A 144,179-nucleotide genomic window follows, 5' to 3' on the forward strand; every position below is an offset into this window, starting at 1 on the left:
TAACGTCACTAACCACCACCACGTGATGGCTAATCTTCATCGTCCGTTTGAGATCTGGAATCTCCCAGGAGACACGCCTCTGGGCACGTCTGTAGAAGAAAATGCACAAATGTGGGTGGCACCATCCCATGGACTGGGGTCCCGGGCAGAATAAAAATGAGAAACAAATGAGCAGTCACCTCTCTCTGTCCGCTTCCCCAGCATGACTGCAATGTGACCAGCGACTCTCGCTCTCACCGGTACAGCTGGAGCCACGGTTACCACCACAGCCTCCCCACTGTGAGGACGGCACCCACGAACCAGAGCCACCATAAACCAACCCTTTCTCTCTGGAGTAGCTTTGTCAGGCACTGCGTTACAGGGCAAGCTTCTGGTCAGCATAGGTATACAGTGCACCTGTCCTTCCAGAAGGCTCTGTCACAGTGCTAGTAGAGACAGACCTCTAAAATCGAAAGGCCTGAACTCGGGGGCAACCTTGGGGCAGAGGGGCTGAAGTAGATGTTTTGCTCCAACCCTCACAAGCCACTGTGGTCCCCTCTACTTCCAAATGGCTTCTTCTCCCTTGTCCCCAGGGAGAGTTCCAGGCACTGTTCATCATATGCACCTGTACATTCACATCCATACCCCACATTCATCCCATGAATTTACACGAGTGTAAATCCATACTCTAGGGACATGACTGTGTACAACAGGAGTGCCCACCGCAGTCGCCACAGACCTGGGGTTATAAATAGATGAGGAGGGGTATGTGGGCTTACACATATGACAGCATTGTCCCAAACACACACACACAGAGTTACATGAACACCTAGTCCTAGGCGTTGTTGGAGACATACAGCCGAACTTCATGGGACCTGCCCCCCTCAATTCAGTCACTCACTGTGTACGCAGTGGCCAACGGGAGCCCACAAAGAGGTGTTTGCACACCTGTAGATGGAGGTAGATGAGGATCGGCAGGGATCAGGTCATCCCACCATTCTCCAGCCTGTCCAAGAAACGCCTCTCCTCCATGAATTCCAAGATCCGGTGCAAGCATTGTGAATCTGGGGCCTCGTAGGTCCTTGCCTTGCCCACTCCCTGGGATGGGAAGAGCCAACCTTGGTCCTCCATCTTGAGGATGTGCTCTGTGATTCAAGCATCCACTCCAAAGGCCAAGGTCCTTGTACAAATATGCCTCAGCACCTCCTGCTCTACCTGGGCCTGTCACAGAAATAAATGAGCCTCCTTATGGAGGGCAAGAGAACGGGGTCATGCTAAGCCATCTCCCAAAGAAGGCATGTGCAAAAATGTAATGTCAACTATTGGAAGTCATGTGAATAGAACAAAGAGGAAGATTCTGAGTCTGCCTTTGTTTTGGTAACAGAAACCCATTTCCTCCACAATATGCTTTAAAGTAGCAATGTTTTGGGGAGGAAGAAGATAATGCAGGTTTAAGTTATAGTATAGTGGGTGTTTTCATTCACACTGACCCAGATGAGAGTCCCACTAGCAAATTCCTTAAGCTTTCTAAAATCAGGGTTTCTCTGCGTAGCCCTGGCTGTCCATGAACTCTGCTGGCCTAGAACTGCCTCTGTCTTCCAAGTGCTGAGATTAAAGGGATGCACCACCACCTCCTGGCAATCAGTTTTAATATCTTGAAATGAGAACACAAACCTATCCAACTGTTTTTGTGTGGGGGTTGCCTTCAGGGAACTTTATACAGTGTTAAATGGTGTCCAGCATAGACACGCGATGAGTACCACTTCCTTTCTTTCCTTCCCTCTAGATCCACAACTTTTTCCTGTGCCAAGCCTGATTATCCAGAACTAGTCACCCATCCACCAATCTATCTATCCAGTGATCCATCCATCCATCCATCCATCCATCCATCCATCCATCCATCCATTCATCGAGTGATCCATCAATCCAGTGATCCATCATCCATCCATCCAGTGATCCATCCATCCATCCAGTGATTCATTCATCAATCTATTCATCTATCCGTCCATCATCTATCCATCCATCTACCCATTGAACCATCCATTGATCCATCCCTCATCCATCCCTCATCCATCCATCCATCTAGTGATCCATCCATCCATCCATCATCCATCCATCAATCCATCAATCTATCCATCAGTCCATCATCTATCCATCCCCCATCATCCATTCATCCATCTATCCATCCATCTAGTGAGCCATCCATCCATCTAGTGAGCCATCCATTTAGTGAGTCATCCATCCACCCACCCATCCATCCATCCATTTAATAATCCATCCAGTGATCCATCTATCATCCATCCAGTGATCCATCAAGTGATCCATCCATCATCCATCATCCATCCATCCATCATTTATCATCCATTGACCCTTCATTCATTGAACCATCCATTCACTCATCTACCCATCCATTTCTCCAACCACCCACCAATATGTGCATTACATCAATGCTTCCCCCCCCCCGCCGTGTGTGTGTGCGTGTGTGGGTGTGTGTGTGGGTGTGTGTATGTGGTACACGTGTGAGAGGTCAGAGGATAACCTTAGATGCCAATCTTTGCTTTCCACCTTATTTGAGACGGAGTCTCTTTGTTGTTTTCCTCTTCATATGCCACATACCTTCATAGGAATTCTCCTGCCTCCATCTCTCCTCTCCCTACAGGAGTTCTGGGATTACAGCTACTCATACTATGCTTCTGGCTTTTATGTGGGTCCTGGGCACTGGAACTCGGATTCTCGCACTCGCACGGCAAGTGTTTTTACTCACCGAGTGATCATGTGATGACCACCTCTAACACATCTTTGTTGAGAACCTATTAGACACACCACTGCACACTGTCCATCAAAGTAGGCAGGACAACGCAACCCGGAGGCGACAACTAACCATCCAACCTGGAAATAAACAACTTGTCAGAAGTGAAAGCGTCTTAAGAGAGCTCCAGAAGCTGCACTGGATGACTAAATGCTCCCAGGCCTCTCCTCATATTCTGCTCAAAGACAAGTGCTAGGGTTTCATCTTACCTGATACAAATTTCTCTTTCCCTGATGAAAACTTTAGGACATTTTTTCCCTCTTATACAAGAAGATGCCTCACATGGTAACTCTCATAACCTGAGCGATGGCTTTCCCTTCACTCTCATATTTCTCCAACCAATGCTTACTCACTCCTCCGAGGACAGTGCACAGAGCCGGATTTCTTCCAAGATGATAGCTGGACCTGTCACGAGGGATCTGGAAACTAACAAAACGATCTAAACGAGGAGATGATGGATACGTTAGAGATGGTCTTCATGGACCTGTGTTCCCTGCACACAGCAGGGAGGAGGCAAGAAGCCAGGAAAGGTCTATGCTACCCTCCCTGTCTCCTCAGTCAACCTTGAGAGGAAGGAAAAGGAAAATATTACTAGCTAGTGTGCAGCTGATGCAGGAGAAAAACGTCCTGTTTTTTGTTGCCACGGTGAAAACGAGGCCCATCAACATGCTGCCCTAGCTGGCTGAGTGAAGCATGATGGGCTGAGAGGGAGAGGATCAGCCACGCGGCTGTGCAGCCGTGGGGATCCGGCTGAGGCCCTGGGCACCCACCAGCTCTTTGCACTTAGCTGTCCCTGGGGAAATCACCTGCCTTGGCTGTGGACCGCCCGCCCCCTGCTTTTAAGATGTGTTTATTTTTACTGTTTCAGGTTTTTAATTAGAGTCTTTGGTCCATTGAGAATTGATTTTTTTTGTGCCAGGTGAAAGATACAAATCGAATTTCATTCTCTGCAGGTGGATATTCAGTTCTGCCAGCATCATTTGTAGAGCGGACTTTTTCCAGTGTGGGTTTTCCAGTGTGGGCTTTGTTTGTTGGTTGGTTGGTTTGTTTGTTTTGTTTTGTTTTTGCCTCCTTTGTCAAGAACTAAGTGGGCACAGCTTTCTTGGTTTATACATGGGTCTTCTACTCTGTTCCATGGGTCCACCTGTTTGTTTTTATGCCAGTACCAAGCTAACTTTATCACTATGGTTTTATAGTGTAATTTGAAGTCTGGGATGGAGATCCCTCCAGCTACGACGTTCTTACTTCATAGTGTGGCTTTGGGTATTTGAGATCCTTTGTGGTTCCATATGAATTCTCGGATTTTTTTTCTAGATGTGTGAAAAAATGACTTTGGAATTTTGATACATATTGTATTAAATCTGTAGATTCATTTTAGAAGTATAACCATTTTCACGGTATCAGTTCTGTTAATCCAGGATCATGGAAGGTCTTTCCATCGGTCTGGTGTCTCCTTCGATTTTCTTTTTCAATGTCTTGAAATTTACATTGTAGAGGCTCTTTCTCTTCATTAGTGAGGTGTATTCCTAAATACTTAATTTGGGGTGGGGGAACCATTTTGAATGGGATATTAGTCCTGATTTCTTTCTCTGTGAGTGTATTGTTGGTGTATATAAAGGCTACTCTTTTATTTTCTGTTTGGGGTTGAGGGAGGTTGGTTTTGGTTTTTGGTTTTTGTAGGTTTGGTTTTGGTTTTGAGACAAGGGCTCACTCTGCATCCCTGGCTAACCTGAAACTCACTATATAGAGCGGGATGGCCACAAGTTCACGGAGCTCCTTCTGCCGCCTCCTCCTCCCAAATGCTGAGGACAGTTTTTTACAGCTCCTAGCACTGCCCTTTAGAAGCATGGCACAGCTCGCAGAAAAGAGAAACTGGTTTCCTCCCAGCTCATTTATCTTCCAGCTTGTCTCATACAAGGGGAAAACTGGGGAAGTGGGAGGAAGGACCCTGCTAATAGGCTTGTGGTCTTTCCTATTAACCTATAAATAGGACGTGCACTCAATAATTACCACTTGGACCTCATGCTCGAAAAGGCAGTTCAGATTCATTACTTTCAGCTAAGTTAATCAACCCCAAGAGAAGAGGAGGAAACAGTTTCCAAACACATGAAGATTTATTATCCGTTTCCATTTCACTTCATGGCCCTGTTCGATGAGGCTCTTCCTGAAATTGGTGTTGGAGCCAGATTTCCAGGCACCGGAAGCTTAGCTGCTAGCCAGCCTAGGGCACATCCCCCGGCCCAGCATTCTGTCTGGCAACACTCTACCAGGGCAGAGGTATGCTTCAATATTTCCAAGTAAAGAAGATGCCAGTGACAGCATTGGTGTGCCTATGACAGGAGGCAGAGCATCTTTGAGATGTCCTGTCTCCTGTCTCCTAAAATGTGGGTGGGGCCGGAAGTGGTGGTACCTGCCATAAAACCCAGCAGTTGAAGGCCGAGGCAGTCAGATCTCTGTGGTTTCCAGGTCCGGCCGGTCTATCTACAGAGTGAGTTCCAGGACAATAGGGTTATATAATGAGTCCCTGGCCTAAAACAAAAAAGGTCTAACACGTGGGTGCATTGGCTGGAGCTCCCAAAGTTGTCTTGTCCACGAGGTGACTTCCACACATGTCAACAATGCATCGTGATGGTGTCTACCCCCACAACCCCCCACCCCCACCTCTGCGGACGCTTCCAACACGTGCCCCTTCCCACCTCATGCCTTCTCTTTTTGATGGTTTGTAACCCACCGAGTCCGACTGGTGCTGCCCGCTGGAACGCTGCCTGACTTGCCGGCTTGATCTGGGGCAGGTCACCACAACTGTGAGTTCATCACTGCGATGGCCGCGTCGCATTCCGGAAACAGTACCTCACAGCGCTCCTGCCCATCCTCTGGTTCTTTTTTTTTTTTTTTTTTTTTGGTTTTTCGAGACAGGGTTTCTCTGTGTAGCTTTGCGCCTTTCCTGGGACTCACTTGGTAGCCCAGGCTGGCCTCGAACTTACAGAGATCTGCCTGGCTCTGCCTCCTGAGTGCTGGGATTAAAGGCGTGCGCCACCACCGCCCGGCGATCCTCTGGTTCTTAACATTCTTTCTGCCCACCTCTTCCACAGTGTTCCCTGAACCTTAGCAGGAGTGGGGGATGTGTGGGGGTCAATGGACAACCTCTGCAAGTCTGACTTCTTTCTACCACGTGGGTGTCGGAACAGAATTCGGGTTGTCAGGCTTGACAACAATCGCCTTTAACCAATGAGCCGTTAATTCTCTTTAATCGTTGTTGTGACTGAGCTTGAAGGCAGGTGACTCAGTGAATGAGCACATGTTTAGCATGTGTAAGGTCCTTCCTTCGATCCTTAGCCTGCATTGTATGACTGTCTACACGTGCACACACACAGACACACACTCAAATATCACACACGCACACTCAAACGCATGCGTGCACACGGGCACACACGTGCACACACACAAATAGTATGCTGGGAAGCACACAATGGGAAGCATAGCCCCTTCCCAAGGCTGCCTTCTTCGCTGTCCCGGAGGGAGCCACTTCCAACCGTCTCCACACAGTTCTCCAGCTTTCCATCCCTAGTCTTCAGTGGCATGCTTATGTGGCTGTTTTCCAATTTTAGATATTATCTTACAAAGAGTAGCAGATTTTCATGCTCACACCCTTCCTCCAGTCCAGTGTAGTTGTCATCCTAACACTCGCTGGCATTTACAATTTTGTGGGCACATGAACAGAAGTCACAGCGGACATGTGCTGTACGCTACTGCGGCACAGGCTGCCACAGAAACCGAGGTCATTGTTTTAAATGAGACAGTGTGGACACACAAAGAGAAAGTCCCAGGAGGCTTCACTCACAGGCCAGCGATAGGGCCGGTTCATGGAAGTGGATGTGGTGACCCGAGGCTTGGAGGAGTGAGGGAGGGAAGAGCAGGGGAGAGGTTGGCAGGGCTGAGTTAGGCGGGAGCACATTGTGCTGGTGAATAGTACCGTGACGAAATGGAGTAATTATGGACTGTGTATCTCAGAAGCAATGGTATCTCAAAAAGCTGGAAGAAGTGATTTTGAGTAGTTTTGCCACAGAGAAATGATAAGGGACTTGGGATGTAGTTCCACAGTGGAATGCTTTCCTGGGTCTGATATCCAAAAAATGTTTATGGGCATTTATGTTTAATATCACTTAAATATAAACAACATATACATGTATGGAAAGATCACCTGCATTAACATATCCTTTTTACATTTTGTTGTTATTTAGGGTTCAGGTTTATTTTTTCTTTTCTTTCTTTCTTTTTTTTTTTTTTTAAATCGAGACAGGGTTGCTCTGTGTAGCTTTGGTGCCTGTCCTGGATCTCACTCTGTAGCCTAGGCTGGCCTCAAACTCACAGAGATCCGCCTGGCTCTGCCTCCTGAGTGCTGGGATTACAGGTGTATGTTACTGCCGCCCGGCCAGGGTTCAGGTTTCTTCTTAGTTTTTTTTTTTTTGTGTGTGTGTGTGTGTGTGTGCGCGTGTGTGTGCGTGCGTGCGCGCGCACGCGCTTGCACATACTTGCTGGAGTCTGTTCTCTTCCACCATGTGGTTCCTAGGTATCAAACTAAGGACAGAAAATACCTTTTCTTGACTAGTGGGCTTTTATTTTGTTCTGTTTTGTGGAGCTAGAGAATGAACTGAAAATGTCATGCAAAGCTATATTCCTGAACCTACACCCTCAACCCCAGTGTATTAGTCAGGGTTCTCTAGAATCACAGAACTTGTGGAATGAAGCACTCTCTCTCTCTTCATATATATATATGGAATTTATTGGAATGACTTACAGGCTGCATCCAGCTAATCCAACAATAGCTACTTGTGAATGGAAAGTCCAAGCGTCTAGTAGTTGCTCAGTCCCATGAGGCTGGCTGTATCAGCTGGTCTTCTGCATATGCTGCAATTCTGGAGGAGCAGGCTCCAACGCCAGTGAAGGATGGATGCCCTAGCAAGGCGCGGGCGAGCAGGCGAAGAGCACAAGCTCCCTTCTTCCATGTCCTTATGTAGGCTGCCAGCAGAAGGTGTGGTCCAGATTAAAGGTGTGTCTTCCTACCTCAAGATTTGGATCTGAGGTATGTCTTCCTACCTCAAAGGTCCGGACTAGAAATGGATTCACCCACTTCAAGCCAGGCAGAATATCTCTCACAGGTGTGCCTCCATTTCTGGATTGGAGTTCATTCCAGATGTAGTCAAGTTGACAAGGAAGAATAGCCATCACGTCTCGTGGTGTTTTTACCTTTTTGAGCGCTGTTAGGTTTGGGCACTTTCTGTACCCCTTAGTCTCTCAGCCCTGAAGGAATGGCATTGGAGAGATCTAGTCATCCAGTCTTAGGTTACAGAAGAGGGAAGAAAACCAAGGAGGTGGGGAGCAGTTTAAAGTCACGCCGATAAGCACTCGCTGCACTCGAAGGCAGTCCTCAGAACAGGCTACATGATGGCTCTCTTTAGTTCTACCATATCCTCGCCCACGCGGCTCAGTCATCAGCCGCACATATTCAAAGCAGACTAATCAGGAGAAGCCCTGGGCAACTCCCGCTGGGCGGGCTGAGGCATTCTTAGCTTGTGGGAGATCACACACGGCTTCCCAAGATTTGAGGACATGCTCCTCTGGGTCTTGCTCAAATACTGCTGACATTGTATTCTCGCTGTCATTGTCCACACTTCTGGTTTGAGGTTTCAAAAGCCCCTACCAATTCCCAGTTTGCTCTTTCTGCCTCGTGCGTGTTGGACTGGGACGTGAGTCCTCCCAGCTCCAGTGCCACGCCTGCCCGATGCCATGCTCCTCCCCACGTGATGGTCACCAAATCGAACCCTCTGGCACCGAGACCCCCAAATTAAATAGTTTCATTTGTAAGTTGCCTTGGTCATGATGTTTTGTCACAACCATGGAAATATAACTAAGATTGAAGTTGGTACCAGGGAGCGGGCTAGTCCTGTGATAGACCTGACATAGATGCTTTTTTTGGAGGGATGTGGATGACTTTGGGACTTTGGGCTAGGGAAGCAATTGGATGCTATAAGTGGAACTTAACGGGCATCCTCTTAGGAGCTTGGAAGACAGTAGTGCTGAGAACATCTGGACTATGGAGGCCTGGCTCAAGAAGTGTCAGAGGGAGACAATGTCTGGCCTACCTAGAGACCATTCATGTGGTATTTTGGCAAAGAGTTGGCTGCTTTGTGCCCTCGTGAATCTGCCTGAAGCTAAAGTGAAAAGTTTTGAACTAACTTCGTTAGCTGAGGAGATTTCAAGACAGACTAATATTGACTCTCTCGCTTGTTACTTGTGATCACTCTTAATGCAGGTCTATAATGAAAATGAGCAAGTGGGGCAAAAAAGAAATACAGGGGGCTGGAAAGATGGCTCAGTGGTTGGGAGCACTGACTGCTCTTCCAGAGGACCCGGGTTCAATTCCCAGCACTCACAAGGCAGCTCACAACTGTCTGTAACTCCAGTTCCAGGCCTTCTGACACCCTCACACAGACATACATGCAGGTGAAATACCAATGAACATAAAATAAAATAAATTATTAAAAAAAAAAGAAATGCAAAAATGTACAGTGTGAGGGGAAAAGGAACACCAGGAAATGTAATGCTGTAGCCAAGGCCTGTGCTGAAGGAGACAAGGAGAGGTCTGGTGTGGAATAGAATAAAAGAGTGGTGCCCTCGGGGCAAGACCCCACCCAGCTAAGTGTCCAACTCATAAAAAGAAAATGCCTAAGGAAGTAATGGGAAGCCTGTGTAACAAAGGAAAACTTATGCAAATGGGACTCAAGGAGGCCGGCCTCCATCCCAAACTGGCAGCCAAACTTGGCAACACTGGCCACGTGACTCCGGCTTTAGCGTCATAGAGGATGCGCAAGCAAAGGGGGCTGTGGAATCTTTCTCTATGATGAAGGGGAGCCACCGAGGCCAGCCATGTGGCAAGCGACACCCTACAGGGAGGCTCTGCGAGGCCATTTCATGAATCTGTGAAAGTAAAGCCTGGATTGCGTTGGACAAACCGGGATGTTGGAGGTACCAGAGCCATGAGATGTCTACCAGGGAGAGCGGCATGTAGGAAGTGGAATCAGACCAACAGAGAGAACTGTGTTGCGGTCAGCAGAGATGGAAAGGCAGAGCTATAGGATTTGGAGTTTGCCCTGCTGAGAGTTTTGATCTTGCTTCGGTCCAGTATTTCTTCACCATGTCCTCATTCCTCTCTTCAGGGATGGTAATGTATATTCTATGCCATCGTATGTTAGAAGCATGTGATTTGCTTTTTGGATTTGACAGAGGGTTATACTTAGGTGATTGCCTTGGGTCTCAGAAGAGGCTTTGGACTTCTTAAACTATGGTAAGACTGTGAAAGACTGGGGACTTTTGAAGTTGGACTAGATGTATTTTGTATTGTGATAGAGCCACAGACCTGTGGGGACCAGGGAATTGAATGTGGTGGTTTGAATGAAAATGGCCCCCATAGGCTTATATATTTGAATTCTTGGTCCCCAGTTGGTAGAACTGTTTGGGAAGGATTAGGAGGTGTGGCCCTGTTGGAGGGGGTGTGTCACTAAGGGCAGGCTTGGAGGTTTCATTCCCAGCTAGCTCTTTCTGCCTCATGCATGTGGATCAAGATGTGAGCTCTCAGCTGGGCATAGTGGTGTACACTTTTAATCCTAGCACTTGAGAGGAAGAGGCAGGTGGATCTCTATGAGTTTGAGGCCAGACTAGTCTACATAGTGAGTCCCAGAACAAACAGAACTACATACTAAGACCCCGTCAAAAAAAAAAAAAAAAAAAAGTGCTCTCAGCTACTGTTCCAGCACCATGGCTACCTACCCGCTGCCATGCTCCCCATCCTGGTAGTCATGGACTCTAACCCTCTGGAACTGTGAGTCCCCAAATTAAACATTTTATTTTATAAGTTGCCTTGGTCATGGTGTTTTTTCATGACAATAGTAACTAAGACTATTGCTTAAGGAGTCTTTGGAAGAACCCCCTAAATAGCTAGGGCTCTTCTCGGACCCTCAGGAAGCATTTACTATGACCAATTTCTACAGCTTGTGAATCCATGTTGTGACATTAAGGACTCAGCATGGAGAGCCATTTTCTTTATTAATATGACTGAACTGGACAGTGTTCTACAATAAAACATCACAATATGATTGATAATAAACATTAAAACCTAAACCTAATCATTATGTGAAAAAACGGAGGATATGGGCATATTGCTCAATTGAAGAGGTCCTGCCTAGCACACACAAAGAGCACAATCCGCAGTAGCACATAAACAGGGCACGGTGCTCTGACCCTGTAACCCGAGTGCACACAGCTGAGGCTAATCTGGGCTACCAGAAGCACTGGGTCAAAAACTAAGTGAATAAATAACAGTGTCCTGGTGGGCGGCATTTTAAACCTGAAGGTCAGCGACTGAACTGAAAAGTTACATTGTCTTTAATTATTCTCAGTTTGGCTGTAGCTATCTCCATCCAAGATACTTTGTAAATTTTATTAGGGCTGCATTTGCTGATAGATTCTGAACAAGCAAATCTGTTGCTGTGGTCCTTTTTAGAATCAGAACTATTTACAGATAGATTTTTCTTCTTCTTCTTCTTCTTCTTCTTCTTCTTCTTCTTCTTCTTCTTCTTCTTCTTCTTCTTCTTTTTAAATTTAACCGTCTAAGGGAATTTCTATTTTTTTCCCCTCATTGAGATGAATCAAAGGCTACAACATAGTCTCTGGTCACCAGGTCTAGATGATGATGAGTGAGGCTGGGTAGGGGAAGGCATGGTGGTTCACACCTATAATCCCAGAACTAGGGGAACTGAAGCACGAGGGTCTCAACTCAGGCCAGCCTGGGCTCAAGAAGATGAGTCAGCGTCATCCCACCGCCGTCGTATGGCTCCTACACTTTCCCATGTGGCTGCTGATGTGTAGGGGCCACTTCAGACGGGCCAAACCACACCCTGAAGTAGACCTGTGCTGACTGGATCATGTTCTAAACGCTGTCTGTAACTGTGCGGATGGAGGAAAACACTGTGGCCAGTGCAAGGCAAGGCTACGTCCCTCCGCGAGCAAACGAAAAGATCAAATCAGTACAGCGGCATGCTGTGTAGAGGGAGCTACCACCCTCCGCACTGTGCCAGGCTGCGCACAAGCTAAAGGGTTTCCGTTTGTTTTTTAGTCTTTTGAGAAGTCTCACAGTGTAGCTCTGGCTGGCCTCAAACTTGCTAGGTAAGCCCAGGCTGGTCCCAAACTCAGGCTCCTCCTCGGTGCTGGGATTACAGGTGTGGGACAGCGCAAGCGCAAACTCGGAAGCAGAGCAGTACAAACTCTGGCCAAAGCGGGGGTGAGGGGGGGTGGGCACCGAGAAGCCACATCTGGCAGAAGCTAATTCTTTGACGTCGGGCTGCACCTCCAGCTTCACGCTAACGTCACGTCATTCTGGGCACTTTCATTCTCTTGCCTGACCACACCCTCCCTCCTTAACCCAAACACACAGAATCTGTGTGAAAAGTCTCTCTCCTCATTTGTTCTCCCCAAGCTAATTAACAGTGTTTATTTCAGACCGGGGACAGGCTTTTCCTGACTATTCTGCACACCATTTTAATCAACAGAATGTAACTAACAAGCTTAAAGAGCCATTCAATACTGAATCAGCAGCTCCTACCATATGCTGAGGGTAAAAACACACTTCCCAAAAAAGCTAAATGCAGAAAGACCAAGGATAGAAGATGTATTTAATACTCAAGAAGTCTCACAGGATGCGCTCGGTATGTGGAACACTGAGACTTTGAGGGAACAAGTTATTCTTTAAATATACCTACCCCAGTCACCCGGCCAGCTAAGTCGGTACAGCTGGCAACTTAATATATCTAAATACACACACACACACACACACACACACACACACACACACACTTTTTTCCACTATCTATTTCATTACGTTTAACCCTCACCCCCTCCCCAAAATGAGGGAAAATATAATCAATTACAAAATTGAATCTTAGATGGATTTTTTTTTGGGGGGGGGTCTTGTTCAAGACAGGGTTTGTCTATATAGTTCTGGAACTAGATCAGACTGATCTCGAACTCGGAGATCTACCTGCCTTTGCCTCCCGAGTGCTGGGATTATAGGCGTGTGCCACCACCGCCCGGCTCTTAGATGGATTGTTTTTGGTTGTGTTATTTTCTCTGAAGCATGGTTATATGACTAACATACTTCATGCTAACCAGAGCTGGGTTTGTTATCTCTTTTTGTTTTTTAAGACAGGGTTTCTCTGTGTAGCCCTGGCTGTCCTGGAACTTGCTTTGTAGACAAGGCTGGCCTCGAACTCACAGAGATCCGCCTGCCTCTGCCTCGTGCATGCTGGGATTAAAGGTGTGCGCCACCGCTACCTGGCTGGGTTTGTAATCTTAGACACTATGTTTGCTCTATTCTGGAATTACTGGTTAATATTTCAATTGTGAAAAAAACCCACTAAATTACAGCTAAATATTTATATGAACTGCCTTTTTAAAATAAAGATTTACTTTTATTATTTTTTTAATTTGTGTATGTTATCTATGTGGTAGCATGCATACATGAGCATATGTATGTGGGAGTATGCATACATGAGCATATGTATGTGGGAGTACGCTCATACATGAGCGCAGTACCCTAGGAAGCCAGAAGCTTAGGAACTCCTGGAACTAGAATCACAGACAGGGTTGAGCCTCTATGTGGGTGCTGGGAATCGAACTCAGGTCCTCTGGAAGAACAACCAGTGCTCTTAACCACTGAGCCATCTCTCCAGCCCAAATGCACTTTGACAGGCCAGAAATTAGGTTGCTCTAGGTTCCAAAAGGAAGGGCACTCTAACCGAAGGCCTGGTTGTTTGGTTAGCATGTGTAGGAGTCCAGCCCCAGTCCCTGGCATCCTAATCATTTTCAAAACGTCTTCAAACTAAACGCCAAGCCTCTTTTAGATAAATGGAAGGAGCCTGGCTGGTAGAGCGCGATAGACTAAATGTTTTCTTGGACTCAGTACTGACTCCCTCGTCTCTCGTAGTCCTAACAACTAGACCCGTCATAGCTGATTTCCATTTTCAACATGCTTCCGTACAGCGATCTAAAAACACCCTTTTACAGCCATCCAAGGGTGAAAATATTTCAGCTCACTTTAAAAATTGCTTTTTGAATTATATAAAAAATCCCTGGCTCAGCCAGGCGTGGTGGCGCACGCCTTTAATCCCAGCATTCAAGAGGCAGATGGATCTCTATGAGTTCAAGGCCAGCCAGGGTTACCCAGCGAGACCGTCTTAAAAACAAACCCCTGAAGCTGGTCGTGGTGCAATACTTGAGAGGCTGAGGAAGGAAAGAAAATCTAGAGTTCCAGGCCAGCCTGGCCTGTCACAGAAAGTTCCCATTTCAAAATACAAACCACACACATATTTTGTCCAAGTTGGCCTTCTTCCAGAGTTTTTGGTATTCAAAAAGGAAAAACTAGCATCCGTCTACGATGAAAAAGAGCACAGCAAACTATTTTAAAGATTAGGCTTAATTTTCAATTTATCTTCACAGGAAATTTACATATATGAAACAAAACTGCATGACTTAACAGTAATGGTTTAAAAAAACCTCATGTGAAGAACACTAGCTCTCTGGAGGCCCTGGGGAAAGGTGCACCCTGCCAGGATGACTCCTGGGGCTTAGTTGTTTCTTTTAGTGGTCCCTGCAGTGAGCACATTTCTGTACTTCACTTACTTAACTTCCACACTGGTCTGGAGAGATGGTTCAGTGGTTAAAAGCATTTGCTGCTCTTCCAGAGGACCAGGGTTCAATTCCCACATAGTGGCTCCTGTCTGCAACTCAACTCAGAGGATCGAATGCCTTTGTTAGGACTTCATGGGCACCAGGCATGATGTGATGCAGACCTACGTGCAGGTGAATCACCACACATAACCAATAATTAATAAATTTCATAAGTAAGGGAAAGTAGTTTGTTTTTTTTCTCGAGACATGTGTAGCCCTGGCTGTCCTGGAACTCACTCTGTAGCCCAGGTTGGCCTTGAACTCACAGAGATCTGACTGCCTCTGCCTCTGGAGTACTGGAATTAAAAGGGTGTGCCAAAAAGTACTGTTTCTTGTGCTACCTGGATGGTACTCAGTGAAGCTGGAGCTCATCTTCACCTTTCAGCTATCATGGACCTTCTAATGTGCCCCCAGGAGAGAACGCTTTAGATAGAAAGCTGGAGCCACGGTTTCAATTTTACAAAGTTTATCCTCACCCACACTGCCCCCTCATATCCTGACCAACAGTGGCACTGCCACTTGAAGCTAGTCAGATCTGGAGGATGAAGTAACCTGGCATGGATGTTTGTGTCTGGTAATTAAAAAAAACAAAACAAAACAAAACAAAAACGAGGGAGTTTGACCTTGTAGCGCTCACCGCCCTGGCCTCACTATGTAGACCCACAGGCTGTGAACTCAGAGATCCACCTGCCTCTGTCCCCCAAGTGCTAAGACAAAGGTGTGTGCCACCATACCCAGCCCGAAAACCCTTTTATGTTTATAGCTGTCTACTATCTTTTCTCTTGGATAGTGACCTTTACTGATACTGCTCAGATACCATGATTATCCATTTCAGGTCCACAACTCAATGGTTTTGGTGTGTTCACAAGTGTGTCCACCCAAGATTATACTTGTATCTCACAAACACTGAACCCAAACCTCAACCCCAAACCACTGCTTATCAACGTATCTCTGGCAGGTGACTATCCTGTGTGGACCTCTGTGACCGGATTCTTTCACTCAGCACATTTTCAGGACTCTGTCCAGTTTTCCCTATGTATTACTTTGTTTCTCTTAACACAGATGAACATCATACAGCCAGAACACATTTCATTGATACACTCACCCACTGGGGACATTGGGACTGTTTCCACCTTTTGGCTACAATGAGAAATGAAAATCTTGGTGTTTGTGTGCCAATTTATGATGTGATGTTTTTCTTTCTCTTAGATATACACCCAGGACAGGAACTGCTTGAGGACCTACCATATTGTTGTTCCAAAGGGGCTGAAATTTCATATCCCACTGGTGTACAAGAGTTCCATCTCTACTCCCCTGACTCTAACTAACCTCACTCACACTCAAGGCTGTTACTTCACTTCTCAGATCTGTCCCTTCTCACTGGCTTACCATCCATTACTTACTTTCTTGGGAAAGGCATTTATTCAGGTCTCTTGCCTATTTTGTTGTTAACCGGCTATATAGAAACTTTTTTGAGGCGGGGTCTCATTATATAGACCAGGCTAGTCTCCGGCTGAAGAGGGGCTTCTGCCTCTGCCTACCATGTACTGGAATTAAAGGTGTGCGTTTAGTAGGCCTAAGATATTAATTATGTATTATGTATGTGTGCAGATATTTTTGGCCTCTGTTTTGAGGTTCTTTATTTGTATAAGGTCTATACGTGTTATTAGTAGAGTAAATGTATACAAAGGGAATATTTCAAAGAAATACACAGCACCTCAAATTCTACAAACTACGATTTTATTTATAAAATTCAGCATATCACAAAGTTGCCCATGCCCATTTCAACAGTACCCAGTTACAGATCTCCACTTGAGAATACTTCTGAAAATGTTTTCGGGTAAAGTATCATTCAGTACTTCGGTGCACTGCTATGCCAGGTCCTGCCGGTGAGCATATCCTCACCTTCACTCACTGGCGTTTTCTCATGTCACCTTTATTCGTGAGATGATTTCATTCACAAAACTATTATTCTTCGCGACCACCTCGGCTTTCAGTTGTTTTAGCCTCATTGTGATGTTCTCCTCTGACATGTCAGCAAAGGGCACTTGCTTCACCTTGGACAGGAACTCCATAATAATTTTCTCACCTTGCTGAAAAACACACATGTCCCAACATCATTAAAATGTCTCTTTAAAGTCCTTTAGGCAGTAATTAAATTTTTTTCTTTTAAAGATTTATTTTTATATGCAGGGTAGGGGTGGTGCAGGCCTCAGGAGGCAGAGGCAGGCGGATCTCTGTTGAGTTCGAGGCCAGCCTGGTCTACAGAGCAAGATCCAGGACAGGCACCAAAACTACACAGAGAAACTCTGTCTCGAAAAATGGAAAAAAAAAAAAAAAAAAGATTTATTTTTATTCATGTGTCTGTATGACATATGTCCATGGTGTCCTTAGAGGCCAGAGGATGGTGCTCGATCTCCTGGAGCTAGATTTATAGGAAGGAGGTCATGACCCACCAGATGTGGGTGCTGGGAACCGAACCAGGGCCTCTGGGAAGCAGCAAGCACTCTCCTCCAGCCAGCTGGAGCAATGAACTCTAACTTTGATCTCAATGTGCTACTCGATGTTCAGCAAACATTTTTATCGAAGTAGGCAAGCAATTCTTAGAATCACAAAGCCCTTGGCTGCTATGAATTTCCCAGAGCAAGTCATTAATAAGACAGTTATATTTTTGTTTTGTTTTTGTTTTTCAAGACAGAATTCTCTGTGTAGCCCTAGCTATCCTAGAACTCACTCTGTAGACCAGGCTGGCCTCAAACTCAGATCCACCAGCCTCTGCCTCCCGAGTGTTGGGATTAAAGGCGTGCACCACCACCTGCCGACAATTATACTTTATTCTCAGATGATAAAGAACTGAGATTTAGTAGTTCTTCGAGCCCTCTGCTTTAACTGACATGGAATTGAATCTCAGGGGAAAGCACTTAAGGTTTATAAGGCATACTTTGGGCATAAACACTGAAACTCTCTCTTACATGCACACACACACACACACACACACACACACACACACACACACACACACGCATACACGTGTGCACGCAGGATGTTTCCATTTCTACTTCTGCTCAGTGTTGTACCAAATGACATGGTTATTACTTTTAGGGCAAATTCCTGAACTCACATTCTTCATCTACAAAATGGGGATATTATCAACATCACACATTTGTCTTGAGGATTCGAAGAATTTACAGCAGGTCCAAAGCAAGCAATGATGAGTACTATGTAATTTATTACAGCAGGTGAAGCAGAACTCGGTGGCCTATTTTCACACAAGAGAACCAAATGGTACCATATAGGCAACCAGCAAGTATCCAGGAGGTAAGAAGCAGATATCTAACTACTAAAAGAGAAACACTTCTCCATTAAAAATCACATAGAAGGAACTGGCGAGATGACTCGGCAGGAAAGGTAAGCCTGGCCACCTGAATTTGATCTCGTAGACCTACATGGTGGAAGCTGAGAATGAATGCCTGTAAGCTGTCCCTGACCTCCACATGTGTACCAGGGTGTTCTCTCTCTCTCTCTCTCTCTCTCTCTCTCTCTCCCTCTCTCTCTCTCTCTCTCAGGGAAATTTAAACTCCAGCATTGCCAAGACAAAATGTACTTTCTAAAAAACAAAAACAAAAGCCTACACTAACAGCAGTTGAAAATGTTGTCTTCTTTAGCTTTAAAACTTTTCCAAACATGTCTTCTTATATCAAAAGTACGTGATTTCAGTTTTCTTGGAAACTAGGAGTTACATAAAACAGCCTGCCTAATTCCAATCTTCAGGATCTGTGAGTTTGATGTATTAAGGGAAGGGTGGATACAAAACCGTTCTGGGCTCAGGATGGCAGCTTTCCACGTCTAAAATTATGAGCAAGTTATATTTTTCCTTTTTGTATAGCAACTATCTATCTTTAAGAAAAGGAAAGAAACCATGGGTAAAAACTGAAGCTCCGCCAAGTCCAAGTCTGCCCCAACGTACCGCACTGTAGCGCTGCCAGGAGCAGGCAGCAGCCAGAGGCGTCTACGACCGACCGAGCAAGCCTGCGCTGTGAGAAGAGAGGGGCTAGACATACCCTGCAGCAGCTGCAGCACTGTGTGAGCATCCATCTGACCCCTAACTCAGAGGGCTCAACACAGGAGCCACCCTGGGAACAGACAGCCTGCCCACAAACAGCTCTCCTTAAGGAGGCTCAGACAGACCCATTTCTCCTACTTGCTTACATTCTAAACACAATGAGGGTAGGAATGGTTTTGTTGTTGTTTTACTTAGTCAATTTAGCTGGACATCTATAGCTTTAAAAATTAAATCTAGATTAACATGTATTTAATTAATTCTTTATGTTCCTAACTCCTACTACCAAATCTAGTACTTTAAATGACAGTGGGGGGCAGTGTGGGTGTGACAGAGGTGGGGGGGTAGTGTGGGTGTGACAGAGGTGGGGGGGGCAGTGTGGGTGTGACAGAGGTGGGGGGGGCAGTGTGGGTGTGACAGAGGTGGGGGCAGTGTGGGTGTGACAGAGGTGGGGGGCAGTGTGGGTGTGACAGAGGTGGGGGCAGTGTGGGTGTGACAGAGGTGAGGGGCAGTGTGGGTGTGACAGAGGTGGGGGGGGCAGTGTGGGTGTGACAGAGGTGGGGGCAGTGTGGGTGTGACAGAGGTGGGGGGCAGTGTGGGTGTGACAGAGGTGGGGGCAGTGTGGGTGTGACAGAGGTGAGGGGCAGTGTGGGTGTGACGGGGGCAGTGTGGGTGTGACAGAGGTGGGGGGCAGTGTGGGTGTGACAGAGGTGGGGGGTAGTGTGGGTGTGACAGAGGTGGGGGGGCAGTGTGGGTGTGACAGAGGTGGGGGCAGTGTGGGTGTGACAGAGGTGGGGGGCAGTGTGGGTGTGACAGAGGTGGGGGCAGTGTGGGTGTGACAGAGGTGGGGGGCAGTGTGGGTGTGATGGGGGCCAGTGTGGGTGTGACAGAGGTGGGGGGCAGTGTGGGTGTGACAGAGGTGGGGGCAGTGTGGGTGTGACAGAGGTGGGGGGCAGTGTGGGTGTGACAGATGTGGGGGGCAGTGTGGGTGTGACAGATGTGGGGGGGCAGTGTGGGTGTGACAGATGTGGGGGGGGGCAGTGTGGACACAGGAGCTAAATCCAGAGATTCCTGCGTGCTAGGCAGGTGCGCTACCACAGGACTATATCTGGCCCATATCCTTCCACCATACAAAGGAATATGGGATAGAAATTCAAGAGAAAGAGAAGCTGGGAGCCAGGAATGGTGGTCCACATGTCTAAATCCCAGCACTGTGGAGGAAGAGGCAGGTGGATCTGTGAGTTCTGGGTCAGCACAGTCTACACGGTAAATTCCAGCCAGAGCTATATAGTGAGACTTTGTGTCAAAAATGAAACAAAACAAAAACAACCCTAACCACCACCAGCAACCAACCCAGGGGTATTTTTTGGTTATGCTAAGAAATACGAGCCAGTAAGAAAGATCAATAATCAAGTCTGGAATCCTATATGGGAAGCCTGACCAATCATGTTTCCCGACACGCACAACAGAGGATCAGTAACTAAAGCCAAGATGACCAACCTCTCTCTCCAGGTAGCACTTCTTGGCAGGCGGTTCCATTTCATCACGGCCCTGGAAGGTTCCAATGTTCTGAAACTCCTCAAGCTCCAGAGCTTTCTGTTTGGCGCACTCGATCACATGCCGAGGGAAATTAGCAAGCTCAGCCACATGAATCCCAAAACTCTGATCACAGACGCCTACAGGAAATAGATAGGGGCTATGTTAATGGAGTGTCCCTTTTATTGTCATTAGAACACGTGATTCTAGATTATTTCAAAAGCATTAGCCAAGCGGTTCAGAGCACCTCAGACAAAACTTGCAAGGACGTGACCCACATCCTCACCCTCACTGTGCCTTACCACCTCAAGAACAAGAGAACCCAGAGACTGTGCGGCTGCACTTACGTATGACTGATGCTCCCACAAAGCTGCTCGACTCAATCAGGCACCAGCTGTTTGAAAAAACCTAGATATTGCTATAGTCAACGAGGCCATTCCACCTAGTTTATCTGGTAGTTAAAAGAGGTTTCTTTCAGGGGTAACTTACAACCAATAGGAGGTGGATTACAGGATCCAAGAGAGATGAGGTACAGTGCAGCATAGTTCTCTGGGGAACTCTGACTTGGTCTACAAATCCAGCCTCCAGGACCACGAGGAGCTAAGAGAGCGAACACATGCGCATCTCGGGTCTTAAGGGGTCTCCTCTTGCCACACCCCAGGGGCAGGTCATAGGCAGGTGTGGCAGTTACCTGCTGCCATACGGGGCAGTGTCTCAAGGTCAAAGCTGGAACAGCTACTGACTACAGCTAGGTCTACTTACTTATCCCCGCACTCTATCCAGAGGCAGACTGCTCAACCGGACACAACCAAAAGCAGACCACGGGCAAGTATCCGCTAGCACACCCACAACGAGGCGTGAACTTGCTTAATTTCTCTGTGCCACACCTGTCTAAGCCCTAAGAATTCTGAGGCCACTCTGTAGTATACAGCACATAAATAACAACTTAAAAACAGAACCAGAGTTTCATGCTGAATGCCAGATCTACTACAAATACTGTTTTCTCTAACAAATATCAATAATGTGAACACAGTAGCTCAAAATAATTCCCACTGCAGCGAAAACAAAGAGGGAAACATCAATTCTATGTGAACAGTAATAAGAACAAAAACATGTTCATGGGAAATCGAGACAGACACGTGAAAACCTGACTCTCTTGACTGGTGAAATAATCATCCAATACGGTAAAGAAACCTTTCAGAAGGATATACACTGTAATATGAGTGGGGGCTAGACAACAACCATCCGATTTTCTAGGAGGCCGCAGCATCAGCAGAACACTCCAGAACCACTTCTAACAGTGCCAGAGCATCTGGACCCACCAGCTTTAAATGACCATGTTTTTAGAACACAATCCTAAAAACACGAAGAGCCACATATGGCTCAATGGTTAAAAGCATGGACCGCCCTTCCAGAGGACACAGTTCAGTTCTTGGCACTCAAGTTAGGTGGCTTACAACTCCCTCTAAGTCCAGCTGGAGGAGATCCAACCTTTTCCGGACTCCGTAGCTGCACTCACATGCACTAACCCACACACAGACAAGACATAAATACACAGTTAAAAATAAAATAAAATAGGTCCCTTGAAAAATAATTATGTCAAGGTACTTTCTCTCCTCCACACACATACTTCAAAAACCAGGAACAAGCCAGACGGTGATGACACACACCTTTAATCCCAGCACTCGGGAGGCAGAGGCAGGTGGATCTCTGTAAGTTCAAGGCCAGCCTGGTCTACAAAGCCAGATCCAGGACAGGCACCAAAACTACACGGAGAAACCCTTTCTCGAAAAACAACAACAACAAAAACCAAACAAACAAACAAAAGAAACCAGCAACAAAAACAACCTACATTTATAACTGTAATAAATCAATCCCTCTCCTCTTTATTATTTTGATGCAGTGATGCAGATAATGTAAACTGCTCTTGTCTCTAGACTAGAAAGCCAGCGGTAAAGATCTCCTTAAAAACAATTAACAACAACTGAGAATAAATAACATGATGGTCACTGCTTCTGACACTGAGTTCCTGTCAAGCTGTGCATGCCCACCTTTTTTCACTTGGTAAAGCATAGTTAAGGTTTCTTCACTAGTTAGCGCTGTGACATGCAGATTGTTGACAGTTGGTATCTGGCTGGCCAAAGCAGTGAGTTCATGGAAATGGGTTGCAAACATGCAAAAGGCACCAATCTTCGTTGCAATGTACTCCGAGATAGCCCAGGCTAGCCCAAATCCATCATAAGTAGACGTTCCTCTTCCCAGTTCGTCAATGATTATTAAGGAATCTTTGGTTGCTGACCTGAAATGCATAATTACACAACATAAAATGTAGTTTGGAGTCTGACATGGTGGCACACATCTTTGATTCCAGCACTTGGGAGGCAGAGGCTGGCGGATCTCTGTGAGTTTGAGGCCAGCCTGGTCTACAGAGTTTTAGGATCCCCAGGGCTACACAGAGAAACCCTGTCTCAAAAAAAACACCTGCCCACACCCACACCCACACACAATGTAGTTCAGGGATCAGGACAGAAGAGGGGAAAGACTAAAAGAGCCAGAGGTAGTGGATGTCTGCAGCACAATATTATTTGTTGAACACAGGCATGGCACACATGAATCCACATTAGCGAGTGTTCTCTCTCTCTCTCTCTCTCTCTCTCTCTCTCTCTGCCTTTTGAGACAGGGTCTGTCTTTGTAGTCCAGGTTCTCCTAGAGTTCATTATGTAGATGAGGCTGGCCTCAAACCCACAGATCCCCCCCTGCCACTGCCTCCCTCCCCAGTGCCAGGATTAAAGGAGTGTGCCACCTCTCTACAGGCTTCTTTTCCTGCCAATTGCCACGTCATTCTTTAAAATGTAAAGTTATAGATTTATTGACCAATCACTAGTGTTAAACTGCAACACCACAGAGGACTTCAGCACTCTCTAAAACAGCAGTAGACGTAACAACCATCAGGGAAGAAGTATTTTCACCATTAGAACTGTAAGACTGGACTGGAGAGGTGGCTCGGTGCTTAAGAGCACTGACTGCTCTTCCAGAGGACCCGGGTTCAATTCCCGGCTCCACATGTCAGCTCACACCTGTCTGTAACTCCAGGTCCAGGGAACTTGACACCCACGACAAAACACCAATGCACATTAAAAAAGAACTGAACAAATAAGAGGAAGGTATGAACAAAGGACAAGGAGGACTGTTCCCGGTGTCATGAACAGTGGAAGCGAAAGCAGAGGTGATGACCCGAACCATTGAGAACGTTACTATGTATTTTGTGTAGCGTATTTGTGTGTGCACAAGTGCATGTATGTGCTCCATGGGCACAGAGGAACACGAGCTGGAAGCATCAGATGTACTACAGCTACACCTCTGCACCTAGAGTTACAGAGAGTTGGGAGCCACCATGTGGGTTGGTGCTGGAAACCAGGTCCTCTGCAAGAGCAGGAAGTACTCGGAACTGCTGAGTCGTCTCTCTGGTCCAAGGTCTTTATTTTTAAAAGATTACAAGCCGCTTCCCTGTTGTTTTCAGACACTTGCTGTGTTGCCCAGGCCAGTCTAAACAACTAGGACTGAGTTCCTCCCTGTCTACAGAGCAGCCCAGGACACACAACAGGTGTCCCAGCTCCAGTCACCCTTTTAAGGTAACATAAAGTACACATAGTTCACAGGCAAACAATCTCTAAACCAAGAATGAATCCACAACTATATTTCGCACAAAATGGGGCCACAGGTCTCCATTTTCAGGGGACGGAGACACACACATACCTGAGGATAGACGCAGTCTCCAGCATTTCAGCCATGAACGTGGAGACACCTTTCAGCTGGCTGTCACCAGCCCCAACGCGAGCCAAGATGCAATCCAAAATGGACACCTCTGCTGACTCACATGGCACAAAACACCCGGTCTGGGCCATGAGCACAATCACCCCAGTTTGACGAATGTATGTTGATTTACCTCCCATATTGGGACCTATAAAACAAATTACATCAAAAAGCAAGACATTGATTTCTTTCACTAGCAATTAAGATACTAGTCATTCAAAACTGCAACTGAAGATTACTTAAGTCACAATGGCATGCAAATCAGACACACAAGACAATGGAAAAACATGCACCAGGTCACTGTCCACACAGCATCCAAATGCAATGTTCTCACTGTTTCTTCAGACAAATCTATACTGAGCCCTTTTACAGGAGACAGGTCATAAAACATACGGCTAACCTGGAGCTTGACTATGATGTATAAATCTATATATATATATTACCCTGCTCAGATACCTACAGGCTAATTTAATAATGTCAAGAGTAGACCAACTGTTTAGTCAACAGTATTATTCATTAATAAATGGGCTAGTAATGAATAATCAGTCTGGGCAAACTCCTCATATCACTTAAACTCACGCTACATGACCCTTCTTTTGGCAAATGTACAATTTCCTTGTTTGGGTCAGGTTAAACAAACAATTTAAATAGCCACTTAGGGAAATGATAGAATGACGTCATAACTTCCCCAAGTTTATCTGTATAACTCTTACTTCTCTATTGTTTTCTAGACTCTGGATCTGCTTACTGTCTCTCAGAACAGCTCAGCTACTTTTAAATGAATATGAACACAGTGCTACATCTCAAAAGGATTGATAGCCTAAGCTAAGTTTTTCCAGGAGACAATTCTTATCCAATCTTCTAAAGACTGACTCTGGTGAGCTTTGTGGGTGAAACAATGTTTGCTTTAAATGCTGTGAATGCCTGCAACAGAATTTTTTATCAATACAATATTATCTCCTAAACTTTAACCACCCCAAAAGACTTCCTTCTAATCAAGATCTGAAAGCATTACTAACCTGAGTAATACATTTTTTTCTAATGTCAGAAACAGAGACTTTCTTCATCAATTTAAAACACATTATTTCCATTAAAAAAAAAAAAAAGTGTTAACCCTTTACAAAAAGCCCAGAAAGTAGGTTTTTGGTTTGTACCTTTCTCCCTCCTTAAACAAAGTTGAGCAGCTGGGTAGTGGTGGTGCAGCACTGAGGGCTGGGGGAGGCAGGCAAATCTCCATGAGTTTGAGGCCAGCCTGGGCTACAGAGCGAGTTCCAGGACAGCCAGAGCTACACAGAGAAACCCTGTCTTGAAAAACAAGAAAACAAAAACAACAAATTTACCAGTAATGATGTGAAACATCTGTTTATCCTTTTCAAAATGCACATCATTCGGAATAAAGGCAACTTCATCTTGAACTTCAACACAAGCATGCCTGGAGGCTTTCAGTGTAATTCTTCCTGTTCCTTTCTCCAAAATGACTGGCCGTACGTAAGGAACGGGTGCGGCATTTGAGACGTGAGCAAAGCTGACCACGGCGTCTAACTGAGCTAGCACATCATTGAGCGTCTGCATTGGCTCCACATAGCCTGCAAAAACATGAACCAGGACATGCACGTGGGATTATCAAATAATAAACACACACCTTATAATGAAGACCATTCCAAAACTTAACAAGTTTGCTATGATGAAATTCGAAAAGAAGCCTGAAACTATGGGCTGGAGAATTGGCTCAGCAGTTAAGCGCACGGGCTGTTCTTCGAGAGGACTCAGGTTCAATTCCCAGACCCATATAGCAGTTCACAACTGTAACTCCAGTTCAGGGGATCTGACACCCTCACACAGACATACATACAGGCAAAACATCAATGCACATGAAATAAATAAATAAATCTTAAAAAAAAAAAGCCTGAAACTCAATGCTATGTTAAATTTTTTTATATATCTTTAATGTTTTCCTTATAAAATCCGAATTAACTAGGACAAAAAGGCACTTTCCCCTCCTGTTGGGAAATTTAGGAAAGCACGCCAATGTCAAGGTCACACACAGACTGCAGGGTATTAGCCGAGTCTCACTTTGAGCAACTGGTGCACACAGAGCATTTCAGTATAACTGGATCCTAAGGGCCACTTGACACGTGTTCAGGATTCCACGCTGCCGCGGCACTAGAACCAAGTGATCACCATAACTCACTGGCACAGGCCAGACAAGAGACGTGAAGACGGCAATGTCAGAATTCAGGGTAGACTCTGAATGCTAATGGGGTGAGGACAAAGCACCCACGTGTCTCCTAACCTATCTATCACACGGATGTCAACATCAGGTGCTTCTGGAGAGTCCAGAACAAAGCTTAACTTCAATGGAGAAGGAGAAAAAGGAAATCTAAAACGGTTTCCCTACATTTTAAAAGAAGTTAGCATGAATTCAGGCTGACTCCAAATACGAAGCTCCAGACTCAGAGGTTACAACCCAGACCTTTACTAACAGGCGATGAACGGTTTCTGTTTTGTTTTGCTGGTTTTGAGGAAGACTCACAGTTGAAATAAACAGTATTTATAGGGCTCTTTAAAATACAAATTAGATTCAAGAACACAAATCAACTAAATTACTATGCTTCAGTTACCTGATATCACCAAGCAAAAATATCATCTTCATAAACCATCCCATTCACTTCTGCACCAATACATACAGCATGTTAAAATAAAACCTCGGGCTGGAGAGATGGCTCAGAGGTTAAGAGCACTGACTGCTCTTCCAAAGGTCCTGAGTTCAATTCCCAGCAACCACATGGTGGCTCACAACCATCTGTAATGAGATATGGTACCCTCTTCTGGCCTGCAGTCATACATGCTGTATACATAATAAATAAATAAATCTTTAAAATAAATAAATAAATAAATAAAACCTCAAGTTCTGCCTTTCTTCTGCCCTGTTACGAACACTCATAACAGTGAAACAGTTTATAGAATTAAACATGCACATAGCTTTTTAAGACTCATTACTCCTAAGTAATCAGCACACAGCCCTCAGAAAAAAACATCGCCCTGTTTCTTCACGCTGTCCTAAGTGTGCTCTAGACCACGGTGGTGGGGTCACAGGACCGTACAGTAGTCAGTGTTCCCATTTCCCCAGCTGTCCTCTATGCTGGAGTAAGTGTGCTCTAGACCACGGTGGTGGGGTCACAGGACCGTACAGTAGTCAGTGTTCCCATTTCCCCCAGCTGTCCTCTATTCTCAACTGCAGCTCTGGGCCTCTGACTTGGTTGGTGTGTTCCTTTAAGTCTCCCTTAATCTTGAACAGAGCCTGTCCCTTTTATGATTCTTGAAAGGATCATTTGTAAAGAGTCCACGCATAAAAAAGAATGTCCCACGATCCAGATCCACCCAATGTTTTCCTGTTTATACGTCAGGCTAATGTGTGGGGCAAGACTACAGCACAGTGATGCTGTGGGTCCGAATCACCTCAGCTCGTGCCGTCATCCCACAGCGGCTCCTGCTAGCGCTCACCTCCTGTGTTCTGTGAAGTTTATGTCTAAACCCTTCAGACTAACACACACCACTACCTACCCTGCACTAAACATACACTCATGCCATTCTATAGGCAGGTAACATACAGCGATTAACATTGCCCCTTCAAATAAAAAACACCACCTCCAATAACGCATCAAGACTAGACTGAAAACCCATGTAACAGCACACAGAACTGACACTAGCTGTTCTTGTACAATCTGTATTTGTTTTACAGTGATATTCAGTTCCAGATCCTACGGTGTGAACCTACAGACAATGACTTAAAAGGAACATTGTACAGTGGCTCACAACTTCAATCTCAGCATGTGAGAGGTATGACAAGAGCACATTTCAGCTAAGGAGTTCAGGGACTAGCCAGGACAAGTGATCCTGCCTTCAAACAGTAAGAGCCAGTGAGAGGGCTGAGCGGATCAAATGCCTGCCACCAACCTGACTACTGATCACTGGAGTTCAATCCTAGGACCACCAACCTGACTACTCATCACTGGAGTTCAATCCTAGGACCACCAACCTGACTACTCATCACTGGAGTTCAATCCGAGGACCACCAACCTGACTACTCATCACTGGAGTTCAATCCGAGGACCACCAACCTGACTACTCATCACTGGAGTTCAATCCTAAGACCACCAACCTGACTACTCATCACTGGAGTTCAATCCTAGGACCACCAACCTGACTACTCATCACTGGAGTTCAATCCTAGGACCCACAAAGTAGAAAAGAGAACCAACTCTTGCAAGCTGTCCTCTGGCCTCTACAAGCACAGGCACACACGCACATATACAGATAAATAAATGTAATAATAAAAAATTAAAACAGAAGCAAAACTATCTTCAAACATCCTGATGCTTTTCTAATAAACAAGCAAACAAGCAAACAGGCCATATTCAAAACATTCCATTTACCTGAAGAAATATTGACAATTTCTTTAACAATGGCATCCTGGGCCTCCTCATACTCGCCTTTATTCTTAGTATATTCTTCATTTAAAGAAGACAGTTCACTGCAAATCAAAACATGGCATTATTAAAAATATCAAAATGTTTGCCAGAAGTAATGTGAATTACACAAATATATTCATATTTGTCATATGAAGCATCTTAACAATAAAAATTAAAAATTGAAATACAAGTAGAAAAATGGGCAACCAAGCTGGGTGTTGTGATGCATACCTTTAATCCCAGCACACAGAATGCAGAGGCAGGCAGTTTTCTGTGAGTCAAGGCCAGCCTGGTCTACACAGTGAGCTGCTTCCTGAACAGCCAGGGCTATGTAAGAGACTCTGTCTCCAAAAATAATAAAAAACAAACAACAAGCCGGGCAGTGGTGGCGCACGCCTTTAATCCCAGCACTCGGGAGGCAGAGGCAGGCGGATCTCTGTGAGTTCAAGGCCAGCCTGGGCTACAGAGTGAGTTCCAGGAAAGGCGCAAAGCTACACAGAGAAACCCTGACTCAAAAACAAACAAACAAACAAAAAACCACTAAATGAAGAAAAATGGGCAACACAGAACACGAAAAGTACAGTTAAAATACAAACTACTGAAGAAAGTCAAAGATAAACCTAGGGAAAATGCCAGCCTCAAAGAAAAGGAATGGAGCTGGCTGGTGAGGCGGCTCAGGAGGCAGAGGTGCCCACCACAGTCTGACGGGAGTTCAATCTCCAGGAGCCACAGGACGGGAGAAAACCAGTCACCCTCCGCCCTCCGTGTGTGCAGTGTGGCATGCACACACCCCCCACACACACAAAACAAAAAGCAGTAAGTATCTTAAAAGAAGAAAAGGAATTAAGAGGAGAAAAAGAAGAGACCGAGGGAAGTGGAAGGGAACTGGCGGGAAGTGGAAGGGAACTGGCAGGAAGTGGAAGGGAACTGGCGGGCCAAGGTGTAACAGCAGCAGCACAAAGAAGATCGCTATGGGGAAGCCAAGGGGGTTAAAGAAAGGACGTGAACGCGTCATCAAGTGAGACCGGAAGTCGGGCTGCAGAAGAGGCGGCTGCTCCAGATCACAGAGGCCACAAGTCTAAGATTCTATTCTGAGTGACACTCACGGGAGCCTTTTAAGAAGAAAACTACATACACAGTAAGCATTCCACCTGTTCCACAACTTGAAGAGTAAATGGATTTTTTCACAACTTTTAGTACCGTGTGGCCATCCAGTCCACTCTCTTTTATATCTGAATAACCCATGTGTTTATGTAACTTAAAAGGTATTTTACTGAAACAAGAGTGATACAATGTATCGGAAAAACAACATGCTTTTAATCACAGCACTTGGGAGACAGAGGTAGGCGGATCTGTAAATTGGAGTTCAGCCTGGTCTACAGAGCAAGCTCCAGGACAGCCAAGGCTACACAAAGAAACCCTGTACTAGAAAACCAAAAAGAATTAAAAAAAAAAAAAAAAAAAAAGGAAAAGGAAAAAAACAAAAACACAAAACAAAACCTTTTCTACCTATGAATAATTCTATCCAAAACTTCCTGAGATCAGTTTAAAAAGAAAAAGAAGAAAAAAGTTAAGTTTTTTCAGTAGCATACATAACATAGCTGTAATATAGTGAACAGCCCCAGTAAGGCAGTATCTACCTTAACTAATTTATACATTCAGCTGAAACAGCAGATGTTTTTCTTTCTACTTGATAAATGATACCAAAACTTTCCTAAAGAAATAGATGAGGGGCTGGAGAGATGGTCAGCATTTAAGAGAGCTTGCTGCTCTTCCAGGACCAGAGTTCAAATCACAGCCACCTGTAATTCCAGCTCCAGAGGATCCAAGGCCTCTAGCTTCTTATGCACATACCCATTTACAGACACACACACACACCTTAATTTAAAAAACAAAAATAAATCCTTTATAAGAAAACTAAACAGACAAAAATAAAGCAGGATACAAGGGGAACCAGTTCCAATGGACACAGAAACAGCAATTATTAATTCAATCTACTTGGGTTTTCTAGAGGCTGTTTCTGTTGCTTGGGGGAGGATCTCACTCTGATGCCAGGGCTGCCCCTGAACTCATGGCAATTCTCCAGCCTCCATGGAGCTGGGACTCCAGGCATGAGCAAGCCTCCTGGCTAACAGCTGAATATATGAAGAGCTTCTTGGGAGAGAGTAAAGCCTGACTCTTGGTCGATGCTTTTTAAACAGTGAATGCTAAAGTGAAAGCCCTCTGTCAAAGACATCAGAGTAGCATGCTCGCCCACCTGTTGGTAAACTTAACTCCGTTCTTCTGAATATCCACTGTGCTGAAGTTCTTATTGTTTCGAAGGACTCTTTCTTCCTTGCAGGTCACACGAAAATAATATCCAAACTGTGCGCTGGAATCCAATTTAATCTGTTTGCCAGCATCCAAACCTTTATGATCAGAAAAAAACTAGGTCATAAACACATACACTTTTCAGTGTAAATGGTTAAAATCATTACATCTGAATAGTGCAACACTTAGGACAAGGCAAAATACTGGAAATTATTATTATCTCACTGGAGAAGATTCAAATCTCACTTCATTGGAGAACTATGTAAAAATATACCTATGGAGTCCTTAACCTCTCCTATAAAGGCTGGCCACTAACATGGAAGAAGCTGCTTTTTATACGGGTAAACCCACCCAAGGTGGCAGAGCACCAGCTGTGAACAGCACACCCCAATTCAGATGTTGGATGCCTACGAAAATGGGTATGGTACGGCCCATGCTTAAGCAGTTTTGCATAGGGCTTCTTTTATTTATTTTGAAGATTTATTTACTTATTATGTACACAGAAGAGGGTGCCAGATCTCATTACAGATGGTTGTGAGCCTCCATGTGGTCGCTGGGAATTGAACTCAGGTCCTCTGGAAGAACAACCAGAGCTCTTAACCTCTGAGCCATCTCTCCAACCCTATTTTATTTTTTAATATATATTTATTCTCATGTGTGCGTGTGCATGTGTTTGTGTGTGTGTGTGTGTGTGTGTGTGTGCGCGCGTGTAACTGTGTGCCATGGTTCATGTGCTGAGGTCAGAGGACAAACCATGCATGTTAGTTTCCTCTCTCCACCACGTGGGTCAAAGGCTGGCCACGAGGCTGCTTGGTGGTGAAGTGCCTTGACTCACTAAGCCTCCATCAAAGGCCAGGCTTCTCTACTTAACCGAAGAATGTTTGAAAATTAGGGTAGAACTGAAAGTGGCCAAATGCAATTTCTTCTTTTTTTTTTAAAAAATAACTTATTTAAATTTGTTTTATGTGCACTGGTGTGAAGGTGTTGGATCCTCTGGAACTGGAGTCACAGACAGGTGTGAGGTGCCATGTGGGTAGTGAGAATTGAACCTGGGTCCTCTGGAAGAGCAGCCAGTGTTCTTAACCACTATACCATCTTTCCAACCCTGCCAAATGCAATTTCTTTCTTTCTTTCTTTCTTTCTTTCTTTCTTTCTTTCTTTCTTTCTTTCTTTTTTTTTTTTTTCGAGACAGGGTTTCTCTGTGTAGCTTTGCGCCTTTCCTGGAACTCACTTGGTAGCCCAGGCTGGCCTCGAACTCACAGAGATCCACCTGGCTCTGCCTCCCGAGTGCTGGGATAAAAGGCGTGCGCCACCACCGCCCGGCTCAAATGCAATTTCTAAACAAAAATTTGACCGGACAATCAGAGTCTAGAACAACTAGGCTTTACTCTTGTTATGCGCAGAAAATTTCAGAGCACACAATGATTTATCAGCTCAACTTTATGTATCTAAGATTTGTGAAATTTTCTATCCTGGCCTCTGCTCATAATTTTACTCAAAATGATTATTAGACCCCAAAAAAAACAAAATACTATACAGCAATTTGTTAGCTGAAGAAAAGTAACTGAAATTAATAGCAACAACTACAGACAGCCCTCATCTGCGGAGAAAGGACAGCAGAGAGCCGTGTGTAAAAAAAACAACAAGGTTTTAATAACAGAATCTCAAAATGGGAACCCCACAGTGACCATCTGCCATCAGCAACAATTAGTCTCAAACCGAAGCAAGTGCCCTTTTGGGGGCAGAAACCAAGATTGGGTACCAATGTGATCACTGTACAAATGATTCAGACCTCCATAACTCATCCTTACCAAGACCCCGGGCAGCACTTATTAACGTAGCCTGCATCTTCTTTTCCAGGCCATCCATTACTTCTCTTAGTTCACTCAGGTTAGGATCAAATGAAGGTTTTACAAGGAACTCATGGTTTTCCACCTGTACACAGAACAAGGAGTCACTAAACTATGCAGACAAATGGGTGAAGACAGAATTTACCTATGGAAATGTGGCTGACGTTGGCAGGATTGACCGTCCCTGAGTCACTCGGACAACACTGAGAACCTTTACTTATTAACAGACTTTAACAGGAGCTTACAGCCGGGCGGTGGTGGCGCACGCCTTTTATCCCAGCACTCGGGAGGCAGAGCCAGGCGGATCTCTGTGAGTTCAAGGCCAGCCTGGGCTACCGAGTGAGTTCCAGGAAAGGTGCAAAGCTACACAGAGAAACCCTGTCTCGAAAAAACAAAAACAAAACAAAAAAAAAACAAAAAAAAAAAAGGAGCTTATGACGGCTTAGATACACAGGAATTACCCACTGGAAACTGCACACATCTCCAACGCTAGCCTTACTGCTGAAGAACTGCTGAAGAACGTTGTTTGGAACCGTCACCAAATTATAGCTTTTCCCAAAGCAGAGAGCTGTCTGAAGAACATTAAGTAACAGTCCTAACTCGGCACAGGACCCCACTCTAAGAACGCTGCATCTAGTTAGTGCTGGCGAGATGCTCAGCGGGTAAAGAACTGTTACAGTTACACGTTCATCAAAATTTCATGATTTGAAAACACATTTGGGTGTGTGTGGGGGTGACTGCTGGGTCAAACCCAGTCATGGCACTCTTAAATACTCTGCTTTTGTAAACTGCTCCTACATTCCTTTTCTGGAGACAGGCTCTCACTGTGTAGCTCTGACTGGCCTGAATCCAGAACTTGGGGATCTGTCGGCCTCTGCTCCAGAGTACTGGGATTAAAGGTGTGCACCGCCATGCCTGGCTTTTGCTCCTATTATTAAATAATAAGAAACTGTAATGAAAAATGGATCTCATTTATGAGAAGAAAGACATACATGAAATTTTCAAGTCTTTATTATGTAGAGACCTTTATAAAGACAATTTATTTGAAGATTAAATAGAATTGGTTTCAAGTGATGGGGCAAACCATGGAAACAGGCACTTAAATCAAATGTTAATAGCTGTTCATGCCTAGTGATTGTTCTTTTTTTAAAACAAATGACTAAAAGTTAAACAAATAAAATTACAAAGGAACATTTTAAAAAGAAGTCTATCTGTACCAGGCATTAAAATTATTAAATACACAATTATACATAAAAGCTTAATATGAGAGTGAGTCAATTTTCTCAAACAAGACGACAAAAACATTCCCTAAATAAGGCTGAAACAAATTGCTCCTAATTATTATCCACTTAATCAGAGCACATCTTCACACTCCTAAAGTGAACTACCTAATAAAAATCAAATTACAGAAAGCTAGCAGAAAATGAGTATTAAAAATAAACCATGTTTCAACTATATAAAACATTAAAAGCTAAAATTCTGAATAGTTTTTCCCCTTTTTTTTTGGTTTTTCAAGACAAGGTTTCTCTGTTTAGTCCTTGCTGTCCTGGAACTCACTCTGTAGCCCAGGCTGGCCTCGAACTCACAGAGATCCGCCTGGCTCTGCCTCCCGAGTGCTGGGATTAAAGGCGTGCGCCACCACCGCCCGGCTGAATAGATATTTTTAAAGATGAAAGATATATTATCAGTTTTACCAAAAATATAAAATCATAAAGGGTAGTTTTTCTTTTTGTCAAGGCATTTCTCTGCACGTTAAGCATTAGGGTCATTGAACGGACAGGCATAAGCGCCTGAAATGAGCAGTAAAGGGGGAGGGGAGCACTGTAATAAAGATAGGACTATTTAAACAGCCCTGAGCTGTTCTCCAGCCTTCCTGATGCAGGCACAGTCCACCAGTGTCTCTCCTACCTCCTGCCCCCAACCCTAAGGAAAAGAAACCGCAGCCGAAACCACACACTCCTTCACACTCCTTCACATCTGCTGAGAGCGGAAGTTGGGAGACTGTTTAAAAACGAAGAGGAGCAGGGCTGGGCGTGCGGGTACATGCATTTTATTTTAATCCCAGCACTCAAGAGACAGAGCAGGCAGACCTCTGAGTTTGAGGCCAGCCTGGTCTATATACGAAACAAGTTCCAGGACAGCCAGGACTACAAGAATTTTCTTTCTTGAAAAAGAAAACAGGCCGGTTGGTGGTGGCACACACCTTTAATCCCAGCACTCGGGAGGCAGAGGCAGGAGGACCTCTGTGAGTTCGAGGCCAGCCTGGTCTACAAAGTGAGTTCCAGGAAAAGGCGCAAAGCTACAAAGAAACCCTGTCTCGAAAAACCAAAAAAAAAAAAAAAAAAAAAAAAAAAAAAAAACCAAAAAAAAAAACCAAAAAAAAAAAAAAGAAAAAGAAAAAGAAAACAACAACAACAGGGGTGCTGGAGAGACGGCTCATTGGTTAAGAGCAGTGGCTGCTCTTCCAGAGTTCCTGAGTTCAATTCCCAGCAACCACATGGTGGCTCACAACCATCTGTAATGAGATCTGGTGTGAAGGTACACATGCAGGCAGAACACTGTATACATAGATAAATAAATCTTTCAAAAAAAAAGTGGGGGGAAGGGCAAAATGCAATAAGGATATTTGTTACTCTTTGACACTGCAATACTCAAAGATAATATATGTGCATAATAATTTATCAACAGAACAGAGTATTAATAGTCATTTCAACATATAATGAAGCTTATCTAGAAATAAGGACCAACACTTGAGACAATTACAGGGGAAAACAAGGCTGTCAGGTGGATGGACTGCAGTGTGCTTCTTCCAGTGAAGTTCCAATCCTCAACCCCACCACCCAGAAACCTAACGCTTAAGCAGGACCCTGAGAATTTTCACTAATCCCAAGTCTGGAGAGGGAATCCTTATCTCCTTCCTGAAATAAAAAAGTACAGTTCTGAGAGCTGCTGGGAAGCAGCACCCACACGGAGGCTCTCAATCACCCTTAATTACAGTTCTAGGGACGCAATATCCTCTTCTGTTTCTGGCTCCTGCATACACACATAAAATGAAATAAATACGTAACAAATAAATGTTTAAAACAAAAATGGAGAAAGAAAGAGCTGCTGGGAAGACCTAAGCAAAGCAAGGGGGAACTGAACAAGTAGGTTTTTAACTTCAATAAACGCAGCTAAAGGGAACACATCAAATGGTCATCCTCCAGCAGTCTGCCACTTGCTTTACGGTACAGTCTTTCAAACACTATTGTTGTAGAGTATTACTTTAAGGTGTATTATTTTTGTTTATGTTGCATTTGTTTAGCTCTGTGAAGCTGTGTTTCTGTGTGTGTTTAAAACATCTGAGCCAGGCGGTGGTGGCGCAAGCCGGGCGGTGGTGGCGCACGCCTTTAATCCCAGCACTCGGGAGGCAGAGCCAGGCGGATCTCTGTGAGTTCGAGGCCAGCCTGGACTACCAAGTGAGTTCCAGGAGAGGCGCAAAGCTACACAGAGAAACCCTGTCTCGAAAAACCAAAAAATAAAAAAATAAAAAAATAAAAAAAATAAAACATCTGATGGTCTGATAAAGAGCTGAACGGACAATAGCAAGGCAGGAGAGAGGATAGGCGGGGTTGGTAGGCAAGGAGGGAGAAATCCGGCAGGAGAAAAGATTGAAGGAGCCATTGAAGGAGGAGGAGTCCAGGGGCCAGCTAACCAGCCACAGAGTAAGAGTGAAAGTAAGATTACAGAAGTAAGAAAAGGAAAAAGCTCAGAGGCAAAAGGTAGACGGGATAATTTACAGTTAAGAAAAGCTGGCTAGAAAGAAGCCAAACTATGGCAGGGCATTGATAATTAAGAATAAGCCTCCACCTGTGTATTTATTTGGGAGCTGGGTGGTGGGCCCCCCCAAAAGAGCAAAAACAACATCAATGCACTATCACCTACCAGGCCACTAAAACAAGTCACCAGATCAGCAAAGGCGACAAACAGACAAGCAGGGAGCTCGTAAGTGGGATGAAACCAAGAATCAAGATGAAAAGAATGAGAAAGAAGCCGGCAGCGGCATCGCACGCCTTTAATCCCAGCCCTCAGGAGGCAGAGCCAGGCGGATCTCTGTGAGTTCAAGGCCAGCCTGGTCTACCAAGTGAGTTCCAGGAGAGCCAGGGTTACATGGAGAAATTCTGTCTTGAAAAACCAAAAGAGAGAGAGAGAGAGAGAGAGAGAGAGAGAGAGAGAGAGAGAGAGAGAAGAAAAAGGAAAGTTAGGCCTTCACCAGTCGTTAGAGTGCATCAACACAACACAGCAGAGATTTTGCTGAAATGGAATTACCAGTTTCAAAAGAGCATAGAAAGTTTATAGAGGATGCCTACCAAAAGATAAAGGAATTACAAAGCAAATAAAGGTAAGATATTAAGCATCTTAATATTTTTAGGTTTTATATGTTTTATGTATCTGAGTGATTTGCCTGCTTGTATGTCTGGTGACCTTGGAGGCCAGCAGAGGACATGGGGTCCCCTGGGACTGGAGTTACAGAGTTGTGAGCTGCCCTGTCTCGTGGGTGCTGAAGTCAAACCTGGGTCCTCTGCAAAAACATGTACCCTTAACTGCTGAGCCCGCTCTCCAGCCAGGGTATTCTAAACAACTTTAAAGGCTCCACTACCCCAGAGTACTAGATAAAACGTTACAAGCATTCTTTTCCAAACACATGAGCAGCTGGTGACCTTCCCGTCTAAGGGCTGCCAAGGGAAGATTCTCCAACACACAGCCAGGGAGGTTGTTTCAAATCTACTTCATGCCGGGCCTGGCCTGGGCCCGGACCACGAGCCTTTAACCCCAGCACTCTGGAGGCAAAGGCAGGTAGATGTCTGTGCATCTGAGGCTAGCCTGGTCTTCTACACATAGCCAGTTCTAGGCTAGCCAGGGTGAGACCCTATTTGTTGTTGTTGTTTTAAAAATAAATATATCCTGACTGGTTTTATATCAATTTGACACAAGCTAGAGTCCTCTAAAGAGGGATCCTCAGTTGAGAAAATGCAGCCATAAGACCCAGCTGTAGGGCATTTTCTTAATTAGTGATGGGGGGGGGGGGCAGCCCACTGTGGTGGGCAGGTGGTCCTGGGTTCTATAAGCATGCTAAGCAAGCCATAATGAGTAAGCCAGTAAGCAGCACTCCTCCATGACTCTGCATCCGCGCCTGCCTCCAGGATCCTCCCCTGTTTGAGTTCCTGTCCTGACTTCCTTTGAGGATGAACCTCCCCAGCTGCACATCACAGTAATAGTAGCCCGGACTAAGACTCAACAACCTTGCATCCACAGCTCTGAGAAGGGAGAGTGAAGGCAGACTCTCCCTGCACCAATAATGGGGTTTGGATAACAACCGTCTACTAGTTATGCTGGCAGACAGATCGATGTTAGCTGCTGGTTTTTTTTATTGCCTCTGCTTCTACTGTGATCAAAACGGTCTTTTTTAGTAAAGCATATAACTGAGATCAAAGATAATCTTTCCTAGCTTCCCTCAGAACCAGATGTGGGGTTCTGAATCAATCCAGGCCAAGGGAATGTGAGCAAAAGTCATGTGTACCAATTCCAAAATAAACGACACATTTCGGCTGGCTGGCGAGAAGGTGAGTCACCTTGCACTCTGAAGATGGAGCCAAGCATAGCAGTGGTGGAGAACCAGGGCAGGAGCGCTTGCCTGCCCCACTGGCCGGGGGCCGACACACCCAGACTACTGTCAGGATAGAGCTAAAGTCCTAATCTCAGCAAAAGGACCAAACGCTGCCATTCTGGTTCATGCCACCAGTATTCATTGCTGCATTTTGTTTACATTTTCATTCACAGCTACATCTTCACCTGAATAAATCTGGAAAGCCCCAGACTGAGAAGAAACCTTGAAAGCTCCACTGAGGCAGGGCATGGTGACACACACCTTTAATCAACGGTCAGGAGGCGCAGGTAGGCAATTCTGGGAGCTGGAAGTGACTTCAAGGATGGACAGTCAGGACAATTTACACAAAATCCAGCTAAATACAAATAATGTACCATCTACATGGAGGGTCCGGGGAACCGCTGAAGAAGACCCCAGACTCAAATAGTATGTAAGAACAGTGAGCGTTTATTAGACCAGCATGCATGTGGGGTCATTCACCTGTACCAAATGGCGACGACACCAAGACGGACGTTTAAGCACAGCTAAGGGGAGTTTTAGGGGCAGTTAGGTCATCTCATACATAACTGGTTAAACAAGCAGCAGTTACATTAGTATACTGTTAATTGGCCGAGGTTTAGTCTTATCGTTTTTGGACACATGTGCACAAGCTTGGCCATGACTCAGAAGGGGACTGCTGGGTTTGTCCTTGAGATGCCGTGACGCTGACTTAGACCCTGTATGTTTGTTCTCCCTCCACCCTGACTGTAAGGACTTGTAGATAAATGGCCCTTTGTGGGGAGAGACACCTGTTTGTCCTTCTCAGAGGACTGGAACCTAAATTCAGTTGTGAAAGTGGAGAGTTTAACCCCTTCACACTTGTAAAATGAATGAGGAAAAAAGCCAACAGGACACACATGTGCACACATATGCACGCACACTCGCAAAAGTTCAACAGGAAACATTGTACAACCTAAGGCCCAAGACCCAAGAGAAGGCTATAGGCACCACTAAGGGTCATTCCCCAGCACCAAACACAAACTTTAATTAACTTAGATATGGAAAATTAAATATTTAAGATATTTAGGCAAATGGTAAGAAAACAGCTACTACTTACGATAGTAGGAAGCTAAAACTGAACTGAAACACTTTTATAAATAAAAACCCAAGCACTGGAAGGAAAAACTGCCCAGCAAGTGTCCAACCGCAGTCCAGAAACGAGAAAAGATGAACAGTGCTCAACACATCATGATGGCCGTGTGGCTTAGTCTGTCACCTAAGGGAACCTGGACGAGAAATGCCCTCCTCAGGACTGGCCTGTAGGTGAACCTACGGGACATGTTCTGGACTGATGATGGGTGTGGAAGGACCCAGCCGCTGCATGTGGTGCTATGAGAAAGTAAACTGAGCAATCCAGAGGGAGAAAGCCAGTAAGCAGCCTTCCTCCACAGCTTGCTGTGATCTCTGAGGTGAAATAAACCTCTGGTCATGGTCTTTACTACAGCAGCAGAAAGCAAACGAAGACAATTGCTAATTCTCCAGAATTGATCAGAAACATGAACTGGCTGTAAAGAGGAGAAAGCCCTGGGCTGGCAGGCTGGCAGGCTAGCTCGGTCAGTACAAGTGCTTCCCAGCACGGCAATTTGACTTTGGTCCCTGAGAGACACATGGTAGGAGGAAGCCGATTCCAGGACTGAAGAGACGGCTCCGCAGGGGTAGGATTAACGACTCCTGCAGAGGACCCTGGGTCAGTTTGGAGCACCCACCTCTAACTCCAGCTCTAGGGGATGTAAAGCCCTCTTCTGGCCTCCTCAGGTACAGACACACATACACACCTAAATTAAGTAAATAAATCAATTTTTGAAATAAGATTTGTACAAACTGTCCTCTGATTTCCACATCCATACTGTGACATGTGCGCTTGCGCTCTCTCTCTCTCTCTCTCTCTCTCTCTCTCTCTCCTCTCTCTCTCTCTCTCTCTCTCAATAAATGTAATACAAAGAGAGAATGAAAGAAACAAACTTTGGGTATACAGAAATAACATCTGGAAACCCCTACTATCGGTAAGAAAGCAGAGCAGAGTATCATCTTACACATCATCTTACGGTAGTTAAGGGAGAACTACAAACACAGGCCCTGTACCTAAGTCTCCTCAGTAACAGGAGTGAAAAGCAGACATTTCCAAGCAAATAAAACAGCCTGACTAGCAGACTCTAACCAATGAACTTCAAATCTAAACTCAACAAGTACTGTGTGGAATGGAAATAAACTTAAAAGCTCAGAGCTAAAAGCACTAGCCAGTAATGAAGACATGTAATTTGATATCAGGGGTCTTAAGGGTCTAGTGACTTCTCAGTGCTAAGAAACAAACCAATGGCTGTATACACCAGTTCCCAACCCCAAACTTAGAGATCCCAATCAGTGCAACAGTGACCACCACAGAGGCCGAGGGCACACCTGTGACCCACACTGTGGAAAAGTGACCACCACAGAGGCCGAGGGCACACCTGTGGCCCACACTGTGGAAAGTGACCGCCACAGAGGCCGAGGGCACACCTGTGACCCACACTGTGGAAAGTGAGCACCACAGAGGCCGAGGGCACACCTGTGACCCACACTGTGGAAAAGTGATCACCACAGAGGCCGAGGGCACATCTGTGACCCACACTGTGGAAAGTGACCACCACAGAGGCCGAGGGCACACCTGTGACCCACACTGTGGAAAGTGACCACCACAGAGGCCGAGGGCACACCTGTAGCCCACACTGTGGAAAAGTGACCACCACAGAGGCCAAGGACACACCTGTGACCCACACTGTGCAAAGTGACCACCACAGAGGCCAAGGACACACCTGTGGCCCACACTGTGGAAAGTGACCACCACAGAGGCCGAGGACACACCTGTGGCCCACACTGTGGAAAGTGACCACCACAGAGCCCGAGGACACACCTGTGGCCCACACTGTGGAAAGTGACCACCACAGAGGCCGAGGACACACCTGTGGCCCACACTGTGGAAAGTGACCACCACAGAGGCCGAGGACACACCTGCTGCCCACACTGTGGGTCACATCAGGAGTCTGAAGTCAGCCTAAGTTACCTCGTGGGACTGTTTCACGGAGACAACGGGCAAAGAAGAACCACGAAAGGATCTGATGGAAGTTCAAACACTTGAGAAATATTTAATAGGCTAAAACTGCTACTGACGGGATGGGGTGGGGGTGGGGGTGGGGGGTCAGCTACAGTTACAGCTCAGTGGCACAGAGCTTGCCTAGCGTGTGTGTATACACGACCCTGCATGCAACGCCCAGCACCACCAAACTCCGAGTTACTACTGTGGAGTGGAAAACCAAAGTCAGGAAACACGCAGGATCCTCAAGTGTGTGAAGAACTTCTGACAGCGGGCACAGACCAAGCTTAGCAACTTTCTTCTAAATAACTGATGACGAAAATAAATCAAAATTGAGTACATTATTCCCTTCTGAACCTGTGGGGTGCACGTTTAGAGAAGGGAAGTAAAATACCAAACACATAATAACCATCTCAAGATGAGTGGGGTAGAACCCAGAAGGCCATGGAAGCTGCCTTGGCCCTGGAGAAGAACCTGAATCAGGCCTTCTTGGGTCTTCATTCCTTGGTTTCTGCTCACACAGATCCTCATCTCTGTGACTACCAGGAAAACCCCTTCCTGGATGGGGAGGTGAAACTCATCAAGAAGATGGGCAACCACCTGACCATCCTCCGCAGGGGGGGTGGGCCACAGCCATCTCTGGGCGAGCACTTCTTTGAGCGGCTCACTCTCAAGCATGACTAGGAGGCCTCACCTTCCAAGGGGCTCCCTCCTCTGCTCTGCACCAGCCAGCCTCAGGACCTTCCCCCGAACCTCTCGGGCCAACTAGGCAGCTTTGTAACTGCCCTGGGGCCCCTCCCAAATCTTAGACCAAGTAAAAATAAAGCTTTTTGAAACAGCAAAAATAAATAAATTTTAAAGGGAAAAAAAAAGAGTGCTTGCTGCTCTTCCAGAGTTCCCAGTAACCACAGCAAGAGGCTCACAAAGACCTGTAACTCTAGCTCCAAGGGATCTGATGTCCCGTCCTCTGGCTTCCATGGTTATCTGCATTCACAATACACTCACATACAAACGCACACATACATATATATAAAAATAATAATAATTATATATAACAGGGTACAAAAATAGTAATGTTTGAAATTAATGAGAGAAACACAACCCAAAGATTTTTTAAACGTCTTAAGCTCTCCAAACAGCTGAACTACAGGGAGAGGGAAATGCTGGGTTGTGGGGGACCAGCCCCCACCTTTTTCCCCAGGGTACTCTTGAGGAGTGAGGGATAAGAGATTTAGATACAAGGATAGAGGGGAGAGAAACAGAAACACAGGATAGCCTCGGGCAGGCTTGGACCCTTATCTACTGGCCCCCCTTCTGTCTCTTCTAAAGGGCTTTTTATAGGAATGTCAAGGGGTGGAGCAAAAGACCTCCCCTTGCTAGATCAAAGCACACCACACATCCAAGTGCAGATCCTTCCAAACACCTGGTAACCACGCACATGGTCAAGCAATCCTCTAATGCAGCTCTACTGGGTAAAGCAAGCTCATATCTCACTGGAAACCTTTGTGGGCCTCCACAACTCCCCCTTCTTGATATAAAAAAGGACCCCCAGGCCCCTCAGATAGACTGTGCCTGTCTTAGGTTGTCCTCCTTGATTGATCTTCCTTACCCGTCATGGAGATACACTTTCCATCAAGCATACTCTGCCTTAGGTTGGACACTATCAAGAATAAAGTTGCCTGTCTTTGAGCTTAACTCAGCTCTGGCCCAGGTCCCTACTGCACTTGCACATATCACAGTGATCTCCATAGCTGCCACACCTCCCAGTAAAGGAGTAGAGGATAATAAAGATGGAATATCCTTATTGGAATGGGTCTAAGGTGATTATAACTGTCTCAGCTGCACCAAGCCCTCTTCCTGGATCAAAACTCTCTCCTAACAGATGTTCAATAAAACTTTCAAAAGACTATTTTGAATCCCAGGAGAAAATAGTCATTTTAAATCATTTCAAAGTATCCACTCAAGTAAACAAAAACCCATGCTAATTATAAAGACACTTACAAACTAACTCGATTGTGACAGGCTTACCCCTTTGTGGGAGGCCTACCCCTTTCTAAACAGAAACAGGAGCAGAAATTTCTAGGAAGAAGACAAAAAAAACTCCCCTAATTATGACACCTTTCTTCACTTAAAGTTTTCCAGGGGCTACTAAGATCATAAAATTATATTTTAAGCTATCATAAAAAGCATTCAAATAGCCACCTTTAATCCCAGCACTCGGGAGGCAGAGGCAGGCAGATCTCTGTGAGTTTGAGGCCAGCCTAGTCTACAAAGCGAGTTCCAGGAAAGGTGTAAAGCTACACAGTGAAACCCTGTCTTGAAAAAAAAAAAGTATTCAAATATATCTGCAGGTAAAAGAGTAATAAAAACTTCAAGATGCTTCTAATATGATTGATTTGGTTTATTCTTTAAAAATTAATGTAATCTAAGTTGTCCGGACTAGACGGATATTGATGGAGTAATAAAAACAATTCTAGTATGAACTTATATTTAACATTTACACTTTTTACAGACTTATATTCAAAAGGAAACTCTATAGAACTATTTTACAGAACTTGTATTAAAAAGGAAACTCTATAGAACTATTTTATAAATTTTAACAGACATCTAGAAAGAATCTCTTAACTAATATTCAAAAGCAAACTCTATAGGACTACTTTATAATCTTTAGCAAACTTCTAGGAAAGATTTCTTTCTTTCTTTCTTTTTTTTTTTTTTTTTTTTGGTTTTTCGAGACATGGTTTCTCTGTGTAGCTTTGCGCCTTTCCTGGGACTCACTTGGTAGCCCAGGCTGGCCTCAAACTCACAGAGATCCACCTGGCTCTGCCTCCCGAGTGCTGGGATAAAAGGCGTGCGCCACCACCGCCCGGCCATAGGAAAGATTTCTTAACTGAACTATTAACAAGACAGAAAGCACCCAAATCATTTCTAAAGGTTGGAGTTTATAGTCATCTTTGATATCATTCTGAAAGTTTTCTTGAGAGTTTGAAGTCAGAGCTTAATTCATCTAAGCTTGAATGAGAGTAAAACTTCCTCTTCTTAATTTCTTAAAGCTGCTTTTTAAGATTACCATGAGCTTTTTAAATAATGTCAATATTTCCCTCTTTTATCTTAAGCATAATTCAATCCCATAAATTTTTTTTCACACTCGAAGCAATTTCCTAGAGTAAGGACCATTTTCCCTTGTTTTCTAAAAGATTTCAAAGTAGCTTGCTGACAAACAGTATTAGCATTTTACTTATATCCTTAGAGGCAAGTTGTTCACCTAGTTCTTAGGGGGGTAAGGCTAAGCTTTCTAACATCATTTGGAAAAGAAACTGCATTTTGAGCTGGGAAAAAACAAAAACAAAAACAAACAAAAAACCAGACTTTTTGGGCAGTACCGCCATTTTGAGCTGAAAAACTACATTTCCCATACTGCCTTTCTCTACATCACACACACACACACACACACACACACACACACACACACACACACACACACACACACACACACACACCCGTGGTTATGAACAACATTATGGACTACGTTTCCCATGCTGCCTTTTGCGTATGCCACAGTTTGTTTTCATACTGAAAACCAAGATCAAACGAGCTTTTTTCACTACAGGTAGGTTTCTGTTTTCCCTGAGCTGGCATTAACAATGTATTTCCTTCACCTGACACTTTTCCTGGAGTGGGCCACAACCGGCTGTCAGTCTGCCTGCATGCGTTCAGACAGGCACTTCGGTGCCAGAAGCAAGAACCCCTCTGGGCTTGCTCCCCTGCCTTTCCAGGTCAGTGAAAGAAAATGAAAGTAGTTGAAATAAAAGTCCTTTCAGCCTTTAGAGAGATTCCCTCCCTGACAGAGCTTTGTCTCTTCCTGGCTTATCTCCTCCTCTAGATACAGAGTTCCTGATGCCGCAGCCAAGGCTCAGCTTCACCGCTTCCCCCATGCCAGCAGCCCCTCCCCAGGTCCCGCAATGCCTCTGTTGCAGCTGCACACTTCGGGGAGGAAGCTGCCCTGCTCCACTCCCCACCTGCACTCTCCTGAGGGACGATGGCCAGGCTCTAGCCACAGGAGATTCTAGTTGCTGTTTCTCTAATACTGTCTGGAAGGAGAGACAGGACTAGCAGAGAGAATTTGCCATATTCCAAGAGGTTTTTGTTTTTTTGTTTTTCCTAGAGTAATTACAAGTGATTTTCTCATACTGATGTTATTTTCAGGTGAGTCTATTTTTTTTTTTTTTTTTTTTTTGCCCTTACAGAAAGAGAAAAAAAATCTGAGGGAAAAAAAAGAAAAACAAAAAAACTGAAAAGCTTTTAGTTTTTTTAGAGAGAGATTACTAAGATTTTCCTAAGACCTCTGTTCTCCTTGGCTTCATGGCCAAACGGAAACTAACTTTGATGGCACGGTGTTACAACGGCGTTTGCCAGCAGAGTGGAGAATGTTGTTTCATCCACATCCACCTCAAGGAAAACTCCCTGCCTCTCAGGGCTTGATTCTAAACTGTCTCCAGGTGAAAGCTTCCATAGGAATCCTTTTCTGTCCTTTTTTCTGATTTTTGATAGGTTTTTCTTGATTCTTCCCCAGGAGTTTGCGTTCACAGCCCCATGGCTGGAAATCAAGGACATAGTTCTTCTGTTATGTTGCTTATCTTATCCTACATTTTTTTCTTAAACTACATTCCTAACCCAATATTTCTATATTCTACCTTACTCTAAATTTTTCCTACACTATATTCTACTTCATATTTTCCTTAATTTTTATAGATAGAAATTAAGAGAGAGAGAAAAAAAATGAAAGAAACTTAGAGAAATACACTGCAGCTTTACTTGGGCATCTTTCAGCCACTTCACTTTCACTCCAGAGAATAAAATACCGTCGCATTTATTTTTCAATCCCTTATCGGCGTGCCTCCTCATATATGTGATGTACCCTGACACTTTTTTTTGCCAAGTTCCTAGTCTCTGTTTGTGGCGCCATTTGTGGGGGACCAGCCCCCACCTTTTTTCCCCAGGGTACTCTTGAGGAGTGAGGGATAAGAGATTTAGACAGAAGGATAGAGGAACACAGGATAGCCTCAGGAGGGCCTGAATCCTTATCCACCAGCCCCTCTGTCTCTTCTAAAGGGCTTTTTAAAGGAATGCCAAGGGCCAAGGCAAAAGACCTCCCCTTGCTAGATCAAAGCACACCGCACATCCAAGTGCAGACCCTTCCAAACACCTGGTAACCACGCATGTGGTCAACAACCCTCTAATGCAGCTCTGCTGGGTAAAGCAAGCTCAGGTCTCACTAGGAGACCTTTGTGGGCCTCCACACTGGGGGAAGCACGAACATTTAATTAGTGAACCTATCTTCAACAAGTAAAGCAGCACCTTTAAAAGTAACCACTGGGGTCAGGAAGGCAGCTCAACAAGTAAAGTGCTTGTTGTCAAGCCTGACTCCCTGAGTCTGAGCTGCAGGACACATGAAAACTGACTCCCTCCAACTGTCCTCCAGTCTCCACACCACACATGCACATACACACACAATAAATAATGAACTTTAAAGTATAATAATGAAAAATATAAGAATAAAACCAACAAGTTCAGCCAGGTGAGAAGCACCAGACGTGTCCAGGAAGTGCTGGTGGTGGACTGCCACAGGATTAACCTCGACAAGTAGCAGGAAGTGACCTAGAAACTTTCTTCTTACTGGCTAGCTTTCATAGATAGTACCAGAACGTGCTATGCAGGCCACTTGGAGAGAAAAGTCATCAATGAATTTCACCATTAGTGGACACTGCATACTACAATTCCCATCTACAGACAAGAATTGCCCAGTGGGGCAACAGCAGTGTCCTAGTTGGGGTTCCTATTGCTGTGATGAAACACCATGACCAAAAGCAACTTGGAGAGGAAAAGGTTTATTCAGCTTACACTTCCACATCGTAGTCCATCACTGAAGGAAGTCAGGACAGGAACCTAGAGGCAGGAGCTGATGCAGAGGCCATGGATGAGTGCTGCTTACTGGCTTGTTCCTCGTGGCTTCCTCAGCCTGATTTCTAATAGAACCCAGACAGGGATGGCACCACCCACAATAGGCTGGGCCCTCCCCCATCAGTCACTAATTAAGGAAATGCTCTACAGGCTGGCCCACGGCCTGATCTTATGGAGACATTTTCTCAATCAAGGTCCCCTCCTCCCAGATGGACTATAGCTTGTGTCAAGTTAACATCAAACCGGCCAGCACAGTCGCATGAAGTTTTACTTTCTAATTGGCTCTCGGGCCTGCTCCACAGGAGGGAATTCCTGCCAGGTACTGTAAACCTGGTCAGAAGCCCATGGCTAGGGAGTCACTGGCCCTAGGCGGGGAAAGATATTAATGTTGTTTTCTTAAATGGAACCGTCAAACTGCCTATTGACTATGTATGCCTTTACCCAGATCAGCACTGCCTCAACCTTGGCCAGAGAAGTTCTTCTCCGCAGTGGTCAGTAGTTAACTCAGAAACGCTTAACTCGTCAAAGTGATGAGACGTATTTATTGAGTGCTCAGGCTGAAATCTCTCTCTCTCTCTCTCTCTCTCTCTCTCTCTCTCTCTCTCTCTCTCTCACACACACACACACACACACACACACACACACACTCACGTCCAGAGTGGGGCGTAACTCGGACAACATTATGGGAGAATGGCTGGAGAGAATGTAAGAGCCAGAAGATGGAGGAGTGCTAGAAATGCTTTCTGGACACAACACAGCCATTGTTCTCACGAGCTCACAGCAGGTATGGTTAGCCAAATAAGGTCAAGCCGGTAAACATTCCAGCAGCATGCAAGGGGCATAGGGAGCTCCCCACAGATGAGGCACTATTGACAGTCACAGCTACTAGGGAAGGAAGGAAAGTCATTTGGCTTCTCCTGTGCCCTGGTAGGTTGCCAGTGATGCTCCAGGGGATGGTGCCACACTCATGAGCATGCAAGCCAGAATAACTAAACAGTGCATTACGGAAAAAAGGAAGAAGACATGACAGGAGACCCAGGGGAAGTGGAAAGATTTGGGTTGGATTATGTTCAAGATAAATTGCATACATGCATGAAACTTTCAAAAAAAAAATTCTCAAAAAATTAATACAATTCACTGAAATACCAATAAGGAAAAGTGTCTAGTTTTGTGAAAATCAATGCTTTTTGGAATCTTGGCTTAGGATAATTTTGATCTACATTTACTTCAAAAGTAGAGAAAAAAGAGGATTTATGGAAAGCAGCCACAGAAACACTTACAAAGCTTGGGGGTGGAGGCACGGTACATCGTGTAAATGATGGATCCTTCATCACATGAACTCCTAAGAGCACAGCTGGAAAGCCGTGAGGCTTTCAAAGATTAGAAACGAAACAACTGAAGACTCCCCGGAGAACTTCTCAAAGTGGTTCTAAAAACGTAATTTAAATGCCTAAATTCATTACAAATATCTGTGATGACGGTGAAAGCCTGGATCTACACTGTAACCTGGGATAAGGTTAGAGTCGTGTCACTTGAAAGGAAGAAAATGGATGCTAGGTAAGCTCCCGAGGAAGTACAGGTCTAAACTAGGAGTGTGACTATTTAAGACAGCACCACACTACAAACCGTGAGACTGCAGTTACAGTGACGGGGAGGACCTGCTACTGGACACAGCAGTCCTTCCCCACCCTGCGGTGCTCATACGAAGTGTCTCCTCCTCACTGAGGAAGCTGACCCTATAACCACCCTGCTTAGCTCAGGCCAATCACTGTGTCTATTCCTCCACCAACCCCCCCCCCCCGCCCCCACCCCCTAGCTCAGGCCAATCACCGTAAACCCTGCTTAGCTCAGGCCAATCACTGTGTCTATTCTTCAATCATCCCCGCTCAGCTCAGGCCAATCACCCTGTCTATTCCTCCACCGACCCCACTCAGCTCAGGCCAATCACCGTGTCTATTCCTCCACCAACCCCGCTTAGCTCAGGCCAATCACCGTGTCTATTCCTCCACCAAACCCGCTTAGCTCAGGCCAATCACCGTGTCTATTCCTCCACCAAACCCGCTTAGCTCAGGCCAATCACCGTGTCTATTCCTCACACTACCACTCACTGCTTCAAATGGCAGGGCTCAGGATGTTGGCTCAACTGCTACTGGTAAGCATTTTAAGGCCAAAAATGGAACTAGCTTTGATTAAATTAAAATCATAGAGTACAAGAGGTCTTCCAGAGGGTCTCACTGGTTTTAGCAATTCTAATTAAAAACTATCCTATCTTAGCCTTTTCATACTATAATTTCTATTTTATTCTTTCTAGAATATGCTGTCACACCTGCATACACACACACACACAAATATATATACATAATCTAATACAATCAAATAATTCAAGATCACATAGGGCAAATTATCAACTCAAATAAATCTACAGGTACTAAGAGCCAAAGACTAACAATTTAGCCGACCAAATCATTACCTTGATACCACTAATTTGAGTACATATTTCCTGCATGGTCATTCGTGAAGACCAGCTCCCACATTTATTTACCCCATGAACTCTTAAAGAGCGAGGGATAAGAGATTTAGATAGAAATATAGAGAAGAGAGACAAACAGAAACACAGGGAGCCTCGGGAGGGCCTGGCTCAAAACCCACCAGCCCCTTTTTAAAGGAATGCCAAGGGGTGGAACAAAAGACCTCCCCCCAGCACAGCCAAGTGCAGACCATCCCAGACACCTGGAGACCATGCACGTGGTCAAGCCATCCCCTAATACAGCCCTACTGTGTAAAGCAAGCTCAGATCTCACTAGAAATCTTTGTGGGCCCCACAGTCATTTAATCAGAAATTTAGCTTAGGTTTTTATTTTTTATTTTTTGGTTTTTCGAGACAGGGTTTCTCTGTGTAGCTTTGCGCCTTTTCCTGGAACTCACTTGGTAGCCCAGGCTGGCCTCGAACTCACAGAGATCCGCCTGGCTCTGCCTCCCGAGTGCTGGGATTAAAGGCGTGTGCCACCACCGCCCGGCAGGTTTTTATTAAGTTTAGAAAATTTTCAAGCTGGATATTCCTGTAATCCTAGCACTTAAAATGGTAGGCCTTGAGTTGGGAGGCCAGCCGTAGTAAGAGGGACAGAGTAAGATCCTAACTCTAGCTAGTTCCAGACAATCCGATGACCTCTTCTGGTTTCTATGGGTACCAGATACATGCACACTGTACACAGACATGCTGGCAAACACACACACACACACACACACTAAAAATAAATACATCTTTAAAAAAAAAAACCACTTATGCTTATTTTATGCACAAATTAACCTCACCCCCTAAAACAACTTCTCTACAGGAAAAACAGAAACGTTTTCATTTACCCGTACCCCTTCCATTTTTGAGACAGTCTTACATTACAGGCCACATTGAGCCTGAACTCATACAGCCCTTTGACAGTCTCCTGAGAGCTGAGATTACATGAGCCACCACGACCAGCTTTTCCAGTAACTAAAATTCCTTCTGCGTGGAATTCAAATATAACTCACTGAACCTTCAGAATCATTTGTGACACTATTCTCTTTCAAGCTGGGACAGTGGCTCACTCTTGTAACCCTTGCACTCTTAACCCTCTGAACTGAGGCAGGTGGATACCAAGTGCAGGATGGACACAGTCTACTCACACTCAACAATCACTGGGGCTGCCGACTTTATCTTCATTCAAATGATTACTGTTTTAAAAGGGCTGGACAGAGCACAGGGATGCTGCACTCGCCTACCACTTTCAGGCCCTGGGCCTAATCCCCAGAACCGCCTACCAAATCCATTTCTTCCTTGTCTGTCACTTAAATTTACACCGACTAGCTACAAAGTTGCCACACATAAGCGCCAAAACCAAACTCATGCTTTTTTAGTTTTGTTTCTGGTTATTCTTTCCTTTCCAAAACTATTTTGCTGTGGGGATTAAATGTAAACTGCATACCTGATCCATATCCAAAGTTGTTTCTATCATTTCTTGAAATTTTGAAAAATCAGAACGAAGATCAAGAAGAGGAGTCACAAAAACGGCCGTCAACAGTGCCTGGTGTCTTCCTAAAACAGAGCAAAACCAAAGACAACAGCTCATACCCGAATTAAAATAATGACCATCCTTTGACCACAACCCACAGACTGTGCAGGTCTCCAAACTTAATTCTCACTTTTATGTTTTAACGCAAAATCAACGCAGAATTTATTCTATAGACAGGGAACTACCGTGGCAGCGCCCAACGCTCCTAATACGCTGCCTCCCTGCGTGGCTGCCATCTTTCATAAGCGACGCAGCAACACTAATTATGACTAAATGAACGTTGTTTCTTGCAGATCCAATAAGACAGAGTCAAAGCTATTAAAATAGACCTCTAATTTCCATTTCTAATTTCCATTAACAAGCCGGTGTTCCAATCAACAGAGGCCATACCAAGTCAAGCATTTAAACTGAACTCGGCTACTCAAGAGTCACGCTGGGGAATTAGGTGAGGAGGGAACAGGATCAACAGTGAACTGCGAAGAACGCAGAGTTAGAGCTGGACGCCAGCCCCCAAGCTTTCTGCTCTCGGGCTTTCTCCTCTGCAATATGTGTCCGCAGCCCTCTTCCTTGTCAGTACACTGACGCCCAGACAGAAGACCGGGACGGGAGGAGACACCGCACCTAGGCACCCAACCGTTACTAGACATTACCACTAACTGCTACTCGGGACACAAGGATTTTGTTCTCTCCTCATCACCAATAAACTCTTATTAGGAATTCTGCAAGTGATCCCTGGCACACCGAACTTTATTCCAATTTCAATAGCTCCTGAATGAGAATGATGAAAAGCTATCATGGAGTCATGTTTCATTATTAATCACAGCAGCCTCTAACACACTGAGGAAACAGTACGTATGTGTGAAACATTTAGACAGACTGTAAACAACACTTTGCCTACATAATGTCTGTGGTGTTACAATGCCTGGCTCTTTATCTCCACTTGGCTTAGAAACTGTTGGTAAAAGGATGCATGGCAGCCAATCAAAACAGTGATGCTGAATTACAGAATTATCGTTCCCTGTCTTCATTAATGTTTTCAATGGGATACGGCAATATGACCCTGTAATCCCAGCACTTTGGAGATTGAGGCAGGAGAATGACAAGTTTTGAGGACAGCCTAGACAATACAATGGGAGCCTGTCTCAAAAAAACTAAACCGACTACCACCAAGAATGACCTTAGCAAACGATCCCAGAGGTGTTAATCCAATAGTCCCTCTGCTTTCCATATGTTAGGACATGTAGCTGAAGGGACAAACCATCCACAACGTTTTATAAAAAGCCCCAATTCTGACCCTCAGTGCAGATTTATAATTTGTCGAAACTAGACTCTATTAAAAACAAATATCCCACCACTGGGTATGGTGGCCTTTAATCCCAGCACTCGGGAGGCAGAGGCAGGGAGATCTCTGTGAGCTGGAGACCAGCCTGGTCTACAGAGCGAGTTCCACGACAGCCAGGGCTGTTACAGAGAAACCCTGTCTCGGAAAAAAACAAAAGAACTTTAGTCATCCCTCCAGCCCCTTAGAATCTTCTTAAATGCATTAATTAAGAGGCTGGAGAGACGGAGGGGCAGTTAAGATTGTGTGCTACCCCCAGAGAGGACTGGAGTTTAGTTCCAAGGACCCACACTAGGCAGCAAACACCACATTCACTCCAGCGCCAGGAGATCCAATGTCTTCTTGTGGCTTCCAAAGGGACACACACACACTCACACACACACACACACACACACACACACACACACACACACACACAATAAATTTAAATGCATTAATTATAAGTTCATGGCTCTATACGATGGTTTGTAGCTTGATAATTATACTTTAACAGGATTAGTTTCTTTTGTACCTGTTTTATTTCATGTGCTTAAAAACATTATTCTGAGGATAGTTTTTATTAGAAGCCAAAAGGGCCGATGGTACAAAACAAAAACGTCATGAACACTAGATACAGGGCAGAAGAAATGGCTCAGAGGTTAAGAGCACTGGATGCTCTTCCAGAAGACGTGGGTTCTATTCCCAGTACCCACATGCCAACTCATAACCATCTATAACTCCAATTGCAGGGGATCTGATGTCCTCTTCTGGTCTGCAGGCTCAGACACACATGTAGGCAAAACACCCATATACATAAAATTAAAAAAAAAAAAAAAAATAGAAGAACCTAGTTTTGGCCAGGCGGTGGTGGTGGTAGTGGTGGTAGCGGCAGCACCCCACAACTATAGTCTCATCTCTTGGGAAGCAGAGGCAGGAGGATCTCTGGTCTACAGAGTGAGTTCCAGGACAGCCAAGGCTGTTACACGGAGAAACCATCTTAAACACAAACAAACAACAGGCCTCAACTCCAGCCTTAGACCATCTTGGGTTATTTTCTAGCATTACACCAATCTCTTTGCTTAGCTGCCCTTAGACACATCTAACCCCTGCTGGCCTGAAATGCTTCACTGGCTGACTCGGTAGGTCCCCAGCCTCTCACATCCTAGGATCTGGCTGTGTCACCATTCAAGTCCGATGTTGGAGAGTAATCTCTTCTATTTTCCTTTTTCCTCGATTGCTTGGGTTTTTGAGACGGGGTCTCACTCTGTAGCCCAGACGTCTCTGAATTTACAGCATCCCTTCCCCCTGCCTCAGCTTATCAAGTTTTGGGATTACAGCTGTCAGCCAATCACTATATTCAACAATAACAATTTCTTTCTTTCTTCAAATTTTAAAACTTTTAAGTGTATGGATGCTCTACCTGCATAGATGTCTGTGCACCACTTACATGCTTGGTACCCAGGGAGGTCAGAAGAGGGCATCAAAGCCCCTGGACCTGGATTTAGAGGTGACTATGAGCCACCATGTAGGTGCTGGGAATCAAACCTGGGTACTCTGGAAGAGCAGCCAGTGCTCTTAAGTGATGAGCTATCTCTCCAGCCCTGATTAGCAATTTCATAAAGAGGCCTTCTTTGACTGCATCTAGCATTTCCCTAGGCTGCAGTTTTATTATATTTTACTATGTATTTGAAATTCTTGCTGGGAAGTGTAAGCTTCTTAAATGAATTAAAGTGTGAAGTGTCAGGGCTGAAGAGAGAACCTGGAGACCCCAGTGCCCACAGACCAGCAGACTACTGTGGACATGGCTACACTAAACAGGGCTACATCAAATTCCAATGGCACGGTCTGGAGAGATGGGTCCACGGTTAAGAGCACTGGATGCTCTTCCAGAGGGCCAGGGTCCAATCCCCAGCACTCACATGGAGGATGACAACTGTCTGTGACTGCAGTTCCAGGGGATCTGACATCTACTTCTGACCTCAGTGGGCAGCAGTCACGAACACAGTACATATACAGACAGACAATCAAGTAAAAACACACACAGAAAATAATGCCTTTTTAAAAAGTAATTGTAATATCTAAAACAAAAAAATAGAGGATAAATAGGGCATGAAATAATCTGTATACCTGATGAATTGTTTTAGTCTATTGGAAATTCGTTCAAATGCAGAATATTGTTATTTTAGATTATACCCCTGTATTTCTGAGATAGAAACAAAGGCCAATTTTATCTTTTCAAATCCCCATTTCTGGATGTGAGGGTGATCTAGCTTCAGCGTATCACCCTGCTAACAGCCAGGGTTGGTCTGGTTGGATAGGTACTGTGGTAGTCTGAATGTAATTGGCCCCAATAAGCTCATAGGGAGTGGCACTACTAAGAGGTGTGGCTTTGTTGGAGTATGGCCTCGTTGGAGGAAGTGTGGGGCAGGCTTTGAGGTTTCTTATGCTCAAGATACTGCCCACTGAGTCAGCTGACTTCCTGTTGCCTTCTGATCAAGATGTAGCCAGCACCATGTCTGCCTTGCATGCCGCCATGCTCCCTACCATGATGATAATGGACTAATCCTCTGAACTATAAGGTAGGCACCCCAATCAAATGTTTTCCTTTATAAGAGTTGCTGTGGTCATGGTGTCTCTTCAGAGCAGAAGAAACCCTGACTAAGACAGGTATTATATCCCTTCCAGTCGGGCGGTGGTGACGCACGCCTTTAACCCCAGCACTCAAGAGGCAGAGGCAGGCGGATCTCTATGAGTTTGAGGCCACCCTGGTCTGCAGAGCAAGATCCAGGACAGGCACCAAAACTACACAGAGAAACCCTGTCTCCCTTCCCTACCACTCCCAACCGAATGGGAATCAACCCAATGGGATCCCCACTGAGACTATGCAGTCACCTTCTCCAGGAGAGATGCTCTTTTGTCAAGCGTGCTGAGAAGCAGCATTACCCTGCTAAAGCCTCCAAATAAACCAGCAAGAGCCATTGCTTACAGAGAATTAACTGCAAATTTGCTTTCCATACAGTTGCTGCCCCCTGCTGTCTGCAAATATACCTCACTTTCAGTGTTTTTTCTGAACAGTAAGCCTAGAATTAATCAAAACCAAAAAAATCACAAGACAACAAGTCGCATGTAATTTCTAGAATATATGCTAATCTACCTTTTTAAGTCATGAGTTTGCTCTAAAAAACATTATACTTGCTTTACTTTATTTTATTACAAATGAGTCTGTTTTGGAACTGTGAGCAAGGAAATCAAGAACACAACAGAACAAGAGCTCAGCATGGTCTACCAGCTCAGGCTGCATTCATTTGCTGGATTTAGCAGCAAACAGCTAACTTAGCAAGTGTCAGCTTGGTCCTGTGACCAAGGATGGGAGTAAATGGGTGAACAGAAGACGAGAGGAAGCACAGGCTTTCAGAAACTCCAACAGAAAGAGGAAGACACAGACTGGTACCAAAAAGGGACACAGACTAGACAAAATGATATAACACGGCAATGCAAAGCAAATGCTACTCATTTATACAATGGGGAAAATGAGGCACAAAGAGGAGAAACGTATGTACATGTATGCACAGGTAGGTGAAGACACTGCGTTTCCATCCATGAACCACACAATGCACACGTACACACATTTGTCAAGCCAGTTGACTTTACTCACTAATATTCTATCAATCAACCAGATGGACTTTGTTCATGTTAGTAACTTTTGTTTTTTGAGACTGGGTGTTGTGTGGTCTGGTCTACGTTGACCTTAAACTCACTGAAGGGATCTAGCAGGTCCCGGAGGGGCAAACAGGTCTTCCCCCTCCCCCTCCTCTTGCTAAACCCTTAGACTACATTCTGAAAGCTAGTCACCAAGGTCTATCCCCTTATTTGGCCACTTTCTTACGTCTGATTAATTCCTAAGGCAGATCACTAAGGTCTAACTAGCAAAACATCAAGGTCCACCAATCAAAAATCCCCCTTTGGCTACCCTAATTAAAATACCCTATCAGAACTTACCGACCTATCTCAGTTCATTCTAACACAGACATCTCCCCACCCCTGACTTTTCCCCTCTTAAAATTAACTCTTGCAAAGCTATTTGCTGGATTCAGATTCAGTCACCTTGTCTCTTTTTGCCTTGCTTACTAAAGGATCTCTTTGTATTTGGGTGTGGTCTGTGCCTAATCCAGGGTCCAGTAAGGAGCACCCCAAAGTATGCAGGTCCCTTCACTTGCTACAGAGTCCAGGCACACAAAATGCCTGGTCTTCCTGCTTCTACTTCTCAGGGACTGGCTAACGAGCTTACGCCACCACACCTAGCTAGGAACTTCATTTTGACCTCAACTGTGAGAGTACCAAGACCCTCCGTCCTGTCATGGGATACGCACTGGGAGGAAATTCTACCAAGCCTTAAGCCAGCTGTTGGCTTGCTACTGAGATAGGATTTTGCTGAATGGCCAACCTTGGTCTCTGTTGGGGAATATTATTTTAAGGTGTGTTACTTTTATTTATGCTGCATTTGTTTAACTCTGTGAAGCTGTGTTACTGTACCTGTCTAAAACACCTGATGGTCTAATAAAGAGCTGAACAGCCAATAGCAAGGCAGGAGAAAGGATATGCAGGGCTGGCAGGCAGAGAGAATATATAGAAGGAGAAATCTGGGAAAGGGAAGAACTAGAAAATAAGGAGAGGAGGACATTAGGGGCCAGCCACACAGCCACACAGCAAAACATGGAGTAAGAAATAAATGAAAGGTATACAGAAACAGAGAAAGGTAAAAGCTAGATGGGCTAAGTTAAGTAAAGCTGGCTAGCAACAAGCCAAGCTAAGGCCAGACATTTATAAGTAAGAATAAGCCTCTGTGTGATTTATTGGGAGCTGAGTGGCGGGCTCCCTAAAAGAGCAAAAATATCCAACAACAGGTCTTAAACCCAAGTTAGTCCTCCCACCTAGCATCAGGAGGAACTGGGAATACAGGAGGTCTCTGGCAGAGGCCAATTTGCCATTCTTTTGTTAAGGTTCGTGTGTGGTGATGACTGCTGGTTAAGGCATAACCACAACAACCACACAAACATAAGCATACACAATGGTAGACTCCTTGGAGTCGCTGTTGCGCGTCTCAGTGTTTACTGGGACGGCTGACTTGCACACTGCGGCAGTAAGGTCTCCTCAGTGTTTACTGAGACGGCTGACTTGCACACCGCGGCAGTAAGGTCTCCTCAGAGTTCTGCAGTAGAGGCTAGTTATCAAACAGGAAGCAAGTGCTTGTTTGGTTTGGTTTTGAGACAAAAACTCTAGCCCAGGCTAGCTCAAACTCAGTAGCTGAAGATAACCTTGAACTTCTGGTCTTCCTACATCTACCTCCTGAGTGCTGAAATTTGAGGCTGATCGGAAGGGTGCGTCCACCCCCATCTTTCTGCACTGCTGAGGACTGAACCCAAGGTTTTGTGCAAGCTAGGTGAGCACTCTACCAATATTCCTCCATCCCCAGAAAACATTTCAAAGTCCCTGTAGGACTCTACCTTGTGTTCTGGGGCTCCAAAGACCACGATGCACATCCTGACAATTCAATAATCCTGCAGGACTATAAGGAAAAGGTCTCTGTAACCATCTACAACTGTACATACTGTCCTATGTGTCTTTAGCAATGAAACTGTTGAACTGCCTGTTACTCTGAATGACTAACCCATTAATAAATAATAAAGCCAGGAACACTAACATTGCTCTTTATCTAGGTCAAAGTACTAGAAATTGTGTGTACTAGACAAGTGCTTGACCACTGAACTACATCCAAGGCTATTTGTTACTTCCTTTTCTTGGAGACAGGGTCTTCCTATGTAGCTAGCCCAGGCTGGCTTCAAACTCAAGAGATTCACCTGCCTCTACCCTTCAGTGCTGGATCTAAAGGCTTGCACCACCATGCCTGGCTTTCTTCTTTTTGTTTATTTAGGTGGTTGGTTTTTATGAGACAGGGTCTCACTGTGTAACCCTGACTAGCCTGAACTTGCTATGTACACCAAGCTTGTCTCAAACTTATAGAGATCTGCCTGCCTCTTCTTCCTGAGTGCTTGGACTATTTATTTATTTATTTAGCTGCAGGGAATCCCACTAAGATGCTCAGGTTGGTTTTGAACTTACTCTGTAACCTAGGTGGGCCTTGTATTTGCTATTTATTCTCATGCCTAAACTGCCTAGTAGCTGGGATATAGGACTGAACCACCAACCGTGGTGAACATTCATTTCTAAGGAGCAAAAGCCATGCGTCTAACCCCCAGTATTGCAATACACACATACATACAATGCTAAGTAGCAAACATTCCAAGTTATCTCAAGACTTCTGGCTTCTGCCATAAAGTACTGCTCAGTATAAACCTATCAGAAACCTATCATCAGAAACCTAGACCTGCCCTTCCATAAAAAACACAGCACATTTGTCTAGTATGTGAGTGAAGTTAAACAGGGCTGAAGGAAAAGTAAAAAAGCCAGAGTGAAGGAAAGCCAGGCTGTCTGTCATCACCTTGGTATTTCTTCAGAGCCTGTATGACGTTGGGGAGCTGGTTCACACCCTGATACAGCCGGTAACAGTCCTGTAAGTTCGCGGCTTGTCTCTGAAACTTCTTGGCAAGTCGGTTAAGATCTGGAAAGCGACGAAGCAAATCCTCCTGCAAAGTCTGCCTCAGTTCTGAATCTTCTACAAAAGCTTCCACTAAATCTAATCTGAAAACAAAACAAAAAAATAGAGTAAATGATGAGATCCACATGGTAGGGGAACTGACTCCCCCAAGTCGTCCTCTGTCCTCTGACTTCCGAGAGCATCACACACACACACACACACACACACACACACACACACACACACACACACACACCCCGATACAGGGTTGGGTGAAAAGAAACTTTAAATCACTATCTTGGCTGCCTCAATCCCTTCAGTCCTGATATTACACTACAGATGGGTCTCACTGAGGTTAGCTGGAAAAAAAAAGAAAAGAAGTAACTTTAAAAAATAAAGAAGCAGGGAATGGCAGGGGTGGGGATGGGGTGAGGGAGGGAGCAGGAGGAGGGATGAGGGGGCTCTGTGGTTGGTATGTAAAATGAATTTAAAAAAAATTTTTTTAATGCAATTTAAAAAAAAATGAAGAAGCAAGGCAGGGTGGTGGTGGTACATGTCTTTAATCCCAGCATTGGGGTGGCAGAGGCAGTTCAAAGCCAGCCTGCTATACACAGAGGGGGGGGGGATGTAAGCTACCTCACAAGGTCGCCCCTGGGAGGTGAGGCAGGGTCAGGAAGGAGTTAAGGCTATCCCTTCCAAACAAAGTGAGTTTGTGGCCAGCCTAGGCTGCACGACACGCTGCCTCAAAGCAAAAACCAACACACTAGCACACAGCAATCCGCATGCTCCTTCAGTCTAGCCCAGATACCCTGAAAAGCCTGATGAATTGCTAGTTTCACAAGCCTACTCAGTAAACCACTTCAGAAGTAATTACAGTGTCAGTTTACGTTTCTAGATAACAGATGTCGTTAAAAAGGAGAAAGCCTTCTGTTTCCTTGACAATGCCACTTTAAAAACCACAATTTTAGATATATCAAAGCTACTACTGGCATTAACAGAGTATACCTATCAGTCATATTAAATTCACTCTCAGCTGCACAAAATTAGATAGTATTGCATTAAATAAATCACAATTTAACTGGAACACGTGATAAATTTTTAGGGTCACTTAATCCCTAAAATTCCAACAGGACTCTTTGGAAATTAATCATAAAATATCTGTTATTTTTTTTTAATTATTACATTTATCTCTGTGTGTACATGTGCTTATACATGTACAGCACACACATGGAGGTCAGAGGAAAAGTTTAAGAGTCAGTTTTCCCCCTCTACAATGTGGGTTCCTCAGATGAACTAGGTCACTAGGCTTGGAAGCAACCACCTTGGAGTGCTGCAGGCCGCAGGAATGTATCATAAGAACTCAGCTGGTTATGGCAAAGTCACTACCTGGAGGGATCAAGGAATTCCTCCAGAAGAAGCCAAATTCCAAGGAGCTTTTGGTGTTACTTGGCTTGTTATATATCAGCTGTCTTCTGTTATGAAAATCATGTGCGCCTTCATAGTTTTCCCAATTGACTTTTCCCTAAGAAGGGCTAACAGTGTGGACTGATCACTCTCTGGACATACAAATTCAAGATATTTGGAGAACAGCCTCAGGAAAGGCTTCCTCTGGAATCAGATATCTCCCTTAGCCACTTTCAAGGACTAATAGTAATAACAGTCCACATGCTAGTCTCCTGATTTAAGGTAAATTCCACAAGGAGACAATGCCTAGGTCAGGTGGACCTTAAGTAATAGCTTTGCACAATTTAGTGGACCCTCCTTTTCTTACAGCCTTACTAACTTCATAGACCTCTAACTCCTTACCTAACCACTTCTAGGAATATTTAGATAACATTCTGCTCTGACAGCTATGCTCAGCCAGAACCCCAGTTCAAGCCTCGCTGTAATTATCATCATTGGCAGCATCCAGCCGGGTCCATACCCAGATGGAGGAAAGTACCTTATCAGAGATACCTCTGTACTCTCTAAGAACAGACTTAAGCGTCCAGACTACCTGTTTGAGAAGGCCTGGTGGATGTGCCAATTAAGCCTTACTTCCTCCTTTCCCAAACCTTACCTCTAGTTCCAGATCCCCCTTTAACTATCACCAGAGGCATCTAGCTGTACACAGGTTGCCTAGCGACTGAGCACACTTTCCCCCACCCTGCAGAAAAACAGCAGATAGCTTGGACAGATAGGAGCCACAGGAAAAAAAAAGGCACTTTTATTTTCTCCCATTGACCTAGCAACTTATAGATTCTTAACATTTTCTACCAATCGCGTTTAAGATTATAGTTGAACACATAAGAACCCTCTTCTTAGATATTACCCAAATTTAGCCTTTAGTTAATTCATTAGTCACTTCCCCTTTGGGTTGCAAATGATAATTAACAATTACTGCCCCTCTATGTGATTCTTATCACCCCTCTGTTTGACCCTGGAAGCCTGACAATCACAGCCTAAGGAAACTCTTACCTGCCTTTATGACCACACAAGAATTCAAGCCTGTGGGAATCGATCTACCTCAAGACGCAGCCATACCACTCTTGGACATATACCCAAGGAATGCTCAATCATACCACAAACATACATGCTCAACTGTGTTCATAGCAGCATTATTCGTAATAGCCAGAACCTGGAAACAACCTAGATGCCCGTCAACTGAAGAATGGATTAAGAAAATGTGGTACATATACACAATGGAGTACTACTCAGCAGAGAAAAACAATGACAACATGAAATCGCAGGTAAATGGATGGACTAGAAAATATCATCCTGAGTGAGGTAACCCAGACCCAGAAGGACAAACATGGTATGTACTCACTCATAAGTGGATACTAGATATAAAGCAAAGAACAATCAGACTGCAACCCACATTACTTTTAATCCACAGATAATAAAAATGAATGCTTAAGAATAGCCAAAGATGCTGGGTGGTGGCACATACCTTTAATCCCAGCACTCAAAACAGAAAAACCTTGTCTCAAAAAATGACAAAAAAAAGAGCAGCCAAAGATAAAAAAGCACAGTCACAGCTTTTCTCTTTTTTTTTTTCACAGCTTTTCTTAACAAAAATAATTTTCCATATAAAGCTATTATGTCTTTTAAATTTTAGGATAGCAAAATAGGATCCGCAAGATGGCTCAGGTAGGGGCACTTGCTGCTCAGTACGATGACCTGAGTTCAATCCCTGGGACCTACTTGGTAAAAAGAGAGAACTGACTCTCGCAAATTGTCCTCTGATCTACACAACACACACACACACACACACACACACACACACACACACACACACGCACGCACTCACAAAAAAATTAGAAATGGGGGATCAAAGCAAAGGTACTAAGGGAAGAAACAAAAGACATAACAAGTGACATAAACTAATTGAGGGAGGAATGATTCCTTTAGCATAGCTAACTCTCTACATCCGTCACATCAGAACCTACACTGACACACACTGTGGCTCACACTTTGTGTTCCCAACACACTGGAGGCTGAAGAGGTGGGAAGGCAGCAGAATTACATACTGGGTTTCAGGCTAACCTAGACTAGAGTGAGACCTTCTCAGACAAAAACAAACCCCCCATCTCACACTATATATTAACTCCATGTTATTTATAGAACTAAATAAACCATTTTTTTCTCAACTAAAAAAAAAAAAAGAATTCAAGCCTGATGACCTTGCTCGACCAGGGGACTGCTATTGTTTGAGTTTATAACTGGATTCCAGAGAAACGGAGGAGAACAGGGAGGAATGAGGAGGATTTTGACCAGAGAGTACGTGTGGACGAGATAGAAGATGAGGAAAAGTCAGATGGGGAAGTACTAGCTGGGTAAGAACAAGAAGAAAAGGATCTAGATGAGGCAGAATCAAGACAAGAGAATTAAGATAGAACTTAGAGGGAGCAGTAGATAAATATAGAGAGAAATCAGGCAAGAAAGGAGCTAGGCATGAGAGCAGAATAGAAGCTGTGTAGAGAAAGAACTCACAGCGAATAATAAAGTGTATGGACTAAGGAGTTTCCTGTACATAGATTCATTTCTTTTCATCAAAAATTAGTTATCAGATGGTTGTAGATTCTTCCCGGACCCTGGGAGGGGACTATCAAGGGGCTGGACCCCCATAGTGCAAGATATTGAAGCAGGGAGCCTTTGACCAGCCCAACATCTGGTTTTCAAAACCAGCAGCATTCTTGGAATCTGGAGAAGTGACAGGATGGTCCAGAGTACTGGCTGCTCTTCCAGAGAACGCAGTTTTGATCCCCAGTACAATGGAGCAGCTCATAACTACTTATAACATGTTTCAGGGGATCCAACACCCTGTTCTGATGTCCTCAAGCTCCTGCACATACATGATGCACGCACATACCCTCAGCTATGACCTGGATCATTCTTCAGTGACAGGGTCCTGCGGAGGAAGATCAGGGATGAGGAAATAAGAAAGGTAGGGAAGTTGGGACCAGGAGGTCTTGCAGAAGCTGATGGCTTATGCCAACAAGCTTATTAAGAAGTAGAGCCATTGTCGGGCGGTGGTGGCGCACGCCTTTAATCCCAACACGCGGGAGGCAGAGGCAGGAAGATCTCCGTGAGTTTGAGACCAGCCTGGTTTATATAGTGAGTTCTACGACAGCCAGCTTTTTGTCTCAAAAAGCCAAAGGGGGTGGGGGAGCAGAAAAGAAATGAAACAAGGTTGGTTGTGATGGTGCACACCTTTGATACAAGCTCTTTGGAGGCAGAGGCAGGAAGATCTCTAAGGTGTTCAAGGCCAGACTGGTCTACATATCAAGTTCTAGCCCAGCCAGGCCTATATAGTGAGACTCTGCCTCAAAAATCAACAGTATTCTGTCATTTCTTTAAAACCAGTAAAGGATAGAGAGTCAGATCTTCAGTTAAAATCACTTGGCTGCTCTTGAAGAAAACCCAGGTTCGAGTCCCAGCACCCACATGGCAGCTCAAAACCATCTGTAACCCCAGTCCCAGAGGATCTGATGCCCTGTTCTGACCTCCATGGGCACCAGGCACACATGTGCACACAGACATATACACACAGGCACAACATCCATACACATAAAATAGATCAATCTAAACGCAGCAAGTCTGATCTTTTAAAGAAAAGTTGTTGTGGCCAGTAAGAAGGCTTATCAAGAAAAAAAGGACCTGAATTCAATTCTCAGAAAGAAGGGAGCAGGCAAAAGCACCCTGGCCTAAGTACTGCCATTTTGACTTCAGACTCCATTTTACCTGCAGGGTGAAATACAGTTCAGGTTCCCAAGGCCTAGGGGAGCTGAGAACTTTCCAATGACTGATCAACCTCCTCCCTAAACCATAGAAAGAGTCGTTATGCATCTTCAGTTCTTTAGGAACATCATGGCAGATCCTAACCCCAGAAGGAACACACGGTTCTGACTGGACGGACTGAAAGGCTTGCACTGTATGTCGGTTGACAATGGGAAACACAGGGAAGTCCCTAATCTCTAACTTCTGATTGGTGAAAATTTTAACTGTAACCTAGCAACAAATGTTTATGATTTTTGCGAGTCCTTGTCCTGCAGCCCAATCCTATAGGTGATCGGCTTACGTGGTGAATTATTAAAATCCATGGAACGTTGACTGCTGTCCCTCTCCTTCCTCATGGCACACACAGGCTAGGTGTAAAGGAGACACCAAAGCCAACCCCAGAGAGCTGTCCTCTGCCCTCCCTTGTGCTCCCCCAAAAATAATAAATAGAAAGAACTCTTATAACACCAAGAGAAGTTAGCTGGGCTAGGGACAGAGCTCAGCACAACACCCTGGGATAAGTTTCCAGGACTGCTTCCACCTCCAGCACCAGATAAACCGAGGGTGGCCCTCACATATGCCAGAGCCTGGGAGGCGGAGGCAGGAGGAGGAGGAGGATCACAAGTTCAGAGTTAGGCCCGAGAGAGGGCTCAGTGGGCGAGGGCCCTCGCTGAGAACCCGACTATACCTGAGTTTGAGCCCTGGAATCTACACGAAGGTGGAAGGAGGATGGATCCTACAGATTTATGTTCCACATCTATAAGCGCCCCCCCCACACACACACACCATACACATAATAAAATGTTTTTAAAGGTTAAAATTCACCCTCAACTAAATATTGAGTTCAAGGTCAGCCCAGGACCCAAAACAGAAGAAAACGAAAAGTAAAACAAGTGTGAACTGTGTATCCGAGTAAGTGGCATTACCACGCAGGGTTAACAGCGGACTGCTCAAAGGCAGGGAGAGCACACACTGAATGCTGTACCTCTCTTCTATTCTGTTCTTGTCCATGAGAGGCTGCTTAATCCACTGGTTAACCAATCTTTGCCCTTGAGCCGTTTTGCACTTATTCAGTAACGCAGCCAGAGACTGGGAGCCAGTGGTGTCTTCAACGGAACCCTAGTACACAGACAATAAAATAAAAACCTTCATCAGCAAAGGCTTTACCATGCCATGAAACAGAACTGGGGGAACAATAACCAATACTATTCTCCGAATATAAACTAAGAACTGCCCGCAAAAATTTCTCTAAGGTAAGGTAAAACCTGTTAATCTACATTTAAATATGCACATTTTGCCCACAGCTAAACTGCTTCATAATTACTGCAGCTTTTAAACAAACTCAAATTAGAACTTTAAAGCACTGCTGTAACACAAATTTACCCAAAAGACTAGGACAAGTATACGTACACTGTCTGAGATTAGAAATCAAATACAACAATTAAAAACTACTGATCTAGTCTAACTACAGTAATGGTACAATGTAGCTAGAGTTTTCCTGCCTGGACACAGTCAGGACAAATCTCTATCACCCACCAGTCTCACAGCCGCTCAGACCCAACCAAGTAAACACAGAGACTTATATTGCTTACAAACTGTATGGCTGTGGCAGGCTTCTTGTTAACTGTTCTTACAGCTTAAATTAATCCATTTCTATAAATCTATACCTTGCCACATGGCTCATGGCTTACCGGCATCTTCACATGCTGTTTCTCATCGTGGCGGCTGGCAGTGTCTCTAACTCAGCCTTCCACTTCCCAGCTTTATTCTCCTCCTTGTCCCGCCTACACTTCCTGCCTAGCCAATGGCCAATCAGTGTTTTATTTATTGACCAATCAGCAACACATTTGCCATACAGAACATCCCACAGCAGTACAATATACAAATTCCTTAAATAGATCATTGTGAAAGGGAACTTTTTTTTTTTTTAATCATTCAGTTTTTGTTTTTGTTTTTCCCCCAGGGCAGGTTTCTGTGTAGCCCTGGCTGTCCTGGAACTCACTCTGTAGACCAGGCCGGGATTAAAGGTGTGTGTCACCCCACCCGTCTATTCAGTTGTTTTGACCCTTGTTGTCTCTCCTACCTGGAAAAGGTTGAGGGCTCTCACTGCTGCCATGTCCAGCCTCATGTACTGGCTGAAGTCGAAAGTCGTCAGTTCAAACTGTCCAAAGTTGGAGTCATCGGACAGGAGCTCTAAAAACTTGACTACCGCAGCTAAGGATGAAACTGCAACCTAGAAATCAATTGAAAACACAAGATCCTTCCATCACCCAGACCAGAGACTAGACATGCACAAAGCTACACAGAGAAACCCTGTCTCGAAAAAACCAAACAACAACAAAAAACCAAACAAACAAAAAAACCAAAGTGAAAGGTTGTCTCTCACGCTGGTGAGACGGCTCAGTGGGTAGAAGCACCTGCTCCCCAAGTCTCACAGTCTGAGTTCTATGCCTAGAACCCACAGCAGAAAGAATTCCCAGCTGTCCTCTGAACTCCACATGCATGCTGGGGCACCCTAATGACCATGCATGCACGCTCACATACAGTAATATTTATATATATATATATATATATATATATATATATATATATATATATATATGCATATTAAAGTGAAACCCACCAGGTACAGCTATACAGCATTTATTTCCAGCACCTGAGAGGCAAAGGCAGGGGACTGTAAGTCCTCCTGGACTACATTCGGAGTTCCAGGCCAGGCAAGGATACACAGGGATACCCTGTCTCAGAAAGGTAGAAACCCAGTCGCTTAGAATGGGGACCAGAGGGGAGATGGTTTACAACGCCAATAGACAAGTGTTAGGACAGCTGGAATCAGTCTCCACAGAGACTGACTGTCTTTTTATAACAGATTTTCTTCTGGGGAATAGCAGAATTTATCGTTGCTTTTCTTTTCAAAATTCTGCTTCAGCAAGATGTGAAAACAAGAAGAGCCTATGGAAGCTCATTTGATTCCAGGTATGATGGAAGAGGGCTACCGGGAAACCCTCCACAAAGGCCATCTTCACGGCCCCAGCCCACCTCCAGTGGCTGGTGGATGAGGAAGGGAACTGTACGGTCTAAGATGCAGACAACTAGACATGCACATGTGCAGAAGAAAACCATCAAGAAGTGAAGAGCCCCTCATGCTGGACAAGATGAAGGTGTATGTCTAAACAAGGATTGCTCCCTGTCCTCACAGATGAATGAGGTCATGCTGGGAACTCCCTCCAGAGGATCTGGACTGACTGGCATGAAATTCTATAAACAAACATGTGTGGATTCTTTGCATAGTTTACTGAAGTATTAATATAGTTTTAATAAGTAAATATTTTAGGTTGCAAAATTTGATTCTTCATCTTTATATAATTAAACCCCAAATCTCTGATCTGTAAGAAATATAGGCCAAGTATTCAGTCTTGTTAATGTTGCCTTTTTACAACTTCTTTTTTCTTTTTCCAAGACAGGGTTTCTCTGTGTAGCCTTGGCTGTCCTGGAACTCGATCTGTACCAGGCTAGCCTCCAACTCAAGAGATCAGCCTACCTACACCTCCTGAGCACTGGGCCTAAAGGTGTGCGGCACCACCACACAACCACCACCAGGCTGCTTTTTTACATCTGCTAAAATACTGCTCGTTGTTATTTTGCTCTTATTTAAAAAAAAAAAAAAAAAAAAAAAAAAAACATACCATATTTATTTCAGCAGTATACATAAAAGTAGAAACCCCATCTCTAAAAACAAAATAGGAAAAAAAAATACATAAAATATAGCCCTATAAATCATTTATATAAACAAACAAAGGCAAACTATACTGTCAGAAGTCAGAAGCAGGATAGCCCCCTAATGCACATGAAGATGGTAAGGAAGTCTCAAAATCACATCGGCAGGAAGCACAGGAGAGTCCTAATGATACTGAGTCATACATGCTAGTTAAGAACAATTAAGCTGGGCTGGAGAGATGGCTCAGAGGTTAAGAGCACTGGCTGCTCTTCCAGAGGACCCGAGTTCAATTCCCAGCACCCACATGGTAGCTCACAACCGTCTATAATTTGACCTGGAGCCCTCTTCTGGCAGGCAGGCAAAACACTGTATACATAATAAATAAATAAATCTTTAAAAAACAAAACAAAACAATTAAGTTGTAAGAATTTCAGTTACAAACTATTATACGGACCTTTTAATTATATAAAATTATATAAAATAATAAAAAACTAAACAAGTTTAAATTTTTTATATTCTACGTTACTAATATACAATAAGAAAATTAAAACAGTAAGAAGAAGTTCAAGACATCCAATCATGACAAACACTGATTTAAAATACACTTGAGAGCCAGTGAGATGTCTTATTGGGTCAGTGTTCTCACTTGCAGCCCAAGGCTGATGAACTGAGTTAATCTGTGGAACTGGAGCAAAGTTGTCTTCCGACCTCCACACTCAAGTCAAGCAATCACCAACACAAAATAATAATATATAAAAAATATATCCATGGTGGCCTCTACCTACAAACCCAGGACTCAGGCTATGAAGGCAAGATCAAAGTTCAAAATCAACTTTATCTATATCACCAATTCAAGCCCAGCCTGTATGAAACCCTCTCAAACAAAACACTGATTCATTTTAATAACCTATTTTTTCCTATATGATAACAATAATCTAATTGCCTACGTCAAACAAATTAACACACAAGGCTGTCGAAAGAATCTCCCCTTATGTCACCAGAAGGCACACATCAACATTCTTTGTTTTGGTTATGAGACAGGGAGACACTAAGGCCAGGCTGGTCTATATAGTGTGTTCCTGGCCAGGCAGGGATATATAGTAAGACCTTGTCTTTAAAAAACAAACAAACAAACATTTAAAAAACAAACAAACAAAAACAGAAAACTGCAAATCTCTACAAGCTTCTTTCCATTTTTAGTAAGGAAGATTGTTTTCTAACTCCTGGGATTTTTACTCATCCTTGTTTTACTCACCCTGGTTTTTATTTGCCTTTTTGAAACAATTTCATATAGCCATGGATGGCCTCCAACTTAATATATATTTCAGACCGCCTCCATCTCCTGGCCACATTGGTTTCTTTTTTCTTTTTGGTTTTGGTTTTTCAAGATAGGGTTTCTCTGTGTAGCCCAGGCTGTCCTGGATCTCACTCTGTAGACCAGGCTGGCCTTAACTCAGAGATCCACCTGCCTCTGCCTCCCAAGTGCTGGGATTAAAGACATGAGCCACCATGTCTTTAATTAAATTAGAAAGAAAGAAAAGAGGGGCTGGAGAGATGGCTCAGCAGTTAAGAGCCTGTCCTGCTCTTCCAGAGGACCCGAGTTCAGTTCCCAGCACCTGCATAAGGTGGTTTATATCCTTCAGCTGTAGGGGACGCCCACGTCTCTAACCTCCAAGGGCAGCATAATACCCCTACACACACAGACAAAAATTAAAAATAAATCTTTAAATATAATACTATAAGGTAATGTTTCAATTTTTTCTAGTCATTTTCTTGAGTTTTTTTTTCCACAAAGTTTACTGCACATAAAATAAACAGTATCACTAAAGTAGTTTAGATTTCAAGGTAAGTGTGACAGAAGTATGGGCCAGCAAGATGGCTCGCAGTCAAAGAACTTGCTGCCAAGCCTGACAAGCTGAGTTTGATCCCCAGGATTCATATGACAGGAGAAAAGTGACTCCTCAAAGCTGTTCCCTGACTGCCAGCTACATGCTGCTGTGTGTGCACATGAATGCACATGAGCATGTGTGCTGCAGGACATATGATCACACTGTGGACCCTGAAATTGCATTATTGACTGGAAAAACCTGTTTCTAGTGTGGTGTGGCTCAGCCCTAGCACACACCTTCATTCCAAGAGCTTTCTGCTTGAACACTGGAAACAGGATTAAATCAAGTCAACCATAGGTCAAGATGGGAGTACACAACCAGGTGACAGGAAGTGAACATAGGATTATTAGGAAAAAAACAAAATGCATAGAGAGTAGGGGAGTCAGGGGGGCTCTTGTTGAGACAGCATAGGAGAAAGCAGGAGCTTCTGGGAGAGGAAGGTCAGCTGGGTGCTTTCTCTGCCTCTGAGCTAGCAGGCTTAGACCCCAGCATCTGGCTCCTGAGTCTTTATTGGTAAAATCCACCGATTTGAGATTTTGTTAAGAACAACACATGTGCTCACACACATAATAAATAAAGGGAATTTTTAAAAGTGACTAAATTAGCCTTTTAAAATGTCACTGTCATGATTTATGAATATACTCGTACTTGTAACCCACATACCTGATTCTCCATCTCTGGTAAGACAGCACTATTTATCTGTTCTCCTTTCTTGCCTTTTAATAACCGGTTGAGATCCTGACAAATGTCTTTAGTGGAAAAGTCGGCTCTCTTTCTTTCTGTGATCAGAATCCCTCCTCTCTGAACAACCTGTTTACAGGAAACATTTCAAATCAGTACAAAGAAATCAATGAGAAAAGGAAAATTCTAACACTAGCAAATAGAAAGTTAGGACAGCTCAGAAGATTTCACTATACAAGTCCCTAGGAACAGCTTTTCAATCTAGAAACTCTGAGGCAGAGGTAGATGCCTGCTTGGTCTTCACAGGGCATTCCAGGCTGGCCAGAGCTACACAGGAAGACCCAGTCATTCATTAAAAACAACAACAAAAGAACAAAAAACTATGAACTATTAGTTCAACTTTAAAGTTATGAGAAAATAAACTTTCAAAAACAGTTGCTTACTTGGTGTGGTGATGCACACCTTTAATCCTAGCAGTGAAGAGGCTGAGACTGAATAGCAAGCTCTGGACGCCAGCCTGAATAACAGAGTGAGACCCTTTCAGAGAGAGAGAGATGCTGGGGATAAGCTCAGTATAGAGAACTTGCATGGCATGCTGGAAACCTTACCAATGCCCAGTATTGCGGGTGGGGGGCCAGGAGGGGGTAATCAGGTGGGCATGGTAGTACACACCTGTAGCCCTCGGGAGGCAGGCCAGGCTGGACTATACAATTAGTAGACAGAACATCCCTTTAAAAAAATACCTACCAGGGTTGGGGAGATGGCTCAGTGGTTAAGAGTACTGGGTGCTCTCCCAGGGGACCAAGGTTTGATTTTCAGTACCCACATGGTGGTTCAAAACCACCTGTAACTCTAGTTCCAAGAGATTCGATGCCTTCTTCTAACTTCCATGGGCACCAGGCATTCATATGCTGCACATTCACACATGTAGGCAAAACACTCACAAATTTTTAGCTGGGCAGTGGTGGTGCACAGCTTTAATCCCAGCACTTGGGAGGCAGAAGCAGGTAGATCTCTGTGAGTTCAAGGCCAGCCTGGGATACACAGTGTGCTTCAGGACAGCCAGACTACATAATGAGACCCTGTATGATGGTCTGAATAAGACTGGCCCCCAAAGACTCATGTGCTTGAATGCTTGGTCACCAGGGAGTGGCACTATTAGGTGTGGCCTTCTTGGAGTAGGTGTGGCCTTGTTGGAAGAAGTGTGTCACTGGAAGTGGGCTTTGGGGTTTCAAATGCTCAAGCCAGGCCCAGTGTCTCTCTCTTCCTGCTGCCTGCCAATCTGGAAGTAGAACCCTCAGCTACCTCTCCAGCACCATGTCTGCCCGTGTGCCGCCATAACAATAATGGTCTAAACTTCTGAACTGCAAACCAGTCCCAATTAAATGTTTTCCTTTGTAAGAGCTGCCATGGTCATGGTCTCGTCAATAGAAACAATGGAACAGAAGCAATAGAAACCCTAAGACACCCTGTCTCAAAAAACAAAACAAATCTAATTTTTTTTTGAAGTTCAAGGCCAGGTTTGGCTACATGAGACACTATCCTAGGCAAATCTAAAATAGTAATAAACTATATACACAAATGACACAAACAAAACTTAGATAAAGGTTAAATGATAAAAATCAGAAGCCATAGATGGTGGCCTTCACCTGTAATCCCAGAACCCAGGCTGCTGAGGCAGGATGGCTGAGTTCTAGGCTCACCTGGGCTGTCAAGTAAGACTGACTCAAAAAACTTAAAAAACTGGGGCTGGAGAGATGGCTCAGAGGTTAAGAGCACTGGCTGCTCTTCCAGAGGTCCTGAGTTCAATTCCAGCAACCACATGGTGGCTCACAGCCACCTATGATGAGATCTGGTGCCCTCTTCTGGCCTGCAGAACACTGCATACATAATGTTTAAAAAAAAAAAATTAAATTAAATTCTAGGTCCGAAATGATACAGCTCAGTGCTACAGTAAGTACCTGCTTAGCATGTTCCTGGCCAAGATCCCCAAAAATATGCAAAACAAATATATCCTAAATAACTATATGCTATTTATTTGATAAATCATGCTAAGTACAGTAATATTTACTATAGCAATTGTTGTTTTAATGAAGACAGAAAAAAAGAGGAATAGATCTAAGGCAGAGCAAGTCTTATACAAACATTGTCCTGATAACATTAAGGATTCCAAGTTTCTTTCAAAGTTAAATATCAAGATGGTCCTCAAAATAAAACATTATTGTAATTGGAATTTAAATTATTTCTTCCCCCACAAATCTAGCATCATCAGCTGGTATCACAGCTCAGTGGCAGAGCACTTGCCTAGCATTCTAGACGTCCCAGGTTCAGGAAATACGAGGAAAGGGGTATTAAGGATTTTCCTATAATGGATTCCCTTACCTGCCTCAGTTTCCCCATGTCACCGGAAGTCTCTCCTCCTGGTAAAACACATTCCTTTGGTCCAATCTGAATCAGAAGAGCCTCAAGGTTGGAGAACTGATCGTTATCAGGGAACTCACACAGTCCCAGCTTCCTCTGAATGGAATCAACATACCCAACTCCAACCTGTCTTTGACCATCGACCATGGACATTTTAATACCCACGACGCCAATGGACACTGACATGTCATTGTGACCAAACAGAATGTCTTCAAACTGAGAAAGATTGCCAGGAGAAGCCTAAGCAAAAATAAAGGCAATTTTTAAAAAGTTTTGAACATATTTAAAATTTTTGCTAGTGAATAAATTATTTAAACTTGATGAATTTTACGTTTTCTTACAAAAACATGCTTGTCAGTATATCTTCAATTTTGTGGGTCCATGAGTGTGTTTGTGTGGTTTTTCGAGGCAGGGTTTCAGTCCTGGTAACAGTCCTGGCTGTCCTGGAACTTGCTCTGTAGACCAGGCTGATCTCCAACTCCCAGAGATCGGCCTGCCTCTGTCTCCCGAGTGCTGGGATTAAAGGCATGCGCCACCACCGCCCGGCTGCAGTTACCATTTTCTATCCCGACAGGCTTCTCTTGAAGCTTGGCCTGGCCTGAGAATAGTGACACCATCCTACCTTAGACACACGTCACCACACCTGGCTCCCGCTGCTTGTGCAACACTTAGGCACATCTAAAAATCATTCTGCCAAGTGATTTTCAAACCACCCAGCCCAGCACATGGGAGACTGAGGCAGCAGGATGACAGTTCAATTCAAGGCCAGCCTGGGCTAGAGAAAGATGCTATCTCAAAAAAAAAAAAAAAAAAAAAAAAAAAGACACAAAAGAAACATTCTAGGCTTGTTTGACTCTACATCTTTAATGAGAAATGTACATGCAAAGACACAAATGTAGTAGTTATAAAAGAGATATTGCCAGGCGGTGGTGGCAGTGGTGGTGGTGGTGGTGGCTGCGGCACATGCCTTTAATCCCAGCACTCAGGAGGCAGAGCCAGGCAGATCTCTGTGAGTTCGAGGCCAGCCTGGTCTACAAAGCGGAGATCCAGGACAGGCACCAAAACTACACAGAGAAACCCTGTCTCGAAAAACAAAACAAAAAAGAGAGAGAGAGAGATTAGGGACAATAAAAACTGGAGAGATGGCTCAGAGGTTAAGAACACTGACTGCTCTTCCAGAGAACCTGAGTTCAATTCCCAGCAACCACATGGTGGCTCACAGACATCTGTAATGAGATCTGGCGCCCTCTTCTGGTGGGAAGAACACTGTATACATAATAAATAAATAAAGCTTAAAAACAACAACAAAAAAAAAACCCCAACAGCTTGACATCCTTCAGAAACAGTAAAATCAAAGCCTGGAATGGCAGAGCATGCTCATAATCATGTCAGCACAGAAGAAACTGAGGCAATACAACCAGAAGTTTGTCGATAAACTGAGCTTGTTTCTTTCTTTCTTTCTTTCTTTCCCTTCCTTCCTTCCTTCCTTCCTTCTTCCTTCCTTCCTTCCTTCTTTGAAGACTTACTTATTATGTATACAGGGTTCTGTCTGCATGTCTGCCTACACAACAGAAGAGGGCACCAGATCTCATTACAGATAGTTGTAAGCCATCATGTAGGTGCTGGGAATTGAACTCAGGACCTATGGAAGAGCAGCCAGTGCCTTAACCTCTGAGCCATCTCTCCAGCCCACTGAGCTTGTTTCTAAGAAAACAAAACTGTAAGAGGGGTCCTTTAATCCCTGAACTCAGGAGGCTGGGTTAGGCACTTGGCCAGCCTGAGCTACATAGTGAAACCTTGTCTCCCAAAGAAAAAAACAAAACTAGAGGTTGGAAAGATGTCTCCGAGGTTAAGAACGCTGGCTGTTTAGAGCAGACAGCTCACAATTGTAACTCCAGTCCCAAGGGACCCAACGCCCTCTTCTGGCGTCTCCTGACAACAGGCACGAAAGTGGTGCCCTGACAGACAGACAGACAGACAGACCTACCTAACATTAAAAAAAATAATTTCAGACAGACAGCCCTAACATAAAAAAATAATTTTTAATTAAAAAAAAGTAAAACCAACCCATTGTTTAATAATATACTATTTATGCTCAGTTTATCATCCACAGTTATGTTTTATTTTAGGAACAGTGAGAGACAAGACTCAGTGTTCAGAAACATTTTATAAGGACTACTGAACTTCTAAACTGTGATTAAACGTAACTTTTAAAAACCAATACTAATGGGCGGTGGTGGCGCACGCCTTTAATCCCAGCACTCTGGGAGGCAGAGCCAGGCGGATCTCTGTGAGTTCGAGGCCAGCCTGGTCTACAAAGAGAGTTCCAGAACAGCCAAGACTGTGACACAGAGAAACCCTGTCTCAAAAACAATAACAAAAAACCTACTATATCAAAATTCTTCAAAGCATTTTGCTATCACAACCTAGTTAATATAGTGAAACCTGATTTTTTTTAACTTTCTAAAACAAATATATAAAAGTAATGTAATTACCTTAAATGCCAAGTACCAATCGTTCTCCTTGGAGGCCTTATTTCCAGCTTTATTCTTATAAACTTCAACTCTATACTGACGAACCAGAAGAAGGTCTTTCACAAAGGACTCAAAATTCATCTTACTAAGCACAACACTCTGCAATGTCTTGGCCCCTAAAAACAACAACAAATAAACAGAATTAAATGTTAAAGATGAGGACTTGAGGTAACAAATGTCCAAGCCTCCACAACAAACCGTTAAATGAAGAAACACTACAAGCTGGGTACAATGGAGCACAGCTACAGGTCCAGCTACTTGGAAGTCTGAGGCAGGGGGATCACTTCAGATCAGGAGGGCAGCCTGGACCAAGAGCAAGATACTGCCTCAAAACAAATGAGCACGGGACAATCAGGATAACTCGGTGAGCTAAAAACACTTGCCACCAAGGTGATCTGTCAATCCCTGGTACCCTCGTGGAGCAAGAAAAGACCCAATTCTTGCACACCTATTGCACTGTATATGTTCATACACATAGCACACAAAATAAATAGATGACTAAAAATAAAGAAATTTATGAAGGACTTTGGAGCTCCTTAAAATGAAATTGCGCCAGGAGGTGGTGGCGCATGCCTTTAATCGCAGCACTCAGGAGGCAGAGGCAGTCGGATCTCTGTGAGTTCGAGGCCAGCCTGGTCTAGAGTGAGTTCCAGGAAAGGCGCAAAGCTACACAGAGAAACCCTATCTCAAAAAACCAAAAATAAAAAATAAAATGAAATGAAATTGCTAGGACTGGACAGATGGCTCAGAGGTTAAGAGCACTGGCTGCTCTTCCAGAGGTCCTGAGTTCAATTCCCAGCAACCACATGGTGGCTCACAACCATATGTGATGAGATCTGGTGCCCTCTTTCTAGCCTGCAGGGATGTATGCAGACAGAATACTGTAAAGATAATAAATGATTTTTAAAAATAGAGTTTAGGCGTTGGGGATTTAGCTCAGTGGTAGAGCGCTTGCCTAGCAAGCGCAAGGCCCTGGGTTTGGTCCTCAGCTCCGGAAAAAAGAAAAAAATAAAAATAGAGGTTTTTTTTTTCTTTTCTTTTTTTTTTTTTTTTTTTTTTTTTGTTGTTGTTGTTTTTAAAGCATTTTCCAGCACCTGTGACTCCTGGGTTAGCTTCTCAGCAACACAAAACAAAACAAAACACAGTTGTGACCTAGTCACAGAAACACCCAGGATTCAAGAGTCCACACAAGCAGAGCAAGGCCTCCTGTTTGGCACTGTGCCCACACAGCAGTTTCCAGTTACAGGTGCAGTTTCGGTCTGCACTGACCAGCAAATACCGATCTTTGTATTTCCCCTTTATAGAATCCCACAGTAGACACACCATTCGGATCACTAAGTTTAACACCCATGGAGCTGTTCCAACAATCCATCACTGGCTTCCATGTGATGGTAGTAGATAGGTGTAGTGATTTTCAGTCACTTCAGCATCAAAATGCTTCATGAAGAGCCCTGGAAATGCTTCAGGCTCCCAATGTGTTGAATGCGATAAACTTTTATCACACTTTTTTTTTAATCAAATATGGTAAAGTTCTAAAAGCCAATTTTATCACCTGTGATTTTAATAAACTGCCAGGCTACCCCCCTCTTTTGGTGATGAGTAATCTATTTTTCTACATAGAGTTCTCAGAGAGCTGGGTGTGGCATATGCCTTTAATCCCAGCACTCAAAGCAGAAACAGGCAAGACCTCTGTGAGGGCAAGACCAACTTGGTCTGTAGAGTTCCTGGTCCAGGTCAGGCAGGGTTCCACAGTGAGACTCTGTCTCAAAATAATAAAACCAGAGTTTTCAGGGGCTAGAGAGATGGCTCAGTGGTTAAGAACACTGACTATTCTTCTAGAGGACCCAAGTTCAATTCCCAGCAACCACACGGTAGCTCACAACCATCTGTAACTCTGGTCTTAGGGGATCAGATGCCCTCTTCTGGCCTTTGTGGGTACCAGGCACACACATGGTACACATACATACATGCAGACAAAACATGCATACACATAAATTTCTTGAAAAGTTTTCAAACTCTCTCATCAGTATCTCAACTGCTCCTCTGGGGGAACCTGTAGCAATGTGGGGAGACACATAACTGTCACAGGGAGCGACACCACTTTGAAATCTTGTGACAGGAACAGGAAGCTGCTAACATGAACAGAAGAGCCACCGCATAATGAATTACTAATTTCCCCAACTGTAAACAGTGCCAAGGCTGAGACCCTGTCTTAGATGGAAGGTAAGTATTTCAAGCCTAATTCTGATCTACAAATACCAAGTACTTTATAAAATAAATAAAATCTGAGGCTGAAGAGATGGCCCAGAGGTTAAGAGCACTTACTGCTCTTGTAGAGGACCTGGGCAGGCTCAGTTCCCAACACCACATGGAGAGTAGCTCACAACTGGCTGTAACTCCAGCTCCAGGAGATCCAAAGACCTTTTTGGCCTCAACAGGCATCAGGCGCGCGCGCACGCACGCACGCACGCACACGCACGCACGCACGCACGCACGCACGTGTGCATAAATGAAAATAAAATAATCACACTATCCCTTGGAATAAAAACTCAATTTTCTCAGCATCCACATGGCCAATTACAACTATCTGTAACTCCAGTTCCAGGGAAATCTGATGCCTTCTTCTGGGTTCCTCAGGCACCAGGCATACGCATGGTACACAGACAGACAGACGTGTAGACAAAACACACACATAAAAATCAAGTAAGCTGGCCGGGCGGTGGTGGCGCACGCCTTTAATCCCAGCACTCAGGAGGCAGAGGCAGGCGGATCCCTGTGAGTTCGAGGCCAGCCTGGGCTACAGAATGAGTTCCAGGAAAGGCGCAAAGCTACACAGAGAAACCCTGTCTCGAAAAACAAACAAACAAACAAACAAACAAACAAAAATCAAGTAAGCCAATGTTCAAGAGGTCAGTCTGGTAGTGAATCCTATAATTCTAGCACTGGGGAAACAGAGGCAGTTGGATCTCTGTGAGCTCATGGTAAGTTCCAGGCCAGCCAGGGCTACATAGTAAGACACTGTCTCAAAAGCAAAACAAACAAACAAACAAACAATTCTTATCAGCTCTCAATTTAGAAAATAAAATGTGGGGGCTCAGAGGTTAAGAGCACTGGCTGCTCTTCCAGAGGTCCTGAGTTCAATTCCCAGCAACTACATGGTGGCTCACAGACATCTGTAATGAGATCTGGCGCCCTCTTCTGGCCTGCCTGCATACATGCAGGCTGAACACTGTACACATAATAAATAAATAAATAAATAAATAAATAAATAAATAAATAAATAAATAAATAAATAATCTTTTGAAAAGAAAGTGCGAAGTCTAACCGGCGAAAAACATTACAGGAGAGGACACAAATGGTCTGGTTTAATTCTGGGACGGCTGCTGAGCCACTCCACAAGCATGTGGCAGGACTGTTTGGTCAGGGGTCCTGCCATACTGAAGGCTCATCACTTCATGAAGCCCTCTCAGACATACAAGCCCTGTTCTTTCTTGTAGTTAGTGTTTTTGTTGTTTGCTTTTTGAGACAGGGTTTCCTTATGGAGCCCTAGATGTTCTAGAACTCTCTGTGTTTACCAGGCTGGCCTTGATCTCACAGAGATCACCCCCACCCCCAGATTAAAGGCGTGTGCTACCAACCCGGCTTCTGGGTTCTTTCGCCTAACTACTGTGCACAGCAATTGGTATTTCCCTGTCACTAGCTAGACGCCAGAGAAATGTTTCTTGGTCTTTTCACTAACAGGAACTCATTGTTAGGTGTGATTTCTAATGAATGAGAATGAAGGGGTAAATGAGGTGATTCTCCTCTTCTAAACCTAGCATCACAGAGGTAGACTTCCCGGGCAAGGCGCTGCACACCAGGGAGGCTAAGGCAGCAGGTGTGAAGTCAGAGGCCACCCTGTGCTGGGTTACAGTGCCCGTATCTCAAAAAACAGTTATCTGGTTGTCCACTGAAGATGTCACTTCTCTAGAAGGTGGAGCATGTGTGACACACTGACTGGCAATGCACACCTGCTGACAAGCATCTGGAGGGCCTGTCTGTGCGGACTCTATGTTCCCGAGGAGCCAAACTCTATAGGGAAAAGGACGGATTTTTCTGCCATGAAACAAATGATCAGAATTGAAAACTACTCATGTTCTGTCCAGAAGGAACAGACTCAAATTCACACAAGATTCTCTTGAGAATAATTTGGAACTGCCACTTGCATTCAATTGTGCCAGGTAGTGGGGACAGAAAAGCGGTGGCGCATGCTTTTAATCCCAGCACTCGGGAGGCACAGGCAGGCGGATCTCTGTGAGTTCGAGGCCAGCCTGGGCTACAGAGTGAGTTCCTGGACAGGCACGAAAACTACACAGAGAAACCCTGTCCTGAAAAAAAAAAAAAAAAAAAGCTAAATAAAACGACTTGGAAAATGCATACAATTATTTAGCAACCAAAAGGAATGAAATACTGATAACACAGATAAGCCTGGAAACAAAAAGAAAATGTGCCTTCATTTTCATGTTACATCCCAGGATAAGCAGCATATCGAGACAGAAAATAAACTAGTGCTAAGGGAGGGGAAGACTGGGGGAGGAAATGAGCAATAATGGACACAGGATTTTGTGTGTGTGTGTGTGTGTCTGTCTGTCTGTCTGTCTGTCTGTCTGTCTGTCTGACTACTCAAGATAAGGAGTAGCTATCTGTCTGTCTGACTACTCAAGATAAGGAGTAGCTGTCTATCTGTCTGACTACTCAAGATAAGGAGTAGCTATCTATCTGTCTGTCTGTCTGTCTATCTGTCTGACTACTCAAGGAGTAGCTGTCTAACAAAAAAAGACATACAACACATACTACACACCCCGCACTGGCCAGGCAGAAGCAGAAGAATAAGGCTACCTTTGGTCTCTAACATCGTTTGCATGGACAGCGTAAGAACTAGAACTCACAACTCCAAAGCGTCCTAGAATGCTCTTTCATTATAACTGAAAGAAAAGGCAATGAGAGGGCGGGGGAGCCTAGATTATCCACCTAGGCTGCTAGTGAGGTCTGCAGCCTTTTAGGGGCAGGTGGTGCTAGGTGGCAGAAAACAATGAATTCCGAGCACAGCTTTCCAACTAGCCCAACCGCACACAGCAAATGGTGTGTCCATGTTGTGGGGGAGGGGGGAGTGCAACTGAAATCTGGGCAGTTCTGCTCCAAGACAAGCCCCTGGTCCTGACCACTGAGCCACGCTACCGTTCAACAGTGCTCCATCGCAGGGTCTCAAGCGGGACGGTATAATAATAAAATAATAATAATAATAATGCCATGTTGGCAACATGAGGGTAACGTAAAGGAGTCTCCCAAGGCGCCCGCCACTCCTCCCTCCTACGCTGCTGACTGTAAAGATCTGGAGCTGAGCAGGGAGGCGCGCGACTTTAATCCTATCAACTCCGGAGACTGCAACACGGGGGTCGGGAGTTCGAGGACAGGCGGGACTCGGCGGTGTTTTATCAGGAGCTCACCCGGGCCTAGCCAAGCCCACCCCGCCGGGGGTGGGGGTGATGGATGGGAATACACTAAACGCGTGGCACCCGGAGCCACCTCGCGAGCGCTGGGGAGCAGCAGCGCCACCGTCCCGCCGGGAGCGGGATGCGCGCAGGTCTCCGGCCCCGGGCCTCGGGGTTTTGCAAAGCTGCCCGGCGCGCTCCCGCCCCGAGCCGATCCCGCCGCCGCCGCGGGCTGCCCTCCCTCACCTGCCGGCCCCATGTACTTGATCACGCCCTGGGTCTTGAACACCTCGCGGGCCGCCAGCAGCGCGTCCTCGCCGTGCGCCGTGTAGAAGTCGCCGCGGTCGAAGAGGCGCACCGTGGTGCTCGGCTTCTCCGGCATGCCCTCAAAGAAGCGCACGAAGCCCGCCTCGGCCGGGCCCTCCAGCTGCAGCGTCTCCTTCGGCTGCACGGCCATTTCCGAACCTCTCCGCACGAATCCCCCCGCGAAGACACAGCGCGACCCTGCACCCGCCGGGTCGATTCCCGCCACCCCTCCCTCGCCGCTAGGCCGCGGCCGGCCTCCGTGGCTCCGCCCAATCAGCGTGCAGCGCTGCGCCCGGTGGGCGGGAGTCTACCGCGGGAGCCAATCACAAGCGAAGGGGGCCCCGGCTTCCCGCGTTCTCCGGCGCATGCTCGCTAGGCTGGAGGCTCGCAGACCTGCAAGCGGCCGCCGCGATGCTCGCACGTCCGCACTGCATGGTGTCCAGGTGGGTGGGTGACTCGGGTGGGCGGGGTCATCGAGTGACCGGAAACGCGGGAGTGAAACTCAAAGAACTTGTAAACCAAGAACAGCTATCCTTTTTCCTCCACCCAGTCTTAGACGTGTGACCGACACTCACCGTGCTCCTCCTTTATAAGTAAACAACCTACCTTAAGATTTATTCCCCACAGCCTCCCACTAACTCAGTTTCTCATTTCATCCATCCGTTGACTGATTTATTCAAAAGACACACTGGAAGCCAAGTGAAGGAGCGCACGCCCTTAATCCCAGCACTCGGGAGTCAGCGGCAGGCGGATCTCTGAGTTCGAGGCCAGCCTGGTCTACCTGTCGAGTTCCAGGACAGCCAGGGTTACCCAGGGAAACCCTGACTTGAAAAAAACAAACAAAGAAGACACTTTGGGGACTGGAGAGATGGCTCAGCAGCTTCTCAACCTCATGGTGTTTTTACAGCTGCCTACCTGAGTTCATTCCCCAGCACCCAAGCAGTTCACCATGACCTGGCGGGGTGGGGGGAGGGGAGCTTCAGACACCTGCATTCACACTGACAATTTTTCACACACACACTAAATTTTTTTAACAACTTTTTTTTTTTGAGACAGGGTTTCGCTGTGTAGTTTTTGGAGCCTGTTCTGGATCTCGCTCCATAGCCCGAGCTGGCCTCGAACTCACAGAGATCCTCCTGGCTCTTCCTCCCGAGTGCTGGGATTAAATGCGTGCGCCACAGCTGCTCTTCCATAGGTCCTGAGTTCACTTCACTCTAGCCACATCGTGGCTCACAATGATCTATACTGGGATCTGATGCCCTCTTCTGGCACAAAGGTGTACATGCAGCTAGAGCACATAAAATAAATAAATCTTTAAAAAATAAATAAATAAATAGATAGATAGATAGATAGATAGATAGATAGATAGATAGATAGATAAATAAATAAATAAATAAATAAATAAATAAATAAATAAATAAATAAATAAATAAATAAATAAATAAATAAATAAATAAATAAATAAATAAATGAGCTAAGGTCTCTAAGAGGCCCGAGCCCACCCCACCCCTTCGCTGTAACTTGCCTACCTGGTGTTTAATCAGTACACTGGGAAAATGTCTTGATTCTTTGCTGTACACTGTAAAGATTTGTCACTTGAATTGGTTTTATAAAATGCTGGTTGGCCAGTAGCCAGGCAGGAAGTGTAGGTCGGTCGACCAAACTGAGAACTCTGGGAAGACGAAGAGCAGAGTCAGAGGGTATCCAGGCAGATGCAGAGGAGGCAAGATGAGAATACCATACTGAGAAAAAGTACCAAGACATGTGGCTAAACATAGATAAGAATTATGGGCTAATTTAAGTGTAAGAGCTAGTCAGTAATAAGCCTGAACTACTGGCTGAGCATTTAAAATTAATATAAGCCTCTGTGTGGTAATTTGGGAAGCAGAGGCTGGGTATTTGGTAACTGCTGGTGGGACAGAAATTTCCCCTTACAATTTTTTTTTAATTATTTTTTTAAGGATTTATTTATTTATTATGTATACAATGTTCTGCCTGCATGTATGCCTGCAGGCCAGAAGAGGGCGCCAGATCTCATTACAGATGGTTGTGAGCCACCATGTGGTTGCTGGGAATTGAACTCAGGACCTCTGGAAGAGCAGTCAGTGCTCTTAACTGCTGAGCCATCTCTCCAGCACCCCCCCCCCCTTACAATTTTTAACTTTCTTTGTTCTGTTACTATAAAATTTCCTGAGGGCCATTGAGACGGCTCCGGGTAAAGGCACTATCACCAAGCCTGACGACCCAAATTCCATCCCTGGACCTGTTGGGGGGTATCCACCAGAAAAGATTACTTGGACACAGGTTTAAGTCAATAGAAAGTCTTTCTTAGCTGCCCATTGACTGCACTGGGTGTCCAGGATCCCAGTGTAGCCTTGAGCCTTCCTCAGGGTGAGTTTGAAAGCACAAAAGCCATATTCTGGGTTGACACGCTTGTTAACAAGAACAGTTAGCCAGCAGCGGAACTACAGACACCAAAAAGCAAGGTTAGCACACTTAGAGACTTCCCCAGAACTGTGGACTTGGATGAATCAGGTCTTTATTTTCCTTTTGGCAGGTGGTGCTGTCTACATGCTGAGTTTTATGGCCTGATTGGGACTTCCATTATGGAGTCAGTTCTGCTAAGTATTGGTTTTAATGCAGCGGCGGCGCTGTGTTATTCATTAAGCAGTGTTGTTACCATGCGAGAAAAGCCATGAGGCACGACAAAACCCACTATCAGAGTTTATTAGGAGAAGGAGGGGACAAGAGAGGGTGTGATCAGGCCTGTGGAAGACATGTGCAGAGTCAGTGGGGGGGGGGGCGCGTTCTGTGATCTGCTTCTTATGGATTCCCCTGCACATGCGCATATGGGCTTACCGAGCTGCGCCAAGCATGCACATAGATTGCATGAACACACAGCGCATGGATTACCTAGGACCACATAAGTCCCCTCACTTGGCTACTGAACTGTGCATGTGCGGTCATGTAGCTGGGAATTCCAACACTAAGGTCTGGGGGCCTGTTACAGACCCACAAATAAAGAGGGAACCAACTCCCACAAGGCATCCTTAGGCTTCCACACGCCATGCTATGGAACTCATGTCCTTAAGGATATGAGCATGCATACACACAAAACACAAGGTAGGTAAATAAATTATGAATTTAATTAAAAACAAAACAACCTCATGAAACTGGTATCATGTTGGAATATGGTATTTGAAATAAACTGGGTTCCTGGGCCATGGCCACTATATTTGGTACCAAAATAAACTGGTTCTTAGTCCCTTTGAAGTGACGCCCGTTCATTGTCTTCTTTACCAGACATCTTAAAAGGACTGGGATGAAAACTTATGTATTTATTCATAATAATATTGACTAACAAACACTTACTAGTTTGTCTGAAAGGTTTCCAACTTTACATTTGATTACTGTTTGGGGACTTTTTATTACCATTTCTGATAGATGTTAATGGATATAAAGTGAAGAACATGAGCTGGCTGTCGTAGAACAGCAGCCATGGGGTTGGAGAGATGGCTCAGTGGTTAAGGGCACTGACTGCAATTCCAGAGGACGCAGGTTCAATTCCCGGCACCCACATGCAGCTCACAACTGTCTGTAACTCCAAGATCTGCCACCCTCACATAGAGAGTGCAACAAACAAACTGTAAACAAAACACCAGTGCACATAAAATAAAAGTTTAAAAAAAAAAAAAAGCAACAGTGGCCAGTCTTAAATGATAGCAGCCCAGGCTAGCCTCAGACTCCATATATAGACAAGGCTAACCTTGAATCCCTGCCCTCTTGCCTCCTTTCTGGAGTGTTGGGATTACAGGCATGTGTCCACCCTGAGAGGCTGTTTAACTTTTTTTTTTGCCAATAATATGCATATATTAGTGGCTGATAAACTCCTTTGTAAGTCGTTACCAGTTTCAAATTCCAGCCTGGGTTCTTTTTCCCTGTGAATTTGGGCAGTGAAGGAGACTTTTATTCCTGGGCAAGAATAGTCTAGCCCTTAGCCTGGCATAGTGGCGCACACTTTTGATGGCAACACTCAGGAGGCAGGGGCAGGTGGATCTCTGAGGCCAGCCTGGTCTACAGAGTGAGTTCCAGGACAATCAGGGCTACACACAGAAACCCTGTCTCGAAAAAACAAACAAAAAGAATAATCTACCCTTATTTACTCTTCGTTATTCACACCAAGGCAGGTGGTCAACTGGAAATAATCCCAGCACTTGTGAGGGGAGGTGGGAGCAGATGGAACAGGAGTTCGAGGCCAGCCTTAGCTATGTATCAAATTGGCAGCCTGGGCTCCAAGAGACCTTCTCTCAAAACAAACGAAACAAAAATGGAGCAGGAGAAAACTTTCAAACCACTGGGGACTGGAAGGTCACAGACACAGGGTAAGAGAAAGCTGAGCGTGAGGCCCTCAGGAGGCCAAGGCAGGGGTGTTATTTTGAGGACAGTCTGGGCTATGTTATAAGATCCTGTTCCCAAAAGAAAATCAAACCAACCAAAAGTAAATGGCCCACACCTGTGATCCTATTGCTCTGGCTACAAAGACAGGTGAATTGTTACAAGTTCAAGGCCATACAGGGCTACACAGGGAGACCTTACCTAAAAAGTAAGTAAAAATATGGGGTAAAAAATTAGGGACGCTGGGCGGTGGTGGCACCTGCCTTTAATCCCAGCACTCGGGAGGCAGAGGCAGGCGAATCTTTGTGAGTTCAAGGCCAGCCTGATCTACAGAGCCAGATCCAAGAAAGGTGCAAAGCTACACAGAGAAACCCTGTCTCAAAAAAAAAAAAAAAAAAATTATTAAGGGTTGGGGATTTAGCTCAGTGGTAGAGTGCTTGCCTAGCAAGCGCAAGGCCCTGGGTTCGGTCCTCAGCTCCAGGAAAAATAAATAAATAAATAAATAAATAAATAAATAAATAGGGACAAAGGATAGGCTAGTGAAGGGAATGAATATTCATGTATTTTCCAGAGATTTTTCTCAAAATTAAACACCACCTCTTTTCACACAGTGTTTACGCAGGACAAGAGGGAGAATAATATATTGGTTGCAAAGGGATCAGATTAGAGGAACATGTATTTCTGATGAAGAATGACGTCTAGTGACTGAAAAAAAAAAATGTAGGTTATGGAGAACTGGGGACTCGTTTCTTGGTGACGCAATCAACAGGTCCTTGCTCTTGTTCTGTGCTAGTGTTTTGTTTCTGAGGGGAGGTCTCACTAGGGAGCCCTGGAGTTCACAATGAAAACCCAAGGGGCTGTAACTTCCCTGGGACCATCTTGCTTCTCTATCCTAAATGCTACGGTCTGCGCCACCAGGCCCCACTTGCCATGATTCCATGGTTGAGAGGAAACAGGCCAGGGATATAGCTCAGTGGTAGCACACCTGACTCACACTCAAGGCCTGAGTCCAATCCCAGAAGTGAAGAGAGGAAGGGTAATGAGATAATGAGGTAATGAGGCTAGTTGTGAGAAGCCGTTTGGAAGTCAGGATAAAGGTGAGAAATGGAGATTGTTTCCCTCTACCTAGCCTTAGGTGACAGGTGACTGAGGCAAGGAGATGAACAGAATCCCCCAGCAGGAGAAACAAATCCTGGAAACGTTAGTATTTCAGAATTGGTAAGAGCAGAAAATCACCAGGAGCCACCGAAGATAACGTATAGACAACATGGTGGGTAGGCTACGGGACAAATATCCCCATGGTAGGCCTTGGAGAGGATGTACTGGCCATGCATAGGGACACACTGACCTTAGCAGTAGCTTCAGAATAGAAAGCAGTGGGTTAAATAATGTACCAGTTCCGAATGCGCCCTTTTGGCCAGGTTTGTGCAAGTAAACATGAAGCTGTGTCAGCAGAGGGCACTAGAGAGCCACAGCAAGGGAAAAGGGTTATTCCCTAGTGCTGATGGAGGCCTGCTTCATCATCCTGCTCCTGCAGTAGTGTGGCACTCACAACCAGCAGCTTCTCCAAGGGCCTTCAACACACCGGCTGGTGCAATTTCATAGAATGCCATTTATTAATTTTGTAACCAGAGTCTGTCTGTCCCGCCCCGTTCCACAGCTGCTTCCAAATCATTACTCTAAGGCTTATATTAAGTATGTTTGGCCGGACAGTGGTGGCACACGCCTTTAATCCCAGCAGAAGCACAGGTAGAGGCAGGTGGATCTCTGTGAGTTCGAGGCCAGCCTGAACTACACAGGGAGTTCCAGGAAAGGCACAAAGCTACACAGAGAAACCCTGTCTCGAAAAACCAAAAAAAGTATGTTGTTTGGCCAATAGCTCAGACTTATTACTAGCTAGCTCTTACATTTAAATTAAGCCATTTCTAATCATCTATTTATTGCCACATGGCATCTTGTTCTTGGGCAGCTGGCTGGCTAGTCTCTCAACCCCACTCTTCTTCATCTCTGTCTTCAGTTTGAATGTACCGCCTAACCTTATTCTGCCTGGCTATTGGCCATACAGCTTTATTTACCAACCAATGAGAGCAACACATATTCACAGTGTACAGAAAGACCATCCAACAGCATTATTATTTTTTTTAGAAAGGGTCTATGGAGTAAGGTAGCTCTCTCGCTGACTGGCCTGGAACTCAGTTTGTAGATCAGGCTGGCCAAAAGCTCTCAGAGACCCATGCGTCTCTGCTTCCCAAAGCTGGGATCAAAGTGGGACCCTGTCTGAAGAACGCCTGAGGTATTCAAAGCGAGACACTTTCTGTGAACAGCTTTCTCCCCAGGATTGTAGCAGAGTCAGCTGAACCATCATAATTGTGTCCCAAAAGGCTTTGCTTATATTTCACATCATTTTCACGTGCTAAGTAGCATTATTATGATTTTGTTTTCTGAAACATTGAAAAAACACAAGTTTTAGTAACTTTTCTCATTGCTACAACAAAAATACCCGACAAGAGCGACTTATAAAGGGGCGGGTCCCCTTTGGCTCAAATCCATCACAGTGGCAGGAATCCGAGGCAGCTGCTCACATTACATCAGTGGTCAGCAGTGATGACTGCTGCAGCCAGCCCACTTTCTGTGTGCACACATGCCTATTAAGGTAGTCTTCAGTGAAGACCTACATGATAGGTGGTCTCACGTCCCGTATGTGTAAGCACTCAGGAAAAGCCCCAGCTTGTGGTAAAACGCTAGCATGCTTCCTAGTAGTGCAAACTAAACCCAGGGCCTCTCACATGCTAAGCACGTACCACCACTGAACCCTTCCCCACCAACCCCACCTCAGCTCTCAGAATGTTATTGATGGTCAGGGTCTCACTGTGTAGCCCCAAACTCTCTATGTCTATATAGCCTAGGCTGGCCTCAAAACAGTCATGCCTTAGTCTCTTAAGTGTTGAAATTATAGGCATGAGCCACAACACATTATCAGAGTTTTTTATGTTTTGATTTTTATTTCTTTCAGATAGCCAAGGCCAGTAAGTCCTTAAGTGGATATGTAGCAGAAGAGACCCATCAAACCCTAATCCTCTAACACTGAAGGGGTTAAACTCTCCACTTTCACAACTGCAGTCCCCTTCTGAGTCACGGCCAAGCTTATGCAGATGTGTCCAAAAATGTTAAGACTAAACCTCGGCCAACTAGAAATATACTAATGTGGGGTTGGGGATTTAGTTCAGTGGTAGAGCGCTTGCCTAGCAAGCACAAGGCCCTGGGTTCGATCCTCAGCTAAAAAAAAAAAAAAAAGAAATATACTAATGTAACCTCTTCATGCTTAACCAGTTATGTATGACCCTGAAACTCCCCTTAGCTATGCTTAAAAAGAAGCCTGCACGCTCATCTCAAGGTTGTCTTCATTTTGTACAGGTGAACGACCCAAATTCACGATGGTATGATAAACGCTCTTTGCCCTTGCATACTATTTGAGTCTGGGGTCTTCCTTCAGTGTGTCCTCAGACCCCACAGCATCTACCCCCCAAGAGCAAGAATTACAGGTTTGTGCCACTTTGAAGTACCCGATCATTTAAAAATTTATTATCTCATATATGCATATGCTAGGAAATTTGATTCAAACAAACTTGGAAAACTCGGTTTAAAAATGTTTTATTTCATTAAAAAAAAAGTTTATTATGTACAAGACTCAGGTATATAGAAACTCAGCTTTAATCAGAAAATGAGACTAGTCATCGTATTCTACTGATGAATGTTTGTGACGCACACTCTTCAATATTAAGCATAAATTATTTTAACTATGCAGGGTAAGTTCTGAGTTCCACACCACACCTGCACATAAGACATTTGTCTAATTTTAAGATTGGTAATGCCAATGACAAGCTGCTGGTATTTATAAGTACAAATTTCATTATTACAAATATGTGATGATAACTAACAAAACAGAAATCCTTTAAAGGTCTTGTCCCATGTTTATACAGTTGCCATCTGAGGTCTTTTGCCAGTTCCCCTTCTGGTGGTTCCATTCTCAAAGCAGAGCAGTTAGGCATTGAGTTCTCTGTGTATCTCACCCATCTCCTTTATCTGCAATGAAAAGGAACATGCAAGAAAATGTAAGTAACTTTCAATTCTGTGTTCATTCAGAAAAGGGGTTTTTGTTTGTCGTCCCCCCCCCCCCGCCCCCCAAACAGAGTTTCCCTGCGTAGACCTAGACCTGGCCGTCCTTGAATTTGCTGTTGACCAGGTTGGCCTCGAACTCACAGAGATCCGCCTGCCTCTGCCTCCCGAGTGCTGGGATTAAAGGTGTGGGACACTACCACTCATCTTTAAGTTTTAAGACAAGAACTCACTAGGTAGCCCTGGCTGACCTGGAACTCAATATATATAGATCAGACTGGCCTTCAACTCAAGGTGATCCACCTGCCTCAGCCTCCTGAATGCTGGGATTTCAAGTGTTAGCCACCACACCTGACACAGTCTTTTATTTTACAAGTAAAGAAACTGAAGTACAGAATTAAGTGGCCTCCCAGACCAAAAGCCTTCCTTCCAGGCTGACAGAGACAACGAAGTTGACCACCACCATTGGTAAACATCTCACAAGAGATAAGCAAGGGGCCAGCATGTGACAGAGTGCTCGGTTAAAGCCTTAGGGACAGGTTTGCACTTTCCATTTTGCAGATAAGGAAGCATGGAGATGTACAGAAGTCCTGGCACTTGATTAGCTGATAAGTGGTCAAACTCAAATTTTACAGTTCTTCTAACACACTGCCGTTCTGCCCGAGTCTTACACTTCAATTCAGGGTCAGTCCTGTGCTAACTGAGCCAGATGAACGAGATCAAGCTACGGCACTGGGAGACACTTCAGAACTTTCTCGTTCTGTCAGATTATTAATTCTTCCTTTTATTTGTTGTTTTGAGACAGAGTCTCATGCAGCCTGGCCTGGTTCTTCCCCCATGGTTTTGACCTCCTACCACTACCTACCAGGTGCTGGAAACACAAGTGTGGGGCACCAACACTCTTTCCTGCTGTTGTCTGGAGGCAGGGTCTCACTCTAGTCCTGCCTGACCCAAACTCACAAGGATACCCCTGCTGGGCTTGAACTCACAGGGAATACTCCTAGCTCAAGTACTGAGATTACAAGTATGAAACAGCATGCCCCACCTCTCTCTTTTCTTTGTTATTTTCTTAGGAAGTGATACATACATGACTACAAATCAAGAGTCATACCAGAGTTGGTGAGTGTACATGCATAAACACTCATTATCCTCGGAGTTCAAGGACAAATTCAAAATTACCCATTTCCTCACTATCGTCTGTGACTAGTTAGCATCTAACAGATTTACTAGGTCAACTCAAGTTCATCTTAACTGATTTTTCTTCTTTTTTAGGTTTTTCGAGATAGAGATTCTCATTTCTGTGTGTGTAGTTGTCCTGGAACTCACTCTGTAGACCAGGCTAGCCTCGAACTCACAGAGATCTGCCTGCCTCTGCCTCCCAAGTGCTGGGATTAAAGGCGTGCCCAACCACCGCCCAGCGGCTCTGTGATTCTTATAAACTGGTAGAGACATAGGAAAACAGCAGTCATACTGAATTTCTTCAACACTGCTCCACTAGAATATGCCTCCACAAGACTCCAAATGCGTTGAAACTAAAGCAACAGGTTTGTATAGCACTTGTCTAGGAAGCAGAAAACAGTATGAAGTGGCCTGTCATGGAACTCAAAATTAGGGAAGTGCTCATCCCAAGACTTTCCCTAAGACTGCGTGAAGGATGTCGGTGAAAACGTCTTGTCAGTATCTAGGAAAGGGCAGTGAGTACTGGGAGTAAGACATTCAGCATAGCCCATTATCCACTTACCTCCGCCTTCTCATATTTTGTTGATTTCTTCCTTGTAGAAATAACCTGAAAGAAAAATGGTTACTCTTTTAGAAAATACTACTCAAACAAAAGTGGCCAAAATGAACATATGTGCTTCAAACACATGTAAGCACGCGTATTCAAATTTGGGGGTTCTAAAAACTGGTCATACAGTACCAATTCTTTGAAAAACTATATCAATACCGTAAGTACCCTCCTGGAGCAAAGGCTTCTAACTGAAAGCGGATAAAATGCCCCATATATGCATTTACCCATCCATTCTCCAGATAATGAACACTGAGATTGCTTCCTAGATTATTCAGATAACATCAATACATAACCCTGAATGTGTTTTTTGGTCTTTGGTTGGTTAGTTGGTTGGCTCTTCCGCAACAGGATCTCATTACGTAGCCCTGGCTGGCCTGGAATTCACTATGGAGACCAGCAGGCTGGCCTTGAACTCTGATCTCTCTCTTCGAGCGCTGGGATTGAAGGAGTGTGCTACCACAGTCAGTGAAGCTTTATTAAAAATTTCTACGCCGGGCGGTGGTGGCGCATGCCTTTAATCCCAGCACTCGGGAGGCAGAGCCAGGCGGATCTCTGTGAGTTCGAGGCCAGCCTGGGCTACCAAGTGAGTTCCAGGACAGGCGCAAAGCTACACAGAGAAACCCTGTCTCGAAAAAACCAAAAAAAAAACCAAAAAAAAAAAAAAAAAAAAATTTCTACTTTGGTTTCTGTGACAATTAGATTTCTGTTTGTTCTGGGTGTTTACTTGCCAACTGAAGTTCCTCTTCTACAAACCACCGATCCCTACTAATTACTAATCTTTAATTAGAGGGAGACGAGGCCCTGCTATGTAGCTTAGGCTAGCCTTGAACCTTGACGTCACAATCCTCCTGCCTCAGCCACCTTGCTGGAATTACAGGTACATGCCACCCTGTCTAGCTTTGTGGCATTCATTTCTATTTTGTGTGTGAGAGAGGTCGGATAACAACTCTCGGGTGTCAGTTCTCATTTGCCACCTTGTGAGATCAGGATTAAACAGTGACCAGGCCTGAGCAATGCTCTGCCCACGGCATGCTCTGCTGCCAATCCTTTTTGTAGGATCCCTCATCAACTTGGAAGAATTCTTTACATGTAATGCATAATAACCATTTCATTTTATGCATCATATACATTTCCCCAACTTATTTCTGTTTTGGTTGTTTTTTTCCCAGACAGGGTTTCTTGTGTAGCCCCAGCTATCCTGGAACTCACTCTGTAGACCAGGATGTCCTGGAACTCACAGAGATCCACCTGCCTCTGCCTCCAGAGTGCTGGGTTTAAAGGTGTGTGCCATCACACCCAGCCATTTCTTTCTTTTTTTTTTTTTTTTTTGGTTTTTCGAGACAGAGTTTCTCTGTGTAGCTTTGCGCCCTTCCTGGATCTCGCTCTGTAGACCAAGCTGGCCTCGAACTCACAGGGATCCACCTGGCTCTGCCTCCCGAGTGCTGGGATTAAAGGCGTGCGCCACCACTGCCCGGCTACACCCAGCCATTTCTATTCTTTTCCTTTGTAATATCTTTGCCATGAAAATGTGATTTTTTTTTTTTTTTTTTGTCTTTTGGTAAATACCTAAGCCAACCTCAATCCCCCTCCTCAGCCCCTTGAGAATGAGAACTACAGGTGGGAGCCACTAAGCCCAACCCAAAATGTTAAAAAGTTTAATGTTAGTTGGGCATAGAGGCACACTCCTAGAGTCCCAGAGAATGGGATGATCAGTGGAACCCAGGAATTCTATCCCAGCCTGGGTAGACTCCTGTCTGGAGAAACAAACAAACAAACAAACAAACAAACCAAAACAAGGGGCCGGAGACGACTCAGTGAGTAATGTACTTCTTACGCAAGCTTGAGGACCTGAGTTCTATCCCCAGGACCTCTGTAAAGAAGCCAGGTGTGGCTGTGTGTGCCTGCAAGCCTAGTGCTGGGAAATAGAGACTTAACAGATCCCCAGAGACTGAAATGCTGAGCTCCAAGTTAGGAGAGAAACCTTATCTCAAAAATTAAAAGATGGTTCAAGGCCAGCCTGGTCTACATAGTGAGTCCCAGGATAGCCAAACCTGTGTAGCGAGACCCTGTCTCAACAAGCCTAAATAAATAAAAATAATAAAATAAAAAAATGGGGAAGTACAGAGGAAGACTCCCAGTGTTGACTTCTGACCTCCATACATGAGGGTACTGAAGGGCAGTGTACCCACAAACCCTTTCACACACAGGCACACACCACGAACACCTCATCCTACCCCGCCCCCACACAAACACACACAGAGTAAAAACTGGTACTGCAGAGATGGTTCAGCAGCTACAGTAATTCCAGCACAGGCCACAGGCCTGGAGTTCGGATCCCCAGAACCCACAAAAATCCTGGGTGAGTGTGGAAACAGCCCTAAAGTTCTGGCCTTCGAAGGCAGAGATGAGATAGATCTCCAGGCTGAGCACAAGCTGGCTGGCCTGCCTCACTATATCAGCCTACTCTGGGATTGACGGAGAGAGCATGCCTTAGGAGTAAAGTAGAAAGCCACAGCATTAACCTTGGACCTCCATATGCACCGCATACAAGTGTATGGGCACTTGTACACACATATGTCCCCACACGTGAACACATACACTCAAGCATACCACACACACATGCATATAAGAAAATAATGCTGGGTCCAAAGTTGGTGGAACTGTCTGGTTAGGAAGGATTAGGAGGTGTGGACTTGAAGGAGGTGTGTCACTGGGCTTTGATGGTTCAGAAGCCTATGTCATCTCTCTCTCTCTCTCCCTCTCTCTCTCCCTCTGCCTTGTGATTGTAAGTTCTCAGCTACCACTCTTGCCTCCCTGCCGCCAGGCTCCCCACCAGGATGGGGAACTCTCTGAAACTCTGAGCAAGCGCCCCCAATAAACTCTTTCTCTTTATAAGTTGCCTTGGTCAGTGTTTTGTCCCACCAATAGAAAAGTAACAGTTGGGGACACTGAGCTAGCCCAGTGGTAAAGCGCTTCCCCACTATAAGAGGCCCTAAAATCTAATTCCTAGTACCACAAAGCTGAATTTATGTATTAATATATATCCCTTTATGGATTTTAAGTTTCTTGCATTACATGGTTTCTTTTACTGCAAAATATCAACGTTCCTTATACTAATTTCCATTGAGATTATCTCCTTCCAATCTATCCAATAATCCACCTGGAATTCATGTTTCAACACAATGGCCCAACACTTTTCATGCTCCCATGCCCTGACGTGCCTGTCCCATACAAGTGGGTAACATAGCCAGCCCCCATAGGGTAAAATAGGAATTCTGTCTGTCTTTTTCTCTTTCTTCTTCTTTTTTTAAGATTTATTTATTATGTATACACTGTTCTGCCTGTATACCAGAAGAGGGCACCAGACCTGAGCCACCATGTGGTTGCTGGGAATTGAACTCAGGACCTCTGGAGGAGCAGCCAGTGCTCTTAACCTCTGAGCCATCTCTCCAGCCCCAGTGTATCTTTCTTATCAGATGGGAACCAAGTGTGGTAACAATACTGAGCTGAAAATCACCATGCGCCTTCAAATCTATCTTTTTCTTTATCTAGGGCAGTGGGGCTTTTTACGATAACATCTTGCTGGCCTTAATGTCTCCCCCCTCAAGACTTTTATTTATTTTATTTTATGTACTTGTGTGCCTGGTGCCCAGTACCTGGTACCTAACCCTATGAAGATCAGAAGGAGTCAGATCCCTTGGAATTGAATTACAGACGGTTGTGAACTCCCATGTGAGTTCTGGGAACCAAATCCAGGTTGTCTCCAAGAGCAACAAGTGCTCTTAACCACTGAGCCATCTCTCCAGGCCCTAGCCTTAAAGTCTTGATCCTCCTGCCTCAGCTTCTCAAGGGCTTGGAATACACAACTATGTCATCATACCCCACTGAAATTGGTTTCTGAATTCTGATATACTGATGAGACCACCTGATGCCAAGCACCCTTACTTAAGGCCCTGGGAAAAAGTTCACTTCGGGCTGGAGAGATGGCTCAGAGGTTAAGAGCACCGACTGCTCTTCCAGAGGTCGTGAGTTCAATTCCCAGCACCCACATGGTGGCTCACAGCTATCTGTAATGAGATCTGGCAACCCTCTTCTGTATACATAATAAATAAATCTTAAAAAAAAAAAAAAAAGTTCACTTCTTTAGATCCCTAGTACCCCAGCCTTCGCCTCCCAATGCTGGGATTATGGGTACGGGCCGTTGTACCCAGTGCAAAGTTGCTATTTATTTAGAATCTCTGCTACATGTACTACTTTGGATTCTTTTCTTGCTCACTTAAGCTTTGTGTTGTTTGGGGCCAGGCGTAGCTCCGTGGTGTAGGGACAGCCAGGAAGGCTGCAGCCTGAGCTCAGCTCTCCAGCACCACCACAAACAGAAACAAGGGTCGTGTTGCCCAGCTCAGGAAACATTATGGGAGTTCTCTATTCTACTGTGTTCCGGCAGGAGCACTGAATTCCTTACAGAGAACTCATCTGCTGCTGGAAGGCCGCGGGGCCAGGCTGCGAGGTGTTCAGCTGGAAGCATCTTTCTTATGAGTAATCCTTTCTGACTTTAGAAAGTGACTATTTTGTAAAAAGGAACCTTCACTAACATTTTCAAACATGTATAGTTCTTGTGTTTGTTTCTTGTGATTTTTTTTTTTTTTTTTTGAGACAGGGTTTCTCTGGGTAGCCCTGGCTGCCCTGGAACTCCCTCTGTAGACCGGGCTGGCTCAAATGCAGCGATCCACCTGCCTCTGCCTCCTGAGTGCCGGGATTGAAGATGTGCGCCTCTCCCCTGACCCTCACCCCTCCACCCCTCCACCATAACTATGATTCTTAGCAATCCCCTTTAAGAAGACTTCCTCCAGTGAGCCCCAGCTCATTCTATACTCACCAGCACAACTACCCCTGCGATGATTGCTAATGCCACCACCACAATGACGGCAATGATACCGGCCGTGAGCCCCTGCATGGAGAACTCGGGTGGTTTTTCATCAACATAGTAAATGATGGTCTGCCCAGGGTCCAGCTCAAGCTGTTCTCCGTTTACTGTCAGGTCCATTTTCGAAGAATGGAACAAGGATTCCCCTTTCACCTACGATGGAGAGAAACAACGAATCAGCCATGGGCACCAATAATTACACACCAATTACATGCCAGAGGAAAAACCTGCCAAGAGTCTTTATGGTTTTAATGATAACAATCTGATCCAGTGAAATGTTACAATACTATTTATTACAGGAAAATGCCATACACACGAGTAGTAACGAAGCCATGTTCCTCTAGATTAGCAAATATCAACACACGGACAGTTCAGTCTCGTCGCTCTTTCTTCTATCCCTTCATCTCCCACACCCAAAGTACTCTAAAGCAAATCTCAGAGGAAAATGTCTCACTATAAGAAACACAAGTTTAGCCAGGTACTACGTCTTCCATTTGTAACCCTAGGGCTTAGGCTGAAGCAGGAGGCCTACCCTCTACCATGAATTCTAGGTCAACCTGGGCTACTGTAAGATTCTGTCAAAAAAAGAAAGAATAAGAAAAAACAGCAGGGCGGTGGTGGTGAACGTCTTTGATCCCAGCACTCGGGAGGCAGAACCAGGCGGATCTCTGTGAGTTCGAGGCCAGCCTGGTCTACAGATTGAGATCCAGGACAGGCACCAAAACTGCACAAAGAAACCTTGTCTGGAAAAACAAACAAACAAACAAAAAAAAAAAAAAAAGAAAGAAAGAAAGAAAGAAAGGAAGGAAGAAAGAGAGAAAGAAAGAAAACAAAAGAAAAAAATAAACAAAAACATATGCTTATAAAAAAATTGGTCTTGAACTCAGTCCTCCTGCCTCAGTCTCCAGAGTGCTAGGAAGACAGGTACCAGGATATAGTGTGCACTATACCTCTGGCCTTTACCTAAATGTTTTAAAAATGGAGACAGACTTGACATCTCAGCGATGAAGAGCATTGAAGAGGACTTTCGTTCAGTCTCAGCGCCCACAGCAGGCGGCTCACAAGCAACTGTAATCCAGGTCTCTGGGGTCCAACTGGCCTCTGGTCTCCAAAGGCACTTGCACCAGTGTGTACAATATGTACGTAGATACACACAGACACACAGAATTTAAAACATCAGTCACGGGCTGGAGAGATGGCTCAGAGGTTAGGAGCAGTGGCTGCTCTTCCAGAGGTCCTGAGTTCAATTCCCAGCAACCACATACATGGTGGCTCACAACCATCTGTAATGAAATCTGGTGTGAAGGTACACATGCAGGCAGAACACTGTGTACATAATAAATAAATAAATCTTAAAAAAAAAAAAAAAAAAAAAAAAAACATCAGTCACATGGAAACTGACTCCTAGCCATAGAAATTATTAGAATAATAGGCGGAGACCATATATACACCAATGTAGTAACTAGCCAAAGAGAAAATAAGAGTTCTAAGAGAAAGCTAGGTGGACACAGCTTAGCATAGGCAGTTTACCCAGCCTACTTGGGTACATACTGGGTTCAGTTCCTAACACAGCAAAGTTTAAAACAGAAGAGTCAGAGGGGCGAGAGGTTGGCAGAGTGCTTACCTAGCATGTGCAGGGTCCAGGGTTCAGTCCCCAGCATGACAGAAACTAGCCACAGTGTCACACACTTGTAATGCAGCACTTGGGACTATTACATCACAGACCCCTAGCTGCCCCTGCTCCCCCTAAGATACCAGGCATGGATTTTCAGCCACCTTGGGTTTCTACATCCCGTGCTAACTCAAACTGTGCTTCTCTGCTCACCTCTGCTGCTCCTCACAAAACAACTCTGATTGATGTCTGGACACACTCCCAAACTGGCTTGGAGCTCTGGCCAGGCTCCCCTGCCCCCAGGAAATTTATAAAAGGTTTCTTTCTGGCTCTCTGGCTCTTGAGTTGGTCTGCTCATGCCATGCCAGCCAGGGTAGATATCTCTATTCTTTTATTTTACGTTTTCTTTGTTTTAGATTTATTTTTTATTATTCTTCACTTCATTTCAGTTGACAGCTGCCTGATGTGTGCTCCCTGGGGATCAAATGCAGGTCCTTTGGAAAAACAGTACGTGCTCTTAACTGCTAAGCCGTCTCTCCAGCCCTACTTGACACCTAATGGTTTACAAAGTCTATGTATAATGTTCTCCTACCCCATGGCTTCCGGAATGATGCACCATCCCTCATAATGCTCTCCTACCTCATAGCCCAACCACAGGCCCCATGCTTGCACGGCCCCCTCTCCTTGGAAAGCTCATCTGTGGAAGGGTAATTTCACATCACCTCCTTTCCTGAAAGGCTACTTCTCTGTTTTTCTTACTAGAGCTCAGTACTTGGGAGACGGAGGCAGAAGCATCAGGAGTCCAAGGTCAGCTACACAGAGAGCTTGAGGCCTCAACTGTGTGAGAGCCTGTCTCAAAAAGGAACGTGGTGGCATATGTCTTTAACCCCAGTTCTCGGAAGGCAGAGGCCAGCAGATCTCTGTGAATACGACGAGAGCCTAGTCTATATATATCTTGAGTTCCAGGACAGCCAGGGCTATATAGAGAGATCCTATCTCAAAAAAACAAACAAACAACAAAATACTAAGCTTTAAAAAAAATATATGGTTTATACTTACATCTTTTTCAAAATAGTAAGCCACATCAGCTATGTCCACATCATCTTGAGTTTTTTGAGAAGAGTTTTGCATCAGATCAATAGTGATAATATTATTCTCATACTGGGGGAGGGGAGGAGTGAAAAATACAAATTAATACAATTAAAATATATGCAAACTTTGTTCAACAGTCGTCAGAATGTTCAGAAATTGATCTTCCATAATCTACATCCACCAGGAGCTCTTTCCATTAATGAATAATTAAATTTACCACTAGCAATTGAAAAAAGTCTTTGAGAGGTCTTCTATCTAAGAGAATAAAATAGCAATACAAACATTTTTTTTTAAAGAGTTAAAGCAAGGGCTAACTGGGTAGGATGATTAGCTGCGTAGGATGGTTAACTATCAATATGAACCAGAACAAGCCATCTAGTCACCTGAGAAGAGAGTCTTACTGAGGGACAGTCTAGATAGATTGGGTTGATCTACAGGCTGGTCGGTAGAGATTATCTTTATTTGGCACCTGGACTGAACAAAAGAGAGAGTGAGAGCTGGCCACGGCCTGCATGTATTTATTCTCTCTGCTCTTGACCATGGATGGGGCTAGCTGCCTAAGTTCCTGCAACCGTGCTTCCCCACAGTGATAACTCTAATCTGTGAGCTCAAACCAACCCTTTGGGGGCTGAAGACATGGCTCAGCAGTTAAAAGCACGTGTTGCCCTTGCAGAGGACAGGGGTTCAATTCCTAGCTACTAACCATCCATAACACCACCTCCGGGGGATCCAATGCCCTTTTGTGAACTTCTGGGGCACCAGGCAAATCCATGGCGCACATGGTACATGTACACACATGCAGGCAAAACACTCATACACGTAAAATAGACCTAAAAATGAAATAAATAAGCCCTTTCTCCCCTAACTGCTTTCCTCAGGGCAATGTGTCACAGTAACAGGAAAGGAAAGGAGGACACTGGGTAAGGACAGCCTAGGGCAGTATGTGCTGAAGAGATCACAGAGAGGCCCTCCAGGGTAAGAAGGGCGGGCGGCACAATTCAGGCCTCTTCAGAGATAGTACAGGTCCTCAAGGGCAGTTGAGGCTTTCAAAGTCTATGGAAGAAAACAACTTGGATTCCATATTAAGTGCCCAGGATTTAAACTGTTACTAAAATTCATTTGGCTACCATTAAAGAGCACTGGCTGTTTCATGCAGTGGTGGCTCACATCTTTGATCCCAGCAGAGGCAGGCGGATCTCGGAGTTCAAGGCCAGCCTCGTCTACAGAGTGAGTTCCAGGACAACCAGGGATACAGAGAAACCCTGTGTGAGGGACGGGGGAGTCACTGGCTATCACTTATGAACCATACTACCCTATCAACTTGCTGCTAAGGCTAGCTCATTTACTAAGAAACAAACCCAAACAAACAAACAAACAAACAACTTACCAGAACATTTTTGATAAATGCTGGATTCAGTTTGTATCGAGATGTGAATGTCTCCTGAAGTGCACTGCAAATAATTTAAAAGTATTGTTTAGAAAAAAAATTGTAACATACAATAATAGAATCTCTACTTTTTAGGTAGCTCAAGGACTGTTATTATTATTACTATTAAATTTGTTTTTTCTTTCGAGACAGGGTTTCTCCATGTAGTTTTTGGTGCCTGTCCTGGATCTTGCTCTGCAGACCAGGCTGGTCTCGAACTCACAGAGATCCACCTGGCTCTGCCTCCCGAGTGCTGGGATTAAAGAGCCACTACTGCCTGGTTATTTATTTATTTTTTTTAAGAGAGGGTCTCACTATGTATCTCTGGCTGACCTGGAACTTGCTATATAGGCCAGGCTGGCTTCAAACTCAAAACATCTGATTGTCTCTGCCTCTGGGATTAAAGGTATGCATCAGTGGCTAGGCTGTATAATTTGAATGTTATTTTGTAGCTATCATAGCAGTAAGTGGTTTAAGCCAGCATCAGTCATTTGGTCCTAGACCTGTCTAGTGTCAGTTTGATGAGAAGTAGAACAAGTTTACACAGTTCCCACGAATCTGCCAACAGATCATTCATAAATTCCAAAGGGGAAAATGGCAACTTTACAATGGAGAAACCTGGCAGACCTGGCTTGTAAAGGGACAAAGGACATCATGATTTCCTGACATGAGTACTGAGAAAGACACAAGATAACTTATGCAGTTTTCCTGTCAAGGTACACAATAACACCAGTATACATGTAATCACCATCAAGGTGCATAAACAATAGTATGTACGTGATTACCGTCAAGGTGCATAAGTACACGAGTACATATGTAATTACTTACGTTCTCAAACTCTGAAGGCTGTAGGGGCTTTCTCTTTCTTTGTGTTTCAGTTGGATGGCGATCCAGCTGTAAGACAAGATGGTACCGTGTATAACTCAGTCTTTTATGCTGTTTTCCAAAGAGGCAAGTATTCAAATTCCGAAACAGAACTAGAGCTAACAGAACAGGTAAAGTGTTGTGGTAAACAGACTTCACATATCCTTTACAGAGAACGCACCCAGAAGTAACCCCCTTTCTAACATTGACCTGCTGCTGACAATTACAACACACGAGGCCATCGAAGTCAAGGCTGAGCTGGCCATGCTGAGCCCTGTTCCAGAGAAAAGACAAAACGGACGGGCCCGGGGGTGCAGACTGTGTAATTGTGGAGGTCGGGCCTGGGGTGCAGACTGTGAAGGACGGGCCTGGGGTGCAGACCTGCACTGTGAAGGACGGGCCTGGGGTGCAGACCTGCACTGTGGAACTGTGGAGGCAGAGGCAGGAGATGACCCAGATTCGAGACAAGGCAAGATTCCAACGTGAAACCATTTCAGAAAGAGAAGGGGAGGGGTAGTGTGGCGGAGAGAGGGAGGGGGAGAGAGTTTGAGGGAGAGAGAGAGAGAGAGAGAGAGAGAGAGAGAGAGAGAGAGAGAGAACACAGAAACAGACAAAGAGAAACAATTGTCCACAAGGCGGCTCCAGAAGCCAGAGGTAACGAAGCGCAGGCTTTGGGCCTTACAACACCTTTCCAGTTTCTTGTGCCTTCTGCTAGTCTTTTCTGCTGAAGCAAAGCTTGAGTGCGGCTGTTTGTTTCCAGTAATCTCTCTCCTAACCCCTCCACCATGCTAGGGATGGACCCCCAGCTTCTCTACCCCTTCAGTCTCCAGCCCAAATAGCTCACTTTTAAGACGCAAAAAATGAGCAAATACAGTGTAAGTCATTCATAGTCACTTAACACAAATCCAACTTCAAAATGCAGGCCCGAGGTTACGGAAAACGGCGGGGGGTACACCACATTCCTGTAAAACCTGAGAGTCACCTGTCTACACCGGGACTTCACGAACCCGTTCTGGAAACGTAACGTCAAACCGAGAAACAACTACAAGCACCGTTCCACGTGCATAAGGGAAAACTTTAATTTAAAGTCACAGTCAGGCCAAAGATTATTTCATGCTTCCTTCCATTTTCTCACACTTAATTATTTGCCAAAGATAAGCTTCAGGAGTCAGATAATTTCCACAAAAATAACACAGTTGGACTAGAGCCAATAAAACTAACACAATTGGACTAGAGCCAATAAAACTAACACAATTGGATTAGGGCCAATAAAACTCAACTCAAAACCGGTGCCACCAGTTTTGAGGGATGGGACAGGATTACTTATCACTCCGTTCCCTTTCCCTCTCTCTGGCTTTGTTTTGAGAGGGGAATCTCAAATAGCCCAGAATAGCCTCAAACTCACTATGGAGACAAGGCTAGCCCTGAACTCCTCATCCTCCAGAGCGCGGGGCTCAGGGGTGTGCATTACCATGCCCAGCTCTTTCTAGCTTTTGAATTCCAAACCACAAAGTCCTGATCCATAGCAAAAGCTAAATTTAACTAGACAAACGTGAAGGGCGTGAAAACGGCAAGGGGAAAAACCACTCACTAGGTCCTCACTCGCTCGGAGCAGGTTATTTCTGTGTCCTTGTCTGTTCTTCGGACGCCCGCACTGTTCACGCACCAGCACGTGGTCGTGCCATTGCACTGCTTGGCTTTAAAGAGCCCTTGCTGATCGCACTCAGGATCGTATAGCCCGTCATTGTCCTGGATGGCGCCATCAGGTTTCTGCCTCCTCCCAGACTTACTGTGAGACATCTCCGCCTTCATCACCAGACATTTGGATGCCACTGAAAAGAAAATGTGACATCAAACTGAAAAAAGTAACCACCGCTTTCACGTGCACCGCGGAAAACTTGTTAATTTAACGTCGGAGTCCCAGGCCAAAGATTATTTCACGCTCCCTTCCACTTTTCCCACACTCAAATTACTTGCTGGAGATAAGAACCTCGAGCCAGATAATTTCCACAAAATAACACAGTGGGACTAGAGCCAATAAATTTCAACTCAAGGTGCTTCATTTAAAAAGTTTTATCAAGATCAAACTTCCAGGCAATAAGGATCTTTTACTCACGTTTGGAGCACACGACAGTATGCTGTGAACCATAGGACGTACACTGGCATTCATTTTTTTCATTCAAAAAACAGCCCGTCGCCAGCTTGTAGTTTTCACAGACACAGCCTAGAAAATTGTAAAAGTTCAGTTTAAAATGTAGCTACAACTGCCAACTCCTGCAGTCAATCATGCCTTTAGGAAACGGTCCTGGGTCAGGCAGTGCTGGCACACATCGTTAATCCCAGCACTCAGGAGGCAGAGGCAGGCGGATCTCTGAGTTCGAATCCAACCTGGTCTACAGAGTGAGTTGCAGGACGGCCAAAGGTACACAGAGAGACCCTGTCTCAAAACAAACAAGAGGAGGAAGAGGAAGAGGTGGACCTGGGATTGGTGAGATGAGATGGTTCAGCTGTTAAAGGGGCCTGCCGCCAAGCCTGATGACCAAGATCAAACCTCTAGACCCACATGGCGAAGAAAACTGTCAAACTGTCCTCTGACCTCCACACATGTGCCTTGTCACACAAATGTGACACACACACACACCCAAATAAATAATTCTGATGGTGGTGCGTTCTTTTAATCCCAGCACTCTGGAGGCAGAGGCAGGTGGATCTCTGTGAGTTCTAAGCCAGCCTGGTTGACACAGTGCGTTTCAGGACAGCCAGGACTGTGTAGGGAGGCCCTGCCTCAAAAATAAAATAAAATAAAAATCCAAAATAAATAAATAAATGGAAAAGATAAAATTAAAAAAAAAAAAAGAAGAAACATCAGCTGTAATATAAGTGCTTGAGTGTCTCATTCATCAGTTTGTGCCATTAGAGTGTCCAACCTGCTTGTTCCCACTTCCACTTTTCTATATTGCTTATTTTGGGGGGAGCAGAGTGAATTAAGATTTATTAAGGAGCCGGTGGTGGTGGTGGTGGTGGTGGCGGAGATGGTGGCACATGCCTTTAATCCCAGCACTCAGGAGGCAGGGGCAGGCGAATCTCTGTGAGTTTGAGGCCAGCCTGGGCTACAGAGCGAGATCCAGGATAGCCCGGCCTGTTACACAGAGAAACCCTGTCTCGAAAAACCAAAAAGATTTATTAAGGAAATGTGACTAAGAACTCCCCAGACTGGGAGGGGCCCTAAGGGAAGAATACTTGGGGGGTGGTACTGAGGATACAGCCTGGGGCCCCACTCTTGCTAGCTGAGCCCCTCCCAGTGAGCTACACCCTTGGCCTGTATTCCATTGTTGTTGAGATAGCCCGGGGTTGGTGCCAAACCCAAGATTCTCTTTCTTTTTAAATGTATTATATTTATCAACTTACTGGGCACAGGGGATCCCTGTGGTATGTGCATAGAGGTCAGAAGATAAACTTATAGAGTTCTTTCTCCCTTTCCATTACATGGTCCCGGGGATCAAACGCGGGTCATTAGACTTGGGGAATCTGTTCTCCCCTTCTACTTGTGGGGTCTGGGAATTTAATTCAGGAGCAACGCGACACACAGAGACATTTTAATGTCCCTGTCATTTAAAATAAATCTTTTTCCTTCTTCTCTCAGCACCCCGCCCCCGCCCCTTTCTGGAAGAGTCTAGTTCTGCAGCCCTGGCTCACGACCGCTCCCTCCAGCCTCAGCTTGCCAAGTGCTGGGCTTACTTACAACCGAGGCTCACTCTCCAGTGTCTTCCTCCTTTCCTGCTCTCACACCCTGGTCTGCTAGTTCCTTTATCTTTTCCCCAAGAGGTCAACAATTCCAATTCTGAGATCTAGGGTCCCTCCCGCCTTATCCCTCCCTCACCCAGTTTTCTTAAGGAATGCCTGCCTTGGGGGCCCAAAAGGTATCTGTTCAATCTTTTCTTCATTAAACGGGGTCTGGTAGCCCAGGCTGGACCCCAGTGCCACACCAGGCTGAAGATGACCTTGAACTGCCAAGCTTCTCCTTCCCCAGCGCTGGGGGTTCCAGGTACATGCCTGGCTTATGGGGTGTTAGGGAATCAAGCCCAGGGTTTGCTAGGCACTCTACATCCCAGCCCTCAATCTACAATTTAGCCCCAGGTTGAAGTTAGAAAAATACAAATTGACTAAACTGCATTACTTAAAGTGTCACTAACGAACATTGGCCAACCTCTGCTAGTAGAGAATGAAATCCTTCCCAGAAAACAAAAACTAAACTATGTTTAACTTAAAAAGTGAGGAAAAAACAAATTCTTTCCAGAGTGCTTTGTTCAGTTGTCTCCACCTCCAGACACGATTCTAGAAATAAATCAAACGTCACAGCAAACTCTACAGTAAGAACACCGAGGGTCAAACTCCATGTCCTTCTCTCTACAGATCGTACCGTCACCGTCTAAGTACAGTTCCCAAAGAATAAAGAGAGAAAAGGAGAGCAGCGCGGTGACTCAGGAGATAAAGGTCCCTGACCACCTGAGTTCGAGCCCCTGGACCGACGTGGTGGAAAAACTGACTCCCACAAGTTGTTTGACTTCATGCAAAAGCGCGCGCGCGCGCACACACACACACACACACACACACACACACACACACACACACACACACACAAGCCTAAAAGGAAGTGGAAAACTTCCTTTATGAACGTTGGATCACGATATAAATCTACTTGTTTTACGAAACCACAAATATGCACAATTTTAAACTAGGGAAGTCTTAAGAATGGAAAGATTACGGGATTTTTTTTAAAAGGTCCTGACAGTTTATCCTTGTATCTGCCCTCCCTACAATAACAAGGCATTAGTCACGATTCTTAGAAAAGCGAAAACACCTCCGGCAGGTAAGTCCCAGCAGGCCCGGCTCCGACGCGCAGGTGCATAGCGGCCTCTGGGGAGCAACCTGTCCCCTCCCGGGGCCCACATCCGGGGACCGTCGCAGGTACGGGGGTGGGGGGGTGGGGGGGGAGGAGGACTGGCGGGTCGCAGCGACAAAGGCCCGCGCTTTGGGACCTGGAGCCCCAAGTTGGAGCCTCTAGACCCCAGGCAGTGGCCGCTCCGCCACCCTGGCCCCACAGCTCCGCCGGGTACACCCCACCGCCGCCCGATCGGGGCGCACGTCCGACCCGAGCCGTCGGGTCCCGGGGTCCAGTCAACCAGCCCGACCCGACCCCACACCTCCGCTCCAGGTCCACGCCTCACCTTGCTGAGCCGCGGCCAGCGTCGCCGCGACTACCGCGAGCAGGAGCCCGAAGGCGAGGGCCCGGGGGAGCGCCATGCTGCGCGCGGAGCGGCGGGGACTCGCGGGGGCTGCGGCGAGGGACGGCTCCGGGGGACAGAGGTGCTGCGCAGCGGCCGAGGGACGGAGCGCTCTGGGCGCGCGGCGAGGCGGGGACCCACCTGCGGACTTGCAGCCCCGGGGCCCCGCCCCGCGGTGAGTCACCCGCCCCACACGCCCGCCCCACTTCCCCGCCTCCCTCTCCAGGTGAGAGCCGCCCCGGTGCTGCAGCAGGGGACGCGAGGCGGGGACTGGAGTCAGGCGGGGTACCCAGGGAGGACCGGATGTTGCGGACAGGATGACGAGACTGGACTTGAAAGCCGAAAGAGATACCAAGTCAAACCTAGAGCTTCCCCCGAACCAAAGACAGTGATAACCAACACCGTCTTGGCGCTACGCCTGGCAGTTCACTGTTCCAGGACTTTTTCAAGCTCTTTAAAGTTCTATGTTCTGTGCACCAGTGTTTTGCTTGCAAGGGTGTGCACCACGTGCGTGCCTGGTGCCCGCGGAAGTCCGAAGCGGGCTTCGGACCCCCAGGAACTGGAGTTATGGATGGCTGTGAGTGTTAGAGCAACAGGTGCTCTTAACCGCTGAGCCATCTCTCCAGCCCGACACGTTTTTTTAAACTAAAGTGCTTCAGTTTTGATTATTATATATTTTAATTACTTTTATGGCATGAGATTATTAAGGAATTACGTCATTTCCCCCTTCCTGTCCCTCCCTCAATCCCTGCCATATACCCCTCCTTGCCTTTCAGAGTCACGGCCTCCTAGTCGTACATTAAAGAACAGTATTGATAAATCCAATTTCTTCGAAAATTTAGGGAACGTCTTAGAAACAAAGGACAGTTTATTTCGCTGGAAATGAATTCAAAGCACACTCTTTCTACCGTCTTAAAATAATTGTAATGACCTGGTGATTTTTATTAACTATTAAAATGTAGTTGGGAGAGTGAATGCCTAGAATCTTGCACAAGACTTGAGTTTGCTACTCAGCGCCTATATGATGGCTCACAAACATCTGTACGTCTGTTCCCAGGGTATCGTTTTCCAGGCTATTGGCTGCACTTTCTGAGCTCTGCTGGCACTGTGAGCAGTTAGGTGGTGCTGACAGTTACATTCAAGCAAACCAATACACAAACCAACATACACATCTTTTTAAAATACCAGTATATTTGTGAGATTTTATACCCAAATATGGTCCTAAAATTATTCTCAAAATTCTAATTTCATTTCTAAATTTGTGGTGGTGGGGGGTTGTGTTTTGTGTGTGTGTTTTTTCTGTTTTTGTTTTTTTAGATTTATTGATTTTTGTGTGTATGAGGGTTTTTCCTGTAGATGTGGATGTGCATCACCTGTGTGCCTGGTGCCCACGGAGGTCAGGGGAAAGCATCAGAGATCCTCTGGAACTGGAGTTACAGATGGCTGTGAACCACCATATGGGTACTGGGAACCAAACTAGGTCCCCGCAAGAGCTGCAAGTTCTCTTAACCACAGAGCCATCTCGCCCCACCCCCACCCCGCCCCGTCTCCTTTTTTTGAGATAGGGTCTCTATGAAGCCGGCCCTGGCTGCCCTTTAGCTCACTGTGTAGATCAGGCTAGCCTGGTCTGAAACTCCCAGCTATTCGCCTGCCTCTGCTAGGCTGTAAAGGCTGCTGTTTTCCAGACAGGTTTTTATGTAGTCCCGCGGCAGCTTACTACATGGCCAAGGATAACCTTCAGCTTTCCCTGTAGCTACCTCCCAAGTGCTGGAGTACAGGTGTACACCACGCTTAGCCTCTTGTGAGCGTTCTTACCTAACTCTTCCAGTATGAGAACGCCTTAGGGGCTGGCAGTATGGCTCAGTGGATAAAGGCTCCTGCTGCCATTATCATCCAGGGGTCTGATCGGCTTAATTTTTCTCTGCCAATTAAAGATTTAAAAGGCAGCTAAAAAAAATCTCGAGTGAAACGAAAAGCAGCAGGGCTTGAAGATCTCAGACACAACAGACAGAGTCAGCCAGGAGGGAAAAAGGCTTTTCTTAGGGGAGAGGAAACTTCAGGAGCCCCAAGTCCTGGGTCTCCTCCAGGGCTGGGTTTTATGGGTCTTTGGGGAGGTCCTCATGCCCTGATTTGGGGTTGGTCAGTTTGAACAAAGACGGCGAGGCTGATAGGCTCAGAACTTTGTGGCAAACTGTCCAGATCCAGTCTTGAACTCGTCAAACCGGTCCGTCAGCAGGGGGGCCTACGGGCTGGAGGAAAAGCTGGCCCGGCCTCCTTCAGCTGCCAGGCTTGTGTCTCAGGTCGGGAAGGCGAGGAAGAAGCCGGAAGTTTGCCGTCTTCATCCGCTATTTGTGGGCCCCTTCCCTAAATGTCAGAGATCCTCACTGAGAACCCAGTGACCTAAATTCAGTCCCTGGGACCCACGGGGTGGAAGAGAGAGCCAGCCCCCACTAGTTAACCCTTTGGCAGGCACGGGCACTCCCCACTAAAATGGGAGGGGGAAGTTTTTACAGAAAGTGTTAGACTAGGTATCTCTACAGAGAGCACGGATAGAATTTTGGATGCAATATTCTTTCTAGCATTTCAAGAATAGCCTCTAACTCCCTGCCTGCCTCAATCTCTCGGTCAGCTCACAGCTCAGAAGCTGCACACATTTCCAGCTCTCTGGGGATATTGATCGCTTAAAAAGGTGTTTGTCTAGCATGCTTGAAACCCTGGGTTTGGCCTCCAGCATTTCATTGGTGGCACAGGCCCACCAATCAGAAGTTCAAGGTCATCCTCAGCTAGTCACACTATTGGAGTCCAGCCTGGGCTATCTGAGACCCTGTCCCAAAAACATAAAACAAAATTGAGCATGACAGCACAGGCCTTGAATCCGAATCCCAGCAACCAGGAGGCAGGGGTAGTTGTGTCTGAATTTGAGGCCAGCCTGGTCTACATATTAATAAGCTCCAGGACAGCCTGGACTACATAGAGAGACCCTGTCTCAAAACCAAACGAGCAAGGAGGAGTCTGTCATGAAAAGCAAATGGCGGCAGAGGCATCTACCTCCCTTGAGGGGTTATGTACTGACTCCTCCATTTTGTCACTGACGTATGAGAAAGGATCGAACAGACAATTATTTGTTTTTTTGTTTTTTGTTTTCAAGACAAGGTTTCTCTGTGTAGCTTTGGAGTCTGTCCTAGAACTTACTTTGTAGACCAGACTAACCTGGAACTCACAGAGATCCACCTGCCTCTGCCTCCGGAGTGCTGGGATTAAAGGTGTGCGCCACTAACAGCCCAGCTTATTCTTTTTTATTGTTGTTGTTTTGTTTGTTTGTTGAGACAGTGTTTTTTCAAAAAATATTCTATTTATTTTTATTTTATTTGTATGGGTGTTTTGCCTGCATGCATGCATATCTATACACCACATGTATGCTGTTCCCACAAAGGCCAAAAGAGAGCATCAGATCCTCTGGAACTGGTGTTACAGACAGTTTTAAACTGCCATGTAGGCACCAGGAACCGAACCTGGGTCTTCCGGTGCTCCTAACCACTGAGCCATCTCCCCAGCCCCAAGGAGTGTCTTATGCAGCGGGGACTACACTCAAACTCGCCGTGTAGCCCTCCTCCCCTTCCTCCCAGGTACTGGGCACAGGCATGCGCCACCAGGCCTTGCATGATTCCATTTATATTAAAGTATTTTACAGCTGAGAAAACAATGTGGGGATGAGGGGTGGAAGTTGTTTCTGTAACCAGAAGCGATACAGGTACTGGAAAGTTTCCTTTTGTGTTCACGAGTTTTCCCCGTTGTTGACATCTTACAAAACCATGGAGCTTTATCAAAACTAAGACATTAGTAGTGGTGCAGTATTACTTATTATTAATACATTACTATTATTATTATTTATTTAGAATTCCCCACCTTTTTTTTTTTTTTTTTTACTATTTTCCCCCCCTATCCCCATGTTACAGTAGCAATCAAGGCCTTTTTAGGGAAAATTTCCAGTCAAGAGAATCAGTGGCCTGGGTAGTACCATTCCAGCTGTGCTGGGTCAATCACCTGGACAAGGGATCACTTTTAGGAAGGTGGGTTCACCTTGAGCATTGCTAGACAGAGGTGGGAAAATTAGCCTTTTAATGAGAGACTGTTCCTTCCCAGAATTCCCTCTCCCTGGTCCAGTCCTTACTAGTGGAGCAGTCCTGAGGTTCTGCCGGGGAGGAAAGGTGCACTCTTTCCTTTTTCTTCTGTCTTTTCTTTCTGTGGCTGGCGAGAGCCTGAGTATGCTTTTTAGGGAGACCTGGAGCCTTCTTATTCTTTCTTCTGAAGTCCCCCTCCCCGCCTTGTGGCTGTCTGCTGCCAGGTAGCTGCCACCTCTACTGGCTTGACTCTCAAGAGGCATGGCGGTTTCCACTTCTCTCCTCCATCCTCCTCCTCGGGAAAGCTGCCGAGATTTACAGCTTGCCTGCCCTGGGATGTTTTTCTTTTAAACTCTAATAAAAGGTGTCCTTGAGCTTCTCATTGAACTCATTCTGAAATTCTTTGGCTAATGAGACTAAGAACTCGGAGCGGATCCCAATCTTCCCTGTACCAAGACCATCCCAGAATCCCATATCACACTATCTGTTGTTGCTTGTTTTTTAAGACAGGTCTCAAGTAGCACACACTGGCCATAAACTCACCTTGTAGCCAAGGATAACCTTGAACTCTTGCATCTCTTGCCTCTGGCTGGCAAGTGTTGAGACACAGGCATAACATACCGGTATGTAATTTGGGGGGGGGGGGTTGTTTGGTTGGTTTGGGTTTTCTTCAAGACAAGGTTTCTCTGTGTAACAACTCTGACTGTCCTGGAACTCACTTTGTAGCCCAGGCTGGCTTCTAACTCACAGAGATCCGCCTGCCTCTGCCTCCCATGTGCTGGGATTAAAGGCATGTGCCACCACCGCCCGGCTGTTTTGTTTTGAGGAGGGGTCTCAGTGTACCAAGTGGGAGTCGACTCGTGGCAATCTTCCTACCTCAGCCTCCTAATGGTCACTAGAAGCATGGTCCAAGTTGTTGGGGATGTCTTTCTGTATGCTGTGAATGTGTTGCTCTGACTGATTGATAAATAAAATGCTAATTTGCCAGTAGCCAGGCAGGAAGTATACGATAAGCAGGATAAGCAGAAAGGAGAATTCTGGGAAGTGGAAGGCTGAATCAGGAGACACTGCCAGCCACCACCATGAGAAGCAAGATGTTAAGATACCGGTAAGCCTTGCACAGAGTCCCCCACAGTACAGGGGGAGCCACTTAGGAGGTGGGAAGTTGGGAGGAGGTCTGTTCCCCCTGGTGGGGCCTGGGGAGGCTGCAATGCCCCCCACCTCTCCCTGCCTCACACTCCTCAATAAAATAATTTTAAACAAAAAAAAAAACAAAAAAAAACAAAAACAAAAAAAAAAGATACCGGTAAGCCACAAGCCACGTGGCAACTTATAGATTAATAGAAATGGGTTAAGTTAAGATATAAGAACTAAATAGCAAGAAGCCTGAGCCATTAGGCCAAACAGTTTAAAATAATATAAGCGTCTGTGAGTTTATTTGGGTCTGAGCAGCTGCAGGCCCGGGCAGAACTGGAGATAATTCCAGCTACACACCACGGCTAGAGAGTGAACCCACAGCTTTGTAGCACGCTAGGCAAGCTCTCTCCATACATCATGAATTAGGTACTGTATCACTGTCGTCTCCTCTGACCCGTGGGGGTCTAGCTCAGTCTTTTTTCTATCCTTTCCTGAGCCTGATGTTTTTGAACAGTGCTGCTCAGGTGTTGGACACACTATTCCTTGACTGGGGCCTGTCTCATGTTTTCTCACAAGTGGACTGATGTAATGAGTTGTGTGTGTATGTGGGGGGTGCCACAAAGGTGTAATGCCCACATCAGCAGATTGTAGCAGGTGTATGATATTATTACACAACCTTGATCACTCCCAGGCTGTCCCAGTGTTTTTATTTTTTCACTCAAAAAAAAAAAAAAAAAAAAGCAGGGCGGTGGTGGCCCACGCCTTTAATCCCAGCACTCGGGAGGCAGAGCCAGGTGGATCTCTGTGAGGTCAAGGCTAGCCTGGTCTACAGAATGAGATCCAGGACAGCCAGGACTGTTACACAAAGAAACCCTGTCTCGAAAAACCAAAAATAAATAAATAAATAAATAAGTGAGTTGATGTGGTGGCATATTCCTTTAATTCCAACACTTGGGAGGTAGAGGCAGGAGAATCTGTGAATTTGAGGTCAGCCGAGGCTACCTAGTGAGACCCTGTCTCACAACAAAGGAACAAATGTAATAAATAAATAAATTGATGAGCCAGGGAATTAAGGGTATTAAAATGACAAAAACCTTCAGTGCCTGAAGAGAAACGATACTCAAGGTTGTTCTCTGACCTCCACACACACGTGTACCCCTGCCACATACAAAGAATTGCATGTTAAAACTGTCAGTGTTATAAATACCCTGCAGATCTTTCTTTCTAAGATTGATTTTTATTCTATGTTTATGAATGTTTGGCCTGCCTGTGTGTAAATGTACCGTGTGAGTGTAGTACCCATGGAGGCCAGAAGAGGCACTGGATTTCCCCGGGCTAGGGTTCCTGATTGTTATTAGCTATTATGTAGTTGGTGGGAACTGAACCCAAGTTCTCTGCAAGAACAGCCTGTGCTCTTAATCACTGAGCTATCTCACCAGTCCCCACAGATAGAGATTTTTTTTTTTGAGGCTAGTAGGTAATATCCTGTTGTTTCTTAAAGTTTTGTTGTAGCACGAATTCTAATTGGTCTTAACAATAAAAACCCAGAGCCAGATATCGGGGTAAATGCTGGAAGATCAAAAGGAGCCAGCCACTAGAGAGACTTCTTACCTCTACCAAACCCTCAGCCTGAAAGGGCCAAGTTCCTGTCTCTATCCGGACTTATCACTTCCTCTCTCTGTCTATCCATATCACTTCCTGTTTCCTCCCCCCAAGTGCTGGGACTAAAGGCATGTGCCACCACTGCCAGCCTCTAGAGGCTAGCTCCGCACTCTGATCTCCAGGCAAGCTTTATTTGTTAAAACACAAACTATCACCATGATCTGTAGTGTAGGAGGCATGGTGTGTGTGTGTGTGTGTGTGTGTGTGTGTGTGTGTGTGTGTGTGTGTGCAGGTGCTTGAGTGTGTCTGTGGTGCAGTATTCATTTTAGAGTGGGAAGGTAAGCAGTGCCAGGCAGTGTTCAGTGTTCACTGAGGTACAGGGTTCCCACTTGCAAGGAAAATCTGTCACCTACCTTGTGTGGGTGACTCCAACAGCTGCTTGGGTGCAGCCTGTGGCCGGGCCTGTGCTTGGGTTCAAGCTGAATGGGGTATCACCCAGGTCAGTGGATCAATCTGACAGAAGAGGTAGGAAAAGATGGTCGAGGGAGGTTTTTGAAAAAGCGGGGTGGAATGTTGGGCCTTAGAGCGTAGGCAGGGTTTGTACGTGAGGATAAGAGAGTCAAGAACGGTTCTAGGAAGAGGTTAAAGGATGGGAACAGAACTCTTTGATTTCTTTTGTTTCACTGAATCAAGGTCTCACTCTGTAGCCTGGGCTGGCCCGGAACTCACTATGGCCCCAGATAGAGTCTGAACCAATCCTCCTGCCTCTGCTTCTTAGTGCAGGATCACAGGCATTGCTTGTGGGGGGGGGGGGTGCCCTACTCAGCAAGTCCTTTTGAGAAGAGAGCCAGAAGGAAAGAAAATGACCTCAGGGGCTGCAGAGGAATCAGGTGTTTGATGGGGAAAGTAAAGACATATTTGGAGACCAGCAAGCAGACATTTTTCTGAAGCTGGGAGTAGTAACACAACTACAATCCCGACATTTAGGAGGCTAAGGCTGGAGGACTGTGAGTTCAAGGCCAGCTTGGGCTACGTGGGCTAGAGCATATCTCAAAAAGAAGGAAGAGGAGACAGAGGAGGAGAAGGAAGAGGAAAACCTGTGGCTTGTGGAGCCTGTGGTGTCAGAGCGACATTCAGTGGGTTAGGCTAGTATGGCGGTGACAGGTCTGGAGTTACCAAGGGCTCAGAGGGAGTTTGGGAGGGAATCAGAAAGGACTATGGGTTTAGAGGAAGAACCAGGTTAAATACACAGTGCTGGTACTGGATAACTCGAAGACCCTTCTGGGAGTGGCTAGGGCAAGGGGTACTGGATAACTCTCTTCTGGGAGTGGCTAGGGCAAGAGGGACTATGGCATCATGGGATTATCATGAAGGGCTGTTGGAGGGAGATGAGAAATCTGCTTGAACGGGGGTGGAAGGGTGGGGGTTGGGGGGGCGGGAATGTTTAAAGGTTGGTCTGAAAGTTAGGGATCTGTGCTCTGCTGCAGAGTACGGGGTGGTGGCATCTAAATATGGAGAGGTGGAAGTGCTTGCTGGGAGCATATGGTACTGTGGAGGCCACTGGTGATGGCCCCAGCTCAGTGAGGACTAGAATGATTGAGTCATGTCATGATCATCAAGAATGGTTTATCAGAGCTGGGCTTAGTGGCACACACCTTTAATCCCGGCCCTTGGAAGGCAGAGGCAAGAGGATCTCTGTGAGCTCAGGGTCAGCCTGGTCTACACAGAGTTCCAGGGCAGCCAGAGCTACATAGTGAGACCCTGTCTCAAACAAACAAACACAAGGAATGATTTGTTCAAACTGGATGTGGCAAAGCAAGCCTTTAAGGCTCCCTGCACTTTAGGAGGCAGAAGCAGGTGGACCTCTGTGAGTGTCAGGCCAGCCAGGGCTACATGGTAAGATCCTGTTTCAAAATGACAAAACAAAGAATTATCCACATAGTGTATAATTTAACTCTTCAACACTGTAAAAAGGGATCCACTGTCAGCCTGGCATGAGGCTGAGTCAGGAGGATTATGAGTTTGAGGCCTCTCTGAGCTGCATAATGAGAGACTGTCAAAAAAAAAAAAAAAAAAAAAAAAAGGAATGGGGAGAAAAAGGGAGAGGCTAGGCTGGATAAATGGTTAAGAGTACTTGCTCTTCCGCCGGGCGGTGGTGGCGCACGCCTTTAATCCCAGCACTCGGGAGGCAGAGCCAGGCGGATCTCTGTGAGTTCGAGGCCAGCCTGGGCTACCAAGTGAGTTCCAGGAAAAAAGGCGCAAAGCTACACAGAGAAACCCTGTCTCGAAAAACCAAAAAAAAAAAAAAAAAAAAAGAGTACTTGCTCTTCCAGAGGACCCAAGTTCCTAAGGCCCACACGGTAGTTCACAACCAAGCATAATTCTGGTTCTAGGAGATCTGACAACCTTCGCTGACCTCCATGGGCACCAAGTATACACAGTTGGTTCCAGAGACCGCTCTGACTTAGATAGAAGGAAATAAGATTGTGACAAACAGAATTGGACCTTCACCTCTGTCTTATCAGGATCCGAGAGGGTGGGTCTTTATGAAGGATCGTTTACAGTGTGTACCCTGAAGAAACCTGAAGCTCTTCAGACAGGACATCGCTGCTGTGTATTTATAGGAAACTACAAGGAAGTTACCCCTCCTGGTAGCCCCGTAGCAGCAAAGAACTACCATGAAGCTGGTTGAGAGCTAAGGCATTGGCTGTGTGCAAGCCATGATACGGAGACAAGAAAAATAAAACACATGCCTAGATGACTGTCCTTTCTGGAATAAAATGTCCCAACTCTTGAGCTGTCCTTAAAAATCAAGATGTGTGTTAAGAATAAACGTCACAGGGCTAGAGAGATGGTTTAACAGTTAAGGACCCAAGTTCAATTCCCAGACCCATGTAGTAGCTCACAACTGTCTGTAACTCCAAGATCTGACACCTTCATACAGACATATATGCAGGCAAAATACCCATGCACATAAAATAAAAGTAAATAAATTAAAAAATAATAAACATCACAAACTGAGTTTGCAGCCTGAGTTATATGTCATAGTCCAGATGAATCACACACAAAACACTACATCAATGATTCAGAACGTGCGCAGCTTGACAGTGTTCCTGGGAGTGTGCCTGTCACCATCCTGGACCACTGATAGGCTGTCCTTAGGACTAAGGAAGAATAGAGAATTAGAGACAGAGGAAGGAGAAGAAAATCAAGAGTGGGGGTGTGTTTGTGAGAAGAAAGGACTTCTGGGAATCTCAAGGAAGGCTTGTTGTGCTTTGTTGGTTTCGGAGAGGGTCTCACTCTGTAGTTCAGGCTGACCAGGAACCAGCTGCAGAGGCCAGGCTGGCCTCAACCTTGAAGTGACCCTCCCAGGTTCTGGCATTACAAGCATGTACCTCCATGCTCTGCCCCCAATTTTTTTTCTTGGCAGTACTGGCCTCTTCGTCTTATACCTCCTACCTCTGCTGTCCGAATTCTGGGATTATAGGTCTATGCCTCTATGTGAAATGCTTCCATTTTAATGAGCAACTAAACAGTTCTGTGGAGACTGGGGTTCAACAGAATGGTGTTCTTGTCTTCATACATTTTCTCAAGGGATTTGTTGCTTCAATGGCCAGACTGACAACTTCAGTGTATAAAACAGAATTGGTATCAGTCAGGTTGCTACCCAGTTCTAGATCGTTATCATTTTTCTTTTATTAAGATTTATTTGTTTTTATTGTGCGGGCATGGGTGTTTTGTGGGTATGTAAGTCTGTGTACCATGTGCGTACAGAAGAGGACACTGGATCCCCTGGAACTGGAGTTACAGATGGTTGGTAGGTGTCACATGAGTGCTGGGAACTGAACCCGGTTCTCTGGAAAGGAATCCAGTGCTCTTAACCGCTGAGCCATCTCTCCAGCCCCAAGATAAATATAACTCTTAATGAGACATACTCCTTTCCTTTATTACAGATGTACTCAAAGAGTCCTGTGTCCTTGGGAGCAGTGAGATAGCTCGGCAGGCAAAGACAATGGCCACCAAGCTTGAGACATGAGGTCAATTTCTGGGACCCTTCCGGTAGAAAGAGAGGAACTGACTCCCACAGGTTGTCCTCTGACCTCTATATGCACACACAGTAGCATGTGTACAGCAACACACACACACACACACACACACACACACACACACACAAACACACACACACACCAATAAGTAAAATAAATGTGCTAAAAATTAATTAAAAGAAAAAAAGATTCTCAGAGCTGGAGAGATGGCTCAGTAGTTAAGAGCATGCACTGTTCTTGCTGAGGGCCTGTTACCCATGCTGACCATCCATGTTGAGCATCACTCATGTCAAGAACCCCACAATGGACTGTAACACCAGTCCCAGGGAGATCTGATACCTCTGGCTTCCATGGACACCTGCATTCGAGTACACACACACACACACACACACACACACACACACACACACACACACACTAAACCTTAAAAATAAAATAAAATAAATAAGATAAAAAAAAAAATCCCTGGATTGGCTACTGGTCAGAAATCTTCCTTAGCAACTGGTTCACTCAGCCGAGCATTTATGAATCGGGAGAAGGGAATGTTAGGTGTGTTCTCACAGCGTACTTCCTTCTCTATTTCACTTAGTCTTCGGACTGTGAGCACTTATCATTGATCCCCAGTGACGTGGGAAAACTGGTTACAAAGCTATCTCATTTGGTGCACGGGGCCTACAAGACCTGGTCCCAGGTCTGTGGACTATAAAGCCTATAGGCAGCCGCCCCTGTGGCCTCGCTGCTGCCAACCTGGAAGCCTGTGTCTCGGCAGTCAAATGTTAGAAAGACTTCTGTGTGTCTGATATGCCCCAGTGCCTAATCTGCAGCTGAACCCCACAGGAGCTTGGGGATCAGGGCTCAGCTTTACCCAGAGCCTTTATTTTCCCCCACTGGTATCAGTCTTTCCATCCGCCTGGCTATAAAACAGTTGTACTTTGCCTACACCTTATAAAAACAGTCGCTCATCAGAACGAAAGCCATAAAGCAGAATAGCCCTTGTAACCATAGGAACCTTCCCTGACTGCTTCCTGCTCAGGGTTGTGGGAGGACAGAGGATCCTGCCTGGTGGCTGTCACCCACCCACTCCCTTGGGTTGGCTGCTAACTTCCCCCTTCTCGTCACCCCAGAAGGCAATTCTTAGAAAAACACTCAGGGATTGTTAACACCGAGGCCCTTACCATGTAACAGACAGGCATGGGTGTGTTCGTGTGTAAATCCTGGGATTCAGACAGAGGCATTGCTTGTGTCAAAGGACATGCCTTTTCAACCAGTTCCTACATGACTTTTTTTTTTTTTTTTTTTTTTTTTTTCTCGAGACAGAGTTTCTCTGTGTAGCTTTGCGCCTTTCCTGGAACTCGCTCTGTAGACCAGGCTGGCCTCGAACTCACAGAGATCCGCCTGCCTCTGCCTCCTGAGTGCTGGGATTAAAGGTGTGCGCCACCACCGCCCAGCCCTACATGATTCTTTTATTTTTTTTCTTTCTTGAGTTTCTTTCTTTCAAACTCCTGGACTCAAGCAATCCTCCTGCCTCAGCCTCCCAAGTAGCTAGATCCCAGGTGAGCACCGCTGCACCCAGCCTCCATTCCCACATGATTTTTTCTTAAGATTAAAACATGTTTTTAATGTATATGTGTTCACATGTGAGGACAGGTGAGTACATGCTGGGACGTGTGCCCCTGGAGACCAGAGGAGAGTGTTGGGTGGTTATAGGTGGTTGTGAGTCACCTGATACAGATGCTGGATGTGAACTCAGAGTCTTTAGGATCGTTATCCCCGAAGCTGGGCTCAACTTTCTCTAGTTCTTTTCCTGGACACAATCCTTGTCCTAAACTCACTGATAGAAAATTGTTAAAAAAATTAAAATGAAAACAAAACAGAAAACTAAAAGTCATGGCATAGTGACTTCCAGGCCAGTCAGGGCTACGACATAGTGAGATCCCGGCTCAACACCAAACCAGCAGCAACAAACACCCAACAAGCATGCTAATGAGTTGTACCTCCCAGCTTAGTTTTTATTTTTTTAAGTTCTGGGTATTGAACCCAGGGCTTTAGGCAAGCACTCTTTCACTGGTCCACATCCCTCCTTCAGCTCAATCTTTCTATCTTTTTTTTCTTCCTATGACTTTCTAATTATTTTACTTCTTTTACGAATGTTCACACTTTTTATTGTGTGTACGTGAGCGTGAGATCATGCAGACGCATACATGCCACAGCACAATCAGAGGACAACTTGTGGGAGTCAGTTCTGTCCCTCTACGTGTGAGTTCCAGGGATCAAACTGGGGCCATCAGACACGGGAGGAAGTACCTTAGCCACTGAGGCAGCCCTCTTCCCTTCTTCCCTCACCAGGGCTTTAAAAAAAAAAAATGTTCACAAACTGTGCACAGTGGTGCTTGCCTGTAATCCCAGGACTCAAGAGGTGACGGCCAGAGGGTGAGTTCAAGGCCAGCCTGGGATACGTGAGACTATGTCAAGAAGAAAAGAAAGAGCTATCTATCTATTATGGGCAGTCGTACTAGGGCACAGCTCTGAGTTCTTTTAGAAAAAGAAGACACCATGGTAACCAAGCCTGTCATGAGTCGGGCTGGTGTCATCCACAAACTTATTCCCAGAGGCAGCTTTCAGAGAGAGTTAATAACAATTCTTTCAGAGCTCCAAAGTTCAGGCTGGCTACAGATCACATCTGCGCACCAAAGAGAATAATTATTATTCGAAAGTGTCCACAACAGGCCAATGTGCAAATGTTTCAGCTGGAAAAGCACTTTGGCTAATAATTAAGCATCACTGGTACTGTTCTAATTTTCTATTCAAATCTCTTTAGCGACTTGTAGTAATTTGTGCCTAAGACCGCAGCATTTGAGTGATTTGTGAAATCATAGCTGCTGTGTGTGTATTGACCAAGTTAATACTCTTGTCCACCCTATGCTGATGTCTCAAGGCTTTGAAAATGTTTCTATATTAAATAAGCTTAGGTACTTCTGGTTGATTCCAATGGGACTTTGTTCCTGGGTGTTTGTCCTTATAAGGGACCTTCATACTGCTGAAAAGAGATTATATTAGAAAACATGGGCTACATATTTACTGATTTCTTTCTTTCTTTTTGTGGTGCTGGAGATGGAACCCAGGGCCTCACACGTGTTAAGTGAGCACTGTCTCTGAGCTCCACATACATCTCCAGTGGGTTATTTTTATTTTACTGATTTTGGCTTCACTATGGTCTCACTACGTAGTCTGGGCGGGTCTCAAACTCTCAATCCTGCCTCAGCCTCCCAAATGTTGGAATTACAGGTATGCACCACCATACACAGCAGGGTTACTCGAAAAACTCATTAAAGTCCTGATATCACACTATGTTCTGATACTAACTCCACCTCAAATGACAAAATCATCTTAAAAAAAACTAGACAAGGGCTTGGGATGTAGCTCAGTGGTAGAGCACTTGCCTAGCTTCTGCCAAACCTGAACGTCGATCTCCAATACTGGAAAGAAGTGGTGGACAGTTGTTTGCTTCCTGGATGGGAAATCTCTTTCTAGATATAAAAGTAATGCAAGGTCTGACAGATGTAACTAACTGGGTAGAAAAAAGAGATGTCTGTAAATCAAATATAATATGAAATAGGACTGGAAAAATGACTCAGAGGTTAAGAGGACTTATTGCTCTTACAGGGGAACAGAGTTGGTTCCCCAGCACTCAAATTGGGTGGGTCACAACCACCTGTAACTCCAGAGTCTTTTCTGGCTTCTGAGGGTATTCACATATGAATGTGTGTGCTCATGACTCACACACACACACACACACACACACACACACACACACACACAAACACGCACAAATAAATAAATGTAAAAAAATTGTGTTATGGGTTGAGGAATGCATTCAGCGGTAGAGTGCCCACTTAGTGTACGAAAGGCCTTAGGATTCATTCCCACACGCCAAAAAAAAATGCTAAAATAGAATTACCCAAGTTGTGATGCTTTATTATACAATAAGTCGTGGTGTTTTATTATATAATAGATTGATTATGGATAATGATTATGTGCTATTTTTACATTTATTTATTTTGTTTTATGTGCATAAGTGTTTTGCTGGCATGCATGTCTGTACTTCATAAAGCAGGTTGGATCCCCTCTGTTTGGAGTTACAGATGGTTGTAATCCACCATTCAGGTGCTGGTAACTGAGCCCAGGTCCTCTGCAAGAGCAATAAGTCTTTTAACCACCGAGTCGTCTCAAGAACCCTACCCCACCTTTTTTCTTTTAAAGATAAGGTCTTATTTCATTCAAGCTTGCCCTAAACTTACTAGGCAGTTGGGGCTGACCTTGAATTTTGGATCCTCCTGCCTCCAGCCCCGAAACTCTGGAGTGTAGACAGATTTTTCTTTGGGTCACCAGATCCCAAAAAAATGACACAAAGACTTATTGTTAATCATGAAAGCTTGGCTGATAGCTTAGGATTGTTTCTAACTAAGTTAAATTAACTCATTTCTTTTAATTTTCTTTCTGCCTCATGGCTTTATTATCTCATCTCCTTAGTGCCCATCCTGCTTTGCATCTCCTGGCATCTCTGCCTTCTTCTTCCCAGTGTTCTCTCTGCCCCAGAAATCCTGCCTAGCTATTGACCGTTCAGCGTTGGTTTTTTATTTTTTATTTATTTATTTTTTTATTAAACCAACGACAGTGACATATCTTCACACAGTGTAAAGAAATATTCCACAACATTTCCCCTTTTTTGTCTAAATAAGAATAAAGTTTTAACTTTAACAATACAAAACTATAGTCAACAAGAACAACTACTAGGCAGTTGGGGCTGACCTTGAATTTCTGATCCTTCTGCTTCCTCTTCCTATACGCTGCAGTGCTGGGTTTGTAGATTTAGTCTATATATTTTAAAAGCTATACAAAAGATTTCTTTTCTTTTATTTTTTTTACGCATGTGGGTGTGGTGTTTTGCCTGGGGGTACGTCTGTGCACCTCTTGTGTGCCTGAGGACAGAGGCCAGGTGAGGGTGTCAGATCCTAGGAACTGGAGTTACAGAAGGTTATGAGCTGCCATGTAGGTGATGGGAACTGAACCAGGGTCCTCTGGAAGAGCAGCCAATGCTCTTAACCACTGAGCCATCTCTCCAGCTCCTAGAAGAAAAAGTTTTAAATGTTTTTTTTGTTGTTGTTGTTTGTTTGTTTTTTGCTACAAAGAAATGAAAATGTTTGAGGAGATAAATATGGTTACCATGATTCAAACATTACACAGTGTTTACCTGTATCAAAATATCCCATGAGGGCCAGTGAGGTGTCCCAGCCGGCAAAGGCGTCTGCCACCACACCACAGGTACCAGAGTTAAATCCCTAGCCCTCGTGGTGGAAGGAAAGAACCTATTCTTTGACCTCTGACCACCACAGACGCACTCTGTCACATGCTCACTCACACACACACACTGAGTAAATGAAACATAATAAGATGTTAGACAAAATATACGATATGTGTGTGTATACTCTTTATGTGTGCCAATTAAATTAACATGATTTCCATCGGAAGCCTATATAGCTAATACGCTCTGGTCTTTGCTTGGTGACATTTTATTAATTTGTGTCGGTTGAGACTTCAGCTCTATGTTTCTTTTTTATTTATAGATTAATTTTGCTTTGTAGTAAGTTTCTAAAACCAGGCATGGTGTCTCACGCCTATAATCTCAGTGCTCTGGAAGCTGAGGCAGGAGGATTGTCTCAAATTTGAGGCCAACTTCGGTTACAGAGTGGGTTCTAGGTCAGCCTAGGTTCCAGAATAAGACCCTGTCTCAAACAAACAAAACATATTTTTGGGGGGTGTGTCCATGTAGGGATGTTGAGACAGGATCTCTCTACACATCTCTGGCTGTCCTGGAACTCATGATGTAGACCAGGCTGACCTGGAACTCACAAAGACCTTCCTGCCTCTGTCTCCGAAGTGCTGGGATTAAAGGAATGTGCCCCTGTGCCGGGCACAAAAGGTGCTCTTCTTGATGAAGCTTCTTCACTTAACCAAGTCCTCTATGTTTCCTGTTTGTTTGCTTTTTAAGCGAGGTCTTGCTAGGTAACCCGGGTTGGCCTCCTTCCTCCACCTCCACTCTGCTAATTACGGGTGTGAACCAGTGGGCTTGGCCCGATCACTCACAGGATCAGCCACAGTGCTAGTCACAAGTTAGGAACCAGACGCTCTGCGACACAGCAATATTCTGTCTCAAAAAAACAAAACAAAAACAAACAGTGGGTAAACTCTATGACAAGCTTGGGAAGCTAGCAGCTGTTGGATGGGGCTAGATTATTACAGTGTATGGAAGATGGGAGATATGGCTGGTGGTAAAGGGCAAATGATAAGGAGTTTGGATGTTATCTCACTGATGACTAACCTGGGGAGTGATGAGTGGTTGGTCAGATGCGTGGAGAAATTCCTTTGGTATTAGTATGGAAGGCTGATTTAGGGGCAGAGGATGAGGCCCAGAAACCATGTGAAAGGAGAAAGAACATTGGACCTGAGCTAAACACGGTGAGGAGATGGTCATGGAGACAGAGGCCCTAGAGGTGTTTGGGAATGTGGCTGGCGTAGTGTAGGAGCTTAGAGAAGAAAGATTTGGGATGATTTCCACTTTCCAAATCTGGTGACACTGTAAATTGTCCCATTCAATGAGACAGGGAGTAAGGACTGGGGAGGAGCCTGGCAGCAGATTTGGAGAGAAGAGTAAATTCATAGCTGAGCCCCAGGCACCTGAGCTACACAGAGGTACAGATTATTAAAGACATTATTAAAGACATTTCATCTAAGCTGGGCATGGTGGCGCACATCTTTAATCCCAACACTTGGGAAGCAGAGGCAGGAGGATCTCTGTGAGTTTGAGGCTAGCCTGGTCTACAAAGTGAGTTTCAGGACAGCCTGGGCTACACAGAGAAACCCTAAAACCAGATCATTTTAGGACAAGGTTCCTTCCCCTGCTGCCCTCATAGGGGGTAGCCTGGCAGTGTTGGGGACACTAAGGGACCTGTGTGTCTTGACTGAATGGTGAGTCTGTTAGCATGCTGTTACAGTGTTCGGTAAGATGCCTGGGCAGCTGGTCCGCAGATGTGGGCACTACATCCTGGACTGGCCTCTGCTCAGCACTGTCCACATGCCAAGTATGTGCAAACTCTGGTCAGATGTTTAATAGACTCCCCCAGCACCCTAACTCATCTGGAGCTAAGGAGGAAGTTTAAGAATACACTTAACTATAACTAGATAGCTAGAAACAGCAGAAGGGCAGTCATTAGTATTAAGATTGTGGCTGACATTTCAAGCGTGTATGAATTAATTACCTAAAAAGAGAAGAGACAGAATTTTGGGAGCCCCCAAATTTGAAGGAAAGGTAGATCATTCTTGAGGCTTTGAAGACCTTTGAGAAAGCCAAGTGAGGTGGCTCATGCCTCTATTCTCAGCACTGGGGAGGATGGGTCAGGAGGATCATTACAGGTTCAAGGTCAGCCTGGACTATAGCGTGAGTTCCAGGCTAGTCGGGATGTAAGTTGAGGTCTCATTTTATAAAAACACAAATAAAGGGGGCTGGAGAGATGGCTCAAAGGTTAAGAGTGCTTCCTGCCCTTCTGGAGGAGCTGGGTTCAGTTCCCAGAACCCAACTTGAGTGACTTACAACCACTTGTAACTCTAGCTTAGGCGATGTGATACCCTCTTCTGGGACCCATGAGCACCCACACACAGGTGGTATCCATTCACACAAACACTTATACACAGAAATAAAAATAAATGTAGGGGGAAAAAACCCTCCCACAAATAAGCACACGAGGTACGGTGACACAAGCTTGTAACCTCAGCATTCAGGAGGTAGAATCAAGAAGAGCAGGAGTTCAAGGCCATCCCTGCTGCGTAGTGAAATGAGCCAACCTGGGCTACATGAGACCCTGTCTACTGTAGTGGGTAGTCATTCCAGCTTTGATCTGGAAGTTCCAACCCCCATTGAGACTTCAGCAACTGTCACACCTACAAGGCGGGGCCAAGGGAGGCGCCTGGAGACCCGAGATCTGGATGGGCCAGGGCTCTCTCTGTTCCGGGACCCTGGACGGTGGAGGTGGGTCAAGCAGAGCTCCAGAGAACACCGCTGGACTGCGATACACCTTCCCCAGACCCCGCGACCTACCTATCCCTTAACTTGTAAGTTACGCCATTAAATAAATCTCCTTTTAACTACGTGGAGTAGCCTTAATAATTTCACCAATAGTCTACAAACAAACAACAACAAAAAGAAAAACATCTAGAAAAAAAAACCCAGAAAACTAAAATATCTGAAGAGAATGGGGTGAAGAAACAGGAGAAGAAAAATTCAGGAGAAGTTTCCAAACAGAAGAATTTAAGAAACATTGATGAGCCAGCTGTGAGGAAAGCTCAGCAGGTAAAGATGGGCACCCATCACCAAGCCTGATGACCTGATGACCCAGAGCCATCAGGAGGACTTGATTTCCACAAGTTGTCCTCTCAGTTCCAGACACACACCTTGGCACATGCGTGTGGACACACAGAAACACACACCAACATGTACACACACATACCCACACCATAAAATAAATAAAAGCAATGAAACGTTAATAAAAAGTAGAAGGAGAAGAAGAGGAAGAGGAGGAGGAGGAGAAGTACTTCCTAACTGGGTGTGGCACATGCCAATAAATCCCAATTCTCAGGAGGCTGAGGCAAGAAGGCAATGAGCTACGCAGTGAGTTAGAGGGTGGGATGAACATTGGAGACCTTGTCAACAACAACAACAACAACAAATCCAGGAGCTGGAGAAACGGCCTGTCCATTAAGAGCACTTCGTTATTCCTGCAAGGGGCCTGAGTTCGGTTCCCAGTACCACACGGAGGCTGACAAGCATCTGTAACTCCAGTTTCAGAGGATCTGACACCCTGTGCTGACCTCCGCAGGCACCAGCCATGTGTGCAGTGAGCACTAGCACACACACACACACACACACACACACACAAACACACACACACAGGCAGAACACATAAAATTTAAAAATCAGTAAATCTAAAAGGAACATCCCCCCCTCCCCCCAAAAAAACCATCCACCAATAGAGTGAAACAAAAAAACAAATCGAAACAACCCACACAGCACACTCTGCTCTCGCCAGTTCAATGAATAAGGTGAACAATGACACACTAAAATGGGAGTGCTGAGGTAGAGACAGAAACAGGGAAGGGGAGGGAACGGTGTGAGGTGAAGTCATACTTGGTCAGGTGTCTGTGGCACCTCACTGGTCTGTACTACCTGCCTCTTCCTCTCTGCCCATGCGCCTACCAGCTCATTCTTGGCACAGTGACCAGAGGGACATGTGATGACTCCATTCCCACAGCAGAGGCTTCCCACCACTCTTGGGGGGAAAGCCCTAATCCTCAACACCCAGGGTTTCAGCCGCTCTAGCCACATTGGACAAAGCAGAATTATCTCGGACCACATTAAATACACAAACACTAAGGAAAGCTGATCGGGGGTGGTGTTGGTGCTGGTGTATAATTTGTATGGTATCTGCTACTACAAGTAAGCAAAATATCCTCGCCTAATAATCATAATTATGGGGCTGGTGAGATGGCTCGGAGGGCAGAGGTGCTTATTGTCAAGGCTGTCGTCCTGAGTTAGACTCCGGGGACCCACAGGGTGAAATGACAGAACTGGGTCCCACAGGATGTCCTCTGACCCCACCCCCCCACACAACTAAATAAATAAATCCAAAAAAATTCTAATTATGCAGTCCTCTATTTAATAATAGTCTTTTAAATTTTTTGAGTGGATTCCCAAGCTTGTAATCACTAACAAAGAGAATGAATATACCTCAGTAATAAAAGTTCATTGCTTAAAAAAAATTGATGTTTATTTATTTTGTGTGCGCGCAGGCGCCATGGTTCCGGTGCGGAGGTCAGAGAACAACTGAAAGCAAGCAGTTGGTTCTCACCTTCTACTGTGTGAGCTCTGCGGACGGCACTCGGGTTGTAAGGCTTGGCCTTTAACCTCCACGTTACTTTGCTTTCTATTGCTGTGATAAACACCACAACTAAAAGCAATTTGGGGAGTCCATCCCCCAGGGAAGCCAAGGCAGGGACTCCAGGCAGGAACTTGGGGACAGGAGCCATGGAGGAACTCTGCTTACTGGATTGCTCCTCAGGCTCGTGGGCAGCGACCTCTCTTAGACCTCTTAGGACCACCTGCCCAGGCGTGGCACCACCCACAGTGTGCTGGACCCTCTCACGTCAATCATAATCAAGAGAACACTCCACAGACTCACCTGCAGGCCACTCCGAGGCCATTCTACACACACAGCTCGTGCATGCCACTCTCAGGGAGTCCTAATTCACTTGCTGTCCATTGGTGATGCCACAAAGTGATGGCGCAGGTAGGTGTGACTGTGAGCGGAGGGTAACTGTCCCTAGAGGACAGGAACTACGAAAGTGATCCGACTTTCCAACATTCAGTCTCTGCATTGAAAATTGGCAAGTGAGAGCCGGTCAGTGGTGATGCACACCTTTAATCCCAGCACTCGGGAGGCAGAAGCAGGCGGATCTCTGTGAGTTCGAGGCCAGCCTGGTCTACAGAGTGAGTTCCAGGGCAGGCACCAAGACTACACAGAGAAACCTTGTCCTCGAAAAACCAAAAAGAAAAAAAAAAAAAGAAAAGAAAAAAGAAAATTGGCAAGTGATATATCTATGTCCACTGAAAATGGAATCCTAGGGACTGGGGAGGTGGCTGAGCACTTCAGAGTACTGACTGCTCTTACCAAGGATCCCTGTCCCATTCTCAGCACCCACACGGTGGCCCACAGTTAACCTTAACTCCATTTCCAGGGCATCTGACGCCCTCTTTGGACCCCCTCGGACACCAGTTATGCCCATGGTACACAAACACTCATACATATAAAATAAAGCAAATAAAGCTGAAATAGTTTTTTTTTTCTTTTAAAAAAAGAAAGTCATAAATGTAAAAAACATTGTTTTCCTAGAACTCTTGTTGTTGTTGTTGTTGTTGTTGTTGTTTGTTTTTTTCAAGACAGGGTTTCTCTGTATAGCCCTGGCTGTCCTGGAACTTGCTTGTGGACCAGGCTGGCCTCGAACTCACAGAGATCTGCCTGCCTCTGCCTCCCGAGTGCTGGGATTAAAGGCGTGCACCACCACCGTCTGGTATTCTCCTAGAAATCTTGAAATCTGTTTTCAAACTCTCGTATACATCAAAAGGCCAGACTACCTGTTTCCTGCTGTGTCTAGCCAGTGTACCGAAAGGCACAGAACTGTTTGCCTTGGGCCAGTGAGATGGCCCAGCAGGAAAAGCATGTACCGCCAAGCCTAGTGACCCGGAACCTGTTTGGTAGGAGGAGAGAACCAACTCTCAGAACCTCCACTTGCACACCGTGACATGGGTGTGCACACACACACACACATACACACACACACACACAAGATAAATAAATAAACGCAATTTTAAAAATTTAAAAAAGTCGGGGGCTGGAGAGATGGCTCAGTGGTTAAGAGCACTTGACTGCTCTCCCAGAGGACCCGGGTTCAATTTCCAGCACCCACATGACAGCTCATAACTGTCTGTAACTCCAAGATCTGACACCCCCACACAGACATACATGCAGGCAAAACACCAATGCACATGAAATAAAAATAAATAATTTTCAAAAAAATTTTCAAAAAGTTTGCCTTGATTTATTTAAGCTTGTCATAATTTCAGTTTCATTTGGGACACTGTCGTGTTTGAAACACTTTATTGATAAAATGCTGGTCACCTGGAAGACTCATGTTTAATTCATTCAAATGAGTGGTTTAACACATTAAAAAATGTTAAATATGGCACACACCTTTAAGCCCAGCACTCCGGAGGCAGAGGTAGGCAGACCTCTGTGAGTTTGAGGCCAGTTTTACTTAACAAGCAGAAGCCTTTTTTAAAGGGGAAGTGACCAGCTGTTCACGTAAACGTGTGATCTGCAAGTGAACCACAGGATGAACGGGAATCCTCCAAGGAAACACACACACACACAGATCCTCCCCTGACGGCGAGTATAACGTCATGGCAGAAACTTTGGTTCCCAACTCCAGGGTTCTAGGAAGATCTGGTGAGCAACGACAGAGAACGTGAGAGGACTTTAGCCTGAAGTAGAGGTGACCTCTCACCTAAGTTGTACCTCTTCCCATCCATACTGAGGAGAAAGGCTGGCTGTGGGAACCCAGGACCTGACCCTGGACATGGATGTTCTCAGGTCAGCTGTGTGATTTTTCTTCAAGGATGGTGATTTTTTTTTTTTTTTCACCCTGATAAGCCCCTCCGCCGACACAGCAATCCAAATAAGACCAAATCAGAATCAGACAGAATTAGAAAAAGCCCCGGTTTAATGGGTAAAGCATTCCTGGGTGATTCTCCAGCCCCCGCAGAGAGGAAGGAGAAGGGGATGAGAGTCTGTTTCCCTGGGATGCAGCTTAAATACCCTGTGGGAGTGGTCCTGAGCTGCTCTGGGGGAGGAGCTGTGTGGTGGGCTTTGGGGGGGGGGGTTGGGGAGTGAGATGGGGGAGGGGAGTTGAGGTAGACCTTCCACCAGAACATTCCAGACCCTTTGGGTACAGGGATGCCAGGGTGCCAGGGGCTGAGGTGGAGCTCCCACCCAAACAGATGGCCACATCTTAGCAGAGGTGTGGACTGAAGGGAAGAGTCTGGGAAGAGAAGGTAAAGATGGAGGAAGAGGAAGTCTGCAGAGAAACCGCATCCACACTTGGCCTAGCTGGGTACGATGGAAAAAAACCACAGCACAGGGGTTGGGCAAAGTGAACAGGGCAGGTGGTTGGCAGAGCTCACATTCCAAACGGCTGTGGAGGGAAAGTACTGTCAAAGTAAGATTCTCAGGAAATCTTCAATGCAATTCTGATGCAAATTTGAAATGAGCATATGTCCACATGATCTTAGACAAAAGGCTGAGAGCCCCCCCCCCTTTTTTTTTTTTTTTTTTGGTTTCTCTGTGTAGCTTTGGAGCCTGTCCTGGAACTCACTCTGTAGACCAGGCTGGCCTCGAACTCACAGAGATCTGCCTACCTCTGCCTCCTGAGTGCTGGGACTAAAGGCGTGCGCCGCCGCCGCCGCCGCCGCCGCCGCCGCCGCCACCACCACCACCGCCGCCGCCACCACCACCACCACCACCACCACCACCACCACCACCACCACCCGGCTGAGAACCTATTTTTTATCCAATTTTCTAATTAACAAGTGAACCAGTAGATGGTACAATTTCTTCTAAGACACTGGGAAACTGAGTATTTAGAACAGCAGAATGAATTTAAGTTAGATACAAAACTGGCTGGGTGTGGCGGCGCACGCCTTTGATCCAGCACTCAGGAGGCAGAGGCAGGCGGATCTCTGTGAGTTCGAGGCCAGCCTGGTCTACAGAGCGAGTTCTAGGACAGCCAAGGCTGTTACACAGAGAAACCCTGTCTCGAAAAACCAAAAAATAAAAATAAATGGTTCCCCAAATGGCCAGTGTCTTATAGAACCGTAGAAAAACAGCTTGTATTTCCACCAGATAGAAATTCTTTGTATCTTGCTGAGCACAGTGGCTCACGCATGCCAGTCCCTCAGGAGGGCTGAAGGAGAATTGGGAGTTGGAAGCTACCTAGGTCAGCCTAGTAAGTTCTAGGCCAGGCTCAGCTACAGAGGGAGGCTGTCTTAACAAAAAAAAAAAAAGTTTTTCTGTTGGACCACAACCTGCAAATTCACATGTAACTCCTGGTATCTGGGCTATAATCACAGGCAGGAAACAGCAAAGTCACAGTGGATCCTTTGTTCTAGATACTAAATGACCGTCCGTGAGCCTGTTCAACCAGGCTAAACAACACTGAGGAGGCCTGCAGTCATTTTGCTTTGCTTTCGGGTTTGGGGTGAGTTTTCTTCCCTGAGATCGCCTGCAGGGAAGCAGACGGGCAAGGTAATGTTCCTGTAAGCCAGAGAGGAAGCCCGAGGAAGTTTGTGAAATGAGGTAGAAAGGAGAAATGGAAGGCGGCTAGGCCAGATGTGGTCTAGGGAGGAAGGAAAGAGGAGGAACAGGATTCTGTGTGGGAGAAGCTGAGGTGTCGCAGAGCCGGTGTCCCAGCAAGTGGGGTGTGGCTAAGCTGTGGTTTCCAGGAGAGGAGCTATGCACTGTCCACATGGCTGTTGGCTTCTGCCTCTAGAAACATTGCAACAGGATTGGAGAGGCAGGGCCATAGTGAGCAGAGATCGACCGACTTGTGGTCGGGATTATGTAGAATCACGACACTGGGGGAACTCGTGGAAAGCAACAGGTGTTGCTTCTGTTTAGCCTGGTCACTGTAGGTCATCACACTGGCAGCCAGGAAAGACAGCCGGACTTGGATGGAAGCAAGGACATACCGGAAGTCATGAGGACTGACTGGGCCTGACTCTGGTTCCCTGGGAGCCTGATGTGGCAGATGCCTTGCAGAAGGTGCTGACCTCCTTCAGCTAGCGTGTGAGTGGCCCAGACCTGGAAACGTAAGGAATTCTATTAGGAGGTAGATGAGCTGGGGGCTGCTGTTGCCTCATGCCTCTATGGGCTAGCATCGCACTAAGAATGCTCGTGGGTAGCCGTGGCCTAAGGCCTACAGCTTACCTTCAGAGCATTCAAAAGTCTGGTTGTTGCCTCCTTCGTGTCTTCCGAACACCATGTGGTGACTTTAACTAACTTGGAACACACACACACACACACACACACACACACACACACACACACATACTTAAAAATAAAATAAATCGCCGGGCAGTGGTGGCGCACGCCTTTAGTCCCAGCACTCAGGAGGCAGAGCCAGGTAGATCTCTGTGAGTTCGAGGCCAGCCTGGGCTACCAAGTGAGTTCCAGGAAAGGCGCAAAGCTACACAGAGAAACCCTGTCTCGAAAAACAAAAACAAAAACAAACAAACAAAAAATAATAATCCTTTTTTGTTTGTTTATTTGTTTGGTTTGTTTTTGCAAGACAGGGAGTCTCTGTATAGTCCTGGCTGGCCTGGAACTCACTTTATAACCCAAGATGGCCTTGAACTTGAAGTGATCTTTCTGCCTCAGTATCCCAAGTGCTGGAATTATAGGCATGTACCACCACATCCAGCTCTAATGAGCCTTTTTTTTTTTTTGGTTTTTCGAGACAGGGTTTCTCTGTGTAGCTTTGCGCTTTTCCTGGAACTCACTTGGTAGCCCAGGCTGGCCTCGAACTCACAGAGATCCACCTGGCTCTGCCTCCCGAGTGCTGGGATAAAAGGCGTGCGCCACCACCGCCCGGCTTTTTTTTTTTTTTTTTTTTTTTTTTGTCTTCTTTTGAGACAAGGTCTCACTGTGTGGTCCTAAACTGGCCTAGAACTCATTTTTAGACAAGGCTGGACTTGAACTCACAGAGATCTGCCTGCCTCTGCCTCCCAAGTGCTGGGACTAAATGCTTGAGCAACCACACCTGGCTCAAGTGAACTTTTTTTTTTTTTAATTAAATTTATTTTGTGTGTATGGCTGTTTTGTCTACATATATAGCTCCGCACCACCTGCACACAGTGTCTATAGAGGCCAGGAATCTTCAGATCCCTGGGAACTGGAGCTATGTATAGATGGTGGTGGGTGCTGGGATTTGAACTCAGGTCTCTAGAAGAGTAGCCAGTACTCTTAACCTCCGAGCTATCTCTGCAGCCCCTCTAGTGGGTCATTCTTAACACTTGCTTTGTGTGTGTGATGTTGAAGAGGGTGTTAGAGTTGGGAAAGAGCTTCACCACTTACAGACGGGTCTCCAGCATCCAGAGGACGGCATCTGAAGCATGGCAAGCCGAAGGCAAAGCTGCAAACCAGAAGACAAAGCCAGGTCTGGAGAGATGGCTCAGCTGTCAAAAGCATTCACTACTGTTAGGATTCTCCCACTCCAGCTGTATGACCGCACATGCGCAGCTCAGTAGCTGAGCAAGGGGTCTTAGGTCTTACATCATCTGTGCACTGTGTGATTACGTAATGCTCGTGGTGCGGTCACGCAATCAGCGCATGTGTGGCATGGCTCTGGAAGCCCACCTGCGCATGTGCAGGGCAATCCTTAAAAAGCCGGACACAGACTCCTCCCCTCTCTTCCCTCTTCCCCCGACTCTCTCTTTCTGCACGTGTGTCTCCTCCAGGCCTGGTTACTCTCTTCTGTCCCCCCTCCCCCGAATATAAAGCTCGGATACTGGGTTTTGTCATATCTCATGACCTTTTCGCCCAGTAACAGCGATGCTAATATTTTTTTAAAAAAACAGCAGCTACTTTTTCATAGAGGACCCCGATTCACATCCCAGCACTTCCATGGTGACTCCCAACCATCCTTGACTCCAGTTCTGGGGCTCCCATGCCCCCTGACTTCCACCAGCACCAGGCATGGAAGTGGTTCACATACATACATGAAAGCAAAACACCCACACCCATAAATAAACAATAATAAATGTAAAAAGAAAATGACGAGGCAGATTAAACACGACACCGAATCGTAGAAATGAGCTTTTATTCCTCTTGTGAAAAATTTAAATTCACAGTCTGCTCAACAGATTTTATTTATAAATTGCATCTATTTCTAAGTTTGGGACTCTTGTATGACAGTCACAAATATTCTAGATAATGGAAATCGTCTGTAGATGTGAAGTCAGAGGCAATAGATGGACGACATGGTCTCAGCATGAATGCAGGTCCTGGTTCATTAATATTCATTCACTGTCTGTCGGTCTCTCTGTGTGTCTGCTTGTTGGGGGCGGGGGTCCCTGGTTCTCTATCCAGTTTTCAACTGTCTTCCAGAGTGGTCTCATTATTCCGTTTGCATTTTTCCTAAACAACATCAAATCTCTTTTCCAAGGTTTCTGTTGGTGACGTCCATTTGTCAGAGGACAGTTTTCTCCAAATACAGGGATGTTGAACAGAGAGAGGCAGGGAGGAAGTTAGCCCAGATCTCTCCGGAGGTGGGAGGCGACAGCCTGAAGGACTGAAGGACACCCACAAGGAGGCTCTCCTCCAGGGTAGGCTGAGATGGGCAGGTGCCTCGGCCCCGTCAACCCTTTTACAGCTCGGGTTAATTTTTAATATCCTTCGGGTAAGGTAAAACACGAAGACAGAAACTCAGACGTGGGGAACTTCCTCGCCAGGTCTGGTTTCGACAGCCCTTGCTCTTTGTTCCCGAGTCTCCTCCCTCTCCTTTGTCTCGGTGGAGGGCTGGAGGGCGATCACGTGACGCGCGGGGGGTGGGGGTGCGGCGGTTCCTGGGCTCCGAGTTGGGGACCAGGATTTCCCCTTTGTTTTGGTTACTGATCATTCTCTTCCCTCTAACTGCAAACATCAGTTTCTTAGAGCTCCGTGTTTTAAGGTCAGTGGAAACTCTTTAAGAAATCAGCGCTAAGTTAATAAGGTCTGATGTCAGGAAAAGTGGTTTTGTCCGGTTCTTTCTAAAGCTCGCACTCTTTTACAGTATCGTCCCCGGATGTTGAAAGCGTGCACACGGTTTAGGAGTCTTTGTAGGAAAAGCCTCAATCTGGCGCTTGTGGCATCCCTTTCCTTTCTGCATCGACGTGTGTCTCCCTGTCTTTTCTTTTCTTTTCCTGAGGCTGGAATTCACTCTGTAGCAAAGACTGGACTTGAACTTTCTACCTTAGCCTGCAGAGTGCTGGGATGGATTACAGCCAAGAGCCACCAACCTGGCCTGACTAGGGTTTTTATTTTTGTTGTTGTTGGTTTTTTGTTTTTGTTTTGTTTTTTATTTTCAAGATAGAGTTTCTCTATATAACAGCCCAGGCTGTCCTGGAACTCCCTCTTTAGACCAGGCTGGCCTCAAACTCATAGAGATCCACCTGCCTCTGCCTCCCGAGTGCTGGGAATAAACGCCCTGCTGGAACAAGAGTTCTTTTCTGAGATGTTTTGGCTCCGGCGCACGCCAACTGTCTCATTAGTGGTGCCGGGGTGACGTGGCTCAGGGAGGGTTAAGGCAGTTGATGCTGAGTCTGACAGCCAGAACCTGAGCAGATCCCTGGAAGCCACATGGTGGAAGGTGGGAACTGGCTCCTGTGCGTTGTCCTGTGACCTCCACACAGGTGACGTGGCACAGGCGCAGGGTGGATCACAGCTGTTGGTTATTTTATGTCTGGAAAAAGTAAGTGGCTGTGATATGCCGTTTCTAAAGTGGTGAGCCTGGGGATGGGGTAGGGAGAGTTCATATTTAGAAAACCTTATCTTCTGCATAGGCCGAAGGGAGGCCGAAACACTTGGTAAAATACTCAAAATATACGTCCCAGACCTTGAACATGGCAGTCTCCGTCTAAATAGCCCTACACAGAACAGCCCAAGGAAGATAACGTCGGGCTGGAGAGATGGCTCAGCTGTTAAGAGCCCTGGCTGCTCTTCCAGAGAGCACCCGGGTTCAATTCCCACCACCCGCATGGCAGCTCACAACCGTCTGTAACTCTGGCTCCAGGGCATCTGTCTATCCACAGTAGGTACCAGTCTTGCCAGGTAGTGCGCTGATAATACATGCAGACAAAATCTCTACACATTTAAAATGTTTTTTAAGTATACCGTATAAAGCTTATACCGTATAAAGCTTAAATATCATATTCCAAAGAAAACCAAACAATTGGCTTTATTACTGTGGTGTTCAGAGGGACATGGTGGCACAGGCTTGTCATCAGGGCCCTGGTGAGGTAGCGGCTGAACAATCAGGAGTTAGCATGAGACCCCCACCTCAAAAGGCCAAAAATCTAACCAAACCAATGCAAAACAAAACCCCCTATTAGCCCCTGTGCTTCCGTCTATGTGAGAAACCTCTTCCGGCTCTGCTTCACTGAAGTTTTTTCTTCCTTTTTTTTTTTTTTGATGGGGATATAGCTTAGTGGTAGAGCATTTGCCTGGCATGTATGAGGTTGTGGGTTCATCCCCATCACTGCAGAAATCAAATCCAATCAATAATCAATCAATCAATGGGATTTAGTTGCATGGAGAGCAGGCTTTGTGTGAGAATGTAGGTGTGGTGGGTGTGGCAAGGCCATATAAGAAAGAGGATGGAAAAATCTAAACTGTCTAGTCTCTGGGAGCTTGGAACAGCCGTTGGTTGGGCCCCTAATCTGATAGTGTAGTCCCAAGTTCACCATCAAATTGTTTTATTGCCTTTTTTATTTTTTCTTTCTTCTTCGAGACAGGGTTTCTTTGTGTAACTAACAGCCCAGGCTGTCCTAGAACTCACTCTGTAGACCAGGCTGGCCTCGAACTCACAGAGCTCTGCCTGCCTCTGCCTCTCTAGTGGGATTGAAGGTGTGCGCCACCACCGCCTGGCTGTTTTTTTTTGTTTTTTGTTTGTTTCTTGAGGTAGATTTTCCTGTAGTCCAGATTGGCCTGGAACTTAAACTACAGCTGAGGATAACCTTGAACTCCTTATCCCTGCTTCTGCCCGCCAAATGCTGGGATCACGGGCCTGCCCCACTTGCTGGTATTACTGCAGATTCTCATGCCCTTCTTGGTAGCTCTCCCTTTCTCTCCTTCTACCACTCTACATGGGTTCCCAGGAACAAACTGTGGGGTCTCTCCTTTAGGACTGTATCATAGGGTATTTTTCAAGATCCTGACTATCACCTGCTACATCTTTTTTTTTTTTAAATTTATTTAACTTCATTTATCTATCTATCTATCTATCTATCTATCTATCTATCTATCTATCTATCTATTTTTCCGGAGCTGAGGACCTAACCCAGGGCCTTGCACTTGCTAGGCAAGCGCTCTACCACTGCGCTAAGTCCCCAACCCCTAACTTATTTTATATGCATTGGTGTGAAGGTATTAGAGGCCCTGGAACTGGAGTTACAGACAGTTATGAGCTGCCGTGTGGTTGCTGGGAATTGAACCCGGCTCCTCTGGAAGAGCAGCCAGTGCTCTTAACCACTGAGCTATCTCTCCAGCCCCCATACATCTTTTTTTAAACATAAATTTATTTACTTGTTTGTTTACTTATTTATATCTGTACGTAGGTATGCATGCCACAGTATGTGGGAGTTGGTTCTTTTCCCTCTGTCATGGGGATTCTCAGGATTGAATTTAGACCATGTCAGGCCTGGCAACAGGTTCTTTGACCTGAGCCATCCTGCCAGCCTTAAGTCTTATTTGTGGTTAAAAAAAAAAAAAAGTGCCTCCAGATGTCCCCAAAGTCCCTGGATGGAGAAGCCCTGCCTCAGAGAAGTTCGCTCCAGGGAATTCTCTACACTGGGTGGTGCTGCTGATGGGCACTGGTGTAGGGATCAGGACAAAACAAGGAACTGATGTCGGTTTCTGTGGAGTTCAGTGCTGTTTACTTGCCGTTCTGCGACTCAGAGAAATGGGGTCTCCTTCGGGGGCCCCAGAGAGTCTGCTCTGTACTTGTTCTAGCCAGGTTGCGTTTCCTGAGAGGGGTCCACAGGACCGTGCCCTCTGCAGCCTGGGCCCTTGCCCTAATCCATGTTCTGGACGTCCGAGTTCTTTTCACAAGAGTCAACGAGACTTTTCACAAGACTTACATGGCCCTCTCTTTGGGTCACTTCCCTTGACTGTGGGCCACGCCCCAGGAAGGCCCAAATCAGGCCGCTAACTGTGTTTGTGTTTAGTGGTTGTTACTGCTGTTTTTAGTGATGTAGACAGAGCTTAGCTGTGCTAGCCGTATTTTGAAAGCCTTAGACAAAGGCCTTTCCCCCACCCACAAAGCCGTCTAACAAAATGTAGTTGAGGGGGCTGGAGAGATGACTCAGCCGTCAAGAGGACCCGGATTCCATTCCCAGCACCCACATACCAGCTAACAGCTATCTGTAATTCCAATTCCAGGGAACCCCGCCCCCTCTTCTGGCCTCTGAGGGTACTTACTTCACATGTACCACGCAGACATACGTTCAGGCACGACACCAGTACACATAAAATAAAAACAAATACATTTCTTTCTAAAGAAAAAATGTACTTAAGAAGAGGCAATTAGCAGTTCCACATTTTCTGTGTATGTTTTTTTTCCTAAGTCCTGTTTCTCAGCTGTGCAAAAGTGAGCTCCGTCCCGAGTGGATGGCCAGAAGGGATGAGAGGGAGAACCCTGAGGCAAGACAAGAATGGTCCGCTTTGTATCTCCCCACCCAGGAGAGAGCACTGACCCATTATCAGTGACACACTCCTTAGAAAAACCACCTGAGCGTTCCTGGTCGGTGTCTTCTCTGTTTGTCTCTAAATGACACACAATGCGGCCCTCTCAGGGCCCAGGACTCTGGCCAGACATTGCTTAGTGAGACGTCGCCTCCGCAGGGAAGTGGCCCGATCCTTTCCTCGGGTGGCATGACTCACTCTCTTGATTTTGAAGCATCAGGCCTGTTGCTCACATCTTGGCTCATTTCTGACCTAGTCCACCTTGCACAGGTGCATCCCCATAGAAAGGGTTCCTCCCGGGCAGAGGGCGGCTGACTCACCCGGTTTCCCCAGGAGAGCAAAGCTAGCCTCACTCGGGTGTGTGTGTGGGGGGGGGGTATAGGGGGGGAGTGAGGGAGTAGGGTGCTGCTCAACCCCCTTCCTGAGTCAATTGCCTTTACAATTCAGTCTCTTTGGGATGAAGTTACTGAGATTTGTGAGAAAACCAGTCCAGCCGGTTGTGCCCGCCCGCTTTCTCCTTCATCAGATCCTCAGGTGATCTGCTTTGTCAACATGATGGCTGGCAGCCCTTCACTTCATGGGACCATGAAGTTTCTTCAGCCTGGTAAAGTCTGGGAACATCTGGAAAAAGGGAGATTTTCAAAATATTTTTTACCTGGTTATTTTATATTTTTACCAGTATATGTTAATTATAATGACAATTTCATTGACGTTTTTATAGATATATAAAAATGTATTTTAGCCGGGCGGTGGTGGCGCACGCCTTTAATCCCAGCACTCAGGAGGCAGAGCCAGGCGGATCTCTGTGAGTTCGAGGCCAGCCTGGTCTACAGAGCAAGATCCAGGAAAGGCGCAAAGCTACACAGAGAAACCCTGTCTCGAAACACACACACACACACACACACACACACACACACACACACACACACAAAATGTATTTTGGCTGGGCAGTAGTGGTGCGTCCCTTTAAACCCAGCACTGAGGTAGAGGCAGGTGGATCTCTGTGAGTTCGAGGCCACCCTGGTCTACAGAGTGAGTTCCAGGACAGCCAAAGCTACACAAAGAAACCCTGTCTCGAAAAGCAAACAACAACAACAACAACAACAAAATGTATTTTGATCTTATTCTCCCTCCACCAAGCTCTCTTCCCACCCTCCGGTGGTAGCTGGTCCCTTTCTTCCCAGCTAATCACTCTTTGATGTGTGTGTGTGTGTGTGTGTGTGTGTGTGTGTGTGTGTGTGTGTCCCAATACTCAGTGAGTTTCCTCAGGGTGACTCACAGGAGCATGAATGACAGGTTATTTATCTGAGCGTGGCCACCTTACCCATGACGACGTCACTGAAGAAACTCTCTCTCCCTCCCCCAGCAGCTGCTCAGAGTGAGTCCAGACCTAATGAGCCCCTCCCTGCCCTACGGCAGGACGCTGCTGGGCTCTGTTCTGTGCTGGAGCCAGTAATCAATCACAGATGCTTTGAGCTGAAGAATGCTGTGGCCAGGTTGCACCCGGGAGGCCGAATCCTACAGCCCTCCACCTCATGCTTCAGATCTTGCTTTCTGTTCGCTCCATCATGGTCCCTGAGCCTTGGAGAGGATGATTCTAGGACTTCCTTTTTGTGGCGTATCATTCAATAGTCACTTACTCTGAGCACTTTGACCAGTCATGAGGCTGCAGTCATTGCTACCTACTGCAAAAAGAGGTGTCTTCTTTTTGTTTTTGTTTTTCTAGGCATGGTTTCTCTGTATAACAGTCCTGGCTCTCCTGGAACTCGATTTGTAGACCAGGCTGGCCTCGAATTTACAGCGATCTGCCTGCCTCTGCCTCCTGAGTGCTGGGATCAAGACAAAACAAAATAAAAGGCTTCTTTTGCCAGGCGGTGGTGGCGCAAGCCTTTAATCCCAGTACTCGGGAGGCAGAGCCAGGCAGATCTCTGTGAGTTCCAGGCCAACCTGGGCTACAGAGCAAGTTCCAGGAAAGGCGCAAAGCTACATAGAGAAACCTTGTCTTGAAAAAAAGGGGGGGGGGGCTGGAGAGATGGCTCAGAGGTTAAGAGCACCGGTCTTCTGTCATGCAGGGATATGTGCAGACAGAACACTGTATACATAATAAATAAATAAATAAATAATTTTTTTAAAAAAATTTTTAAAAAAAGGGCTTGTTTGATGGAAGCTGATGGTAGTGCTGGCTGGGGAGACAGTTTAGCGGTTAACGTGCATCCCGCTCTTGCAGAGGATCCAGGCTTGGTTCCCAGCACCCATCTCAGGTGGCTCACAACTTCCTGTAGCTGCAGCTGCCGGGGCATCTGACGGGCTTCTGGCCTCTCCCTGTCTACACACACGTGGTGCACATAAACTCATGCAGACATACACACAGAAAAATCAACAAGTCAGTACAGCTTTTAAAGAAGCCAGCAGTACAGCCGGGCAGTGGTGGTGTACGCCTTTAATCCCAGCACTCAGGAGGCAGAGGCAGGCGGATCTCTGTGAGTTCGAGGCCAGCCTAGTCTACAAAGTGAGATCCAGGGAAGACGCAAAGCTACACAGAGAAACCCTGTCTCAAAAAACCAAATAAATAAATAAATGCATAAATAAATAAATAAAAAGCCAACAGTAGGACTAACCAGTGTGGATAAACATCATTATTTAGAAGGCACATCATGCTCATTTGCAAAACGTGAAGCTTCTCCACTACAGGGTGGTACCCCACAGCCATGGGCTTTTGACCAGGTTTACAGTACCAGATGTGATATCCCTGGGTGGAGCTGGCCTCAATTCCAACTAGAAAGGAGTTGGTTGCTCAATAAACAGACTTGCCACTATCACACCAGTGAGCTTATTTTGCCTGGCAGGTCCTAGTATAGAACAGACATTGCTGATTGTACACCACTACTAAATATTATGTAAATATTATTTAATCCCAGCACTGAGGTAGAGGCAGGTGGATCTCTGCGAGTTCGAGGCCAGCCTGGTCTACAGAGTGAGTTCCAGGACAGTCAGGGCTGTTACACAGAGAAAAAAAAAAGCACTGATCACATGCCTTTAATCCCAGCACTCAGGAAGATCTCTGTGTGTTCAAAGCCAGCCTGGTATACATAGTAAGACTATTGATCATAAAAAGAAAGAAGAAAGTTTTAGAAATTGTATTACTTCTCCAGCGTTAAAAAGTGCCACGAATTTGGCAGCTTAAAACAGAAGTAAGCAGGGCATGGTGATGCATGCCTTTAGTCCCAGCACTCAGGAAGCAGAGGAAGGCGGACCTCTGAGTTGGAGGCGAACCTGATCTAGAGCTGGTTCCAGGACAGCCAGGGCTGCAAGGAGAAACCCTGTCTCAAAAAACCTAAATAAATAAATGAGAAATAAAACAACATTTACTGTCCTGTGGTTTAGGAGGCCAGAAGTCCAAAATCGAGGTGTCTGCTGCCCATTTTTCTTCTGAAGGCCCCAAAGAGGCTTTATTCCTTTTTCTTGACTTGTAGGTCAGCTATACATCATTATATGACATTTTCCCTGTCTTCTGTATACCCAAATTTTCTTCCATTTATTATTTTTAGAAAGATTTATTTTTTTGAAAGATTTATTTTTTACTTTATGTGTGTTTTATATTCCTAATACTAAGAGGACAGAGGAGGGCATTGGATCCCCTGGAACTTGAGTTACAGACAGTTGTGAGCTGCTGTGTGGGTGCTGGGAATTGAACCTGGGACCTCTGGAAGGGCAGCCAGTACTCTTAGCTGCTGAAACAGCTCTGCAGCCCCTGTATTTATTATCATTACTAAAACTCTTTTCGGCAAAGCTGTAGATCAAACCAAGGACTTTGTGCATCCTACACAGACACCAAGTAGGTCACCTCGGCACTCTCTACACATCAGATAAAAAGAAGTTGAATTGTGGGGTTCACTGGGTCTCTTTTTTTTTTTTTTTTAAGATTTATTTATTTATTATGTTTACAGTGTTCTGTCTGCACATATCCCTGCAAGCCAGAAGAGGGCACCAGATCTCATTACAGATGGTTGTGAGCCACCATGTGGTTGCTGGGAATTGAACTCAGGACCTTTGGAAGAACAAGCAGTGCTCTTAACCTCTGAGCCATCTCTCCAGCCCCTCACTGGGTCTCTTCATCCCTCGTCCTCGTAGAGCTACATTGAATAAATCTCTTTTTTCTGTTTTTCACTCTAAAAAATTAAAAAGTAATTTTTTTTTTGAAATGTGTGTGTGTGTGTGTGTGTGTGCGCGTGCGTGCGTGCGTGCGTGCGTGTGTGTGTGTGTGTGTGTGTGTGTGTGTGTGTGTGTATTACAGGACATCTTGTAGGAGTCACCTCTCCCCGTCTACCACGTGGGGTCCGGGTACCTTCATCAGCTGATCTGTCTAGCCAGCCCCCAGCTTTCTGTTTTTCACTATTTGCTCAGGTGAGGTGTGAGCTCCTCAGCTCACGTGATCCTCCAGCCTCACAGACATTGGTCTAACCCAATTTGATTGCCTTGACAAATACCCTCTTTCTTTTCATTTTAGGGCTTCTTGGGGTAGGGGGTTAGATTCCCTGGTACTGAGTTACAAACAGCTGTGAGCTGCTGTGTGGGTGCTGGAAATTGAATCCAGGTCCTCAGCAAGAGCAACCAGTGTTCTTCACTGCTAAGCCACTAAGCCCGATCTCCAGCTGTCCCAAATACCCTGTTTCTAAATAAGGTCAAATTCATGCATGAGCCGGGCGGTGGTGGCGCACGCCTTTAATCCCAGCACTCGGGAGGCAGAGCCAGGCGGATCTCTGTGAGTTTGAGGCCAGCCTGGGCTACCAAGTGAGTTCCAGGAAAAGGCGCAAAGCTACACAGAGAAACCCTGTCTCGAAAAACCAAAAAAAAAAAAAAAAAAAAAAAAAAAAAAAAAAAAAAAAATTCATGCATGAGAATAGGGTTAGGAAGTGAACATCCTTTTTTTGTTTTCCAAGACAAGGTTTCTCTGTGTGACAGCTCTTACTATCCTGGAACTTGATTTGTAGACCAGGCTGGCCTTGAACTCACAGAGAACTGGCCACCTCTGCCTCCCCAGTGCTGG

General features: G+C 45.4%; 2 protein-coding genes and 1 pseudogene across 3 annotated transcripts; 1 reads left to right on the forward strand and 2 right to left on the reverse strand.

Moving 5' to 3' along the window:
- Positions 1 to 16,292: 16,292 nt before the first annotated feature.
- Positions 16,293 to 81,802, reverse strand: Msh2 (mutS homolog 2). 2 transcript variants are annotated; one of them, XM_059248411.1, is made up of 16 exons: positions 81,506 to 81,802; positions 75,750 to 75,904; positions 73,216 to 73,494; positions 70,816 to 70,962; positions 66,629 to 66,778; positions 65,531 to 65,664; positions 59,191 to 59,390; positions 51,287 to 51,396; positions 32,572 to 32,695; positions 30,708 to 30,858; positions 28,415 to 28,512; positions 25,319 to 25,564; positions 23,922 to 24,126; positions 22,217 to 22,464; positions 20,130 to 20,305; positions 16,293 to 16,662 (listed from the first exon to the last, which is right to left on the reverse strand). In XM_059248411.1, exons 1-16 carry the CDS (start codon positions 81,714 to 81,716, stop codon positions 16,495 to 16,497), a joined length of 2,802 nt encoding a protein of 933 aa, XP_059104394.1. In that variant the 5' UTR covers positions 81,717 to 81,802; the 3' UTR covers positions 16,293 to 16,494. The 2 variants fall into 2 exon arrangements, with proteins under 2 accessions (XP_059104394.1, XP_059104395.1); XM_059248412.1 differs by lacking the exons at positions 51,287 to 51,396; positions 59,191 to 59,390; positions 65,531 to 65,664; ... (3 more) ...; positions 75,750 to 75,904; positions 81,506 to 81,802 and adding an exon at positions 48,608 to 48,947.
- Positions 67,336 to 67,718, forward strand: LOC131897602 (selenoprotein K-like; annotated as a pseudogene).
- A 7,853-nt stretch (positions 81,803 to 89,655) lies between the features above and the next one.
- On the reverse strand, positions 89,656 to 107,138 carry Epcam (epithelial cell adhesion molecule). Its single transcript, XM_059248519.1, has 9 exons — positions 107,012 to 107,138; positions 103,900 to 104,007; positions 103,375 to 103,615; positions 101,748 to 101,813; positions 100,881 to 100,944; positions 99,461 to 99,562; positions 96,742 to 96,942; positions 91,818 to 91,862; positions 89,656 to 90,043 (listed from the first exon to the last, which is right to left on the reverse strand). The coding sequence occupies exons 1-9, from the start codon at positions 107,085 to 107,087 to the stop codon at positions 90,002 to 90,004; spliced, it is 945 nt and encodes a 314-aa protein (XP_059104502.1). The 5' UTR covers positions 107,088 to 107,138; the 3' UTR covers positions 89,656 to 90,001.
- Between the last annotated feature and the right edge of the window lie 37,041 nt (positions 107,139 to 144,179).

This window comes from Peromyscus eremicus, chromosome 22 (genome assembly GCF_949786415.1).
Source record: "Peromyscus eremicus chromosome 22, PerEre_H2_v1, whole genome shotgun sequence".
In the NCBI taxonomy this organism is placed as follows: Eukaryota; Metazoa; Chordata; class Mammalia; order Rodentia; family Cricetidae; genus Peromyscus; species Peromyscus eremicus.

Excerpts from the sequence above, each read along its gene's own strand:
- Msh2 (XM_059248411.1), bottom strand. The coding sequence starts at position 81,716 with ATGGCCGTGCAGCCGAAGGAGACGCTGCAGCTGGAGGGCCCGGCCGAG. Across the intron at positions 65,665-66,628 it reads GAGCCCTCAACCTTTTCCAG|GGTTCCGTTGAAGACACCAC; the intron begins GTAGGAGAGACA and ends TCTGTGTACTAG. Across the intron at positions 22,465-23,921 it reads GAGACTGCGTCTATCCTCAG|GTCAGCAACCAAAGATTCCT; the intron begins GTATGTGTGTGT and ends TATGCATTTCAG.
- Epcam (XM_059248519.1), bottom strand. The coding sequence starts at position 107,087 with ATGGCGCTCCCCCGGGCCCTCGCCTTCGGGCTCCTGCTCGCGGTAGTC. Across the intron at positions 99,563-100,880 it reads CATTTATCAAAAATGTTCTG|TATGAGAATAATATTATCAC; the intron begins GTAAGTTGTTTG and ends CCCCTCCCCCAG. Across the intron at positions 91,863-96,741 it reads TCGCAGGGGTAGTTGTGCTG|GTTATTTCTACAAGGAAGAA; the intron begins GTGAGTATAGAA and ends TTTTTCTTTCAG.